Below are 122154 nucleotides of genomic sequence, written 5' to 3' on the forward strand. Positions count from 1 at the left end.
GAGAGAAAGAATATGTGAAATCCTTTTGTTTGTAAATTCATTGTGTTTGGTGTGAGTGTCCGATCTCTCTATTCAGTTCCCACAATATGTTCATTTTAATGAGCACAAATCTGTACATCAAGCTATAATTGTCCAAGTGTATTTTGATTCAGCTGCAAATACTTTTCTTGCTTATAGATTTATGCAAAAAATTTAATCTGAATTCTTAAATTTTTAAAAAACTACTATATTGGAAGGCTTCGATTCCACTATAGGGAGAAAGAGATATTTCATTTGGGGTAAAATTGGGTTAAATAGATTTCCCTTGTCTTCGTCAGTTTATCATCTCAACCGATGTTGCAGCAATTGTTGTTGTTGCAGCTGAGACTTGAACGCGTCATCTTGCTCACAAGATCGTAGCTATGTAAGGAGATTTGTTTCCAAGGGTTCTTGGAAGTAAAGGGACGGGAAGAGAGTGGCAGTGGTAGCGGCTGGGGCGGACGGAATTTGATCGTCTGGTGAAGAGATTTAGAAAACCAACGACACTGGTAGTGGCTGGGGTAGACGGAATCGAAGAAAATGCATCATCCGGTGAAGAGATGTGGAAAAGCAGTGGCACTGGTAAAGGCTGGGGCAGATAGAATATGAAAGACATCACATTGTCCGGTGAAGAGAAGTGGAAGAGTAACAACACTGGTAGCGGTTAGGAAGAGCAACTACATTGGTAGCGATTGGGAAGAATAGCGACACTAGTAGCAGCTGGGGTGGACGGAATCAGAGAGACATCACATCGTCCGGTGAATAGAAGTGGAAGAGCAGCGGCACTGGTAGCGGATGGGAAGAGTAGTGGCATTGGTAGCGGCTGGGAAGAGTAGTGGCATTGTATGCTTCTTTACGTTTGTGATGCTTTCGTGGATTATCTTTACTCCTGTTGAGATGCTTCTTGCCCAGGAAATTCTGCGTTTCCATAGGTGTATGACTTTGTACTCTATTGAAGTACGACAGTCACGCATTCTTGCATCTCTTTAGAACTCATGTTTGAGTTTGTTGCGATTTTATTTGTTTTTGCAGTCCCTCAAACTCTTTCTATTCATGTTTTCTGTTCATACATGCTTAATAAAAATATCAAGTCCACCAAGTTTTCTAAACGTGCTGCTATTTTAAGCAGCGTTGTATAGTTTGTTGTCCTTTAATAACTGGTTAGAAGGAAGAAAATCTCTTTTTCTCTCTCTTCTGATGAGTAGAAAACCTTGTCTAGACAAAAGACGGAAATCTTGAAGGCCAGTTTTCTAAGGTGCTTTAGAACTCAATTGGTTTATAGGAGTAACCTTGAAGAAGGTGATGGATGGTTGTCAAACTGCTAAATTGAACTGTAATGAAAAGATGAAAGCTTCCCAATGGCGTTTTCAGAATTTTGTTTGATCATGTTTGCTTCATCAGTGGATAATAGAGGCATCTGAATTGTTAAGTTGTTGTTCTCACTTATCATTTTACCTCCATCTCAATGTAATTTATGATGAACGGATTTTGTTCATAAATGTTATTGTAGAGCTTTTGAAGCATCGTCACTCCTATACTCTTGCTGGATATCATGACCATGGATCAGAATCTTGAATATTCATTGTGAATATGGTTATTAACACATTGGAAAATTAATATGGACAAAACAATTTGACCTTTTTTCATTTGAGTATAGCCATGATAGATTTTTAGTTGATGTCTTCTTTATTTGTAGCAAAAGTATTGATTCAAAATAATTACTAACTTTATTATATTGTCGACTTGAAAACAATTGTCTCTATCTGCTCTCATCGTTGATCATAATTATTTACATTCCTTTGATTGACTACGAGTTTCGTACATGCGAATTTTTTTATCGTAAATACTATCATAACATACTCAGAAGAAAAAATGAAAATGGGCATGCGATTAAGTCTTCCTAAACCAATTTTTAAAAACTTTTTCTTTGTCTCGATGATCTGGTTTTCCAGTCCTTGAATCAGAACGATCTGATAGAGTATAAATGGACAAAACTAGCGTTATTTTTTCAAAGGAATGTTTTTATGCAATGTTAATATACAGAGGTTATGCCCAATTTTATATACAATTTATTTGACATGTATTTTATGTAAAGTTTTAAATATTGGTTAGAGCTCAAACTCAGTTAACATTATTGGCTTCGAACTCAATTACAATTTTAGGCTCGAGGCTAAGTTGGTTCGGCTCGATTCGATGCCACCTCTAGATATAGTGAAACAAAATGAACATGAATAAAAGAGCAAGGAATTAAAAAGTACAATCGATTGAAAAACAGACCTAGAAACGTAGAGAGCGAGTGAAATCAGCCTCGACATGAGGAGAGGTAGACGTGTGGTGGTGATTTCCAAGGTTGTCAATTGGGTGAAGGAAGAGGGAGGGGACAATTCAGGTGAGAAAAAAAATCAATAACAAAGAGGAGAAGGGGAAGGATGTCAGAATAAAAAGCAGTAAACAGGTCAGTGGCAACGAAGAGGGCGACAAACAATACGGGCTCTAATATTTTGGATCAAATTTATTATAGTCTAGGTTTCTAGAGTCATTGACAGTGAGACTTTCCTCATCAATCTATTTGATCGACAATAGACTTTTAATAGGAATTTTAACATCGATAACGTAGGGTTAGTTTCATCAGTCCGCACACGTTACTGTGAGAGCTTCAGAAAATTCGGCAAAAACTTCGCCTAAAAAACAGTAAAATCGGAGAAGCTGCAAAACCAGCAAAATGGTGTTTCCTGAAGATCTGCCTCTAGTTGATGAAGCTATTGAGAAGTCTTTCAGATGAGAACTTCTTACGGAGAGTGAACCGTCAGCATTGATCCCTAGCCCATTAACAAACCTATAAATAGCTTCTCTTTTTAGTTTATAATCCTCTTCTCTGGGTTTTTAGTCTTGAGATTTTATGTATTAAAATTACTGTACTCTTATCAGGTTGAAAAGGCGAGCTCTGCCATCTGCAAGTTCAACCACATCGACTCTTCGTCTGCTGCTGCTGCTGCTGCCGTCTGCAAGTTCGACTTCTGGCATAGGATTTCAACATGATAGCAGTCGATATTGCCTTATTGTTTTTAGTTGGTTTTTTTATTGATTTCTTATTCATAGTGATATTACTATTATCATGATTTACAGAAATTTTTGAAATTGAATAATAAAATCTTTTTGTTAGTAAATTCGTGGAGTCTTGGTCTCAGAACTTTACATTGAATGATAGAGCGAAGATGAGCAGTTCATTTGAATCGTTTTCATGAGCACGAACCCTTCGTCAAAGGTTAAACAGAGCATTCTTACCTCGCATGGTTAAAATTTGGCAGAGACTTCTTGAGTCGTAGATAGAGAGTCTCTTCATCAATCAATTTGATTGACATTAGACTTCTCATAGGAGTCCACACACGTTACCGTGAGAAGTGAGAACTCGAAGAACGCAAAACAGGAGAAGCCAGTAAAACAGTGTTTCCGGAACACAACCTCTAGTTCAAGAAGCTATTAAGAATTCTATCTGCTCAAAACTTACAAAGAATAAATCGTTAGCTATGCTAATCTCGTTTTTCCCATCCTCTGATCTTCTTCAACTCTAAACCTTAGTCACAACTCGAAATTCTGTTCAGTTTTTATCAGTTAGAAAGATCATGAAGGTGGGTCTCGCTTTTTTTGTGCTGGCTATACTCATTGCGGGAGCAACTGCACAAACGCCTCTAGTTTCTTGTACTGGTCCATTTTTGAGCCTCATACCATGCACGGATTACCTTTTCGGATCTTCTTCATCGCCTTTACCTGCCTGTTGCATTGATTTAACTATTGTTGCTCAGTTAAACCTTGTTTGTATTTGCTTTCTCAATAACGGTAACCTTTCCGCTTGGGGAATGAGCCTGCCTCATGCCAAGGATCTTCCTAATGCCTGCAATGTTCAGGTCCCTTCATTCAACCGTAAGTTCCTGCTTATTTTTTCTCTTTTTAGCTTGATCTCTTGTTCTTTTGGATTTTTACGTTACAGTACTCTTTTCAGATTGAGAAGGCCATCCATCTGCAAGTCCAACCTTAGAGACACTTAGTCTGCCGCTGTTCCTTCATGTCTCTTCAGCTTCTACTATGGAATTTCTACAGGATAGAAAGTCATACAAGTTATTGTCTTTAGTTTGTTTGTCATATATTTCTTCTTCATAGTTGTATACTATTATCATCGTTTATAAAGAATTGAGAGAAAGAATATGTGAAATCCTTTTGTTTGTAAATTCATTGTGTTTGGTGTGAGTGTCCGATCTCTCTATTCAGTTTCCACAATAAGTTGATTTTAATGAGCACGAATCTGTACATCAAGCTATAATTGTCAAAGTGTATTGTGATTCAGCTGCAAATACTTTTCTTGGTTATAGATTTATGCAAAAAATTTAATCTGAATTCTTAAATGTTCAAAAAACTACTATATTGGAAGGCTTCGTTTCCACTATAGGGAGAAAGAGATTTCATTTGGGGTGAAATTGGGTTAAATAGACTTCCCTTTGTCTTCATCTCAACCGATGCTGCAGCATCTGCTGTTGTTGCAGCTGAGGCTTGACCATGGCTGAGTGCTGTAGATCGTAACAGCAATTCGTTATCTTGCTCGCTATTGTTGCACTTTGTCATCGTGCTCGGGAGATCATAGCTGTAGAAATCAAAGCCCATGTCAGCCTCCTCCCCAGCTTCCTCGACGCCGAGAAGTTTAGATTGGGAGCTGCTGCTCATTGTTCAAGGTTTGTGACCAGAGAAGTTGAATTTGATAGGTTCATGAAAATCTACAGCCTGCAAAAGTGCATCCCGAATCTGTCACCGAATAATTGCCAAAGATGCGTGCGACTCTTCATTGAATATCCAAAGCAGAGTAAGGGTGGTATTTATACATTTTAGAATAGAAAAGATAAGTTTTACATAATAAGATAAATACAATATAAGTTAAATCTAATGGGATCTTATCTGACAACTGAAGGGATTATGCTTATCCCTTATCATGCCCCCTCAAGATAGGTCACTTGTTAGAAAGGCCAAAGTAAAATCAGATGGAGGATGTATGAAAAAAAATGAAAACATCCGTAAAACTTGTTTCAAGTTACACTGGTATCTAGAATGGTGGAATATGTAACATGTGACTAATGCGAAGGAGAGAAAGATTTGGCTATGGCACCACCTATTGGGGCATCCCTCTTTTGGGTACATAAAATACTTGTTTTTATATTTTTTCTCATAGTTACAAGATTTAGATTTTAAATGTCATACCTATATTTTGGTCAAAAGTCATTGTCTACCTTATCCGGTAAGTTTGAATAAAAGTGACATTCATTTTACACTAATTCATTCTAATGTTGGGGTACCTTCTCTTATTACCACTCTTTCTGGCATCTGATGGTTCGTTACATTTTTAGATGATTTCACTTGAATGACATGGCTATATTTGTTGTAACATGTGTTTGGTGTTTCAATCCTTTCATGCGATGGTTTAGACACAATTTTCATCTAAAATTAAGAGTGATGGTTTAGACATAATTTTCATCTAAAATTCAGAGTTTCCATTCTAACAATGGTGGAGAATATATATCAATCAAGAAGTCCAAGCATACTGGAATAGTTGAATGAAAGAACATGCATATCTTAGAAACAACTCATGCTCTCTTAATTGGAGCTCATATGCTGAGTAGGTACTAGGATGATGTTGTCACTACAATAGTACACTTGTTAAATCAGATGCCTTCGAAAGCATTGATTTTTATGACCCCATTACAAGTCCTCTCCAACCATGTTTCCTTGCCTACTATTTTGGTGATTCCTTCACCAATCTTTGGATGTGTAATCTTCATTCACCTTTATAAAAATCAGCACACAAAGCTTTACCCATGCCCGGTGCTTTGTATTTTCTTGGGCACGATTAACACAAAAAAGGATATTGATGTTACGATCCTACCACTAAACATTCCTATATCACTATGGATGTTACCTTCTTGGAATCCAAGACATTTTTTCTGTCATTGTTATCTATTTCTTCTCTTCTGGGGGAGATACAAGGTGAAGAGCAAATTTAGTAAAAGTGGCCAGGTTTTGAAGATAATCTAATGAATGAAGAAATATTGGTGGTGATTAATGAGGAAGAGAGAACTAATGTTGAACAAAGGGGAAGATATTAGTATTGTTCAGGAATCTGAAACAAAGAATGGTCCCATCATTCAGTACTCGAATACTCAGATCCATCTCTTGAGAATATTCATGAGGTTAGCTCTCCTACTACACCTTCCTGTTAATAACTCAAATACTTTTGCCCGTTATAACTTTCCTTTATACATAATCATGGCAAACCACCAAAACGATACTTCCCAAATCTTAAAGAGAGAAGTTCACGATACTTGATCATGAATTATGTGCCAACTAAGATATTGTTAGAATCTCTTAATATGTTTGTGCATACATTATCCACATGCCATGTTCCCAATGAAATACAAGAAGCCTTAATAGATCCAAAGTGGGCTCAAGCTATAAAACAAGAGATGGAAGCTCTCTAGAAGAACTAAAGATGGACTCTTGTTTCATTACCAAAAGGAAAGAAAATAGTCGGGTCATAATGAATTTTCACTATTAAGCACAAGGAAGACGGATCCATCGAAAGATATAAGGCAAAACTTGATACAAAAGGATATATAGAGACATATGACATAGATTATCAAGAGATTTTCTCACCAATGGCAAAACTTAATACCATCTAAATTTTGTTATCTCTTGTAGCAAACCTAGAGTAGCCATCAGTTTAATGTGGATAATGCATTTCTTCGGGGTGGTTTGTCCACAATGAAAAGGAATGAATTCCCCCCGCATTACCTAGTTCATTATATAAATGGGTTAGTGTAGAATGAATTACTCTTCAAGTGAATTATGTCACTTCATTCTCTCAGGCAAAAATCGGGGAATTTGGATTCACACCAATTTTTCAAATCAACCAATTGAAGTGCACGTTGTTCCTCCTCCCCCCCGCCCTCCCCCGGTTGATCCTTCGTCTCTCTTTCTCCCTCCCTCTCTTCCTCAGTCGCAGAGTACGGGAGGCCGAGCCTCTCGGCCTCCCTTTTCCCTCCCCCCCCTCCCCCTGTCGGCCTTCCTCCCTCTCCTCTCCCTCTCGGCCTCCCTTTTCCCTCCCCCCCCTCCCCCTGTCGGCCTTCCTCCCTCTCCTCTCCTCTCCCTCTCGACCTCCGTGGCTCAACCTCCCTCTCTTCTCACTCTCGGCGTACCGTCGGAGCGTCGTTGCCTGCTGGCCTGCTGTGGAGGAAGACGACACGTGCTGTGAGGAAGACGAAGATTTAATTTATTTATTTAATATATTTATTTTATAATTATTATATTAAATTAGTGATTTAATAGTCATAATTAAAAATTTTAAAATAAATATTTGATAAATTATTTTAGTTTAATTATCCCATTGGTATAATTAATTAAAACAATGGTTTTAAATTTTTTGATTATATATTATTAAGTAATAATACATAAAAATATATATTATGTTATTGATAAGTATATATATATATATATATTAATTTTTTATTATTGTATTAAATTAGTGGTTTTTAATGTTAAACACATATCTTATGTTATTAAAAAATAATTTATGTATTTATTATATTCACTTATGTTTTTTTAATTATTTACTCTAGTCAAACGTAATTATTGTATTAATTTATAATAAAATATAATCATTAAGTAATATAATATAGTTTTTCATTAATTAGGATATTAATATATTCTAATACTACACATTAAATCACTTATAAGTGTAGTAACCATGTTTATTTTGGTTAATTTTCTGTTTAGATATATATTTTATTTAAGTATATTATAAAATGTTACTCATTCTCTTATTTATATCTTACTTTTCATTTGGGGGCACTAACACTAGAATCTGTTTTCCAGTGCACTTGAACTCGTTTACACTAACACCCAGGGATGAGTTGAAGTTGAATCAATTCATTTAAGTTCAATTTAATTCTTCACTTCAATTCAAGTTCATTGTGGACTAACCCCCCTTCATGGCAATCTCGAGAATGAGGTCTACATGAATATTCCACAGGAGTGCACTACATCCTCAAAAACTGAGGTTGTATGTAAGCTACAACTTGTAATATATTGGCTAAAACAATCTGTCCATGTGTGGTTTGATCAATTTAGCTTGGCTATGAGAAAATATGTATTCCAACAAAGCAAGTCAAATTATACTCTATTCCTAAAACATTGATTGGGAAAAGTAACAACTCTAATAATCTATGTAGATGACATGATTATTACAAGGGATGACATGGAAGACTCAAATATTTTTTGGGAATCAAAGTAGCTAGATTAAGACAAGGCATATTTTTTTCTCAGAGGAGATATTTGGTAGATTTGTTGTCAGAAGCAAGATTACTAGATTGGAAGCTAATTAAAACTCCAATTGTCCATAACCAAAAACTTGGAGAACAGATCAAGTGCCAACTAATAAATAAATGTATTAAAAATTGGTTGGTAAGCTAATCTTTTTATCCCCATGCTCATCCGGATATTGCTTATACCTAAGCATAGTGAGTCAATTTATACACAGTCCCAGTAAAGATTATATGAGAGGAGTAATGCAGATTCTTTGATATTTAAAGTCTTTTCTTGGGGAAGGGCTTATGTTCTCCAAAAATTAAGCTTTGGGCAAGGAATGCTTTTGACAAGAAGTCCATCTTTGGTTATTTTACCTTCATGAGAGCAATCTGGTCACATGGATAAGCCAGAAGTAAAAGGCAGTATCATTGTCCAATACGGAAACTGAGTTTAGAGGAATGGACAAAGGTATGTGCGAAATTCTTTGGCATAAATATTATTGATTGAGATTGGATTTGCTCCTAATGTCAAAATAAACTAATAAGGGGCCCATTGATATTTCTCATAATCTAGTCTATATGATCGAACAAAGCATGTTGAGGTGGATTGACATTTCATCAGACAGAATCTTGAACCCAAAATAATTCAGTTTCCATTTGTTCAGTCAGAAACCCTAAACCCTAGACCCAAGTTTTGCATGCTTAGCCTACTTTAGCCGCTTCTATGTTGCATCTTTGTTGGACGAAGATCCTTTGCTTCCTATCATGTAGAGGCATCGTTTATCATATAGCTTAATGAGGCTTCGACATACAATGTATTATTGGACATAGAGACAAGCAAGAATTTGTAACAAAATTTGGTACTTTATCCCCAATGGTACTCGCCTTTACTAGACCTTCAGGTGGTGGAATTCTTTACTGGAGCAGCAAATATTTTGTTCTCATTCGGAACCATGCACTTTGCATATGAGTAACCCCCCTTCTTCTTTCTGCCTTGCTACTTATTCTGAGGCTGATTAGTTATTCATAAGTAATTCCTTTTATGTAATTACAGAGAAACTATGTGGTATATAATATAGAAATGAAGAATAATATTATCATGATTATGATCGGGTATACACTATTTATAGAATTATAACAGAGATAATAAATAATTACAACTCTACAATTTGAGGTTGTCTCTATTTCAATTACCTTTTATTTTTTATCTCGATCATGTGGTTACGTATTAACTATACTAGATTCAGTCGGTTTATTGGACTTACGGGACATCCTCTTGCATTGGGAGAAACACGTGGAAGTTCTTGGGAGTGAAAGATTTTTGCTCAAAGCCGTGACGATGTTCCGGTGGTGATGGTTATCTGGTTTTTTTACTCTGGCTATTCCTTTCTTTGGCCCCATTAAAATGCAAGAGACTACTACGTAATTGAACTGCAATGTGATATGGAAACAGCCGTAGATGGGAATGCTTTCATTTGTCGTACTCTCTCCCAGGTTTGGTCTTGTCCAGAGATGTCTTCTGTTCGGTAAGTCAAAACAGAGTCGCCGCCGCGGCTTTCAATCAGGAAAACACAGCTTTTGGTTCTCAGAGCTCAGAATCTGAGCTTCTCCTGACAGAACCTATCAAATTTTAGCATCTCAGAAACTGCTTTTTCCTTTTTTTATTGGGTACAAACATGAATCGTTTCTTGAACCACGAGCCCGGGTCTCGGTTAGTCAGGGTTCCCGAGTACTTCCAGTTCTGGATTCTCGAAGCTGTATTTTCTACTAAGGTTTCTTCTATTACAAAAGCAGCCGAAGCATGGCGGAAGAGCAATGGAGGAGGGCCCGCCCGCTGGAACCTTTTCTCTCTGCCGGGCCACTGGCCTCTTTCTTACACATGATTAGATGAACCGAGGAAAAAGAAAAAAACAAGTTAAAAAGCACAGACACAACATAAAGGGACCAACTAAGGCAAAGCAAGAGACAACCGGAAAAAGAGTTTAGAGCTGGCCGAAGGAATGGGCTAGATAAGCCAGTGTCCCCACGAGTGGAGCATTCATGTAAGTGGACGGTTCAGATTGCTCGTAGTCGGACCTCTGGTCAGGGAACTGGTCGTGTAAATCGGGTCCACCCACTACAGCCCCAACGTGGACGTTCGAATCGGGCGCTTCCGATTTCATCATGCCGAACCCGTCTGAGCATTGGATCTTGGCCGGGTGCACCACCTTGGACGGCAGTGATGCTCCCCTGTGATGAATCCTCTGCGGAAATCTCGCGCCATACCCCACCATGTAGGACATCTTCAAAGGGTTCTCCCCCAGGAGGTAATCCACCTGGTGTGCACCGATTCAGAGTTTCAGATTTGTAAAAACTGTTAAGAGAGGTATCGGTCACAAGTGCAAGTACCTGTCTCTTCGCAATGGCCCGAAGTCTCTTAGGGGTGATGATCGTCCCGCTGCAAGAGACGACCTTGCCGGCAGAGGTCAAGTACTTGGCGTAGGTGACGAGAAGGAAGGAAGTGGATGTCACATATTGCATGTTGCTGTCACTCATCTTGTAAAGGAGCCCTCCTGTTCCCAACAATCAGATCAGAGAGACTTGTTTCGAATTCGACGGAAGGATTCCGAGAACTCGTAAAGTTACCTGGGGTGTACTGGGACTGGGAGAACGAAGCACCAGGAATCAGAGAACAGATGTAGTTATCAGCGTGTCCTTTGTAGTCACGAAGGGACTTCATGTTTTGCACTAAAAAGGCCTGAGCAGAAGAAGACGGAGAGTTTCACGGTTCTTGTTTCCATCGAAGAGATAGGAGTTTGTATTTTCTTCTATTTGCTTACCTTGGAGAGGAGGATTCTTGCCCCTACGTGCTTGTTATCCCACCCGAATGTGTTGTCAGTCTCATCAGCTCCAAGGGTCTGACCGTTCGCCTGAATGTAGTTCAGGTAGGTGGGATTTCTGGTGGCTTTTAGCAGCCATGCAGCTCCCCATAACAGTTCATCCTTCAATAAAGAAAACAGGGAGATTAACGCGAGAAATAAAGGATCCAAGATTAGGTAGAACAAACGATTCTTAAGAAGATGAATGAGACCTGATAGCCCGAGTAGGAGCAGTAGAAGGGGCAGACATAAGCCTTCAGGCCGTTGCTGTAGGCTCCCCTGTACTTGTCTGCAAAGGCAAAAACCTGCAAATCATGTGAATGACAGAATTTAAACGAGCAGTGATGAGGATTCCAATTGAATAATGTTGCGCCAATGCTTTGGTCTATACCTTGATTGCTCTGTTCCGGAGCAGGTTAGAGTAAGATGGGTCAGATTTTCTGAAGACTAGTGATGCAGCTGCCAGAGCTGCAGCTGTTTCTGCGGCAACATCAGACCCGGGGTTGTTGGCGTCAATCTTGTAAACGCTTCTCGGAGTGTCCATATCTTCCGGTCTCTCCCAACATGAGTGATCCTTGTTCGCGTCCCCTACCTGCGGACAAAAAGAGCTCAGCTGTAAAAATAGAATACCAAGAAAAAAGAAAAAAAACACCTAATAACCTCCATGAATGGGTGGCCAAACAAAAAAAAAAAAAAAAAAACTCCATGAAAGCAGCCGAGGCAAATGTCAGAAAACAGTAAAAGAAGGCAACCTGCACGTATATGGTGTTAGAATGAGCAGTGGCCTTGAGGAGGTAATCGGTAGCCCAACGAATAGCCTCCCTAGCATTCGCCAGCTCCCCTTTCATCAATCCACCAAAATCTATCACACTCCATGAAAGCATAGTCGCCGTGAAAGCCATGGGAAATCCAAACTTCACATTGTCTCCGGCGTCATAGTATCCTCCTACCAGATCTACCTACATTGCACACAAATATAACATAGACTGCTTAAGCATAGATAAAAAAAACAGCCAAGGCCGTCATTCTTCATAAAGATGCAAAAGAACACAGAAAAGCAGATAGAAAAGAGGATTTCTCACATGCATGTCAGACCCGTCGGAGAGACCCGAATCTCCTCTCCATTTGACCCTTTGGGTAGGAGGGAGTTTGCCAGATCGCTGCCCTTCGAAGAACAAGATTGATTTCGCAAGGGCGTCTCTGTAATTTTGGTAGGCAACGTGACGGTGATGAGACTTATGGAAGGATGGAGAGGCGCTCGAGAGGAAAAAGAGACTGGCGAAGAAGACGAAGACGAATCGGAGGAAGGAAAGTGGAGCCATGGGCAGGTTACTTGAGACCAACCAACCCAACTAACCTGAACCAACTGCCCTCCTCTGAAAAGAAGGAAAGAGTCTTCACCATTTATAACCTCAAGCTGCCTCTGCAAATCCGCTTCTGTGATTATTAGCGCCTCTTTCTATGGCACATTAGAGAAGGGAAAAGGACAAACGGCGAACGTCCACCCCTAGTATTGTCTTCCTCGCCATTGTTAAACATGTAATGTAGCCTTGAGAGTAATTTTCCAAAACTGTTCCAGCGAAGTTTAGGACTGCCTCTGCTTCCTCGAATTTCCACTACGCCGAAAGATACCACTTTTAGTCTACTAATTGCTCTCTCAGAAAGTCAGAAGTCGCTATTCACTATTCAGTATTCACTGCAGATGTTAAAAAGGTTGGACCGCGTGTCAGTGCAGCAGTAACTTGTTTCGCGTTACAGCCCGGGCCGAGAGGAACTCGGCCATTGATTAAGCTCCTGTAACCTTCCAGCAACATGGTTTTATGTAGTTATAAATCTACCCTTTTCTCCGTCAAATCGTCAAAAAAGGTCGCAGTCTAAAGTTCGTCTCGGGGAAGACGACTAACTTGGGCATTTGCATTGACGGGAATTGAGAAGGGAAAAATTCTTGAGCTCCCAATCCCGCTTCGATAATAAGGTTAAAAATCAAAATTTAAGAGAGACACAGGGGCGCATGTCTATTGTCTGCGGAGCGACTACCTCCGTATCAACGACAATCCGGGCATTGTTCTGCACGATGTGTTCCTCCGTGATTATCCGAAAGGCAGAAGCACCAATCTCCCCCCATTCTTTCCCCACCACCGGTGAATTTCATGGAGCAATGCCTTTTGTCTCTTTCCTCAACTGCGTACCTATACATCCTCGCGGGAATGGAGAATGGGATCTTAATACTGAAGCTCATTTTTCATCTACTATTCAGAAAAAGTCATAACGCTCTTAACCTATTCAGATAAGATTTCACATGCCAAGTTAGATTTCAACGATGATCATGATAGTGTATTTCGTTAATTTTCAATGAAGACGAGGCAATCATTTCTCATCTACGAATCGCTTGCTTCGCTTCTTATCTCTCATACTCTAGTGTCTGCAAATTAATAACAAACGAAAAAGTGTTGCAGAGTGTAAACTTTATACGACAAGGAGGAAAGGGACCAGAGCTGTTGCAGGCACTCATAGTCGGACGTATATGAAGGTCCATGTGTGGATGAGGAAGCCCTCAACGGGGGTAGCTCGGTGTTCAATAATGAAGGGCAGATTCCTGTAACTGAACATGGGCCAAGTAGAAGCTCGCTGGAACTCATATGCCCCAGTCCCAACATCGAGGACGGAGCTAAAAGTCGGGTTCGTACTTGCACACATGTTGCTTGTCTCAAGTTCTGAACTACATACATCAGATAAGGCACCCATTTACCTCACTGCGGATCGTCTTCTACCAGTGTCCAATTCACTCAAAATGGGATTTATGGAAACCGTAAGCACCAGGTCACACAGCCTAATAGGATTAAGCTTAGGGAATTTTACCAAAATACCGGTTTTAAACAATTTATTTATGAAAATAACGAAGACCACAAATTATTTACAAAACTACCGAACTTTGACCGGTCCACTGTATATGTGGACAGTCAAAGGTGACACGTAAGCTTTGACTGCTTACGTGTCGCTCCATCATCAGAGCGATGCTGTAGATGAACACATAGACTGCCACGTCATTATTATTGACACGTCATTTGCCACGTCATTACATGATAAAATTTTGAATAAATTTAAAAAAATTAAAAAATCACATACACTTTTTATTACCTTATATCTAAAATAAAAAATTATTTAAAAAATTAATAAACAATTAAAAAATTAACTCTTACTTATTTAACACCATTTAATATCAATTAAAATATTTATTAATTAAAAAAATTATCGTTATACTTTTTATTTCTTCATATTTTACAAAATAAAATAAAATAAGTAAATTAATTAGATTTAAAATATTTATAAATTAAAAAATACAAAAAAAATATTTTAGAGTTAAAAATACAATTTATTTGTATATTTTTATCACCTTATTTACAAAATAATAATATTTACAAATTTTAAATATTTATAAATTTAAAAAATCTTACTCTTAAGTCTTACCCATATATTATCGATTTAAAATATTTAAAATTTTTAAAAAAATACAAAAAAACTATTTTAGAGTTTAAAAATATAATTTATTTGTATATTTTTATCACCTTATTTATAAAATAATATTTAGAAATTTTAAATATTTATAAATAAAAATAATCTAACTCTTACCCATTTACTATGGATTTAAAATATTTATAAATATTTTTTTTTATTTTTAAGTCTTACCCGTATATTATCTATTTAAAATATTTATAAATAGAAAAAAATTTACTCTTAAATCTTACCCATATATTATCCATTTAAAATATTTATAAATTAAAAAAAATATACAAAAAAATTGTTTTAGATTTTAAAAATATAATTTATTTGTATACTTTTTATCACCTTATTTACAAAATAATAAATTATTAAAAAATATATTATTTAATTAAAAATCTTACAAAACTTTACAATAATTTTAATTTGGCAAAAATTTTATTAACATAAAATCAGAAATTAAACAGTAAATCACATAAAAATCAATACAGTAATTAAACACCTAAATTCAAATTAATATTATAATTAAATACAATAATTCTATCCAATTAACAAAAACCCTAAAAAATCACCCCAAGGTTTTGAGAGAATGGCCGGGACGAACAAAGGGGAAGGGAAAGAGCGTCGGCGGCGAGAGGAAAGGGGAAGGGAAAGAACGTCGGCGGCGAGAGGATGAACAGAGGGGAACGGAGAAAAAGAACGAATGATAAGGCTGAGACGAAGAGAGAGTGGTTGAGCGGAGGGCGTCGAGGGCGAGGCCGAGCGGCGGCAATAGGGGCGAGGTCGAGGCCGAGGCAGAGCAGAGGCCGCAGGCGAGTGGCCGAGGCCGAGCGGCGGCAACAGGGGAGGCGAGCGGCAACAGGGGAGGTGAGCGGCAGCAGGGGAGGTGGCAGAAGGCGAGCGACGAGAGGAGAGCAGCCGAGACGAGAGGCGAGGAGAAAATCGTGGAGGAGAAAATCGCTTGCGGCCGCTGCTCTGCCTCGGCCTCGTCCCCGCTGCCGCCGCTCGCCTGCGACTGCTGCTCTGCCTCGGCCTCGACCTCGCCCCTGTTGCCGCCGCTCGGCCTCGCCCTCGACGCCCTCCGCTCAACCCTCTGTTCATCCTCTCGCCGCCGATGTTCTTTCCCTTCCCCTTTTTGTTAATTGAATAGAATTATTTTATTTAATTATAATATTAATTTGAATTTAGGTGTTTAATTACTGTATTGATTTTTATGGATTTACTGTTTAATTTCTGATTTTATGTTAATAAAATTTTTGCCAAATTAAAATTATTGTAAAGTTTTGTAAGATTTTTAATTAAATAATATATTTTTTAATAATTTATTATTTTGTAAATAAGGTGATAAAAAGTATACAAATAAATTATATTTTTAAAATCTAAAACAATTTTTTTTGTATATTTTTTTTAATTTATAAATATTTTAAATGGATAATATATGGGTAAGATTTAAGAGTAAATTTTTTTCTATTTATAAATATTTTAAATAGATAATATATGGGTAAGACTTAAAAATAAAAAAAATATTTATAAATATTTTAAATCCATAGTAAATGGGTAAGAGTTAGATTATTTTTATTTATAAATATTTAAAATTTCTAAATATTATTTTATAAATAAGGTGATAAAAATATACAAATAAATTATATTTTTAAACTCTAAAATAGTTTTTTTTTTATTTTTTTAAAAATTTTAAATATTTTAAATCGATAATATATGGGTAAGACTTAAGAGTAAGATTTTTTAAATTTATAAATATTTAAAATTTGTAAATATTATTATTTCGTAAATAAGGTGATAAAATATACAAATAAAGTATTTTTAAACTCTAAAATATTTTTTTTGTATTTTTTTAATTTATAAATATTTTAAATCTAATTAATTTACTTATTTTATTTTATTTTGTAAAATATGAAGAAATAAAAAGTATAACGATAATTTTTTTAATTAATAAATATTTTAATTGATATTAAATGGTGTTAAGTAAGTAAGAGTTAATTTTTTAATTGTTTATTAATTTTTTAAATAATTTTTTATTTTAGATATAAGGTAATAAAAAGTGTATGTGATTTTTTAATTTTTTTTAAATTTATTCAAAATTTTATCATGACGTGGCGAATGATGTGTCAATAATAATGACGTGGCAGTCTATGTGTTCATCTACTGATGATGGAGCGACACGTAAACAGTCAAAGCTTACGTGTCACCTTTGACTGTCCACATATACGGTGGACCGGTCAAAGTTCGGTAGTTTTGTAAATAATTTGTGGTCTTCGTTATTTTCATAAATAAGTTGTTTAAAACCGGTATTTTGGTAAAATTCCCTTAAGCTTATTCCATTTCTTAACTATAGCCCGAGCCCAAATCGAGACTTTATCAGGCGCTTGGTGTAATAACAACGAAAAAGATTCGAGACTGGTGTCATCTAAAAGGAAGAAACAACCTCTCCTTTTTCAAGAAGAAGCACGAGCGTCCGTCTGAGACAGATGAGAAAAAGATCATGATCACTTTAACGATGAAAAAGAAAACAGAGAGCGCCGGAGAAGGGCAAGATTTAACGGCATAGTCATGGCGGGAAAGAATCTGAGGGCGTGCTCTCTCTCCATGAAGATTGGACATTATAATATAGAAGCGACGAGGAGGATTAAAGAAGTGGAAAGCGATACAGATTTGACCGGGGGTGCGGAAGGTTGATGTAGGGATGGCAGACATGTGCCCGCCTGAAATCGCTCACATGCAATAGCCACGCGGCGCAGCAGAGGCTAACCCCCCGCCATGCTTTCCCTGTAAATTTCCATACGGCCACTGCCATGCCTGCGCTTCGCCTGCGAAGGAGGACGTCGACCAACGGGTAAGGAGTCGGAGGTGTTGATTCGTCATCAAGCGTTCAGACATGAGAGTTTTAGGAATAATGGAAACAATACTCATAACGAGAGAGAGAGAGAGACAACAATTCCTTGGTTGAACAGTGAGAAGAAATTGATCCAGTAGGGACAAGATCTGGAGAAACTTCTGGGTTGAACAGTAGATTGATTTTGGTTGAGTGTCCTAGAGGACAGAATTACCTTGGCGTAAGACTAGGAATAAGTTGGTTTAGTGGAGATGAACAAGTGAATTATGTTATATTTTTCTTAATTTTCAGGATATGGCAATGATTGATAATGCTCTTGAGTACTTGAAGATTATTACATAAAGGTGGGGAAATAAAGAGACACAACAAGGTTATGGTCCCCAATATATTAAATCACACACAGTTTCCTTTCTCCCCATCCGGAAGAGAGACGAAGGTCCCATTGAGGAATAAGGCGATTTAGTTGAGGAAGACCATATCCGTTCTTATCGTTCGTCATAGTGATTTCGCATCAAAAAGCGAAATTCACGGAATGGATCCAAGTATGTTTTTAATCCTAATATTCTAGCATGTTGTAAATTCTGGATTAGAATTTACTATTACGGATTTAACATTTCATGCTTAACCTGTGTTCAAGTGTATATTTTTTCGCTTGTGTTCAACGACTACATATTACGAATTTAGAGGTCCAACAACAGGCTTAAATAAATAAATAATAGAATCCGTGGTGCAAGATTTATCCTCTATGAGCACCAAAAGGTTAAAACAAAAAAGAAAGAAAAACTCACTCAATTCATATAAATCTAACCTTTCTTTCTCGTAATATGAATGAGCATTCACGTATAAATCTCCTCACATAATACATCCCATTTTATGATACTATTCATTCATTTACATAAGATATCTCATTTATCAATTACACAACTTCCAACATGATCTTTGCTAGAATTACTAAATTGCTTGGAACCACAGGATGCTGAAAGAACTGTAAACCTGCAAAAACCAAACCATAGCCGCCCTAAAGTCTATTACAATTTACACTCTAGATGTTTACACCTTACATACCCCCAATCTGACTTGCCATCACCATTCAATTCAGTTATTGCGGTTCCAAGGTGATCTCTGAAGAACCTAGTACAACAACCCCTTACAGTTTACTCATTCATAAGACCTAGAAATCGTTCACCATCGACCTCCTCCCATCTCCTTGTCATGATATCTTTATGCCCAGAAACAACCAACCAAAATTAGCCGGGAACTCGTGAAACTGAGAAAAAAATGAAAAGATATTTCTAAGCAAAACATCTCCAAGAGAAATTAACAGATAGATACAAACAAGGGAAAGAAAAAAGAATTTTTTAATTTTTATAAAGAGTTAAAAGCAGAAGTAGGAATTCAATTTTCAAATAGTTTACAGCTAGTGGGTACTCAAGATTATTACCTGACACGGAACGACCACAACCAGAGCGATAAAAGAACTGAACAGGAATGGCCATTGAACGTCGGAATCCTTGCCTTACGATCATTGCAGTAGTGAGAATGGCCACTTCCAGAATTACCTTTCCTGTTTTGCAAAACATTCAACAGAAGAAGACCAGTTAATGTCATGGCAGAGAGCAGAAACTGCATAGTAGGGGAGTGCAATATAATTCAGACTATGAACCACAGCGAGGGAAGGCCCCTTTCAAAATCAAAGAAGCCGAAGAAGGCAAACAGAGAAACAAGGTTAAGATTAGAGGGAAAGAACTAACATATTGTTGTTTCAATCCGCCGACCACCGTCGTTGCTAATGACGACGAGCTCCGACAAAGAAAGCCCATTGAGACTCTATTCGTCTCCACTGTTGGAATATGTTGGCGCGCTTGAAGATCTGGAAATTCAAACCACCCCTGGCGTTTCTTCTTCTTCGTCCTTCCGCGTGCCTTGGCGCCAGTAGACACCGCCGGACCGCCAATGGCTGATGAGGACACGACTTCAACAAGGACAGAAACAGAGGCGAGAAAGGCGATTTTGAGGGAAGATGTATTCATGACAGATTTACTAGGATTTAATGACGGTGGATTATATATGGGCACTTGGATTCGATTTGTAGGACGTATTCATCACTCTCTAATCAGGCAAACAGAGAGAATATGGTTATTAGGATCCAATGCCGGTGCAGTAGTGAATAGTTGAGGCTCGTCTTCATTTCTCTCGTTTAGTCATCTGTCCTTAAGCCTTAATTCTTAATCTTTTATTTCTTTATTTCCCCTCGTCAATTGATTCTGTTCTGTGAACACGGGAAATAAAAATCCAAATAGTAATTTCAATTTTCTCAAAGCAAAAAGGATTTTCAAAACCAATTTCTTAGAGTTAGTAATTTAAAGCGAAAATCTAAAAATGGTTCAACAAGAAAACGGTTGAATCGATCTCTGGACTCTCTCCTCCTCGTTTGGCCACAAACTATATCCTGGCATCCTCCAAATCCAATGGTTTTCCTACCTTCTCGCATTCAGGTCTCTTCTGGTTTTGCCTATTCTGAACTAGTTTATATACAGGATCTATTGAATCCCCCCTTCAAACAGACAAAAAAGAGCTCTTGCTCTTTTCATCTATTTCTTCTACTGCTCTCTTGCCTTTTATAAACTTTTCAGAAGGACGAGAGAGGTTTAGAAGATATAAGTATCTGTTCTTCCAAAAAACGGAATTGTCTTTCTTTGAAAAAAATAAAATAGAAAATGACAGTTGGGTATTATGAAAAAAATGAAGGAGGGAAGAAGAAAATAGCCATTGCTGGTGTCGCCTCGCTTGTGCTCGTGGCCATGGTGGTCGCCGTCGCACTCGGACACAACAATATCCAGAGTTACCAAAGCTCCGAGGCCAGCAATGGAGGTAGTGACGAGATCCACGCCTCGGTAAAGGCCGTTAAGGCCTTTTGCCAACCGACCGACTTCAAGGAAGCCTGCGAGAGTAGCCTCAGAAAGGCCGCCGGTAATACTACCGATCCCAAGGAGCTTGTGAAATTGGCATTCCAAGTGACCCTTACCAAGGTTAAGCAGGTTCTCAAGAACTCCTCCCTCCTCAAAGAGGCGCAAAAGGATCCTATGACCAAGAAGGCTCTCGCTAACTGCGAGGACCTCATGGGCTACGCCATTGATGACCTCAAGACCTCCCTCGGCCAGATTGGCAGCTTCAACCTATCCACGCTAGAAGCAGTAGTGGAAGACGTGAAGATGTGGCTCAGCGCTAGTGTCACGTACCAAGAGACGTGCGTGGATGGCTTTGAGGGTGTGAACAGCGATGTGGGTATGAAGATGAAGAAGCTCATGAAAGGTGCTTCCGAGCTGACTAGCAACATCCTCGCCATTGTCGCCGAGATCTCGTCGCTCATCTCAGACTTGGACCTCCAATCGCTCCTGCACCGCCGCCTCCTCGAGGCGGACACGCCTGACTGGGTTTCCGACACTGGACGTAGACTCCTCAGCAGCTCCTCCTTCACTCCTGACGTTGTGGTCGCAAAGGATGGATCAGGAAATTTCAAAACCATCAACAGCGCCGTTGCTACCGTTCCTCTCAAAAGCAAAAAGCCATTCGTGATCTACGTCAAGCAAGGAGTGTACAAGGAACAAGTCGTCATTGACAAGACAATGTGGAATGTTGTGATGATTGGAGATGGACCGGAGAAGACCAAGATCACTGGTCACCTCAACTTCGTCGATGGAACTCCCACTTTCAAGACTGCCACATTCGGTACGTATCCTCCGTTATTGCACATGCAGCCTTATGCGTGCTTCGATGGAATTCTTTATTTCTAGAGTTAAAATTTGAAATTGAATCACCCCTGCAGCCGCAATCGGGGATGCTTTCATGGCCAAGAACATTGGATTTGAGAACAGCGCCGGACCAGAGAAGCACCAAGCCGTGGCTCTTCGAGTGCAATCAGAAAAGGCCATCTTCTACAACTGTCGAATGGATGCTTACCAAGACACTCTCTACTTCCACACCAAACGCCAATTCTATCGTGACTGTACCATCTCCGGCACGGTGGACTTCATGTTTGGAAATGCTGCAGTGGTCTTCCAGAACTGCATTCTCATGGCGAGAAAGCCGATGGACAACCAGCAAAACATCATCACGGCCCAAGGAAGGAAGGACAGGAGGGAGCCCACAGCTCTCATCATCCACAACTGCACCATCGTGGCCGAGCCTGAGTACCTTCCTTTCACTAAAAAGCTTCCCACCTACCTTGGTCGCCCATGGAAAGAATACTCCCGAACTTTCTTCATCCAATCGGATTTGGGCGACTTCGTGCACTCTGACGGGTGGTTGCCCTGGGAAGGCGACTTTGCTCTCAAAACTTGCTTCTATGCTGAGTACGACAACAGAGGGCCTGCTGCTGCTAAAACACAGAGAGTCAAGTGGCGGGGAATTAAGACCCTTACCCCAGAACGGGCCAAGCTCTTCACGGTGGAGAAATTCCTCGGAGGTCACCACTGGATCCCCATGTCTGAGGTGCCCTACACTGCAAGCCTGTATACAGATCTGTAAAACAAATCTCTGTCACTGTCTAAGTATAATTTTGTTCATCTTTAACTATTTTTTTCTACTTTTCTCCCTCATGCCTGTGTATGAGTCGGAAAGAAAAGTAGAATGTGAAGACTATCATGCTTCCGGAGGCCATTTTTACGAATGTCAGTTTCTCGTCTCTGTACATGCGTCCTCCGAGATTTGTAAGACTTCACCTTCATCATTGTATATTGAATGCATAGATCGAAATTTTGGTTTATTTTTTACAACAGGATTGAATTATGAAGTTAGTTTCTCTCCAATCATCCTATTTGCATAATGTTAGGATTGAATTACTAGGGTTATATTACGATTCCATTTTTCATGATTATGTAATGTATATGTTAAAAATTCATTTCATCTTAGTTTTTACCCTAGACATGAAGGCCAAATACTTATGATCAACCCTAGGGCCTTTATTCTTATGGAAAAAATGGACTAATACCGACACAACCTAAGTGTCATTCCATACTACCTTTGCATAAAAATTAAGAAAATATAATTGTATCAAAATGAGGAAAATATTATTTTTAATACAAAAAGATAACTATAGGAAACCACAATATTCTAGTACTAAGTGCTCATATCTCTCATATGAACTATTTGAACTAGTCATTGGATTAATGACACATTCACCTTCAACCTATCTTGACATGCAATTAAGTACAATAATAACAACATTACTCAAACTAAACTCACATGCAATGCTTATGCCATACCATCATAACATTCCATGCATTAGACATAGGGAAATTTAAAGTAATACAAATTCTACCCACATGCAAATTTCATATGTAAGGGAGTCTTCTTTCATTCAAAAAACTAATATCATGAGTCCTATGGCTCTACAACTCATTCAAAAAGACCAGAAACCTTCAACGAATTCAATCAGTCTTTTGATAAAATGCCTTCTAACTCCAAAGAAGCATATCAAAATCTTCAAGTATGCATAAACCGACAACAACAACAACAATAACAACAAAAAGCATTGGTAATTATACTCTTCTAGCAATAACTCTGCTAAATCAAGTACACTTCTGAGTTTCTCTCCATAGAAACTCACCCATAGTCGACGTTGTGGAGCCACTAATCTTAGAGCTCCATGCTTGAATCAAGTCAAAAACCCTACGCAGATTTAAACCTTGAAGAACTACTACAATAAAATATCCTCTTACTAGAGTTCTCCTCCTTCGAGTATTTCTTCTTCCCGATTATTTTTTTGAGTTAGCTTAAGCTTGAATTTTGATCTATAAATGTCCCTTAGTCAGCCTACCCTAATACCTTGAACTTTAGACTGCGATTAACTAGATTAAATGAGAGTTAAGTATGTGTTAGACCCTTTAAAAACAAAGGGTAGAAGCACTAACAAGAAGAAGAGAAGAAAGAGGAAGAATAAAGGAGTTCATCAAAGAGCATGCCCAAAGAAATTTGGGTATTGTGTCTCATTAGGCCTCCTCATTATTATTTATATGTAACTACATAAAGACTAAAATACCCTTAAGGCTACATAAGGGAGCTATGCTAAAAAAGAAAGAGAAAAATTAGAGTCACTTTCACCATTATTCATGAGCTTGAGTTTATATAGTTTTTAATTACATTTAAAATTTTACTAATGATGTACATTAAGTATGTCTTGCATATCAAAAAGGAAATTTGTAGTAGCATAACAATTCGACCAACCAAGGTCCATCCAAATAGCCCATGTAAAAATGAAAATAATCAACTCATGCTAGAAAGCACACAGGTTGAACAGCCTATCAGCACTGTCCCGCTGCACAAGAGAGTCCAGTATAGTAAGTAAGGCAAGACCATCTAACAGCACGGAGTAAAGCCATCTATCCAACTGGCCAAGACAATAAAGGTTAGAAAGTCTTCTAACCAAACTAGAGAGAGAAGAACCACTATTATAGTCTATTTGCTCGAATGTCCCAAGGGCTAGCCCAATAAAGGAAGAAAGAGAAAAGAAGATGACAAGGTCATAAGAAGAAGGTTATCCAACTAGACAACCCCCTATTTGATCGGGCAAGAGATAGAAAAGGTACTATAATACCCATCCAACCAACTAACTAAACTCCCTACCAGGTAAGCGAGAAAAGAAAAAAATAGATAGTTGTGATTAGATCTAGTACAAAGGCTGAATATCGAGTAATTGCTCACACAGTTAGTGAGTTTATGTGGATTAAATATGTTCTTCTTAAATTTGGTTTCTAATTACCAAGTCCTATGGTCATGAAGTGCTATAATCAAACAACCATATTTATTGCAAGCAACCCTGTAGTCCACGAGAGAACTAAATATATAGAGATTGCTTGTCATTTTATTAGAGATGTGATTATGCAAGAAAAGGTGGTAACTCCATATGTAAAATCTTCAGACCAGTTGGGGGATATGTTTACCAAACCATTGGGAAGACGTGAACATGTATCCTTCCGTGACAAGCAAGGGTTATTAGATATTATGTTTTTATCTTATATGATGTATGTTAGGTAGGCAATGTCTTCATATGCCTATAGTTAATTTTTCATTCATTTTAGGGGTATATTTTAGTAGATATGTAAGTTTATGTTATGAGGGGTATTTTTTTTATGTAAAAATCAAACCCCTAATTAAAAGAAAAAGGGGCATCCTTTTTAGGCATGTACTCCAAGGCAACAACAGTTGCTCCTCTCCAAGCTCTTCTTCTCTTATTTCTCTTATTTTTCACCCAAATATCAGATTTTTCAAACCTATTATCAAATTCAACTATGATAGTGGATGATTCATGCTACTTATGTTTTGAAGCATACCTGGACACTTTTTCATTAAGAATTATTTTGAGAAAGATGTTGAATAACTAGTACTCGTGATGTCATAAGTGAGCAAGCTACAGTGAGCATGCCCAAAGAACTCTATGAAGGTAGATTGAAAACCAATCTTTTGTTCTTATTTATTTATTTATTTGTGTATCTCTAAGTGAGAGTTGTAATCTTCAAAATCTTTGATACTTCCAACTTGAGGCAACCACAAAATATTCAACTATTGGTAAACTTAAGCAGCAGTTTAAGTTGGTCCCAGGGAAACATAAGGTTGTTTTCCTTCCATTGTACTCTAAGAAAGTTTTCCCTCATTAGTTGCCACTGTAGTATTTATGTACTCTTCTGAATCTGCATACTCAGGATTGTTATCTTCTATGTATTCTTAGTGAGATGTTTAGAACTACAACGATGGTCTTCACCATACATGTGAAGCAACAAAGTTGTTGTCACTAATACTACGACAACTTGGATTGAATGCCATTCCGATAAGTGGTCAAATGACTCAGGTATTGGCTGCTTAGTACTCTGTAAGTATTAAAGTGGACTCTACTTTGCTATTTGTAGTTTCTTCATTTAGAGGGGGCGAGAAATTCTGGCTACAGTGGATATTAATCAAATTCCAATTTTTGTGCTTTGATTTGAACATTAAGATAACCATCAGTGGATGAAGAACTGTAATATTCTTCAGATAGAACTCTTAACATTATAATCCAACTTTGAACCAAAATTAAACAACTTTTATTGTAAGTAAATTTAATATATTATTAATTTATATTGATAATTTATTAAATGACTTCTATTTTTAATGTATAAGAAAAAGGAGAACTAATGTGAATTTAGGCCTCATCAGGGGAATTTGGTTCAATCCATCTTCTATTTGAATCCTAGATCAGGAACCAAGATAAAGCCTTTGGGATCATTGGGCAACCAGATCTGGTTTTGACGAGTTTGACCCACCAGATCCCGGCCAAATCCGCACCAATCGGCCTTAGCTTCATCTGAAAGGTATGGCTCTGAAATTAGAAATGGATATTGAAACCTTGTCTTCTAACTTAAGCAAAGAAAACTTGGTTTTTTTGGAAAAGTTGGCACATAAATTTGTCGCAGCCATTTGGTGCTAAGCTAGTGCTTATAACATCTGATTTGAGATGGTATGCCCATATCATAAAAAATGTAGACTTCACTTGAGTCAACAACTAAGTGATTTTGCATAACAATATTGGGAATTTAAAGTTCAACCTACTCTGATGATAATAACCCATTTGCGTAAGGTCCTTATATTTTCTTAAAAGTTCAAGGAAGAGTTGAAAGAGAGGTTACAAGGATTGGAATAAGAGAGAAGGGAAGAAGAGAGAAGTAAAATAGAGGAAGAGAGGTAGAGTGAGAGCTAGAAGGAAAGAGAGAAGAAAAGAGGAGAAAAGAGATGAGAGGTAGTAGAGAATGAAGTGGAGAGAGGAAAGAGAGACAATAAATTTTTAGAAAATGTTTGACTAATTTTTCATTTAGCTAACACCCCTATATATACTTTTCTCATTGCAATATTTTGGAAATTTCCCAATCAATTAGAATTCCCTAATTACATAAATCAAGGAAAAATGCATAATTTAAGGAAAAATTTTAAATCTAATAAAATTGTATATCTAGAGATCTTTCAAAAAGAGGGAAGTAAAGCTTATAGAGATCTTTTAAGAAAAGTAAAGTGAGACTTCTTTGACCAGCCTCTTGAGATTCCACATTTTCCTTTGAACTGTCTTCTCAAGCAAAACACCCCCTCCCCCTTTACCCTACAAGCTCCAAGTCTCTCATGCATGTGCTAATTTCAGTGCCGCCCTACCTTCTTCTCTTGTAAGAGACATCTTTCCTTTTTGTTTCTTGTCTTGCGTTTTTTGCAAGAACTTGAATATTCTATCATTCCAACCCCCTTGGAGACCAACCTAGTTCTCAAGGTTGAAGAATGAGGAACTATTGGAAGAAGATATCTTTAAGTTCCCATCAATTTTGGCTTGGTCCTTTGTACCAAGCGTTATGTGTAATCTAGTAGCATATCAAACTCAATGCTTTTGAAAATGACTAAAGGGTTGGCAATCTCTTCTATCATAACAACACGGAGTGTGATGGAGAGTGCATTTTTCCTTTTTAAAATGGTCCCCAAATTACAAGAATACCACAAAGTGGTGTCCGTAGATTTTCTAAAAATATAAAATTGAATTACCACTTTACCCTTAAGGTGGTATCTCTTAGACTTTTTAAAAATATATACATCCCCAAATTAAAATTTTGTACCACTCTCCTAGCTTGGTATATGTGTGCTTTTACATAAATTTAGATTTTATCATTCTACCTCTCTCGGAAGATTAACCTTGACCTCAAGGTTGAAGTATTGAGAAACGATTGTAAGAATTTGTCTTCAATCTCCCAAGTTGTGTATTTATTGTGTTCGTTTTGCTTTTGTTGTTGTGTTATGTTAAGCTTGTGCTTGTTGAGATTAGGAGCCAAATCTCGGTGCAACCAAACTTCTCTTAGAGTGACAACATTTTAGTCTTGGTTGTGTCAAATGGGAGGGTCTGTGATACAGAACTGGTGCATGAGAGTGAGTATTCGGTTGTTGGTATGAGTGAGAACATTCTTGTTGGGACTGGTTAAAGTTTGGTTTTGGAAAGTGACTTGATTTGGGGTTGAGTTGAGAAATAGGGACGTAATATGTGAAAGGAATAGGTGAGTTATAGGGGGAGGATAACTAGATGAGTAGCTTGGTGGAGAGGATTTGTTTGGGGAGGAGAGGCAATGGCTGATATAGATGGAGAATATGAGGGAGTTGGGTGGGTTGTATGCGGATAAGGTATTGGTGATCCGTATAAGTTGGGGCGAAGATGAAAATAGCGATGGTTGTTTTCTTGAGATGTAGTGTGAATATTGGTTTCGTGAGTTGGTTTAGCGGAGGTCTAAATTGAGAGTGGAAGTATTAATAAGTGTTTTGGATCGTGGGGTAGGTTTTGGTGAGTGTGGCATTGAGGTGGGTAGTGTGGCATATGGGTAGTGTATGGAATTGATTAAGTTGGTATGGTAAAATTTTAGAAGGATAGGATGGGATTTCATGGTTGGGTGTAAAAGTATGGATGTGGTGGATAAGTGGTGTGGTGGCTGGAACAGAGGAATAGAAATAAGATTGGGTTGTTGGGTGGTAATTTTGGCTTGGTGGAGAGGTGGCTTGAGGAAGTTGAGTGGGGTAACATTTTGAAGAAAACTTTTGGTGGGGAAAAAATATGATGGAAGTTGGTTTGGAAAAATTTTGTGGTGGTGAACAAGAAAGCTTACCAAAAATAAATTTTGTTGAGGTTTCATGGTTCTTTTTTTGTTGAGCAGGGGGAGGAGGCCTTGCATTCCTTGCTTCCATGAAAGATTGAAACATGTTTGTTAGGTGTTGAATTTTTTCTTCCAAACGAATGATCTTTTTGCCCAAACAATGGACTAAACTTGTGGCAACAACCTCATGTTGTTGTTGTTGTCATTTTATGCATCTTAAGATCACTATGTTTTTTTTTTTTGGTTATTTTAGAGAAGGGAGAGAGTGTTTAGGGGGTGGGATGCCATTTAGTAAGGTCTAGGGTCGTGGATTCGGTTGAAAAAAAATTGGGAGATAAGTTGAAGAGGTTGAGAGAGAAAATAAGAGGGAGGAGTTTGTTTCTTTTAAACGGAAGAGCTATGGTTTTCTTCTCTTCTTTTTTTTTGTAGATGGGTGTTGCCCTAATGGGACTCAAGAATGGGGTGAAACATGTGGAGTATGAGGAAATGGGGGGAAGCAAAAAGGAGAGCTAGATCGAATGAACTTAAGGAAGCAAGAAGAAAGTTTGGGTAGGACTAATTTTTATGTCTTTTGATGGTGATATCTCACACAACATAGTTCAGAATACCAAACGACTAGTTGCTCCAGAAAAGTAGACTCGAAGATCTTTAATTTGGTATATAATTTGACATGTAAAGTTCTCACCTTGAATTTTTCTAGTTGTTAGATTTGCTTTATTTAGCAGCAAGATCCTAGTTGACTCTAAAAGAGATCTTTTTACAGAGAGATCAAATTGACTTGAACTTGTTTCCTCTGAAACTATACCTGAATATCTTTTATCCAAGTGCAATAATGTCACATAAAAATATGTTTCTTATGAAGGAGATAATTTGATAAATCGTCATATATATAGTCTAACCAAACTGATCTTGTATTCGATTAACGGTAGAAATGGCAAAAGTCCTAGAAAAGGACTACTCTAATACCAATTGACAAAACCCTCTTGTAAAAGGCCTTTATCTTTCCTTAATAGTTTAAGGTAAAATTAAAAGAGAGAGGTTAAGAGGAATAAGAGAGAAAGGAAGAAGAAATAAGTAAGGTAGAGGAAGAGAGGGGGATAGAGTGAGAGATAGAAGGAGTAGAGAGAAGAAGAGAGGAGAAAAGAGATGAGAAGTGTTAGTAGGGGTGGCATCGAACCAAGCTGGTTCGTTAATAGCTCGAGCTTGGCTTGGTTCAATTCAAAAAACCCGATCTCGAATTCTCATTTAAGTAAACAATTTGAACCTGAACGAGGGTTGGTTCGATTCACGAGCTCACGAACAGACTCATTTACTTAAACGAGAGTCGGGACCAGGGACCGAAAATGCCAAAAGCCCGAAACCTTTCCTCTCCACTCCAGATAGCAGTGGGGAACAAGGCTTTCGATGGCCACATCGACAACCTCCCAATCTCCTCTTAAGTAGACACTTCATCATCAGGATCGGGGACCGAAGGCCTAAAACCTTTCCTCTCCACTCTAAACAGCAGTCAGGAACAGGGTTTTCGGCAGCCACGACAACATCCTCCCAAGTAGACACTCTATCCTCCCTTACAACAAGGTTTATGCTTCTAGTAGAGGAGAGGAGGTGAAATCAGCCATGGAGATTCCTGCACGTTGGAAAGGAAATGATCGTCTAAAGATTTTTGGGGCTTTTCATGCTTCAAAGACTTACTGTTTTTTTTTTTTTGCTCAGGTTTCTCTGTGCAATCTCGTCATTATGCATTCTTTTTGCTTTAATTTTGTCAAAGGTGTTTTTTTTTTTTTTTTTTTAGTGAGATTCTTTGCTCCTACTAAAGGTGTGATGGTTTAATACCTTTTGATATGTAGTTTCATTTTCATCTCTTTTGTTTCTTAGTTTAATCTGAATCTTGTAGCTTTCTGATATGCAATGTCGTTTCTATCTCTTCCTTTTCTATCTTTGCAATGGAGGAGATGATAGATGGCACCATGGCTGGATATGGAGAAGAAGATGGTCACAAAAAGAGGTTATTTGGGAAGGGCGATGGAGAGTCATGGGGCTCGATCGGGAAACCGAGAATCAACGACGGAAAAAAAAAGAACAAAGGGGTATTGTTGTCTTCCACGTAGGTCGTTGGGTGTCACGTTGAAGTGCACATTGTTTTTTTTTTTTTGTCACATGCTTTGCGAGCTGGTTAGTATAATCGTTGTGAATCAACAAATTCGGGTGATAGCCAAAGGCGTTTGTCCATCAGTGTCTTAGGGGCAATCAGATGCACCAGTGTATAAAAAGAAATTCAGAATGATGACAGTCGTGCGGAGAGCTTATGGACAAGAAATTAAGATGGAGGCGGCTTTTGCCACTTATGATTAGTGTTCACAAGAAAGAGACAGTTCCATTTCTCATCAGCCTATAAGAAGTCGGCTAGCAAGAGGAGGGTCTGGTCTAGTAAGGTCGGATGTATAACTAACTTGTCTGGCGAGAGGAAGAACAACTAACCAGAGTGGTATGAGAATTGGCAAGGATTTAGAAGGGTGGTTGCTTTAATAAGGTTGATTTTTCATCTTTTTTCTCATCTTGGTAATTTAATATTTTTTAGTATTTTAAGTAATTAGTAGTGGAAGAATAATTTTTTTTCTGACAATAATAAGTTTTATTCTTTTGTTTTTTTCATAGGTGGAGATTTTCCTCATGCGAACGGGGACTTCTTATATTGTTTTTTAGCACGAAGAGAAAGAGTTAGAGTTTATAAATTTATACTAGATGTATAGTTTTTATTTAGGTGATTGTAAATTGATATTGATATTTCAATGATGTTTTTGTGTTTGATTATTGAATAAGGTTTATGTATAATTTTATGCAGTGTTTATGAATAATTTGATGTAGAGTGCGTAGACAACTTTATGCAGGGTTTTTGTATAGAGGTCATGCCCCATTTTATTTAAAGGTCATGTCCAATTTTATGTAAATTTTATGTATAATTTTATATATAGTTTATTCAACATGTATTTTATGTAAAGTTTTAAATGTAGGTTGGAGCTCGAACTCGAGCTCGAGTTTGAAATATTTAAATCAAGCCCAACTCGAACATAGGTAGGTTCGGGTTCTGTTCGACTCAATGCCACCCTAGGTGTTAGGATACAAATTGGAAAGGGGAAAGATAGATAAGACAGATTTTGGAAAAAAAACCTAATTGATTTATCAATCAGTCAACACCCCTATTTATACTTTTCCCATTACATTATTTGGAAAACTCCTCCATCAATTAGGATTTTCTAATTAAATAAATCAAGGAAAGATTACATAATTTAAGGAGAGATCCTAAGAAACTAATAAATCAAATAAAATCTTATATCTAGAGATCTTTCAAAAAGTGGAAAGTAAAACTTTAGAAACCTTTTAAAAAAAGGAAAGTAATACTTCTTTGACCAGCCTCTTAAGATTCCACATTTACCCTTGAGTTGTCTCCTCATGCAAAACCCCCTTTTTACCCTTCAATCTATTTATCTCTCATGCATATGCATCACTTGCTAATTTCCTAGGTGTTGCCCTTCATTCTTCTCTTGTAAGTGGTGTCCTTCATTGTTGCTTCTTCCTTACTTTTTGTCTTAGGTTCCTTGAGGGAAATTGAGTATTTGATCATGTGACTAGTAGGAAATTGACTTGATTGTGCTCATGTGGATATTGTGGGTTCTTTCTTCACTCGTAAGTGACGTCCTTCGTCGTTGCTTCTTCTTTGCTTCTTGTCATAAGTTCTTTGGGGTAAATTGAGTATTCTATCATTAGACTAGTAGGGAACTTTTGATTTGATTGTATTCCTATGGATATTGTTCGTTCCTTCTTCTCTTGTAAATGACGTCCTTCATTGTTGCTTCTTTATTGCTTCTTGTCTTATGTTCATTGGGGGAAAATTAAGTATTTTATCATCTAGATCGTAGGAAACTTTTGACTTGATTGTGCTCGTGTGGATATTGTCTATTATATCAAGGAAGAGACCTCGTTACAATCATCTATGACTTGAGGGTTTTCTTTTTGCATCCTTGATCATCTCCTAGAAAACATGAACATAGAGATTTTCTTGAGGTTGGCAATTATGTGCATGATTTTATTGAGTGAGAAAAAAATAATAACAAATACTATCTAGCCAACCTTTTTCAGAAGGGTGTATCCCACAACTATGGGATGGCTGTAGGTTATCATTCCACTCGAAACTAACATTGACAAGAAAAAAAACCTTCTAACTGGAGCGCTATTAGCTCTATGTTATACATTGCTCAATCATATTGGAGTCTTTTCTCTTTTTTTAGTGTTACACCCAATTGTTCATTGATGCTTCAACTCATAAATACAATTTTTATGTTCTATTTACATCATTTGGTTCCTGAAACAAGCAAAGAGATAGTAGAGAGCATGATATTGCTTTTATGGATACGGTCATCAACTTTGGCATACCTAGTAATTCTAAGGTTAATTTGGTAGTTGCAATTTTATACCTTCTTGTTGTGAAAATGTAGGCATTGCTTTGTTGTAGTCTTTAGGCATTGTTTTGTTGTAGTCTTACGTTGCATTCAGGATACCTTGGAATATTTCCATGGTTCCTCTAGAAATATTCAAATTGAGTTGTGACTCAAAAAAATAACAAAATTTGAAGCATGAATTCTTATACTCAATATTCCTATATGTTTTACTGTATTTTTATAAACTTTGATGCAAGATTATATTCATCGAGTAGGTAGGACTGCACATGTTGGACATTCTGGGGTGGTCATTTAATTAGTGAACCAATATGGGGTAAAGTAGTTCTTACTAATAGAGAAGTCGATTGGTATAGAACTCTCATCAGTTGTTGAACGTGCATATGTACTATAATGTAAATGCGAAAGATCTAATTCATCTATTTTTTTCTTTATTTTCTTCTTTTAATGTATGTGGTTGCAGATAAGAAACTTCCCCAATTTCTATGATAAGAAGAAGTTCTTATTATAGAATATATGAACAATAAATAATATTATTATGATTATTATTGATCAGGTATAAATTATTTATAGAATTACACAGAGAGATAATAAGTGATTAGGACTCTACAATATGAGTCCTATCTCTAATTCAAATATTAATTATTTTTATCTCTATCATTATTTTTATATATGGATAATAAATAAAACGAAGGGAGAACAAAGAGGACAAATTCTATTCGATGCAAAATCCACGGTTGTCGCAAGCCGTATAAAGAGTAAAGGACACAGGTTTTACATTTTTACCCGTCGGTGAAGCCCAAAGCCGATGATGTTCCATATTAATACATCCCTGGCCATATGAAAGCTTTAGGTCTTTGGGGTTGGACGCGCAGGAGGATCGTATCGAGGGTTAATTCTATCGTCTCTTGTTTTACGGAAGCTGAACGAAACCAGGAGCAGCTGAAATCTGCCATGGCGGCTTCATCTTCTTCCTCCTCTGGGAACTCTTCGTCTGAATCTTCTCCGTCTACATCTTCTCATCGTGATCGCCGCCGTCGACGCAAGGAGAAAGACCCCCTAAGGATCCGAAAAAATCACCGGAAAACATCGAAGCGGAAGCGAAGACACCATGCTTCCGATGTTTCATCTTCCTCATCTAGTGTCTATTACAGGTTTTATGCCTAGATATATGGAGTCCTTTTCTTCTACTTGTTGCCGTTTCTCTGTAATGTCGTTGAAATTGTATTATGAATTCTTTTACTGTAGTTTGTTTTAGGGTTACTAATTGGCAATTGAATGGACGTCCTACTGCGTAGTTTCAATTTCCTCACAATTTCTCTAATGACCTTTTATTGTGTGGTTATTGTATATGACATGGAACTCGATTAGGCCCGGGAAGTATTTGGCCATTCTTTAATAGACAATTGGTTCGCGTTCCTATTTTTCCTACGCTGATGCATTTGACCAAGGCATCAAACCCGGTGTCTTTTAGAAACCGCTTTATGGATTTATGGATTTGTTTCTTCCCCATCATTTACTTACAGGCTTCTAATATCTCCTGCTCTCCTTTAATTTTTCTGTAGTGAGAGCCCTTCTGATAGTGAACATGAGCGATCTAATCATCCGAGAAAACATAAGAAAAATGCCAAGTCAAAGAAGGTACACCCATTTCAGTTTCTTTTGGTTGTTTTGTTTGCTTTTTTCTTCCTTCAAATCCTGCACCCGTTTTGGCCTTCTTTATTTGGTCTCTATGTCGACCCAGGATAAGAATCAACGCAAGAGCCATTGGAGCAAACAACACAAGCACAAGCTCAAAGAGGTAGGCTACTATTTTTTTGCTGATTCTAAATTTTAGTTCCTTATCTTGATTGTACCGTTTTTATTTCTTGTCTAATGATGCTAGAAGTACCATAATAGACCTTTTTGTTCGATATTTGCCCACTTACGAGGTGCTCATATAATTTGCTGCTTGTTTGTGGATTGGCTCTTTCACATTGGAGCTGATGCCTGCAACCTGGAAATGTCGCTTGATTGACTTTCTGGCTCTTTTTTCTCTGCTGGGGGTTTCTCTTGGCTATGGGAGCTGATATATAGAAGGAGCAAAGAGAAAGTAGCAGCAATCCTGTGCCGCTGTCCAAGGTTCTTAAACACAAAATAGTTAGTAAGTCGCTTCTTTAACTCCTAGTTCTACAGCTAACTGTTTCGTTAACTTGTCAGTTTCTAGGTCGACAAAAAGAAGACGGAGTGCGCCGAAGTGCTGTTTCTGGAAAAAAGGTATTAGCTCAAAACTAGTTTTTATTGTAAGCCAATGAGGTCAAATGGGTCAACATTTGTATTGTGACCTCGTATTTCTTGCTTAGATACTCTTGAAGCTTGAGAAGTCAAAGGAGGACAAGCTGGCGGAAAATAATCGGAATGAGTTGCTGAAGTTCTTGAATGCCAGTTATGATTAAAATGCTCAGATGCTTGGTTTTGGCACTGGAAGTGAAATGGGTCTTGGAACACATGACATTGAAGTTGGTGTTCTGCCATCGAAGTTGTACATTTTCCTTGTTTTTCTTCTAATTTTTCTCTGGACATACCAGCTTTATCATTATGTATTTCATCCATAAAAAAAACTTTTGTGTAGAACATTCCCAACGTTAATGTATTTATCTCTTATTGTAGTTTGAATAGGTGTATCTTAGATTGCTGTCTTCAATTGTTTGTGGGGAAATATATGAGCTGCTCTGTAAATGTACTGGAGTGAGACTTGCATGCTGTTTTAAGATTTGTGTAGAATGTTCAAACTTGTCTTGTCAGGAAATATACGAGTTGTTCTGTAAATATACTGGAGTGAGACTTGCCATGCTGTTTTGAGATTGCTTTTATGCGGTTCTTCTGCTTTTGTTGAATGTCAGATCCCTAAGATGTAGCCTTTATGTGTTTTATGCTTTAACATCTTACAGAAGATGGATGAAATTACATATTTTTTTGGTTCCATCCTGCAGCTGCATCTATCATTCATATATGTTTGATTACACTGGATGGTGAATTATATTTTTTTTTTGAAGTACCAAGTTGAAAAATTGATTGTTTTAAGCTCTCTGACTTACCTGTCTGACTTCTCTTACCAATGTAGTGTCCTCTTTGCTAACTTTGCTATAGCAAGACTATCTACATCATGCAAGTATTTATGTGGGTCTCAAATATTTATTTTATGTATTCATTTATTCTGAAATATATCTTAATATTCAATATTTCATTGCTGGGAAGGCTGCATTTTATCCCCACTCCCAATATTTGTGTCCATTGCTGTTGGATATAAGATTTAATAATATATGCTTGAAATTCAATGACAAAAATGCTATTCATTGCATATGTTTTGAAATCGATGTTATATTTTAGTCCTGTCTAGCTGTATTTATGAGGAGATATAAAAAGTTCAACCCTTGATTGACAAGTTAAGCAAAACTATCTGCCCATAAAGATTTTACTCCTGTTTCTGTTCCTTTGAGTGCAACACACATAAACTTCTACTGGAATTTGTATTTCAATGCATAAAGGTGTTCTGTAGTTTTCTAACTTTCAGTTGAAATTTACATTTTAGGGCTGAAAGTTTTCTGCTAATTTTTAGTCAATAGCAACGTTTCTTGTTGCATGGGAAATTGTTTGTACTAAAGCAGGTAACTATTTGTTTTCTTTTGGATAGCAATAAATAAACTTCAGTTGCACATTGAAACTCTTGATTTTCACTGTGTACATCCCTAAGTTCATGAGTCTGACTCGATTACTCCTGAGTTTGACACAACATGTCCTCGAGATGCATGTGAGAAGAGGATGGTCAAGCATCTTGGGTACATGTGGCTGAGCTAAACCCATCCCCTTATACACTCGTCAATTGGCACCTTGTTTTGCCTTTTGCATTACACGTCAAATTTATACTTAATCAAAAGAGTAACACCCAACAAATTTTATCAACATATGTACGTGAAAAAAAAATCTAATTGAGTAATCTATAATATTTACCTTGATATACAAGTGCCAAATGATAACTGATCATCAATGTAAGCCTTGAACTTCTCTACCCTAGCATCCATGTGGTTGTGATAGATAAAGGCCTACTTAATGAGTGAAGAGGGACAATAAATCCTCGATGTCATCCTTTGTAAATCCCTAAACTCCTTAGGGATCTTCCTTCCTACCTTTCTCATGATGTCATCCACTCTGGAGCCCTTTGACGAGCCACATCCTCGCATAACAAGGATGTGGATGGAGAAGATGTCAATGCATCTATATAAGCTCGAAAGCTATATGCGAATTAAACAAATAAACAAAAAACATATAATAATTTATGATAAATAAAAAATACATTTTGATTAGTCTTTAATACCCTGGGTCTTTGGGACTCGATAATCCTCCCCAAGTGGCTCATCATCATGCACCTCTGAATCTGTCGGACTGTCCTTGGATGGTGCAAGATAGGGGAGTAGTAGCCTATCTGGATGAGGAGGCATGATGTAAGATGATCTGTATTATTTTTTACAATGTCAATAATGTTACTAATAAAGGACACGAAAGACTTCAAAATAAATGCATTCATATATAAAAAAGTTGTTGACTATTGAAAGTTATTTGGATTCATTGTCATCTAATTGCATTTATTTTTCATTTTTTTCCATAGGTTTATTTTCTCCTTCTTCTTCTTCCTCGTACTCGACTTCATCCTCCAACTCATCTTCGTTGTCTTTATTATCTACCATGTGAATTGGCACACTTAGTATGTTGATGAGGAAGTAGATACAAATTCACTTTTATACAATTGAAATACAAAATGTTAAAAGAGACCTACATGTGTAGGGGAGATATGGCTAGTAAATAAGAAGAAGTTTCATTGAGATAACATATAATTGTAATTATGCAAGCTGGTGTATATCCTCTTATGTCTTTTTCCTTTTCAAACATGTAACCTTCAAAGCATTGTAGTCATTATAATAACCTTCACACAACTATAATTATAGCCTTAAGGCATGGGGTAGAACATTCAAACTTCTTCTATCTCTCCCTTGGTTTATTCACCCTTCTCTCCCAAGAGCTAAAGTTCTTCTCTTCTTTTCTTCCTTTGAGATCTCTTGGGTTTATGTGTTGACTGTAGAAATCAACAGGGTATCAAATCAGGTAAAGATCTGAGATGGAAAAAGGGGAATATGGAGAAAAAAGGGAGGAAGAAGAAGAAAAAGGAAAAAAAGAGTTTCTCGTTTTTCTTTTAGTCTTCTTTCCCAATCCATATATTTTCATTAGATATTTAACTCTCTTACCGTATGTTTCATATAGCAAATTATATACTATTGGAAATTTTTTTAAGTCTAGTTTCCAAATGAAATAGAATCATTTAAATCAGATTTTTCTAGAAAGAAAAATTGATATTTGAAACAGTAAAGGTCTAGCAGCAGAAAAGTTTAATGTAGCAGTAGAAAACCTCAACTTTTTGAATGGTTTGTACCAACATTACTAAGAATTTATATTGAAAACTATATTTCAAAAGAAGGTTATGTGAGTCTACTATCTATCCCAAAAATCTTTCTTAATCTGATATTTCTAGAGAGATATCCACATTGAAAAAATCAAAGGTCATGCAGGTATCTTGTTGGATGCCAAAAATCTGAATTTAAGCCGAATTTTTTGCTTCTCTTTTTGAGTTGCTAAGTTTCCTATTTGTTTTCAAATTTTAGTTAAGATTTTACCAACTGAGCATCTTTCCTTCATTAAAACTTTTTTTTTTTTATCTTTCTTCACAATAATTTTCTTAAGAGAAGTTCTTCCCCATATGAGTTTAGTATTCTTTTTTGACAAAGTCTGAAATTTTTGAATTAGAAAGTCTTGTTTCCTCATTCTAAAGTCCAAATATTAGAGTTCTTAGTCTCTCATATTCAAGAATTATCTCTTGAATATTTTCTTTGTAAATTGGCTAAGGTGTGTTAAAAGGTACTTGGCATATATGAGAAGTCTCTTTTTTAGAAAAATTTCATCTTTATGTTCCATTTCAAAACTTACTTATTGAAGACTTGTTTTGTTAACTTTCTTCTCTGAGTTTCTCCTTCGATTTCTAGTGATCATTCCCATGGGAATTCCTTCTAAAAATGAAATTTTGAGTAAAACTCGGTTATTGGGTAGAACTGACCATTGAACCACAATACTGTCTTCTAGAGCTCTTTTTATTACTTCCTTGGGTTGTCGCTCTGATACCAGTGTAATAGACCCGTCTGGTGTTGGTTTGTAATGTTGAGTTCAAGTGGCGAACGTGAGAGAGTTGATAAGAAATTTTGGAATTCAAATACATGTTGGGAAAGAGAGGTATGCGAGGGAAACGTGTTTTCTAATGTGGATTTGGAATGGCTAATCCTCCACTTCTCTCGTTTTTATTAAGGTTAACTAACATTTTTATATAGTAGCAAAAATATCCCTTAACTCTCTTACAACCTATTAAATTAGGAAATAATTACGAATATGAAATTTATAAATTAATAAGGGAACTAGTCAACATAAATAACAAAGTAGCTACTAAGGAAAAGGTTTGTAACTATTCCCTTTTGACAAGATGTGAATATTTCTTGAATAGGAAACCCTCCCATTTTTAGTATGAGAGTTGCTATTAGGGGTGGCGTCGAACTGAGCCGGCTCGGTTCGATTCGATTGATATACTTGGATCTCGAACTCGGTTCGAGATCCAACTATGGCTCGAGTTCGAGATCCAACTATGGCTCGTTTGAGTTAACGAGCCGAGCTCAACCGAATCAAGGTTCGGCTCGAAAGCTCACGAGCCAAATCGTGAGTTGCGAGATCGAGAGCGAGAGTGGGAGGGGGGGGGGGGGGGTGGGGGGGAGGACGCTCAGCCCCTCCCTTCCGCCTCTGTCCCCGTCAATAGCTCCTCGCCGGCCGCTTCATCCCCTTCCCTCTGATTTATTCCTCTTCATTCGATTACTTCTCCTCTATTTTCGTCGCCGCTGCCCGATGACAGGTCCTCGCTAGCGCCGCTCCCTTGCTCCATGTCATCTCGGCGGAAAACCAGAGAGAGTTGAGACCTAAGTTGTGAGAAATATAGGGATTATTAGTGCCTCATGTTTTTGGGAAATATTTTTCTAATTAGATATTCTTATTAAAAAATTATATTATTTTATAAGTAAGGTTTTCTTGCCAAGATAGGCTAGAAAATCTTATAGAAAATTTTTGAATAAGTATTTGATAGTTGATGCTATAATACTTTTAGCATGAGGCAATTTTCATAAAAAAATTGTGTTTGACATTTTATTTGATTAAAAATTTATCTATAAGTATAGTAATATATTAGATTGAATATTAATTTTTTTTATTTCCCTAGAAGAGGTAATAAAAGGTCCATTTAACTTTCCTATGAAAATTTTAAAATATTTCTTGTAATTTTCTTACAAGTCTCTAATAGTAATATGAATTTATTTAAAGGTTTTTTTAAAAAATATGTATTCTAGGAAAAATATTTCTAGTTTTTCCTAAAATATAAATTTTCAATCAGGGGCACTAAGGATGCCATAGTAAATTTATGGCTAGATTCAAAAATTACAAAATAAGTTAGACAACATTTGGGGGTAAAAAAGATTAATATTGGTGGGTTCTAATCCATTATCGAGATTCAATCCCGAACCTCCCTTATCATTCTTTTTTTTTTAAAATGTATGCATAATTTTGTAGATAATTTATTTGACATATATTTGATGTAGAATATTAAATATAGGTTAACCTCGAACTCGGTTAAAATTATTAGGCTCAAGCTCAAGTTCGAGTTTGAAATTTTACTCTCGAGGCTAGGTCGGCTCAAGTTCGAGTTTGAAATCTTTAAATTAAGCTCGGCTCGAACATAGGAAGGTTCAGACTTAGCTAGATTTGATGTCACCCGTATGCCTAATTTTAAGTAGAGGTCATGCTCAATTTTATGTTGAGGTCATACCCAAATTAATGTAAAATGTATGTATAATTTTATATACAATTTGTTTGACATGTATTTTTTGAAAAATTTTAAATGTATGATGGAGCTTGCATAGTTTTCCTAGTTTCCTATCGAAGTAACATGAAACTTATTTTTCTATCATCTTTAGAATCATGCGAAAAAAAACTTTCATCTAAAAATTGGTACAAATCCAAAATATTTTAGTCAATCCATTTTTTTATGTGCTTTTTTTTTTTTCCAATACTTTCTACTATAACAAACACAAACTTGAAGCTAGATTGTTAGCCAACAAATTAGATACAAATTAGATACAAATAGATAACAAAAGTACATTCCGTAGTGAAAGAAAACGACCGCAAGCCCACAAATCAGATACCAATCAGGCCCACAAAATGCCCACAAATGCCATCGCAACAGAGCCGCATAGTTAACGTTCGAGCGGGAAAACGGCGACTGCGAAATTTGAAACGCGGTGCCTCTCTGACAACTCTCTCTCAGTGTTCCTAGCCTCCCACCCCTGATCGAAGCAGAAAATTAGCATTACCGTCTACGAAGTTCGATCCGGCGAGAGTCCAGAACTCCTCTTCAAGTTTCATTGTTACCATTTTCTGATTTTTGATCTTCTGTCTCTAAAAAGGCTCGAGCCTTCCTTAACCTCCGAAATCTAGGGTTTTGGCGCTTAGCGTATAGAAGTGTATGGGTGGTCCACTTTCGCCGCAATAATATGAACGATAAAGGAGAAGGAGCCGAAAGCGGCTGCAAATTTCAGTTTCTGCAGCCGAATCGCGATCTTGAGTCGAACTGGGAAGTTAACCTTGCCAAGAAGCTCGAAGATTACCTCTTAAAGATTTGTTCTGGAGAAATCTCCAATGACGAAGATGGGAATTTATCCATTAATTTCGCTGAAGGTTCTTTTGATTTTATGCTTTGCCCTCCTTCCCTGCATATAGTCTCTATTTCCTTAAGGAGTGTTTCTGTAGTCTAACTTTCCGTGTATGCAGCTGCCCTGGTTATCCAAGGATCCATTCAAGTGTACAGTAGAAAAGTTGAATATTTGTATTCGTTGGTTCTGCACGCCCTGGAGTTCATATCACAGAAGAGGTAGTATTGTGACTCTTTTGTGCTGCATTCCCTTATCCTCTTTACTATGCTCATACTGGTGCAGAGTGCAAAACTTTTGATACTTCCTTCTTTCTGTCGTGAAATAGATTCGCTCTTATATAATTATGCACATTTCGTATCTGTGTGTTTTGTGAAATTTTAATCGATCTTTAGTTTGTGTATGTGGTTGTAGTCCACAAAAAATTATCTGGGGTTCTTTTTGTGTCTAGTTTTCTTTCATTTCTAAAATCTTTCTGATGCACCACCTAGCCATTCTGATGCACCAGGGAAATCCATTGAGATTTCATCCCGATAGTTTTTACTTAAGTTGATCGAAAAGTCTTAAATCCTGACCTCCTCTAGTATGCTGCAATCGGGATGTCCGGTAGTGAATAGTGATGGAACTTTAGGGTGTCTGTTTAGTATCAAAAGCCCCAGGAACATCCTCTACATGTACAGGGCTGAAGAAATCAAGGGACGGAGTTACTAAAAATTTCTGGGTGGTCTAGTGTATTTAGTTTACTTTCCACTTACTTCTTCCATCTATGAGCTATCTGTACTACATGTAACCACTTTAATCTCCATTTGCAACATATATTTTTTGGTGGCTTCAAACAAATCAAATTTAAAGGCCATGTGTGTACTGTAATAGAATGTATGTATATTAGATTAACTTAATTGTAGGAAACTAATTGTTTTCATCAATCCGTGATTGATTCTGTACCTTGATTTTAGGATCTAAGTTGGACTAAAATCAGCATGTAATATCTTATAAATAGCCTCCTAAACAAAGAAGAATACATCGGAAAATTCTTTGAAATCCTTTGTTTTCTTACATGGTATTAGAGCGGGAATCCTTCTCCTTCTCGTTGCCAAAGAACAGAGCAGAAACTCTGTTCCGTAGCTTTCCGTTGTTTGAAGAACAGAGCAGAAGCTCTGTCTCGTAGCTTCCCGTCGTCGCTGATTATCTCCGTCGTCATCCCATTTTGGCGCAACCGTCGACGACTGCACCACCAGTCCGGTTGTCGCTGTTGACCACCACGCCGAAGGAAGCCGACGCTGTCGTTGTCGAAGAAGAGTTTTTTTTTTTTTTTTTTGCGATTCAGTGGACTGACGGTTTCCTTAGCCAAAAAACGTCACTGTTTAAGCTGCCGACCACCGCCGCTGAAGTACGCCGACGCACCGTCACTGTCGCCGAAGACGCTTTGTCGTCACCGAAGAAGTTTTTTTGTGTTCGTCGCCGTAAGACCGAGCCACCGCCCCCCGAAATCAGGCGGGACTCCCGAAAGCAGACGAACTGCCGCCGAACCACCAACGTCGATGGAGAAGACGAAGGTGCTCCTTTAATTTTTTGTTAACTTAGGAACATTGTTCCTTTATTTATCTGTGGGTCAACCTAGCGAATCCGAATCGGACCGGACCAGAATCGAACCGGACCAGCACCGAACGAAAGCAACACCGAATCGGACCAAAACCGAACCGAATTGGTCTGAACTTGACTGCCGAACCGAACCGAAAATCCGAATCAACTCAGAGACAGACAATGGGGAGCTATCGTCCAATCTTTGCAAAAGCTAACAACCAGGTATATACTCACTGCCGAGAAAAAGGCCATTCACAAGATTATTGGTTATCTAGAGTGGTGGGATTTCTCAAAAAGACCTCGGAAAAAGATTGTTGCGGAAAAGCTACTGCCTACGGCGAATGTTGCCCATCCAGGTATTATTGGTAAAGCTTCAATATTCTCTTCATATTCTAAGAATAGAACTTGGATTATTGATACAGGTGCATCCGATCACATGATGAGGGATTCCAGTCAGTTAAAATTTGTCTTACCTTCTCCTCAATCCGTTATTTCCACTGCCAATGGTAGTACTTCTCCTATTATTGGGGAAGGATCAGTTATCTTGTCGAATAATCTTATATTAGATACTGTCCTTGTTGTTCCATCTCTTGAATACAATTTGTTGTCTGTTAGCCAAATTACTTCAACTTTTGCTTGTATTGTAACTTTTTTGCCCTCCTATTGTGTATTGTAGGACATTCTAACTCGGAAGATTCTTGGTTATGGTGTTAGATGGGGCAAACTTTATTATTAGGAGTTAACAGAGAATGAGGGATCGAAAATCAGTCAGGTAAATCAAGCTAGTAGTGAGGATAGTGCTCAAGCAACTATATGGTTATGGCATCGAAGACTTAGTCATCTTTCCTTTGGTTACCTTAAGAAATTGCGACCACAACTCTTTTCAGGTTTGAATAATTTGGATTTTCATTGTGACACTTGCAAACTAGCTAAGAGCCACCGTATCTCTTATTTACCGAGTTTGAATAAGAGTTTCGAACCTTTTGAGGTTATTCATTCTGATGTTTGGGGTCCTGCAAAGGTTCCCTCTATTTCTCGAGCTTGGTGTTTTGTGACCTTTATTGATGAATGCACTAGAATGACTTGGGTATCCTTGCTTATAAAAAAGAGTGATGTGTGTCTAGTTTTTCAGAAATTTCACCAAATGGTACACACTCAATACCAGAAGCAGATTCGTGTTTTGTAATCTAACAATGGTACCGAGTTTGTTGATGCTTCTCTTAGTAATTTTCTGAACAATCATGGAATTTGTCATCATACCTAATGCACTTATACTCCCCAACAAAATGGATTGGCAGAGAGGAAGAATAGGCAACTTTTGGAAGTAGTGCGTGTTTCTCTTTGGTATAAACATGCCTCAGTTTTATTGGGGCGAACTGTCAAATTTGTCTTCTACCTTATCAATCAAACACCTTCTCGAGTTATAGACTTTCAAACTCCTCAACAAAAATTGCACTCCCTAATTTTCATTCCCCATCTTCCGAATCTTGAACCCCGGGTTTTTGGGTGTACTGTATATGTTCATATCCCCAAAGTCTTGCGAAATAAACTTGATCCATGTGCCCAACGATGTGTTTTTGTTGGCTATTCTGATTTTCAAAAATGATATCGATGCTATGATCCACACACCCGAAAGCTCCATGTAACTCTAGATGCCTCTTTCCATGAATTAAAACCTTATTACTCAGGGAGAGTCTCTCAAAATTCTTTTCAGGAGGAGAGCTCAAGTGAAGAAAATAGTGGATGGGCTGAGTTTATTGAGTTAGAAGCGGTGAATGATTTCTTTAATCAATAAGAGAATAATGGAGGTGCTGAGTTAGAAGCAGTAAATGAATTTTTTAACCAACCAGGTTGTCGTGATGTGCAACAAGACTATGCTCCCAACCATGAAGCCGAGAGTGAATCATTAATTGCTCCTAAAGAATCCTCAGAGTTGCCTCTGTCTGCACCTTCAAGTGAAGAATCAACCAAAAATGTTCCTCCTCAGGTAAATACGAATCCTGTGTTTGATGAATCTATTGAAACATGTGTTCCTACAGAAAATATGACTCCTAGATATCCACAAAGATTGAATAGGGGAGTACCAAAGAAACAGTATGAACCTGATCTTGAAGCTAAGACCAAATATTCAATTAACAACTATGTGTCCTCCAATTGGTTGACTAAATCGTATGCATTTACTGTTGATCAATTATCCAGGGTTTCTATTCTTAGTAATGTGCAAGATGCATTAACTGATCCAAAATGGAAAAAGGTGATGAACGAAGAGGTGGAAGCTCTACAAAAGAATGCCACGTGGGAACTTGTTTCATAACCTAAAGGAGTGAAAACAATTGGATGTCGATGGGTGTTCAATGTGAAACTCAACTCGGATGGAAGTATTGACATATATAAAGCTAAGCTAGAGGCAAAGGGATATCCACAAATGTATGAGATAGACTATCAGGATACTTTTGCACCAGTAACTAAGATCAATATAATTCGCATTCTTATATTTATAGCAGCAAATCGAGAATGGCCTCTGCAACAATTTGATGTTAAAAATACCTTCCTCAATGACGACTTAGAAGAAGAAGTCTATATGAAACTACCACCCGGAGTTAAAAGTGGTTCTTTGTGTCAAGGTGAAGTCTGTAAATTGAAGAAGTCATTGTACGGGCTGAAACAGTCACCTAGAGCATGGTTTGGGAGATTCTCGGCTACAATGAAGGAGTTTGGCTATAAGCAAAGTAACTTAGATCATACTTTGTTTATAAAACACAAAGAAGGAAAAGTAACAATTTTAATTGTATATGTTGATGATATGATCATGACAGGAGATGACCCATGTAAAATACAAGCTTTATACGAGTATTTAGCCACTAAATTCGAAATGAAGGATCTCGGACAACTTAAATATTTTTTGGGAATTGAGGTTGCAAGATCGAAACATGGAGTCTTCTTTTCACAGCACAAATATATGTTGGACCTTCTAGCCGAAACCGGAATGCTTGACTGTAAACCAATAGAGACGCCCATGGAAATGAATAATAAGCTCATAATTCTTCTAGATCAAATCCCTGCAGACAATGGGCGTTATCAGCGATTAGTTGGAAGATTAATCTACCTATCACACACAAGGCCTGATGTAGCATATGCAGTGAGCGTTGTGAGTTAGTTCATGCATGCACCAAGTGAAGAACATATGAAAGCAGTCTATCGGATCTTGAGATACTTAAAGAGTACTCTAGGAAAAGGTTTGTTATTCTCAAAAAATGGTATCTCTAATATTGATGGATATACAGATTCTGATTGGGCAGGTGATCAGACAACCAAAAGATCCACGTCGGGTTACTTTACTTTTGTGGAAGGGAATCTTGTTACTTGGAAAAACAAAAAACAGAAGGTAGTATCAAGATCAAGTGCTGAAGCTGAATTCCGAGTATGACTTATGGTGTATGCGAATTGTTATGGATAAGGAATGTACCGAGGGACGTAGGGATTAAATACGCCAAACCTATGAACCTCCATTGTGATAACAAGGCAACCATCGCAATTGCACAAAATCCGGTTCAACATGATTGGATTAAACATGTTGAAGTTGATTGTCATTTCATCAAGGCGAACCTCGATGCAAAAATCATACAATTCCCTTTTATTCAATCTGAGAGTCAGTTGGTTGATATGCTCATGAAGGCCATATCAGGGAAGACATTTCATGGTATAATTGACAAGTTGGGCATGACCGATATCTATACACCAACTTGAGGGGGAGTGTGTGCACTGTAATAGAATGTATGTAAATTAGATTAGCTTAATTGTAGGAAACTAATTGTTTCCATCAATCCGTGATTGATTCTGTACCTTGATTTTAGGATCTAAGTTGGACCTAAAATCAGCATGTAATATCTTATAAATAGCCTCCTAAACGGAGAAGAATACATTGGAAAATTCTTTGAAATCTTCCACTTTCTTACAGGCCACATTGCTCAGTCGCATTTAATTTATTAACAAAAAACTTGTTTGCTGAAAAGGATGTTGTAGGTGAGCAGCTCTAAACACTTTTCCTAGCTTTAAGATTTTTGAAATTTTCAGTAGGGGGTTCACCTTTTTTTTATTTTTTTAAGATTTAAATTTTATGGTTGAACCGGTTGACTCGGACACTTTACTGGGTTGTTGTGCGCCAAAGTTTTTTGCTCCACAGTTTTGCTGAATGGTTTTATTTGTAAGTAAATCACTGTCTTCCGTAGGCTCTCTACCTTAGCTCTTTCATAAATTTAAGGTTTGTTGCCCCCCAAAGTCTTTTGCTCCACAGTTTTGCTGAATAGTTTTATTTGTAAGTAAACCAATGTCTTCTGTAGAGAATGTTTTATTTCACTATGTGACAATTTGTCCTCCATCATGCTTGAGACCATAAAAAAACGAAGTTCGAGTGCGGTCCACCAGGACCAGTGGTGTATCAGTTGGTTTTGAGTTTGGGTTTTCAATTTCAGTATGATTATGGTTATTCTCGTTTGCATGGAGATAGAGATTTAAGTTTCATGACTTGGAATTTGTAAGTGTTTCTTATTGGTTGAGCCTGAGTTGTGTCCCTTGGTGATGTGAAAGCAGTCTTTTGCATATCAAGTTGTTTGGTTAAAAAGCAATCTTCTACTGGCAAATTGACTGATTTGATTTGTTTGATATTCAATGTGGTTGCGAGTCTCCTGATAGTTAAGTATTCAGCTGATGGATCTGGTTGATTCCAGAAGGATAAGTTTGTAAATATGATGGTGCATTTTGCTACAACGTGTCACTAAAAAGTTCCTTGCAGCACTGTCTCTTGATGTTTCTCTGTTTCCAATCTGAGCAGCATTTAGAATCTCATGTGACTCTGTATCAGAATCTCATGTGGGGCTTCGTTTATAAGACAGGCAGCAACATTTTCAGAAATGTTTTTGTTTTTTCTTTGTACTCTAGTTTGTTCACATGATATTTTTTCATAGAGTTATTAACCTTTGTTGCAGCATATCTTTTTTCATTCTGTTTTCTTTACTGATGAAGTTTTTGATCTCTTTTTGTTTTTTTATCTGCATGAGCAGACAGGATCAGCAGGAGAACAACCCAAATGAGCATAATGAAAGAGAGTCCTTTGCATTTGGTGAGGAAAATGAAGAATTCTTGGGTTTAGATGAAGTGCCGGTGGAGGCTAAAAATTGCTTGGATGATGAATCTGATGAGGAAGATACGGCAAATCATTTCATAAAAGCTGCTGCCAACATGCTTGTGCTGGAAGGAGATTGTTTGGATTCTGTTGGTGATGCTGGAGAATTAGATTCGTATCTGGTACTATAGGTTTCAGTCATTTTATGGAAACACTATTCCTTTTATGTAAATATTTATAGATCGGATGGAGCCAAGGAGATTTTGAATTTCCAGTGTTTGATTGCAGCTAGCCACCAATGACCTATATGAAGATTTCCTCTTGCTGGATCCTTCTGATGCAGGAGCTGTTTATGACTTTGTACATGGGAGTAGTACTGTTGGGCGAAACGCCGGTGTGGTGGGTAGTTCAATGAGGTCAAAAACTCACAGAAGTTCCATGCAGTCTCCTGCTAGACAATCTGGGGGATCAGCGCATAAATCAGGCACTGGGAAGAGATCTGAGGATAACTTAAAACAAACTCCAGGGATTAATATAGGCTTTGAAACTGCCTACAACAATATATGGTCTGAACCTCATAGAGATGACGTTTCAGAGGGCAATGTGCTTTATGGAAGGGACTTTGATAATGAATATTCAGAAACAAGGGATGATTCAGATGATGATGAAGATGATCCATGGAAGCCTTTAAATCCTCATGAATGTGGAGATTTAAAAGTTAAACCATTTAAGAAAGGTTTAATACTTTTCTATGGTTCTATTTGTTACTATTATCTTTGTTGTTTGCTTCATCCTCTGAATAGATGCTGATTGTCTAGTTTTTTTCAAGCAGGGAAGATCCATAAGCACAGGATAAGTTCTATCAGGCAGAGTGATATAACTTTGCAGTTTCCTCTTGCAAAATTGAATGGTTCTATATGCCCTGAATTTGCTGAGATGCTGAAATTTCGACACCGTGATCTTGAAAAGCCATTAAATTCTCGATCTCCTCCACTCTATGAAAAAGTTGGTGTTTCAATTTTTTATTTTTCCCTTCAATATGTAATTGATGAAATATATAATTAGTGATTTCATTTAATCATTGGAATTTCTTGTTGCAGTTAAGAAGCTCTCTTGTTTTGGGGGAAACTAGAACTGGTGCTAATTTTAATGGCTCTGAGGTCAGCAATGAGGACATGTATGAAAATGATCTCCCTGATTTTGAGCAAGATGATGTTGGCTTTCAGGATCATATGCGCATGGATGAAGACTTACCTCTACCCTGTGAAAAGGTTTTCATATTCTAGGTTTTGCTTTCAATGCTACATTTTGTATGTACTGCCATACCTGTTGCCCTTTAGATTCTCTAAAATTCTTATGTGGTGACTAATGTAGCAAAATGAAGATAATTTTGATAGCAATGAAGCTTATGAGCCAGAAGAGCCATGTTCTCAAGTAAGGCTTGAAGATCTTTGCCGTTCACATTTGGTAAGATGAGTATTCAGTATTTCTTTGGAAGCTCATAATCATTTTTTAAGTTGTTTTATGAATTCTTGAACTCCTTGAAGGTATTCCATGTTTTTAAGTTCAGTACCAAGTTACAATTAAATTCACTTATTTTTTTTAAAAAAATGCATGTATTATTGGTTGAATTAAAGTGAGGGTTTATAGGGGACAGCACCGTGGACATTATGTTTCTTTGGTTTTTTCTCTAGGGTTGTCAATGGGTTACATTAGCATGTGCCTGTCATGATCTGGTTGTGGTACCATCCTTTTTTCCCAATTACTAGATGTTTGTAGTTGTGGGGTTGTATTAAAGTTGGGTTCAAGGTCATACCAAAATATGTAGCTGAAGTTAAAGAGCCTTTTTCCAATTAATAATCACAAGATTTTTTTGATATTGACAAATGTGAGATTATTTCCACTAACATTCTCTCGCATCTGGACGTAAACTACTAGACATCAGGCTGGAAACATAGATAACAAAAAGGTCAGAACTAGGCCTAGCATAATCGATCTCTTGTTCTAACACAATGCTTAAGTTGGGTTGAGGCCCATCACAAAATGACTTGCTGAAGTTGGGAGACCTTTTTTATGCTAATAACAATAGGATTTTTCTTTACATTAACATATGTAGGATTATACATTCTAACAGTTTGCTTTTGCTAGCATAAACTTTTGCCAATTTTGGAATTCATGGGATTTACCTCCATTAGAAATTTTGTTGAATTTATCATGGCTTGGTCAGGTTGGGCTTTTATCTTTTATTGCTTTGAGGTTTAATTAGTGATAATATTATGATTTTAATACAGATTAGGCACATTACTTACAACCCTAATCCTCCTTCCCTCTTTTTCAAGCCTTTTAAATAGCTGCCCACTTTCTCTCCATCTTCTCTCTTCTCTATTCTTCTTCCTCTTCGGTTTATTCCTTACCTAGCCTGGTTATTTCATGTTAATCATCATGGGATCCTAAATCCAACATGGTACAGAGCTATGGGTTTAGGATCCCGAGGTTAAGTTGTTGATGAATTAAGTTTTTCATCAACCTCCTCAGTGGAACTTTGTTGTTGAACAAGGATCAAAATTGAGTATCACGTGCTCATGTAAAACATAAGTTTCTTATTTATTTTTTCCCTTTGAGATAATTACTGATCTTTGTCTTGGAAAGAAGGATTGTGACTGAGAGTGATTCGTTCTAGATTGAATGAGAATTAAGTGCTATTCTATCTTATATATTAGCCTAAGACTGTTAGTCTTGGTTTTTTCAAATCCATGCAAGCTTCGATAAAGGAGCATATTTATGTTTGATGCTGTTGTGAAGCCTTGGAAAATCGTTTTTCTGGATCAAGCCTTGTTATCTTCTTCCTGTAATTGTGGTGTTTTATGATCAAAGCCATGCCTACATACGTTGAACTTCCTAGAAGATTGTTGTTCATTGTTGGTTCTTTTCTTTCTTCATTGAACTCGTTGATGGATTCTTGAATTGCCACAAGGAATTTTTTTTTTTGGAAAGGAAGTTTTAGTGTTTTGTCACATTGAAAGCTTTCTATATTGGATTATACTCTGGGGTTTCTTACCTAAATTATTCAAGAGAAAAAAAAGGAAGTCAAAGGTTGTGATCTTTAATACAAGTGGGCGTATATGATCTAGAAGGAAAGTTTCCTTCTTTAAAAAATATTTTGATTTTGTCCAAGATCTCTTGAAATTTGATTTGATTTTAAGATTCTTTCTTGATTAAGGAAGATATGAAATCTATTTTAGATGATTTAGGCTAACACGTGGAGTAATTAGCCTCTTGGTTCAGTGTATGATTGATGTTCTTTACTGGTTAAGCTCGATTTGATTTATTATGCCTCAATTTGACTTCTTTCTCACCCCCTTGGTTGATTGTGTATATAAGTGTTGGTTATTTATTAGTTGATGGTTGAGGATTATATGGTGGCTAAAAATGACTTGTTTAAGATCACTAATATACCTTTAAGAGGGTTGTCAAACTATTTGAGTTGGTTTCAATCGATTAAGAGGTTCCTTATCACTCAAGGCCTCGTATGACACTTAACCAAACCAGCTCCACCTGTCGATGAGGAAGACAACTCTTACACTAAATGGCTCAAGGATGACACTTTTGTTATTAGTTGGTTAATAAATAGTATGGAAGAACATGTGGCAAATAATATTGTCCACCTTGAAATGTCGAAGCAAATATAGGACACTTGTGTTAAATTATACACTAGTACTGAGAACTTGCAAAAGTTATATGATGTCTTTTAGACTATGTTCAATACGAAACAGGGGGAGAATTTGCATGAGTATATGGCCCGATTTAGAGGACTTATTCAGGATCAGAAAATTGCTAAGCCTTATTCGATTGATATCTCAGTGCAGGAAAAACAACGAGAAGATTTAACAGTTACTACATGTTTGGCTAATATTAAGCCATACCTATTGGTGGCTAAATCGTAGCTCCTTAGTTATATTGCATTTCCATCTTTGATGATATACGTGCCACATTACTTTGGATTCCAGACCCCTCTTCCACTCTTTAGTTTGATATATCTTCAGTTATGTACTCTGGTAACAGGGGTGCAAATTCAACCAACAGAAAGCGCCATAGAAATTCTAGGGCTGGTAGAGCTGGTTCAAGCTCTACATGGACTGATATTGAGTATGCACTTATTGTGGAAGATTAAATCATTTGGTTGATTCTTATTATAAACTTCATGGCAAATCGATTTGGGCTATTTACCAATCAGGCCTCAGTTAATAATACTGAAAAAAATAAAGAGAAAACCGAGTCATAGAAAGGAATGAAAATAGTCTCATCATTACTTTGAACTATTGCAGGGGTTAAAAACTTTGATGGTATCCATATTCACATCTTCCTCTTATTGCGGCTACTACTCTCTCAAGTATGATTTCTGCCACTCCTCTTCCATCGCCACCTTCCCTCTCAGATGTCCCAGGGCCTCCTGATTTGACTATGGGGCAGATACATAAAAAATAGACGCAGGGAAATAAAAACAAGAAGGAAACAATCGATGGTGAAAAACAAAATTAGATATAGGATGAGAGGTAGAGGGCGTAGTACAAGTTTTAGGTTCCTTACAAAGAGCAATGGACCTAGTATCAAAAGGTGGACCAAATATAGGAGGAGAAGATGAAGGACTTACCTCGGAAGGATCTGTAGACTTCACGGGTGTGGTATTGGTTGATGCTTCGGGTTGAAGAGAGATGTCTGCATCAATTGACACAATAGGTTTAGGGGTTGTAGGTATCAAAGAAAGACTCAAAGAAGCATCTTTGGAGGAGTAAAATGGTTTCTTTAAAGAAGTTCACATCCTTGAATATAAACAATTTATAAAGAGTGGGATTATAACAAACACATCTTTTTTGGGTAGAATAACCCAAAAAGATACACTTCATAGCCTTCATATTTAACTTACTTTTTTTGTGGGGATGTGATATGACAAAACTAGTACAACCAAATACCTTCAAGTGAAGAGAAAACATATCCTCACCTGAAAATATTAAGGAATATGGAGACTTAGTTTCCACTCCTGAATAATATACGATTTTCCACTCCTGAATAAGTCCTCTAAACTGAGCCAAGGATTCATGCAAATTCTCCTCTTGTTTTGTATTAAACATAGTTAGAAAGACAACATATAATTTTTGTAAGTTCTCAGTATTAGAGTATAATTTGGCACAAGTGTCCCATATTTGCTTTATTTTTTCAAGGTGGACAATATTATTTGCCACATGCTCTTCTATATTGTTTATTAACCAATTGATAACAAATGTGTCATCTTTGAGCCATTTAGTATAGGAGTTATCTTCTTTATCTACGGGTGGAGATGGTTTAGTCAAGTGTCTAAGATATCTTTAGTGATTAGGAATCTCTTAACCGATTGGGATTAACTCAAATAGTTTGATAACCTTCTTATGCGTATAGTACTGATCTTAAGCAACTCACTTTTACTAGCTATATTCACATATCTTCAGCCATAAAACTTATCAACTAGTCACTAACCAACGTGTGACAAAGTATCTTTGCATGCAAAGTATCAAACAAGAGAGAGAAGGGAAGTTAATCCAAAACTCAACCAATAATGTAGCTTAATCATGCACTTAAACAAAGAGTAAATTACTCCATGTGCTGGTCATACCATCTAGAATAGATTCCATCTCTAAAGAAGTAAACTTTCATTCTAGATTATATGCGTCAACTTGTATAAAAAATCACAACCTTTGACTTCCCTTTTTTCCTTGAATATTTTAGGTAAGAAATTCTAGAGAATAACTCAACATAGAAGGCTTAATTGTTGCTAAATCCAACAACTTCTTTCCTAAGAAAAAAAATAATCTTTCCTCTTGGCAATTTATTGGCAGCCATCAATGAGCTCTATAGAAAGCCAGCAACATGCAGCAGTTTTCTAGGAAAACCAACGATCTCAACATGCTTTTGACCATGATAATCCATAGTTACCGCAAAAAGCTGATATAGCTTGATCCAAAATATAATTTTCCAAGGATTCAATCCAATAACAGTGCATAAACTGCTCCTTTACCGACCTTGCATGAGTTTGAGCAAACAGAGTACAAAAATCTTATGCTAAAACATAAGACATAGAAACACTTAATCTTCTATCCAAATAGGACGAGAAAACTTATTCATGAACGTTCTTGTCGAGATCAAAGATTAGTAAACATCTCAACAAAGGGGGGAGAAAAAAAAACACTTATCTTTGAATAAGCCAAGTGCTTCAACTTGCTCCTTGCTTCACCAACAAAAATCCCACATGAAGCTTGATGAAAAATCAATTGAACATCACCTTAACTTCGGGATCCTAAACCGATAGCTCAAATATCATGTTGGATTTAGGATCCCATGATAATTAATGTAATCCCATCAAATAAAGTAAAGAAAAAATAGAAGAGAAAGAAGAAGAGAGAAGGAAGAGTGAAAGAGAAGGAGAGAAGGACGAAAGTCTTGGAGAGAGTTTCCAAAGGAGGAAAAAAGATTAGGGTTTACTGACATGCCTAATCCTCCCCCTTAACATCTATTTATAATAGTAAAAATGTCAAAATTACAATAATATCCTTTACCCTAAGAAGGGAGGAAATGGACAAGAAAGGAAGACATTTTACATCATTGTCACTATACTCAAATTATATCTTTCAACAATTGTTATTTCGTTCCCTTGTTATTTTGGAATGAGTTGATCCCGAACAATAACTTTAAAATTTCATGAAATGCTGTTGTTTTTGTGAATTTGATATTTGCCATTTAAATTGTTTTAAAAGTTCTGCTTGCAATTTTTAATTTATTTATTATGGGAACTTATCTGGTGATTAATTTGTTTAGTTATCCTTCTATATGTGTGCTGCATGCTTCAGAATCTTGTGTTGAAATGTTGGACTAAATTCCCTCTTGTATTTACTCAATGCATTTTTTTTGCCCAGGATTAAGTCATTAAATTTTTAGCTTTGGAATTGTAGTTTTTCCTTTAGCTATGCATGATGTGGGATTTTGTCATGACATGAAAACTTCTCCTTCAATATTTGCATGATGTTACTATAAACCTTTATTGGCTAGCAGGATGCCCTGCTTGCAAGCATAGCTGAAACTGAGAAACAAACAGAATTGGCTGCTCGAGTTTTGACGTGGAAGCAAGGAATTGAGCATGCAATGGAAGAACAAGTATGTTTGATCAGTAATTTTTTAAAAATAATGATATTTTTTTTTCCTTAGTGTGTTTTATGTTTCATGTTTTTTTCTTCCAACAGGATTCACATCCTCCTTTTGACATCCATGAATACGGTGAGCAAGTCTTGGAGAAACTATCTTTAGGCAGTGATAATTCTGGCATTATGTCTTTTGTGGATGTTGTTTGTGGTCAAGCAGATTATGATGTTGCAAGGACTTTCAGTGCCCTTCTGCAGCTGGTAAGTCCTTTGAACTAGTATTTGAACAAATCCTGTTGCATCTTCTTTTAGATGTTTTGCAAATTGTTGTTGTTGTGGCCCTATAGATTTAGAGCTTATGCTGTCAATCTCTGATAGTGGCTTCGTAAATTTCAGCTGTTGAGCTAAAAAACAAAATCAATTCAACTTTAGGTTCTATAACATGTTGATATCTTTTGGGGTTTCCAGGTGAACAACAGAACAGTAGACATCCGGAAAGGGGAGTCTGATGGAGCATGTGTTTGTTATACAGCTGAACATCCTTTCTCACTGCAACTTCTTAGTCCTGGTAGACGGCAGGGGGAAGTGCAGATGTTTTCTGCCAAAAGGCGATTAAAATCTCCATTGAAAAGAAGTACCTTAAACAAGAATGCAGGGGAAAAGGTTCCTACTGTCAGTTTGTTATTATCTACTTCACCAGGAAAATCTTCAAAACAACCCAATGGGAAACTATCTGTGAAGCTAGCAAAAGGCAATTCAATCAGGTGTACACCAGAAGCCAAAAGGAGGCGAAGATCTCGAGTGGTTCAACCCGGTTGATTGCGATCTCAACCGATCTTGTTGTAAATGTATTTTGGCAGGTTGAGCGGCATTGCTGACTGTAACATACCACTTTCCTCACCAGTAAATTTAATGCTCGTGTAAGTTAACTAAGCCTAGTTTTTAACTGTATTTAGTTATCTGTAAGTCTGTAATGGCCCAGTGTTTAGTTATTACTGAATATGAATTTTTATATCATGTATAAATAGAAAAGTTCTTTATCCCCATCTTGCTGTCAAAGATAATCCTTTCTTGCTTTTAAATTTGAAAATGTGGACAAGTAATTCAGTAGGTTTGAAAGCAGATATCATGTTTGTATCATAATAAGGGCCTTGACCATATTTTTGTAAAAACCGAGTCGAACCAGGTTAGGTTCCCCATTTAACCCAACCCGTGCTCACTCCTACCCCTCCTATTCTTTCGTCTTTGAGAGGATACATTAAAATAGTTACTTTTAAGTTATAAAACAAACATAATGTGCAACTGAAATCCACATAACAACAGTCTTTTGAAATATTCAAATAATAATTACTCTAATTACTCTAAACCCTAAAATCCCTATTCAATTGTCTTTAGTATATGAAAGGTTCCTCCTCTCTCCTCCCCATGTCACCCACCAAAAAAAGTGGGGCTGCCCCTCTTTTTCTTTAATTTGTATAAGTACATAACTCAGGCCATTTTCATTACTACAATTTTAAAACACTAGATATCTTCCTTTATATGTTCCTTGAAATGAGAGCCACTCTTTCCTAGGGAGGGTCAAATGTGTTAGTAAATATGTATTATCTTTGTATGTTCATTTAAATTAGTCATTCACCTTTTTCGTATTTACATAGAAGATATATTATCAAAAACCTAGTTAATATTATCCAAAAGACTAGTATATTAAGTGCGGAAAGCCAAGTACCTAACCTAGGTGGATTACACGTAACTTTCACACCGACTATTTCCGTTCCTACCGCTTCCGCCAGGATTCAAACGCGGAACGTAGTATCCAACTCTAATACCATATCAAACGCCTAACTAATATAACTCAAAAGCCACTAATAACCAATAAAATTGGGAGTTTTAAAATATTTAATTCTTTTATATCCTAGGTACTAAGAGTTTTCCATATAATTTCTTAAAAAGACACTAATAAAATTTTATCCTAAAATTTTTAAAAAATATGTAGCACATGGCATTAATGTTGATTACCATAAATCCCAACTACAGTTTTCACCCTCCAGACCATCCTCCCGGCTTCCAAAAGCTTCCATATCGTTCTAGCCTGTGACACGTCGAAAAATATTCCAGAATGCAGGCACACACGTCACATAAAGTTGAAGCCACTTCACCCTTTATAACACGTATTAGAAACCAAGTCGATAATATTGGAGGACGCTGTCGTGCAACCGGAACCCAACTGATCGGCGCCGGATAGCTTCAAATGCAGTCCAGATTAGTATCAGTCGGGTCATCCTCGTCTCTCTCTGTAATCCGCAAGCAATTCTTGCCATGGATGCGTGCGGCAAGCACCGGTACCAGAATAGGAACTGCCGATCCGGCGATCCATTCTCATGACCCCACCGTAATCTCCCCCACTCCATTTTTCTCTTTCTTCTTTCTTCTGCTACTTTTGATTTTAGTGAGATGATTTCATTCTCGTAAACAGGACGAAGAGTTGGAACAGGCGGAGAGAGCGGCTACCGCTGAGAAAGAGCCACTCAAAACGAGAACAATTGAAGATAACCAGCCCACCGCGCCCCATCCAACTACTCCTTATGCGTCTTCACCCAAACTCGAGAGCACCGTCGTGGGCTCCAAGGTGGACCCGTCGTTTCAACAGAAACGCCCCTGCCACCGAAGCGCGGAACCGATCGAAGACGCGATTTGTGTGGGAGTGGATGGAACGCCTTTCTCTGGTCCAGAAAAGCTGCCGGAAGATGACTACCGCGAGTATTTCAAAGACCACGGGCCATCCCCTATTTCGGAGATCGAGGTGGCGGACACGAGAAAGCCGATTAATCAAGCGACGGATGGTAGCGTTTATGAGGATGAAATTAATTACGATGTGGTCGGGTGGAAGGAAGAGCAGATTGATTCAGCTGAAGAGGCGCTTAGGAGAGCAGAGAAGATTTTCAGACAGAGAGCGGAGGAGGGTGTTCCGGATTGGCCCCAATCCAGGGTTCTACGCGTGTTGAGGAGGGAATGCTTTGAAGAAGAACAGTAGTAATGTCAAAGTTGGGTGTTGTTTTGTATATAATAATAATGCCGAAATTCACTTGCTAATTAGGATTTAATGAATATTAGAGATAAATATTAAAGGTTATTATTATTCATAACTCATGTAATATATATTCAAGTAAATAACAATACAACAGGACACTAACAACTATATATTAATGCATAATATACACTATCTGCAACTACTAAGGAGAGTCGTGTTAATATATAGTCTAAAATTAGGTTTTATCATGCCCCCCCAAACGCAAAGATATTTTGAAGAATGGCACGATATTTTGCTTTTGTAGTTGACCTGGCAATTGTTGATTGTTTCTTGGAATTCCAATTGACAAGATTAGGACCAAGAAAGATAACATAGGCGGAAGTGGAGGAATACTTATCCTTATTGCCAGTATAATCAACATCAGCGAAGGTATGTAGTGCTAGGGAAGAGTGAGAGCAGAGAAATAGGCCATAGTCCACAATACCTTTGAGATAACGAAGAACACGTTTCACATCAGCCCAATGAGCAGTAGATGGTTGATGCATGTATTGTGAGGGCCTGCTAACAACAAATAAAACATCCCGTCGGGTAAGAGACAAGTATTGAAGTGAGCTGAGCACCTGCCTATATTCAGTAGCATCACAAGCAGGAGAACCATCATGAAGGAGAAGAGTCTCAGTAGACGACATTGAAGTGCTAATAGGTTTTGCCTCATCCATTTTAGTTTTGACAAGCAAATCCCAAGTATATTTTTGTTGAGAGAGATGAAGGCCAAAGGATTTGCGAGAGGCTTCAACACCGAGGAAGAAGTGCAGAGGACCCAAATATTTCAAGGAGAACCGATGAGAGAGATTGGCAATAAACTGCTGGATAAGTGCATTACTGGAACTAGTGATTATGATATTGTTGACATAGACAAGAAGATACAGAGTGCTGAAAGAAGATGTGCGAATGAACAAGGAAGTGTTACAACGGGAAGCAGAGAATCATGTAGCAAGAAGGAATGTGCACAACTCATTGTACCAGGCACGAGGAGCTTGGTGAAGACCATAGATAGCTTTTTGCAATTTACACACATGATTTGGAAACTAAGGATGCACAAAGCCTTGCGATTGCTGCATAAAAAAATTGTCAGACAAGGTGCCTTGTAAAAAGGCGTTGTTAACATCCAATTGGCGCCAGTACCAGCCCCGAGATATTGCAATACCAAGAATTAGACGAATAGTTGCAGGTTTTACAACAGGGCTGAATGTTTGAGTGAAATCAACACCATGATGATGGTGAAATCCTTTTGCAACAAGGGGAGCCTTGTAACAAGCAACGGTTCCATCAGGATTGGTTTTGATTCAAAAAACCCATTTACAACCGACAACATTTTGGGTGGGAAAAGAAGGGACTAAGTACCATGTGGGATTGTTAATGAGGGCAGTGTATTCATCACTCATGACCCAACGCCAATGAGAAGATTTTTGAGTATGAGTGTAAGTAGTGGGTTCGATGGGGGAAGAGTCGGAGAAGGTAGTATGGAGATCAAGAATTTTCTTAGGTTTGTGAATGTTATTTTGAGAGAGGGTTGTTGGACGAGAGGGGTGAGCAGAAACAGGGGTGGTGGAGGGGAAATCAAAATGTTGGTTAGGTGAGGGAGAAGAGGAAGGAAAACATACCTGAGGAAGGAGAGTAGCGTGGGCATCTGGAGGTGGTGACGGTGTGGAGATAGGAACAACCAACAGGGCCGAGAGACTAGGTGAGTTGGGCACAACAGGATCAGAGGAGGTGGAATCGGCCAGAACAGGGGAGGGTGAGAGTGATGCCGAATTATCTGGGGAGGTGGAAGAATAGGAGTGGAACGGAGTGGAAGTTGGTAAAGAATGGGAAAGATGACTAGGGAACAGGGTGGCATTCGGTGAAGTGGTTGCAGAAGGGGAAGTATGGCTGGGTGGATTGGGCTTGGAGACTGTGGGCTGGGGTTGAAGTGGGCCAGCAATGAAGTGGTAAAATTATGTAGGAGTGGTGGAAATCACACGAGAAGCTGAAGAATCAAGATTGTGATAAGGGAAAGCATGTTCTACAAAATTAACATGACGAGAGACAAAAACTCTGCTAGTTTGTGGGTCAAAATAGTAAAAGGAGTGATGAGCAATGGAGTAGCCAAGAAAGACACACGGGTGAGAGCGAGGTTCCAATTTATGGTTAGTATAGGGACGAAGCCAGGGATAACAGAGACAACCAAAAACATGAAGAGAAGTGTAATGAGGATGGTGATGAAATAATTTGTGAAAGGGAGTGTCAAAAGCAATAGTGGAGGAGGGCATGCGATTGATGAGATATGTATCTGTTTTAAAGGCAAAGGACAAAAAACGAAGAGGTAATGAAGCTTGGTGAAGAAGAGTAAGACCGGTTTCAATGATATGACAATGTTTCTGTTCGGCGGAGCCGACATGTTCGGGTGTATAGGGAGGGGATGTGAGATGTTGCCAAATTTAGAAAGTGTATGGGCTAAGGCTTGATATTCACCACCGCCATCAGTGTAAACTGTTTTAATATTTGTATGGAAGAAATTTTTTATTAAAGTTTTGAATTTCTCAAAAATAGCAAGAACATCAGATTTGACTTTAGGAGGATAGAAAAAAGTATATTTTGTAAAATAATCAACAAATATGACATAATAGCGACACTTGTCAATGGAAAGAATTGGGGATGGACCCCAAACATCTGAATAAATAACATGAAACGGTTCATGACAATTTAGTGAAGAAACTTGAAAAGGTAATTTATGACTTTTATTACAAGCACAAGAATCACAGTGAGACCAAAATTTGGGAGACTCAGAACAAGTAATGTGCTTGTTGGCAAAGAGCTTTTGTTGGATGGAGTGAGAAAGATGGTTGAGACGTTGATGCCATAAGACAGATGTTGTGGTGAAGGAGGTGAGGGTGAGACGTTGGGAGGTGGAGAGTAGGATGGCCATTCATATAAGTTGTTCTTATTCCGTCCTCGTGCCAAGGATGCCCCCGTACTCAAATCCTTCACAAGAAAATGGTTAGCAAAAAATTCAACAAAGGTGTTATTTTGTTTAGAAAACTGAGAAACAAATATGAGATTTTGTTTAATAGATGGAGCACACAAAATATTATTCAAAGTGAAGGTGGTATTAGGTGCAGTAAGTGTAGAGGAGCCAGTATGAGAGATAGAAATACCAGTGCCATCACCAACAATGACATCTTCATTCCCGTCATAGTTGGAGTGCATAGAAAGGTTTTGCAAGTCAGAGGCAATGTGATGAGTCGCACCCAAGTCGAGCACCCAATTACCATTGGAAGCACTAGGGGCACCGGTGGTCAAATGAGCTTGTGGCCAGAATTGTGGATGGTTTGGTTTGGGGCGGGAGCGATACACCTTTGCTGTGTGACCAACCTTGTCACATAGTTGACAGATTACATGAGGGGAGCCCTGCTGAGTAGTAGGCCGCCAAGAGTTAGTGGATGGAGAGAATGATCCAGAGGGATAGTTGTTACCGGGAGGAAGAAAGCTATAGGACTGGCTTTGGTTGGAGGAGAAAGGATGAGAACTTTTGTTGGTTGGTGTGAAGTTTCTGTTGTGTCCACCTTTGGGCTTGTGCCCACTGCCTTTGTGAGTAAATTGAGCAGTGATGGACTCCTCTGGCTTCTTGGTTTCACTTTGTTGCTGGATCATCTCTTCGTCTAGTCACTGGTCATAGAGGTCTTCGAAAGAGAAGGTAGAGTCACGAACCCGAACAACAGCAGTGAGTTCTTTGAACTCATCTTGAAGGCCATTGAGGGTATGGCTTATGATTTCTTCATCGCTCATGGGATGACCAATTACGGCTAAGTCATCAATCACACCTTTAATCTTAGTCATATAGTCTGATACAGTGAGACCCGCTTTCATAGCTCGCATCAAAGAGGTGAGTAACGTTAGGTGTGTCAGATTTGTTGGCATAACTTGTTTGAAGCTTGTCCCAGGTAGCTGCTGAAGTTTGACAATTATTGATTGTGGGACCAATGGCGATGTGGACTGTGGCTTGTATACCAAGGAGGACAAGCTGATCTTGCCAGATCCATAGATGGTACGCATAATCGACTGGTGGTGGACAAGGATGTGAGCCATCAACAAAACCAAGGAGATCGTAGCCAAACAACAGGTTAGTCATCTCAGATTTCCATGAGGCATAGTTGGCTCCATTTTTCGCTAATTTGAAGGGGATCTGAGAGGATGCATTGAAGGATTTCATATTAGTACCAACAATAGTAGTGTTACCTGACATGGTGGTGTGCCCAACGGTTGGTGTGGTAGCTGGGTTCTGAGGAGCTAGTTGACTTTCCTATGAGGAGGCTGAGCGTGGAGAAGAAGGATTGGACATGGAAAATAACAAGGAGTCAAGGCAGATCTGGGTGAAGAAAGAAAAATAAGTTAGAGTGATTGGAATTTTGAAGAATGAGATAGGAATTGAACGAGTAGAAGAAAAGGAAGGGTTGTTCTTGTGACAGCTAATGCTCTGATACCATAATGAATATTAGAGATAAATATTAAAGGCTCTTATTATTCATAACAAACTCAAGTAATATATATACAAAGAGATAGCAATAGTGGCCTACAAATACGAAGATAAAACAGGACACTAACAGCCACATAATAATGTACAATATACACGATCTGCAATTGACTAAGTAAAGGAGAGTGGTGCTAATTTATAGCTAAAATTACGTTCTATTAGGACTCAAACCAGTTTCTTGTTTTTGGACCTGGAACAAGGAAGTTCTTAAGTTTATTTTATGCCTTGATGGTCTTGTTAGTTTTTGTTGGCTTTCTTGTTGTGAGATCAAACCAATTCGACGGATTACTAATTCTTCATCGAAGTCGAGTGACACAGAGTGACGATGATCTAAAATAGTGATTAATAATGATTTAGCAGCAAGAGTTAGGACACCATTTTTAAGCTTCCGCCTGAAATCCCTAAGTTATTTATCATAAGCTTAAAAACAAGTTACCAGTAAGAGACATACTTTACGAGAGTTTCGTTGCTTGAAATTTGGTGCAGATTTTAGAGAAGATGAAACGATTTCGAGTAAGTTGCTCATGTTCATACTGTGCATAAAGAAAGGGGAATCAATAGCTGATTTATGTGTACTAAAGTCAACATTAACAAGACGAGATAAACTCTGGGTATTTGAAGGTAAATGATTTTTTTCAGATTTTTTTATCTATTATTATTTTTATTTAATTTATATCAAAGTTATATTTTATCGTAGGTAAATATTATTTAGTAGATGATAGATATGCAAATCTTTCAAGATTTTTGGCTCTCTATCTGAGGGCTCTAATTATTTGCAAGAATTTGGAGATAATAAATATATTAATGTTGATAGTAAACAAATTTTGATCAAATTTGATATGAATTGTGCTCTTTTACTAATAAGTGGTTTCTTATTTTATATATAAAACTTTAGAATATAAAATATAAGTGTCACATGAGAATTAAATTGGAATTCCAACATAGTGTTATTCTTACTAAGTATATATAATAAAATATTCTCTTTTTTGTATAAATTCATGGTTTTTAATATTATATTAATTACTAATTTAAGAATGATTTTTTAGATATTTTAAAAGTAAAAATTTAATTAAGTTTTTAGATATTATAAAAGTAATAATTTTTTATTAAATTAAATAAATAATTTTATTTTTTTATTTAAATTTTTTATTAATTTAATCAAGTTTAAATGTATCTTTGTTCATTAATAAAAAATTAAATAAAAATATCTTATAAAATTTAAATCTATCAGAGTATTTTATAAATAAATTCCTTATGCACTTTCTATTATGCACACTAACACAAAAAAAATATTTTTGCTAAGTAAAGTAAATTACAATGTAATTCTCTTGCACTTTTACTAGATAATATACTTTGAAAGTGTACTATCCCGCTAGAGACTAAAGAAGAATTGGGAGTAAACGAGAGAGAGAAAGAGTGGGAAAATAGAGAGTGTGCCAACCCATCCTCTACCCTTAGACTCTCTTCTGGCTTTGTATCCATCTGGTCGGCTCTCGAAATATGAAATCTTGTTTTTTTCCTTAGATTAAATGGCATTTATTTTGTTAAAATTAGAACTTTTCTTTCACCATTGTGGGAAAATAGAAGCATGCAATACCATTTTGAGAATAGAAAGTAATTCATTTCCTCGAAGTAGAAATTTCTATCGGATAAGACCTCATCATGGGGAATCTTTCGATTTCTAGGTTAAGTAGGGTTTTGGAAGGCAAAAAATTATATTTCTATATTTTACTCATACACTATGTGCATGATGTTTTAGTAGTTGATAGAGATAGAAATAAAGATAGTGATAGAGATAAAGACAATTGTTGATTGAATTTGAGTCAGGGGAGGGATTAGGTGCAACGACGGTGATGGCACAAAACAGGTGTGTGGTGTCAAGCGACGAGACTCTACTGTGAAAGCTCAGAGATTTTTTTTTTATTGACATCGGTGAGATGGGACGGCAGGGACGAGGGTGATCGTCAACAGGGATGTTTTTTTTTTTAAAAAAGAATACTCCGAAAAACTTGTATCGAGAAGGGGGAAGAGAAAAGCACCAGGTATGGGCGGCGGTAGTGGGCTGCGGCGACAGAGGCTGCTTCCGATAAGTATTTTCAGCGACAACAGGCTGGTTCTGATTAATCGATCGGGAGCTCTGATACCATGTATTTATAAGTTACAAAGAGATAAGGTTTTACATGATAAACATTATCACTAAGAGAGTTTACATGGGTTTAGGATTACAAGTTGAAACAATCTCAACTTCTCTCATCCTTATTTTTATCTCTATCATTCCCTGCAAGATGAGGCTCCCAATCGATTAGTCTTCAACAAGAGGAAGCATGTTAGGGGAAGCGGTTTGGTGGTGAAGGTGGCTATTCCAGCGACAGGAGGAACGGCTAGCAACGGCGAGCATGCAGGCCACGGGCAAAGAATCAACCTAGGGTTCTATGGATGTGGGGTCCGGGGTTCGGATTTGGTGGGAGAGGTAGCGGTAGCGGCGACGGTGGTCATCGGTGACGACGAGGGGAAGTTTAAAAAGAGAGGAGGGAGGTTGCCAGGGATTTATTTTTTTCAAAAATATCTCCAACAAGATTGCACGTAGAAGGGGAAGAGAAAAGTACCAGGTATGAGCGGCGGCAATGGAGGCTGCTTCCAATAAGTATTTCCAGCGACGATAAACTGGTTCTGATTAATCGATCGGGAGCTTTGATACCATGTATTTATAAGTTAAAAAGAGATAATGTTTTACACGATAAATATTATCACTAAGAGAGTTTACATGGGTTTAGAATTAGAATTTGAGACAATCTCAACTTCTCTCATCCTTATCTTTATCTCTACCAGTAGTTTGTTTTGTAATATTTGACCTTTAATTACCTGCCAAGTGATGAGTGGATGTTGTGTACAATGGGTTTAGTTTTTATGCCATTCAAAGAATGAGTTTCGTCCTCGCTTGAACATTACAGGAAACAGTTTAGATGAATTAGGAACTTTAAGGGCTTGTTTGGAACCAACAGAAAAAAAAAAAAAAAAAAGGGGGAGAAAGTTGTTTTCTATTGTTTAACAGCAGAGAATCATTGAAGAAAAGAAAAAGAAGGATTTTGGAAAGAAAATTTTAATCATCAAAATTTTAAAATATTACTAATTATATTTTCTTTTCTTCATTTTACTCATGTATCCAAACAAAAGAAACTATATATCTCTTCCATTTTCTCTCTCATTTTTCTTGGGCATCTAAACGAGAGAAAGTAAATCTCTTTTCTTCTCTTTCTTTTCTATTCTCTCTACTTTATGTGTTCCAAACACATCCTAAGGGTTGTGAGGTGGATTTTACAGTCTGTGCTACCTACTTCAAAGAATGAATTTATATTCGAGAAGTTGTATGTCCCTCATATATTATAACTCAAATACATTTATTTGAATAATTATAGTCAATTTCTAAAATTCTCTACTTGCCACATATTTACATTTTGCCATATGAGGGCAGACCTTTTATGATAAGATGATATGGATTTCTCTTGGGACCCAAGTAGAGACTCATGACCTCTTTCAGGCCAATTGAGTGATAAGGAAGATGACGTGAGACTTCCCTTGGAACCCCAAGTGGGGAATCAAGACCACTTTCAAGCCATTAAGGGTTAAGGACATGGACATTCACATTCATACCAAAATAGTCCAGGTGTTAAAGTTAGACAAGGGAATTTAATAAAAAAAAGTATGGTAACTTTAATGACATTGGAGGAGTATGTAGCAAAAAGCCTGAAACAACCGAAAGGGGTCCTCACGTGTGACAGAGGAGTCCAAATTAAAGCCTAGTTATTTCTGAAATAAATAACGCCTCTCAACGTTTAATAGAGTCCATCCGTCAGAACTTTTCAGAGTTCGAAACGAGGTAATTTGATAAAAATTTGCCAGGCAAAGAAGAAATGTAACCCTGTTAGATCTTAAGAACCGAAGGTTTTACAAAACGATCCTGTTTATTGTCCTTGGCCGCTGGCTTCTTCTAAATAAGCAAGAACAAGACGAGACGCCAGATCCAGAAATGGATTACAAAATGGGCACTGAAAAAAATAAAACCAACAAACAGAGATTACTGGTGCTGGCTTAGGTAACCAAGTAAATAGGCATGGAGGGGGTGGAAATCCTCTGACTGTCCAGATTGAGCTCTCTGAGGTTGAGATAAGGAATCTCAAAATCCCCTTTTCGCATGGGATTAAGCGTGCCAGCCAGAGGGCCGGAGCTAGGCCTGCTGGTTCGATACGGCGTGCTCAGGCCACACTCGAGCGCGTAAATGGGTCCAGATACAGCTCGGTATCTCCTCGCAAGAGTGGGCGCTTCCTTGTTTCTCTTCCATTTCCAGAAGAGAAGAGCATCTCTCCACCATTTCCGCTTCTTGTTCTTCTTGGAATCCTCCTTCGAAATGGGCTTTTGAAGCTTGAAATGGAGAGCGTTGACAGATCTATTCTCTCTCTTGTGCTTCCTCGCTTCTTCCAGCACCTGCAAACAAGTGACATGAGGGTAAACGACTGAAGTTAAAAGAGAAATGCAGCCGCAAGATGGGCGAAAAGAATACCTGAAAGTAGTCCATTCGCGGGTCGAAACCATAGTCGCTGAAATGCTGCGGCTCTGGCATCGGAAAGATCGGAGATTTGATCGACATTGTCGCTACCTCTTTCCCTCTCGCCTTTCTCCCTCTCGTTTCCTTCACCCCTGCTTTCAGCATCCAGGGCCGAGCGCGGCGCGGGAGAAAACAGCAAGTAAAACAAAATAAACACAAAAAGAAGCTCCACTGGCCTTTGCATTGACGGATTCTACGTAGGAGTTATGAGCCTCTGCTTCTCTGATTGAGATTACGAAATCACCCTCATCAGAGCTCTTTGTCGCATCTGTTCCCAACGAAGCCAACGGTTACTTCACAATCTGAAAATTTTTGGCTTTTCTTCAAACTTTTTCTGGAGCGTACACAACGGCACTGTCGAGGGTAATGGGCTGGCGGCGCTTGGTTTCATTCTGGTTCCGTTGTCCAACACGGCCATGAGATTGCAGCTCAAATAAATCCCAAAATGGTTTCCGTTCCACGAAAAGGATCATGGCGCGTCCCCTGGAATTGAGACCCAATGGGTTCCGAGACAGAGACTGAGGAGGAGAGGTGAGAGAGAGTTGCACATGCAGTGTCCATCGGTGGGGTAAACAGACGCGGCCACGCTCCATAACGAGACAACGTGATGTGTCTACTCATATTTACGAGAATCGGTGGGGGAGAGCGAACGTTAAAGAAGACGCAGGCCAAAAAATGTCGTTACTTTTTCTAATATATTTAAATAATCATAAATAATTTAATATAATATTAAAATATATTAAGATAATAAATAATTAAATAGATTTTTATTAATAAATTAAGATAGATTATAGTTTAATCTAAATTAATATAAGAGGTAAAATTAAATTATTAATTATTAAAAATAAATTACATAAACAAAAATATATACTTTTATAATATCTTAATTGTCTTTCTTAAATCACTAATAGAATATAGTATTAATAATAATAAATATAATATATAAATAAATATAGAATTTTATTAATAACATATGATAGATTTTAGTGTAGTATAAGTTAATATAATTAAGAAAAAATAAAAAAATATTAGTTTAATTAATATAATTTAAAAAAATAAAATCAAAGAAAGAGAGGGAAATAGAAGGAACAGAGTTGTTGCGAGAGGGAAATCGAAGCTGAATGGGGAGAAATTTTTCAAGGAAATCGAGGCTGAGTGAGGGAAATCAAAGAGGGTTAGTCGTTGTGAGAAAGAAATCGAAGCCAAAAGAGGGAAGAACGAGAGGCACAACAATTACAACGAGAAGACAAAGAGCGAGAGACGAGGGAGATGAGAGTTGGGAAGTAGAGAGGGTTGAAAGAGCGAGACAACGAGCAAGCAAAGAACAAGAGATGAGTGTTGAGAAGCAAAAAGTGTCCAAAGAGAAGAGGATGCAGAGAGTGTCGAGTGAAAAAGTGAAAGTAAATGAACTGGGTTTAGGGTCGAAAATCACTTTTACTTTCCATCATGTGTCGGCTTAATTGTTTCTGTTTTTCTTTAGAGTTGGGGCGGAGGGAGCGGAAGAGATGGAAAAGGCGAGGTGATTAGGAGATTAATTATTCAATAATTTAGGGGAACTAGTATTGGGTCGCCGGAGCATCATCACTGAGCTGTCTTTCCGCATAGAAAAACACTCCAAAATACAGAAGAAAGAAAAGAAATTATTTATTGAGCAAAGAGCAAACTCATCACTTTTTTCCCCTCTGAACAGAAGAAGGAAACACAGAAGCAAACACTTAATTAACCGAAAGAGATGATTCAACAGTGCCATAAAAAGACACTCAAGAGGTCAAACTCGGTGTGTGTTGCTTTGCTATATTATCAAGGCTTCCGTTGTCTATTTCACTGTGGCATTTGATCAAAATATATGAGAAACGGAAAGCAGTGAGTCAAATACGAATTTGCTGGATCACGGCCGTCCGACATTGCCGGTGGAAAGAAGAGAGTAATCTACCTTATATGGACATTGCCGATATTTAATATCGGCCTCCTCTTCTCTCCTCTCCCCTCTCGCGGTGCCTGCTGCCGCCGCACCCCACCGCTCGCCCTCTCCCTGGCCCTCACACCCCCCTCTCAATTAAAAAATTAAAATATATTTTAAATCGATAATAAAATATATTAAATTAGTAAGAGTAAGATTTTTTAATTAATTAGTATATTTATTTTGTTTTTAATTATTTTAAATATAAGGTAACAAAAATTCTATCAATAAATTTGAAAAAATTATATTGATAAATTTGATTTTTTAAACTTAAAACTAAAGTTTTCAAAAATTTTAATTAAAATATTTTTTAAATCGATAATAAAAAAAATGTTAAATAGATAAGAGTAAGATTTTTTATAACTTATTATTTTAAATATAAGGTAATAAAAAGTGTACTGATACATTTATTTTTTAAACTCAAGTAAAATTTTCATATTTTTTCAGTTAATAAATATTTTTAATTGATAATAAAAGGTGTTGTAAGATTTTTAATTAACTAATATATATTTTTAATAATTTATTATTTTATAAATAATGTGATAAAAATTATACAAATAAATTTTATTTTTTCTAAAATAATTTTTTTGTATATTTTTTCTATTTATAAATATTTTAAATTTCTAAATATTTTATTTTTCTAATTAGTATACTTTTTTTATTTTTTAAAATATAAAGTAATAAAAAGTGTAACGATAAATATTTTTAATTAATAAATATTTTTATTGATATTAAATGGTATTAAATAAGTAAGAATTAACTTTTTAATTGTTTATTAGATTTTGTTAATAATTTATTATTTTATATATAAGGTAATAAAAAGTGTATTTTTTAAAAATATTTATTTTTTTATTTAATGACATGGCAAATGACGTGGTGAAATAATAACATGACAAACTACATGTTCATCTAACTTTACTGCATTGATGATATGGTAACATGTAAGCAATCAAAGTTTATGTGTCGCCTTTGAGACTGTACACATGCACTGAACCGGTCAAAGTTGTTTTTCAAAATAAATTATTTTAAATGGTTATTTTAGTAAAATTTCCTTGTTTGTTTAGAATGAGATTATGGGTTTAGAATAAACAATTTCTCCCAAATAATCAATAATCAATCTTGGAACGAAGCTATCTACCGACTCTTTAACTCTTTCTCTCTCTCTCAGGAATGAATCACGCATTTGCGAGTCCTATGCTCAAGCTGCAATTATTTAATTCAAAGCTGAAACCTCGATCAGTTGGGAGTAATATGGGGATGGAGTAGAAATGGACGAAGATTGTTTAGATTTTATTAAGGAATCAGATTCGGATAAATTGAACTGTAACTCCGTTCTGATTCCTTATCCACTAGAAAACTCGTCTTCTCTCTCACGTCACCTCTCCGGATAAACTCAGGTAAACACAGATAGACGGCGAAGGTCATCTTCTCATTACATGTCTGTTTTCCAGCGAGACAGGGAAAAACAAAAGGATACCGGGAACGTTCCTCTGCGCTGCTTTTGTTGCGTAGCCGCCCAAACTTCCCACCAAACAAGTCAAAGATTGAGCATGGGGCATGGCACGGGCATTTCCTCACGGGAAGTCAGCAACGGCGTCCTGTCCAATCAACGACCTCACCGGCGTGAACTCGGTGTACGATACTGCCGACTACACGCAGTCGCAGTGGCAAATTTGCAGTAGTTGTGGCGCACTGGCTCCATTAGGAAACGTCATGGGTGGGTCTAATTGACTTGACGACGAGGGGGACATCTGCGTGGTCGAGTCAGTAAGAGCCAACAGAACCAACAACTCAGTAGCTTCCCTTGTCCTACTTTTCTTCCTACAATAAAAGCCTTCAAGTTGCAGTGCGAGCTTGCCACCTCAATTTCCCTCCTGTCCGAGTGTAAGCTGCGGGGATGGACGACCCTGGCAACGATGCCCACGGCCGGAGCTACACACACGACACTTCTATCTATGCACTCGGTGGGAAGATTATGGTAAGTGCTGTCATCGTCCTCTTCAGCGTCCTCCTCTTCATTCTCTGTTTACACGTTTATGCGCGCTGCTTTCTCCTCCGCCGCCGGCGGGATGATGTGCTTCGCCGCCGTCGAATGGCTCACTTTGTGTTCGTAAGTGAGGGTACCGTTATGGGTCCCGTCCCCTCTCGTGGCCTTGATGCCACTGTCCTGCGCTCCCTCCCCGTCTTCGTCTACTCTTCCAACTCCAACGAGGAGCCGCTGGAGTGTGCAGTCTGTCTGAGCCAGTTCCAAGAGAACGAGAAGGGAAGGAACCTGCCAAAATGCAACCACAGTTTCCACATCGAGTGCATAGATATGTGGTTTCATTCCCACTCTACTTGCCCAATATGCAGAGCCGCCATTAGCTTGGAAGCCCCCGAAGAAATTGTAATTACCGTTGAGAGTGTTTCCGATTCAGAGACGGCCCCGAGTTCCAACCTCTGCGAGTCGTGCCGCCATCCGGAGGGAACGGCTCCTTCGTCCTCTTCCTCGAATTCGAATTATCCCTCTCTGGATTCGTCTTCGTCTAAGACGAAGGCTCAGGGGTTTAGTGGCCTAAGATTAGAGGTGCCGATGAGGAACGGAAGCTTCACAAATTTGGGTGTGGAGCTAAGTTTGGTTTCCCCCGGCGGGCCGGGGCTGAAATCACCAGGAAGTCGGATTCTTTCGCTAAAGAGGATTCTGAACAGAGAGATGAGATTTTCACCGACTGCGTTGTCTTGCAATTCCGGGCCCGGAATCGATATCGAACAAGGAGAAGAAGAGCACGGGGCTCAGTTGCAGAGGTAAAGCACGAAGCCGCACGGAATAGTCCTACCAGACTCGATTAACGGTAGCCCTATTCGGAGCGCAAGTAGGCAACGACTGGATTCCGGCGGCTAGCCGCCTTAAGAGACCAAGAAGCTGAATCGCCGTGGAATGAAGTTGATGTAAACGAGTAAAGATGGAAGAAACTTGTAAAAAATGAATTCAAATAATGAAATTGAAACGTGAAAAGCCAATAGATTGTCTTTTAATCTTCTATGATGTCACTGACGAATAAGTATTACTGTGATCCGGTCTTGACTCCTGAAATCTGCCCGTTCGGGACATGAATAACTCCTGGCGCCCCCCCCCCCCCCCGGATGAACAGAGTTCCCGCTGTTGTAGGAACTGAGAAGGATTCGGTTGCAAGTTTCTAATCCTTATCACTGTCATGTTAGGGTTTTCTTTGCCCCTTCTGGTTTTGCTTCACTTGCCCTACTAGTACTGATAAAATAGAACAACAAGAAAGAAATGACTGAATAATAGAAAATGACCAAACAGAAAAAAAAAAACCTGGTTTTAAAGGAAAAACACCAGTATTACCTCGTATGGCGGAAAGGTTTGATGCTTGTACTTTACGAATGAATTTTACTTCAAAAATTTTCAACATTGACAGCATCATACTACTTATTAATAAAAGAAAGACAAAACAATCAACTCTAAGATGAAAAATTAGCATCATCAATACTTAATCCCATGAAATCATGCACTATTCGGTTGGTAATGAAAGTAGTCTTACATTAGTGGATTGAGGTGAGATGGAAGCAATATTGATAGAGACCCAAAATTAAACTGCGTGCAGTGGCTTGCGGCGACGGCGACGGCGACACGGGCGTAGGATCGTCAATGAACGAACGATCAAAACAAAGTGTTGGAACTCTGGCTCGCCGCGGCGGTGGCTTGGCGACAGTGAGCGGCGACGAGTGGTAACGGCGGCGGTAGCCGGACCAGAGGGGCTCACGGGAATGTCTACGGCAACGAGACCAGAGGGGCTGCAGAGATAGACATAGAGGGACCAAAGGTCGCTAGAGGCTGAGCTCGGTGTCGAGAAGTTGAGGCTCAGGTGCCAGTCGTCGGCGATGGGGCAGAGAGAAGAAATTAGATCTTTAGCTCTGATACCATATAGAAAAAGATAAAAAAATATTTCCCGATTGTATTATTTTTATTGATACATCTATTTATAGTTACAAAATGATAAAAAGATTTACATGAATGTAGAGTTAGAAGTTGAGACTCTTATCCTGATCATTTTGATCTCTATGAAGAAGAGAAGAAGAGGAAAAAAGATAGAAAATGGTGCCATATCCTAGAAAATAGGAACTCAATGGTAAAAAGGTAAAATTACCCCTAAAGGAGCTGATCAAATTTGGAGTCAAACTTGTCTCTTAAATTAAAATTTTCAAAATTTGATTGATGTAATCTTTTAAATTTCTAGAAGCCCTTTTAGATTGATGTAATATTTCATTCTTGTAGGATCTCTCATTAAATTATGTAATTAGGGAACTCTAATTTATTGAGGAGTTTCCCAATAATGCATAAAAAAAAGTATCAATAGGGTTGTTGGTTGTAGGAAGAATCAATCAAGCCTTCTCCAAATCTCTCTTTCCCCTCTAAAATTCGTGCCTAGTACCTCTCCCCTCTTTCTCCTCTCTTCTTCTCTCTTGTTCTTCAAGATCTCTCTCTATCTCCCTATACTTCTTTCTTTCTTTCCTTCTCTCTTATTCCAACCCTCTTAACCTCTCATTTTTAATTATTCTTTTTCACTTTTAGAAAAAAATAAAGACCTCTCACATATAGGGTTTTTAACAAGTGGTATTAGAGCACTCATTTGGGAGCTACTCCGTCTTAACCGTTAACCTAATAGAAACTTAATTTGACCAATCTATAGATTTGGTGTTTAAGCAGAACATCAACTTCACAAGAAGCACAATCGGATCTTTGTAAAAAGAGATATCTCTATCGAAGTCCACTAGGGTCCTACTATTGAATAAATCAATTCAAACAACTATAAATGATTCAAGGTAAGCGCTTTATGTATCAAATTATATGCTCACGGTGGTGGACAAATCTACTACTACCTCATGGGATTGACGGAATAGACCAAAACACCAACGAGAGAGAACGTTGAACTCTTTGGTTTCACGGCAAACACAAAGAACACGAGCGTCGAAGAAAAAATGTTTCCGTCCACTCTTGTAGGCGGTAGCTTTCCGCACCTAATAGATCGGTCTGTTGGGTGTATTGGTTAGCCGTTGTCATGGTATCCGAGCTGGGCATGCCACGTCCGACGTTCGAATCCCGTGAATGGCGGTAAAAAATGGGCAGGGTGGGTGTCAGAGTGGTTCCGTCCACTCTTGTAAGCGGTAGCTTTCCGTACCTAACAGATCGGTCTGTTGGGTGTATTGGCTAGCCGTTGTCAACATAAACTTTCTTCCTTATTCCTTGAGCCTAATTAACCTAGCTCTCCCTTTCCTTTCCCTTATTACCTAAAATCCTAAAATTACTTATTCATCATACTCCATATGACACACCTTATCCTAGAGTGTGATTAGGTCTACACCCAACCACAAAAAAAAAAAAAAAAAAAAAAAAAAAAAAAAACTATATCTCCACTTCTTAGGAGAAATAAACCCCCTTATTTTCTCTCCCAAATTTTCAATCAAATCCACACTCTAGAACTTACTACATCACATACAACCTCCCTAAACACTCTCCCTCTTCTCCACAATCACTTGTACCCAAAAAAAAAAAAGAGCATAGTGAGCAAAGGATGCATGGAATAACATAAAAAATATGAGGTTGTTGCTAGTTACAAGTTTGAGCCCATAGATTACTAATTTGGGAGGGCAAATGCAACACATGACAAGTATATTTCAATCCTACATGGAAGCAAGGGTGGTAAAACCTTCTTCCCCTCCTCAACAAGCAATAGATCATTGAACCTCAACAAAATCTGTTATTGGTAAGTTTTTCTTGTTCACCACTTATAGATGTTTCCAAACCAACCACCCCATCTGTTTTCCCCACCAGAATTTTTCTTTCACATATTATCCTACTAATCATCCTCAAACCAACACTCTACTAAACCAAAATTACTACCCAACACTCCAACCTTCTTTCTATTCTTCCACTCCATCCATCACACCCCTTACGACATCCTTTTACACTCAACTATGAAATCTCACCTTATCCATCTACAATTTCACAACACCAATTCCAAACACCACCCACATACTCCACCACTGTCCACCTTGATACCTCAATATCTCAAACCTATCCCCAACATCACTCTCAATTCAACCTACATTTAAACCAACTCACAAATCCAATCATCTCCACTACATCTAAAAAAAATAACCTTCACTTTTTACCTCCTCACCCCAACTCATACAGATCACCAATGTTCTATCCACATACAACTCACCCAACTCTCGCATATTCTCGATTCATCTCGATTGCTCCATATCTTCCCCAAACAAATCCTCTACACCTCCACCATTGCAACCATGAAACAAACTACCAAACTATGCACCAAAAGATTTGAATGGCTTTTGATTCTGGGATTCATGTTTCCTCCGATGGCACACGATCCCCACCCTTGGTAGAAATTGCTCACAACATGAGTGTACCCATGTCGAACCCTGCAAGTTATGGCGACAGAAAAGACCTCGGGGAGTGAAAATCATTATCTATTGATTGCTTTTAGTCTATCGATTGCAATGGAAGGTGAGAGAAAAAGGAGAGAGCTAACATCAAAGCTGCAGCAGCGGAAGGAGCCATGCTTACCATGAAAGAAAGCGATGGAAGTGACGAATGAATTTACGGCTGAGTCGGGTCGGCAACAGTTACAATGGTTTCGAGGGAGTATTTGGAGAGGGTTTTTGGAGAGTTTCAGTCAGGTTGAGCTTGAAATAGACGAGGCGGATCGGAACTTTTTTATTTATCTTTCTCGTTGTGCCCTTTGTTTGTTATCGTAAAGATGCAGCAGAACGGAGACAAAGACTGAAGTTTCTGCAAATGTGTGAGGGTAAAATTGGCATTTTATTAGCTGCTCTTTTCTTTTTTAAATCGGTAAAGCGAGATGGCGCTTTCATTCATTTCAAAACCTTTTTGTGAGCGCCAAATTTCTGAATCTGAAAGCAGATCAGGTGAAAGGATGAGGTCAGCTACTACAGCCGTTAAGCTCTCGCTAGAGAACTACGACGATTTTACTCAAATTCCGGGACGGCGCCCTGAATTCTCACTCAGTAAGCTGCAGGAGGTAAGTCTCCGTGACTAAGTTGACAGCATAATTTAGATCCGGTTCTTTTCTATATTCCTATAAAGTTTTTGTTGATCTAGCATAGTAACTCGAAGATTCTCTCTGTTATTCTGTTTTGATTAGATCTACTTCATTCTGCCTCTATCTGAAGTCCTTAATGTGAAGTTCATTTTTCTAAAATCAAGAGTTTGGCCTTTGCCAGATAATCACGATGCACGGATTCATCAAATTACACGGGCATAAGAAGGTGAAACTGAAGACCATTTATCGGCCACCATCTTGATGCTTTATGCTTTTGTTTTCTTAATTGATTTTAGACAGTGTGTTCCTATCTCAGTTGGAAATACTAGAGGCATGCTGCTCGATTGATCTGATGCATTCGCGGCGATCTACGCTGAAAGACGATGTCTCGTCTGACGCTTTCCTGTCAATTGAGGAGGTGAAACAAGATCTTGCAAATCTAGGTTGGCAAAAATGCGAAGTTCAGACTCTCCAGATCGTAAGGTTGGCAGCGGAGAAGAATGTAAAAGCTGGTCCTGACTTACAGACTATCTGCGCGTCCTCCCGTTCCGATCAATGCAGCGTGCAATCGGAGCATAAGAAGAGGAGAATGTCGAAAGATGAGGAAATTGCGTCCGATGATGCAAGCGGCTTCTAACTCCAGAAATTCGCTGTTGATGAAAGGAGTCCGTAGTTCTGACTCTGTTCTTGCTGTAGTTCCGATTTCTTACGAAGATAGCCGGTTACTGACTACTGAATCGTGCTGCTCTCCCTTCTGATCTACTACCTCGAAATGTACGAAATTGGAGTCGAGGGAGGATGTAAGCAGAGATGATTCCAAGTAGTTTCTCTCTTCCATTCTTTCCTCGTTTGATTTTGTTCATCAATTGTTTCCCATCCAACGCTTTTGGGGTTGTGAGATAGGGATAACATTCTTTCTTGGCGCAATCATTTAGATTTCAATTATTGACTTATCCATCACAATTTGTTTCCTCCTGTGCCGATGACAGATAATTTAGGACTTTTTATAATCGAACGGAGGTTACGTACCCGCCGTCGCTGACAAACTCGTACGAAAATGATGGATGAACAAGAGATATTGAGTATTTTCTATTGTGTTCTCTAATCTATGCAGGATATGCGGATCCCACCATTCAGAAATCATCTTTGGAAGGGCTCCCCCGTCAATTTAAAACGTCCTCAATTTATTCTTTCTGTCGAGAGTATATGGCCCTATTCCTCTTACGTTTTCTCCTTCTTCGTCCTTGAAAATGGCGATCGTCTCCCGTTACGCACTCTTCGCAGCCTTCGCTGTCGCCGTCCTGTCTCATCCATCCTCCTCTCACGACTCAGCGGGATCAAACTCTTCGGCAGACCTCAGTGGATTCGCCAGGCGAGTCATAGAGCTAGCCGCATCCATCGGCTCGGACACATTCCGTGCAATCGACGAACTTGTCAGTGAAACCAAGGATGAAGAACTGAAGGCGGATTTGAACTCTTGCCAGACGGTTTATGGGATTGCTAGTTATACTCTCAACAAGGCGCTTCTGGGCCTGAAAAACAAGTCGTACGTTCAAGTGAAGAACTTGATTGGCAGCGCTGATGCTGGCGTCAAGTGCGAGGATTTCTTCAAGAAATCCAAACCAGTGAAGCAATCGCCATTAACCAAAAGGAATGCGATTTTTGAGCAACTGCGGAGCGCCGCCTTATCTGTTGTTGATCTGATTATGTGACGGTTTCTCTGTGCAACGACTGGTAATTTTTTTTTATTTCGATCACAAATAAGAAACTAATTTGATTAGTATTTTCTTCCATGGAGGATTAATGTTCCTAAACCAATAGATTTGGATCCGGTAAATATCTAAAGAGGAGGGGCAGAAGGGGAGAAGGGTGGTAAATAGATTTATTAGCAATTTGAGTGTGTGTGCTTATTTAGACATGAAAAAACTTTTGCTTCAAGAAAACGATGAGATTATTCTGAAAGACTCAAAAAAAGATCATCTCTTCATGCGGCATGGCCAAGTAGATCCAAATGTGCTGGTGACGAAAGACCTTCCAACTGCCTCGGAGAAGAGCTGTTTAATACTATCATATCTGGGCTAAACAATTTTAGTTTTTGGAGCAGAAAAGATCGGCAAACGAAAGTAATCATCATCGGCAAATGCCTTCAAAATCGCTTCAGTCCAACGCTTACAATAAGTCACAGATGAAATAAGCTGAACATAGAAAAACTGGTCCAAAAATCTTTTAGGCTGCTAGGTAAAGAAAAGCTACAATGATAGAAATCACTCAAAACTGCCATTTCAGCCAATTTTTGGTACACTGACCTCATTTCTTGGATTTTTTAGCTCCCCTGCCCATCAGAAAAACACTCTTAGCCACACCAATGCGAGAAACACCAGAAACTTAAACACACAAAGTTATAGTTCTTACTCTGTTTTTTGAGGCTGAGCCACGGCTGGCACGGAAGCAGCATGCTCTACTGGTCCCTGCAATATCCATGTCAAATTTATTAAACAGGCAAGGATGGACGTGTGAACAAATAGAACAGCAAAAAAAAAAAAAAAAAAAGATAAGGTGGATAAGCTTTAAGATACATTGCTCTTGTGCAAGTATAAAGCTTTTGAGAATTTTCGTTTTTTTGGTGACTAAAGTAGCATTTGAGCAAGACATGGAAGAAGCCACGTTTTTTAACTAAAAAAGGCACAAACAAAGATGGATTAGGTTGGGGTGGACTTTTTAACATTTTGATGACACTTTTGCTAGGCAAGGGTAGCCCTCCAATCCCTCATTGTTTCAAGGCCCTGTTTGCCTAGGTTGTAATTTGTTTTTCTGGCTTTCACCTTAATAAATCTCATCCATCTCAAAAAAAAAAAAAAAAAAAACTTTATAAATTGTTTATGCTTTTAGAAAAGGATAACAGTACTATGATAGTTAATGATCAAAATTTTCACAGATTTTCGGAATTTATCACTCCCTTAGTTACTAGCCACTCCAAGCTCGTCCAATCTTCTATTCGATCAAGTATGATCACAGTCATTTTTGTGGATTCAAATGAAGAATACATAATGGAACAAGCTAACAACTAAAATGCATCAGAGAGGCAGATGATTCTTCAAATTCACGTGAACTCACAAGTACTTAACCACAGGAATTGAATTAGAATAAGTGAGAAACAAAATGTAGTAGTTTTACTTCTCCAAGAAAAGAAAGCCTGCCCATAATCAACTAAATGAATAAAACCAGAGACAAAATGCTAGAGAAAAACAATATAGTGGATCCCACTTTCTTTATTGACATTATTACATTATGTCAGTTTAGCAACTTTTGCAGTATGTCCAAATTATAGTGTGACTGTCCTGTTTTAAAAAAATTCAAAATTGTAATGCTTTTTGTTTTTAGGAATCCTAAAAGTAAAATCAAGGGTACTCTTGACAATCATACAATTGAGCTAACGATTAAAGTTATTGAAGCAATATAATCTTGACATAAAAGCTTCCCTCAGACATGATCAACACAACATTTCGTCAAGATAAAATACGAGTCAGAAATACAACAGATCATGCTTTCAAAACACAAGAGTGGTATCTCTTGAACTACCAACATGAACCAGAAAACTCACCTGGGCCAAACGTTCCTCCCTCCTAGCAATCTTCCTCTCTCTGCTTGCTTTGCTCTTAGCTCTCCTTGCTTCAAACTGATCAGACAGTGTCTTTTCTCTTGCCTTCTCTGCCTTTGACTTGTGAATGCTCTCCATCAACACCCTTTTGTTCTTAAAAACATTACCCTTCACTTTCATGTACATATCATGGTACATATGCTTATCAATCTTCTTGGACTCCCTGTATTTGCGAAGCAACCTCCTCAAAACTCGCATTCTCCTCATCCAGAGGATCTTAGTAGGCAGCCTAGCCTCTCTGGTACCCTTACGTTTACCTGCAACATTTCAAAAACCATTTAGATTGCTATGTTATCACTATGCAACTTTTTTTAGCTTTCACAGTTAGCAGGTGCAAGAATACCGTAGCCAGAGTGCCGCCCCTTCCTCTTTGCCTCTGCAGCTCGTCGAGCCCGTGACCTTGAGTGGATCTTTGTTGGCTTCTTGATAACGAAACCATCCTTGACAAGCTTCCTAATATTTTGCCCTGCATTTCAGATTTAAACAGTTGTTGGAACCAAACTAAGACGCTAATAAATACTCAAATTGGGGGACAAGTTGAAGGTATCCAAAATATACCAAAACGTACTGTCCCGTGGGAGAAACACTTGCAGGAAAAAAAATGACAGAAATTCAAACCAGTGCAAGATAAGCAAAAAAATAATCACTAATAAAGTTAAGGATTTGCTAGCAAACAATCGCGTTCTTGTATAGAACAGGCTAACCCCAATAAAACAAAGCGCCAGTAAAAGCTCATTCTCCATTTTCGCGATATCCTCAAAGTTTCAGCTCCTTTCTAATTCCTTTTGTTACAGCAGCAATGCTACCTATAGATTGATTTGATACTGACGAATCGATCTCTGGGACTAGAAAAACAGCGAGTGGCCTCGGTTCCTCAATTCCAATGCGGCTAAATTTTTAGGCCACAGCTTATAACAGTTACCAAAGGCCGGTGAGAAAAAAAACAACTAATGATAATTCGAGTACAAATTGAAAAAAAAATGATTTTCGTTAGATGAAAAATCAACAAGGAAACAAAAAGTATTCAACTATCAGCAAAAGAAAAAACAAGAAACTTCTGACACCTTGAATCAAACACTATTTCAGTAGAAACAGTCCGGGAAAAAGGAGATAAATTAGAGGTAAAATGTTACTTGAGTTGGCCATGGAGATCTCGCTGGCCTCATTGGGGTCAAGCCAAACTTTCCCCTTCCCACACTTGAGAACGCTTGCAGCAAGCCGCTTCTGCAGTTTCAGCGACACCATCTCCGCTCTCGGCCTCCTCGGGGAAACCGGAAGAGTTAGAACAAAGACGACTTTATTTCCAAAAACTAGTGGAGACCTGGAGACGTCGCATCGCTAGGGTTTCGGATCTATTTTGATTTAAAAAAAAAAAACATAATTGAAGAGGGTAATGTCGTAAAAGAACTTCATCCGGTTCGAAGAATTGGGTCTGCGGTAGTTCATCCAACCCACACGTTTCATGGGCCCTGGCCCATGTCATTGGTGGCCCAGGCTCGTGGAAATCCAAGTGCTTTGCTTCACTGATTGACATCGAAGGCGGAGACGCGAGTACGGTTCTATTCGGCTTTTACGTCTTCCTCGTTCTTTCCTTTCATTCGGACTCCGACGTCGACCTTGATTGCCTCTGGCTTTCTCACATTCGTTAAATTTGTGAATAGTTCTTCATTTCTGCAATTTCTGAAACATGGAGGTTTCTTTGATCGCTGATGCGGTCGCAGTTGCTGAAGCCACGACGCGAGGTCTAGGGTTTGCAAGATTTATTCTCTGTCGCCATTCTTCCGCTGCTAGTAATTGCCTATCTCTATCTTATCAAATCTCTTCCGTTCCGGAGGCCTTTTCGCCCTCTGGGATTTTTGCTATTTACGCTGGATTTTTGCCCGTCGACGCAGTTTCTCCTCCAAACGTCAAATTCAATTCTTTCCGAGCACCGCCTCGCGTGCTCGCCCGAAGAGCCCGGCGTACGAGGCGTAAGCCTCTGGCCGGAGAGTCTGAGGACGGTGAAGAATTTGGAGGGTTTTTGGGGGATGGGGACGATGGTCCCTTTGGGGGTGGGGGCAGCGGTAGGGGATGGAATAATGATCGCGACGAAGGAGCCGATGAGTCCTCTTGGCGTGATCCGGCTTTTGATTTCGTCTACGAGGTGCTCTGTTGGATTGTTCTATCGAATTGTTTGCATTTTGCTTTTAAAAAATTGGTTAGAAATTTTACAGATGGCATTGGTGATCCCTCGAGGGAGAAGGTTCCTGTGCCATTGGTATACTGACTTGGCAATAATGTGCCTTGATTATTACTACTTGTGCAGATTAGGTGCTAGAGAATTTCTAATTTCTGGTTAATTTCATGTCAGTGGATATGGATATGTATATAAAGGTTATCATCCCTTGGCTGTGACTATGCATTTGTATATAAATGTTATCATCATCAATGAAGTCCCAAATTCTGTCAATCATCCCTTGAAATTCATAGGCCTTATTGGTTAAGACAACTCGTTCCGATCTTTCTGGTTTAAGCAAGCAGTTGTATTTGTTGCAGTCCTTTTCTTTGCCTTTTAATAATTACTTGAGCATATCTGCTTCCACCAAGTCATGGTAAACATGTTAAGAGGAGACCATTTTGATGTATATTTGGAACTAGTACATGTTTTCACAATTTGTTTTCTGTGTTAGTTTCATAGTAGTGGGTTATGCAGTTGATATGAATATGCAAAATTAATTTTCCAATCGCAAAGGTGGGTTTTTCTTTGTCAATATGTTAAACTTCTCTATTATACAAAATTTCAGCTTAGCTCTTATGGAATTGAGTGGTAGCTCTTGAATTCTCCTAAAAGATTTCGACTGAGCCATTGTGAGTTTGAAGGCTTGGTCCAGAGAGGAGAGATCAAACATGAAAATATTGAGCTTGCATTAGGAGAACTAAAGGATGAGAAGCAGATCAACGGAAATACAAGGAGGGAGACTGTCATCGGAGCTGGGAGTTTGTGATTAAGTTTGTATGGCTAATGAAAGTTGGACTTGTGTGATCAGCTGTAAGAAACTCTGAAGTCAAGAACTCAAGAAAATTGGCTCAGTCCTAGCCTTTCCCTTATATGCAGTCACGATGAAGTTGTCATTTGTTCTTGATAGTGCAGAGGTTTGTGGAGAGACTTGGTAGCCCTAGTGTCAATGTGTACAGGTTAAGCAACAGGTTCTGCTTTTGTTTGCACGACTTACAGTACAGAGATTTTTTTATTTCTGAATGCAGTTCTATCCAGATAGTTTGAGGAGGAAAAAGAGGGAGCCTCTTTCCTTTCCAAGCTGCTTCACAACAAAAAGGGTAGAGCAGGAGCCTCCCCACTTCCCTTCTACTCTTCCCTCTGCCGGTGGATCTCTTAATCTGTCAAAGGGGAGGGATCCCTGCCTTTTCTGTCAATATGGGAGCTCTAGTCAAAGAAAACATGAGGGAGGGCCTCATCTCAAGCTGCAAGTAACATGAGAAGGGGGAACTCTGTTTGTTGACACTGGAAGGGAGAAAGAGGGGAAGGCAATCAGTGACCTCTCTCCGTTTAATTCAGGCCAGCACCCCAAGAACTTTGAAGATGTATCTTTCATGGAGATTGAAGTAATTCTTTCGTGAAAGCTAATTGGCTATTAAACTAGAAAGTAGATCATTTAGGGAGCGTTTGTGTCCTTATGGAAATACTGTATTAATACAAGATTTTGTTGTTGTTTTTGTAGGCATAGGAAACAACAACAAAATTAATTGTAGAAACCGGATCTTATTCTGATGACGAATTCGTCCTTGTCTTCCTCGAAGACGGCGAATGGTTACACCGCTTGTCGTTATTGTTTAGGTTCAAACCATCAAATCACTGATAATATCAAAGGCAATATCAGCGAGCTGAATCACGTTACGATTCCTGCGTGTTAATGGCGAGACGACGACGCCCTTTTTGAACCCATTCTCGCACTCCGTAGCATTACTTTTAGCTTGCGACAACCTGTTCAAAACGGATACAAACTGATCGTAATCCTTCGACTCCTTCACGGCCGTTCTCAGATCTCTCACTGCGAGATTGTAGTTTTGGTAACATGTGGTCAGGCAGGCTTTTGCGGCAGGATTGGTCGCCTGGTGAAGCAGGAGGTAGACATAGTTGCGCGTATCAGTCGCGTTGTTTCGGACTATACTCACGACCGCCGGACCCATCCTATTGAAGCACACTTGAGAGGCTCGAGGGTCGGCCTTAAGTGACGAAACGCAGAGGTCGTAGTGTTGGGAATCCTCACAGACTTCGCGGATCAGTGGCTCACCTGGTGGAGGGTGACATTCGACCGCCTGCGATTTTTCGATGCAAAGGAGCAGGAAGAATTGAAGAAGAAAGTACACAAGGGAACGGGGAAACGCCATTCTGTTTATTGTCTCTGGTGACGGGTGATGCTTCTGGGATAATGGAGTGTGTGTATATATATATATATAACAGGGTTTGTCTGAGACACGGTTCCTGTGTTTTGAAGGATTAATTTCCAGTTCCCAGTTGTTGATTCTCGTTACGGTTTGAATTAGGTGGAATTTTTTGCTTTGTCTTGAATTTAGGTTAGCGTTAGAGTGCATTTAGAGACTGTTTGGGCTGTAAGAAAGAGGCGCAGGCTTGACAGGAAGAATTGCGGCAGGATACAGAGATAATGGATGGAGATTTTGACTTCCAAACAAGAGTTGTTCTGTATTTTTCAATTTCTTGCCACAGAAACTTCGAACCTGAGTTCCTGCGTTCCTTAATCGACTTTTTTTGTATCATTTAATTGAGCTTCCCCGGTAATTTCGACATAAATCGCGGCAGTTTTTATCTAGAAATCTGCCCGCTGAGTTTTGTCATGTCCGGGGATCATATTTTCATAAATATAGAAAATTCGAAAACTTGAATCAGTTTTATCTAGAAAACCGCCTGGTTGTAATCAATCAAAATCACGACCAGATCCATCTGGAAAAATATCACGTCACGAGATGTCAAAATCTGGAGAAAAGAAGAAAACACAATCAAGTTTCAAGGATTAATTTCAGACAGTTTCCGGACCTGTTTGTGCAAGGGAAAGTTGGTGTACAGCGTCAAGGCGACAATAGAAGAAGAAGAAGAAGAAGGGAGACATGAACAGTGGGACTACCCATGTTTTTCCTTCCTCCAATTGCTGCTGGAGTTGAACGGATTCATCTCTTCTTCGGTAAGTAATCAGGAAGCTAGCTGCTATTGTCATGTTATTATCAGACCATCCTCAAAATTGGGAATGGAGACAAAAATTAAAAACACTTTGGTAGAATCAATCTATACCGTCTTTAATTACGGAATTGTTTCCACTGTTTGTGTTTGCTTACCTTGTCATTCCAGATACCAGAAACACCAGCTTTGAAGCGAAGTTAAAATGAATTCTGTCTAAATGATTATGAGTTCGTCCTCAATAAATTTAAGGACAAATGTAAGAACAAAAGAGAAGCAGGGTAAAGGAGATTTGGATTAGATATATCCGATTCGGAGTAAAGTAGTTTTGCAGTGGATCGTTTGGTGTCTTACTGACCTGCTCCAACAAATCGTTCCGTCGCGTCTGACCATCTATATTTCATGACGGTGAAGTCCCGGTTCCATTTCTCTCCGATGACCAACGTAGAGATCACCCTAGGCAAGATCTTCTGAAAGATGGAAGCAGAGACTTCAGCGTTATCATCCCTCAAGCTTTTCTTCCAAAAGGAATGGGATTTATGGCCGAACCCCCTAGTCTCTACTATCTCACAGTGCTGGAAGGAAATCTTGCATTGCAGACTGTGCGCGTCTTTGCTGGTCCAAACATCAAGTAGAAAAGGTTGAAGACGAAGTATAACCTGTCTGTTTAGTGCTTCACTGCACCTTGATGTAAGCCTACACATGAATTTCTAACCGACAAGAAATTCATCATATAAATTTAAACAGAAACAAAGATCATACAACCCTCCATATGATCAGATTCCGTAAGAAAAAGGTTATTGTTCTCTGATTTGGCGTTTCCAATCTTTGAACACTCTCGGCAATGGTTAAACTGAAAAAAAAAAAAAGATTGGGGACCAAAAACAACAATCTGAAGTCAACCACCCATCAAGGTTCTTCATGGCTTCGTGTTACCGAGGGAGTTGCAACTGCAACTACCAAAAGTTGAGACCACGATTATGAGAAACCGTTTCTCATGATAAAATGGTTAACACTTGATAGATAGTTTTATGAAGATTTTAAGCTTCCACTGATACCCTACTTTTTAAATAAATGACAACATTGTAATAAGGCACCTTAAAACAATTTTGGCTGCCTCCTTGCCAATAGGAAATTATAGAAAAAATTACAAAAATTATTTGATTACAATTTTTCCATGTTTAAGCCACTTTTTTTTTTGAAATTTTTTCCACTTTCTTTTTATTGTTCTTGATCACTCATCTTTTACTTCAATTTTATATTTTATTTTAATATAAATATAAATATACCAAAAAAATATTATAATTATTTTTTATTACTTTCTTTGATAACATATCATAAAATTGATCATTTTTTTTACAAATTGTTCAAAGAAATTAATTTTTTATCTTTTTGTTTAGTTAAAGTAGAATTTTTTTATTATGAGCTAATATGCTCTGGATCTATTAGTTATAAGTGAAGGTCTATAAATAGTCCATGTAAACAATTGATTCAGTTGTGGAATATGAATTACATCGAAGAGCATATAGAAACACATATAAACATCAAATCCTTTGAAGGTTGATTTTGGACTCTTTCTTCTGTTCTTCCCACTTTATCTTCTTCGACGAACATTGCTTCAACAAAGTTTGCATGCAGGAAATTAAACTACACTTGGGAACTCAAGGTGCAACAAATAAAAGACTTTGATTGTCTTGAAATTCCACTATGTGCAACATAACCAAGAAACTTTGTTCTTATTAAAGTGTTGCTTTCTAAGAGGTTTTGTGAATATATCACCGATTTGCTCAACAATCCTGACATACAAGGCAAATACCTTATTAGTTATCACTGATCAATGCATCCCTCACAAAAGTGAAGATCAACTTCTATATATTTTGTTCTCTCATGGAAGAAAGAATTACATGCAATACATATGACTAATTGTCACACTTAAACACCTTAGGGTCTTCAAAAGCAATTTTTAACTCTTTTAATATTGATTGTATCCAAGTGAGTTGACATACATAATGGGCCATTATTCGATACTCCACCTCTATACTAGAACATGCCGCAATGTTTTGCTTTTTACTTTTCTAACTAAGATTTCCTCCAACAAATACACAGAAACTTACGATGGATTTCTTGTCAAGTTGAGAACCAATATAATCCATGTTTGAGTATATAGTAGCCTTTTGCTTGGAATTTCCTTCAAATTTCACAAGACTCTTTGTGCTACTTTAAGATGAACTTTCCAGGTCTAATAATAGTTGCATCTGTCAATTGTCCAACTAATCTTCTATACATAGTCTTGTCCTTCAATAAATGACTACTCTCATCCCACAAATTTTGACTAACGAGTATACACTGGTTTAATTCCTAATAACTCATATCACATAACATGTCAATAATATACTTCCTCTATGAAAGTACTACTCCTTACTTTTAGCAACTTCAATCCCCAAAAAATACGTCAGAGATCTAAGATCATTTGTTTGGAAGTGTCTACTCAAAAAAACTTTCACTTCCTCAATTTACTTGGTATCATTTCTATATAGTACAATGGCATCTAAATACACCATAAGGGCTACACAATGCTCGATGTAAAACAAATAAAAATCGATCACAATGACTCAACACAAAGCCACAAACTCGGATATTATGATAATATCACTAAATGTATCAACTAGACACTTAGACTTTGCTTCAAAACAAAAATAGATTTATATAGTTTATAAACCTTTTTTTTCTCCCTCTGAGCAACATAACCAAGAGATTGCTCCATATAAAACCTCATCTTGTCGATCACCATAGAAGAAAATATTTTTAATATCAAGTTGAAATAAAAACTATCACTTAGTAGTAGCAACAAAAATTAAAGTTCTAACAATATTGATGTGAGTCATTGAGGAAAAAACATTAAATACATACACACCATTTGTTCGTGGATGACCTTTGGCCACCAAAGGTCTCTTATATCTTTCATCTGCCCCATTAGCATTATATTTTATTATTTACACCCAACAACAACCAACAATAGTAGCATCAGTAAGAGAATCAACCACGGCCCAAGTCTTCTTAGTCTTTAAGATTCATTTAATCATCCATAATTTTCTTCCACTAAGGTAAACACAAGACATTTTATACTTTTGTTGGAATAGAAATATTGGACAATGAAGTAGCAAATGATCGGAACGAAGGAGTAAACTACAAAACAAAACATACTTGGAAATGAAAAACATGTATCTTTTCTTATGACAACAAGAATATGTAAATCATCAAAGATAGGATCCACAAGCATAGGGGAAGATGAGCCAACGATGTCAGAAAGGGCCATATCAAAAGCTTGTATGTTGTATTCCGCCCTTGGTTTGTTGGTTGTGTACCTTTGCTTGTTGATAAACGTGCAAAAATTTTTGTTGAATAGAAGTAGAAAGTATAGTGAGGCTATTAATACGAGGAAGATGGATAGGAGACTTAGCAGCCACTACACTCAGATGTGGCACTAAAAAATGTAATTTTTAAAAATGTTAATACACTGAAATATATGTTCTTTTCTTATAGAATCATAACACTTCTCACTCTGAAGATTAGGAGGATAACCCAAAAAAATGCATTATACCACCCGAGGAGAGAACTTGTTATTTTGAACACCAACAGAATGAACAAAACCTAGTTACCCGAATACCCTAGGTGTGACATCAAATAAAGAACATTTTGGCTTAAACACTTGCAAAAGAATTTTTCCTTTCAAAACTAAAGATAATATCCCTATCAATCAAGTAACATGAAGTCAAATTGGCATCTCCTAATACAATTTTGGGACATTCATTTAAAATAAAAAGGGTACGTACTACTTCCAACAAATGATGATTCTTTCATTTTGCAACCCTATTTTGTTGTGGAGTTTATATGTATGAGGACTAATGAATAATCCCATACGAAGCACAAAATGAAGCAAAATGATCCATAAACTCAAGACTATCAGGATGGAATGTATGAATTGAAACACCAAAATTGAGTTTTTTATTTATTAAAAATAAAAAAATACATAAAAAACTTTTTTCTTGTCCTGAAGGAGACACACCTCAAGCAACTTTGCTATAACTACTATAATCATCTATAAATGTCAAAAAGTATTGACAACTAAACAAGTTGGAAGTCCTACAATGACCCTAGACATAAGAATGCACTAATTCAAAAGGAATTTTACTATGGTTACCACTCAAAAGAAATGAACTCCTATGGTTTTGACCCGATCAATACTGAAAAGATAAATTGAAAGGCAGAGAGAAAAAATGACGAAACTTTAATGGAGATGGATGTCCCTACCACAAGTGCTACAAATAAGTTGTCATAGTAGAAGCTCCAAATGCGATTTGTGGACTAGTTCAAGCATCGTTCCAAATTGTAGAGGCCTCCTCTTTAATGTTTGGAACCAATCATCATCCTCGTATGCAAATCTTCAAACACATAATAAGATAAAAAAAATTAACAAAACAATTTAAGGAATTGATTCATGAAAGCACCAAAGATAATAATAAGTTGTGTGGTGAACCACCCCTTCACTTGTGATAGATGAAGAAGACTTATTTGATAATTGCACAAACTTACACGAGGAAGAAGGAGATAAATTTTTGAATAAAGATAACATACCTGAAATATGAGTCAATGCCCCAGAATAATGCCCAAGGTGGACTAAAAAGACACATGTAATACTGATGTATCTGATGTATCTGATGTGGCTAGAGTAGCATTAGTCGAGGATGATGTGTTGGATATTGTTGGAGTAGACATAAGAGTAGTTGTGAGTTGTCTCAATGTTGATTTCTAGGGCCAACATATAAACACAAAATATCTCAAGGGAAAGAGATGAGAGTGAAACTCTGGCTCTTGGGAGAGAGTGGAGCAGAAACCAAGGGGGAGAAAAAAGAGAAAAAGAGAGAGTTGTAAGGACAAATTTAAGCCAAGAATAAGAGGCTGGAATGCTCTACCCCATGCCTTGAGGTTGTATTTATAGTTATGTGAAAGTGCTTAAAATAACTACAATACCCTTAGGGTTACATGGTTGAAAAGTTGAAAAACATAAGAGGACATACACCTGCTTGCATAATTATAATTCTATACCATCGCTATAGAAGTTCTCCTTATTTACTAGTCATGCCATCCTTACACACGTGGGCGTATTTTAACACTCCCCCTCAAGTTGGTGTTTGTAACTCCGCTTTGTAAATAATCTTGGTCAAGAAACATGTGTGCTTGAAAAGAAATTCTAATCTTGTATGGCTTGAAAAGGAAATTTTGATTTGTCTTAATTTGATTCATCTTGTTCTTGTTTACATCTTTCTTGCAATCTTTATCTTGTTTTCAATTTGTCTCCCCCTTACTTGGATATTCTAGTCACATAAAATTTGATTACCACCACGTGAAATTCTTCATTTGTCGATTGTCTCTTTCTTGTACTTTTCTTATACTTCTCCTTCTCAAACTGAGGATCTCTTTATTCTTTATCAAGAGACTTCTTGCTCAACATAATGGTGAGAGAAGAAAAATCACTCCTAGCCATATGACAAAGTTCCATACACCAGTCAAAACGGTCATACTCTAAAACACACTCCGCTTAATTTTAAAAGCAGAAAAATAACCCAACTTTAGGACACAACAAAGAGACTACTCACTTTTTAAAGGTAGATCAAACACAAATCACCTCTAGGGTGAGAATACAAGACTTGACTCAAATTGGATGTTGGACACACTCCTACACTTTTAAGGTAGTGGATCCATGTATTGCTCTGAAGTGATGAAAAACACAAGATGGTAAACTGAAAAAATACTAGAGGCAAACAACTTTAAATGGAAAAAAAGCAATTGTGCAACACTCATACTTCCTAATGAATCTAGAATGTGACCTTTTTTAAAAAAAAATATTTAGGGGATACTATAATGGTAGAACTAAATTAACTTAACAAATTTGACCAAGTATGACCCTTGGGGGGTGACCAAGTTTGACTCAAGAGAGAGATAAAAGTAATTCCTCTATGAACATGATGATTGAGAAGTTTTAAAAAAAATCTCTAATAAAATTTTTTGACATGGAATATGATAATATAAACTTTCTAAAATAACTTCTCATATAAAGCAATTATTTTTTAACACGACTTGACTAATTTAAAAATAAATTATTCAAGAGCTAATTTATGGAATAAGGGAGGTTTAGGACATTAAAATTTGAAATTTAGAATGAGGAAACAAGACTTTCCAAATAAAAAATTTTAAAGTTTGTCAAAAAGGGAACTAAACTCATATAGGGAAAAACTTCTCTTAAGGAAACTAGTGTAACGTGAGATCAAAGACAATAGACTTTTAAGCAAGAAAAGATACTCACGGTGGTAAAATATTGACTAGAATTTTAATACAAATAGGAAACTTAATCCACATTATCAACTCAAAAGTGAAGCACAAAAATCAGCTTAGATTCAAATTTTCACACGCAACAGGTTACCAACATGACCTTTGATTCTTCCAAAATTGATATCTCTCTCTAGAGAGATCAGATTGAGAAACAGTTTATTGAGATTGAAAGTAGACTTGTATAGATTTATTTTTTTATATAATTATCTATATAAATTCTCAGTCATGTTGGTACAAGCCACTCAAAAAGTTGAAGCTTTCTACTACTATTAAAAACTTTTCTGCTACTTGACCTTTGGCACTTCAGATGTCGACATCTCTTTGAACAAAATTATGATTGAAAAAATTCTTTTTGATATAGAAAATAGACTCAAATATTTTTCCAAAAGTATATAATTTTCTATGTAAAATATATTTTAAGAGAGTAAAAATTCAACGAAATACAAGAATTATAAAATAAGACAAAAAGGAAAAATGAGAAACTCCATTTTTTTCTTTTTTCTTTTTCTTATTCTTCCTCTCTTTCTTCTCCTTTTCCATGTAAATCTTTGTCCGCTCTGACACCAAGTTGATTTCTAGGACCAACACATAAACACAAAAGATCTCAAGGGAATGAGATAAGAGTAAAACTCTAGGTGTTGGGAGAGAGTAGACCAAGGGAGAGAAATAAGAGGAAAGAGAGAGTTGTAAGGATGAATTTAAGCCAAGAATAAGAGGTTTGAATCCTCTACCCCATGTCTTGAGGTTGTCTTTACAGTTGTGGGAAGGTGCTTATAATGATTACAATGCCCTTAAGGGCTGCATGACTGAAAAGGAAAAAGTTATAAGAGGACAGACACTAACTTGCATAATTATAATTATATGTCATCTCTATAGAAATTCTCCTTACACACTTGGGTGTCTTTAAACACTCAATTGATGTCAAATTGTTGGACTGGTAAATTCTTGTATATTGCCAGTGCCTTTAGATACACAGGAATTAGCCGACATTGGTTTTCCACATATCCTCCGTAGTACCATATTTAACATCCATGTATGGATTTAGTGAGCCCAATCTTCAATTATGTGATAAGGTGGATCATATCTTATATATTTAGGTTTCTTTTTCTAATAAAAATTTATTGACTACTCAAGACTGGTTTAGGTAATTTGCCCCATTAAGTTTAATAGAAGTCATTTGAACATAATCCTTATGTTCTATAAGTTAAGTGTTTTTAGTAGGAGTAATAACCTTTCCAGAATCTACCATAGTAATTCTTATTTATAGCCACAAAATAGCAATAATACTAAACCAAAATACTTCACAATACCTTGTGACAAACTCTTTTCAGATTAAAAAATTCATTTAGGGGTTACAAAAAACCAATTTTGATACTCAATAATTCTCTTGTAGTAACAATTGAGGAGATTATCCAAGTAATAACATCAAACAAGAAGTCCATTGAAGTTTGCTCTCTCCTTTCTCTTCAATTTCCCTTTTGTCTTCTTTCTTTACATTGTAGTAGAGCAATTCGATCCATAAAATTCAATCTTAAAGTCGAATCTCTCCTTTTCCATAGGGTTTATCGGTTGCCTTCAATTGATTGAATTCAAAGATTAATTTTTTTTTCTACTTTGTCACTTCACCCTGCAATTGAGATAATGGGGAGTGCGGCCACCAGTGACCGCATATTGTACCAACCAGCGAAACCAAAGCCAGAGAGGGAGTAGGGTTATCAGCTGTATGCCTTTAGGGAACCGGGTTTGATTGGATTTGATTTCTCAAATATTCCCTCTGAGCTTCTCAGAACAACAATAACAGTTGTAAATCCAATTGAATTATGAATCTGACTTTAGGTAAATTAGCATTTTAGCCAAGAAGAGGGCGGTCAGAGGGGGAGCAAGCAAAGGGCAAAGCGTGGTCAGAGATGGGACCTGATGGGAGATCCGTAAATTGCATTGAAATCTCAGATGCTTATTCATGTTTCTGAAGGAGCACCCGAGTCTGCTAACGTCAATATTAATGCTGAAGTTTAAAAGGTCTTTGAATATATACCCTGATTTGTGAGGCCGTCTTAGAAGTTTGAAAGAGGACAAATCAACGTTCCGGTCGGTTGAGGCCGGTGAACCACGAACGCCTGCGCTCGGGGAAATCAGAGGAGAGGACTCTCGTCTCGATTGAAAATTCGAATATTCTTGCGTTTCGTTTGATCCGTCCGACACAGGTAAGGAAAAGGAAAGGACATGCCAAGCCGCGCTGCCAGTTACTCGCCCCGGATCTCGTCCGTCAATTCCGGATCCGAAAGGCAGGCGTTCTGCCGGTTTAAGGGCAAGCATAATAATGTCACTCGAGGCTTCGGAGCAATTCTTCCCGGGGCAATTACCTCGCTACGTCCAGATGCAGTCGGAGCAGACTTTGTCGTCTTCTCAGTCCTTCCGTCAAGGTCCGGAACATACTTGGATTTTTGAAGAATTGCCCAAAGCTACAATTGTATCTGTGTCTCGCCCTGATGCAAGCGATATCACCCCTGTGCTCCTCACTTATACTATCGAAATTCGATATAAACAAGTACGTAGACTTTCTGGACATCCTGTTTGTTACCTTTCATGCATGACTTGATTTGGAATTCGATATGATCCTTGGTATTCGTAATCGGGACTGATGATACAATCTGATTAGCCTCCTTTGCACAGTTGGAAAACTATTCGATACTGCTGGTGACAAGACTGATTCATTATCACTAATTATTTTTTCCCATATCCAGTTTCTAACCTTAAATATGTTCAATTGAAGTGTTGAGGCTCTTATCAGCCTAAACCTCCGCAGTTAGCAATTTGGTCTTTTAAGGAGACTTAATTGATCTGTTGAACTTTGGTCCTCTTGCAGCGGATTCTAACTACTTGGTTCCTCCTGCTAACTGAATTCAAACTTATTAGTTACCCGCAGATTAACTTGAGTGGCTTGTAGGTTTTATGAGTTGGAATCTGGCAGGCTAGCATATGTTAATTTAACAGCCGTAGTGGTAGTCAAGCACAAATTTAGGACTCCATACTAGTTTTTTCCATTATCGGTTCGTATGGAATAGCATCCTAAACGGGTTTTCTAAAAGTTTTATTTGCTGTTAACGTGGCTATTAATTGCAGATAACAAATCCTGCAATGTGTGGGGAAGGACATTTTGGAGTTTGTCATTTTCTGTTCATTGATAGACAGTATCAACTTTATAGAAATACTTGATTACAGTTTCACCAATTTCTCAAATTAATCAGAATAGGTAGTTCTTAAGTCATAGAGTTGGCTATACGGTCTACGTTTCCCGCCAGTTTTCCGTTTGTCATACATGAGTCTGACATCATCTCAAGCATTGGATGAGTCCAAAGCTATTATAAGTTATGAAGGACCTAATCTCCATGCAATATCTTGTGTGCTATTTTCCTGCAGGGTTTACTGAGATTCATTTGGAGAAGGCAATTGGGTAGAGAAGGGGCTACCGGTTCATTTACGATTAAATAGACTAATTTGTCATGTTACTGTTAACCCTTGAACGAAATATGAACCTTTTGATATCCAATGGTCACTTTACTTGCTGATCATTAGGTGACTTTTTGAGTAGATTAAAACACAACTTGTTAGCAAGAGGAAACTTTTACAGATACTGGGAATACAAACCTTCGAGATTTTTGGTTATTTCCTAAGTGAAGGGTCTGTACTTAGACTGGTAACTGATATTCTTATTTATTTATTTTTAAATAGTAATAGATGTCTTTAGAAATGTCTGGCTGCATCGACCATTCACTGGTAAAACCTCAGAAAAATCGTGTATCTGCACGAACTTTTGATCCTCTTTTACTTGATTTGTGAAGCTTGAATATACAAGCTACTCGTCAATTTCGCTGCATGAATAGTACAACAAGTTTTAAATTATGATATTTTGTTTGTAATAGATCCTTTTAAATTGCTTTGAGTTGATTGATTTTTACCAGTGAGTAACTGAATTTCATAATGCATTGAATTTCATTTGATCCTTCAGTTCAAATGGAGACTAATCAAGAATGCTGCTAAAGTGTTTTATCTTCATTTTCAATTAAAGAAACGGTTGATTATTGAGGAATTCCATGAGAAACAGGAGCAGGTACTCTGTTTATTACATCAATTTATTCCCCCTGTTTCTATTTAGATATTGGTTTAATGCATTCTTACTCTTTGCAATCAATGTTAAAGGTTAAAGAATGGCTCCAAAACATTGGAATTGGGGAGCATACAACTGTTGTGCATGATGATGATGAACCTGATGATGATGCTGTACCTATACATCATGATGACAGTTATGCAGCTAAAAACAGGTGATATCATCTGTCATTTGTTCTCTTTGTCATTCTCTCCTCCGGTCATTTCTCTTTGTATAATCTTTTACTCCTCTTTCCTTAAAAACTAGAAAAAATAATAAGATTCTGTGTGTTCTTTCATGCTGGTACACTAATTTTGTTATTCCTCAGTTGCACGAGTAGCTGTGATACTGCAGTCAGCATTTGTCTTGAAAATAAAAAGGATAAGAAGTGTCTAAATCATTGTGATTTGTATATTCTGTGTAGAGATGTTCCTTCAAGTGCTGCTTTGCCTATTATTCGGCCACAGCTTGGAAGACAACATTCAATTTCAGACAGAGCCAAAGTAGCAATGCAAGGATACTTAAATCACTTCCTTGGCAACATGGACATTGCAAACTCTCGTGAGGTACTCCTGTCCATTTTTGGTGTACTGTTATACTTTGTAGAAACTAATAGGACTCTCTGAACATTTGACAAATCTCTCATTTTGGCATTCTGGACTTAAGAATTCATCTCCCTTTTGTGAGTTTTTTGTTACTATCATTATTATTATTGTCATGCACTTCTATTTTCTTCTAAATTTGTCAACAAAAAAAATCTTTTTCTTTTGTTAAAGTTTTAAAATTTTAAACTATTATTATTGATTATTTTTCTTGCACTAGGATTATAGTTGTAAGAAATAATTCAAATGTGTTGCAAAAAGAATATATTTTTGCATATAGTTTCCTTAGTTTTACTCTTGTAAGTTACTTGCTCTAAGTCACACTCTCCTTGTGTCTTCCGGATACTTTGTCCTCCATGAAAGGAGAGGGGCATTAAGATATCTTCTGAAAAAAAAATGTTGGAGGAAATGCCAAATCTTAATGTCCAACATTTAGATGGTTTTTCCATCTAAATGGTGTTTTAATTGGAGAAGTGGTGACTGCATGATGATATGATTGGTCAGGGTTGTGTGTGGTGAAAAGGAAGGACTTTTTACACTAAGTTGCTCTGGTTGTTTATCCTCTTTTCTCTGCCAACATGGATGTTGATTGGGGAATGCAGCAATTGGAATTAATGTTCTGAGTTGGTGCACAGAGATTTGAAGACAGAAGTAGCTGGTAATTCTGCATCATGATGGTAGCAATTGACAAAAGTGGTTTTTTTATGATCAACTAGTCTTTGTTATCAGGCTTGCTAGGTGTTCAGATCTGGAATGAGAATTTTGTATTCTTTATTTTCATCATGGTATCAGAGCCTAAGCTCTAAATGCTTCCTTTTCACTTGCCTTCACTGTCACCAGTCACCATTCTTTCTAATCCTCATTACCCTTTTTTTTTTCTTCCCTTTACCGGCCTCTATTTGCCAAAATCCATTCACTGGCCTTCATCGCCTGTCTTGTCTGTGTGGAAAGCAATGATGGGTTTCTCTTTCCTGTCAAGCTTCTCTACCACTGTCACCTTGGAACTTATCCAGCCATGTTGAAAGTTTCAGACATGTTGGAGATGAGAGAGTGTTTCTGTTGGGACTCAATCCTGAATTCGACCAGAGGGAGGAGCACCCAAATTGCAATTTCTGATGGAGCAGCTTCAGCATTTACATCTTCAACTTTGAAGCAAATTCAGGTCCCTAAGGTTTTCTATTATGCTCAAAAGGCAATACTTCATCCCACAACTCTAGTATGTTATGTTATTATTAATAAAATTATATTTTTGGTTCAAGGGGAGATTGCATTAGGTAATTTGGCTCAGGGTCTCCTCTCTAGTGTTGACATGCTTGTTTGCATCAGTTGCATATCTTCCGCATAATTAACTCTGAAAAATTTGGTCACCCCCCAAAAATTCCCTTAAGGTCATACTTGGTCCAACTGGCCAGTTAAGTTATTTCAATTCTACTGTTACAGTATCATTTTTATTACCGTGGTGATTATTTTCTCTTCCTTTCACTCTCCATAACCCTTTACTCGGTTAGCTTTCTCCTACCATCCATATTTTTGCCTTTGTTTATCCTTTTAGGCCAACCTCTTGTTTCGTTGCTTCGGTTGGTTCTTTTTTTATATATAGGTGTTTTTAAGTCCATTGAAACTTTTTTATTAGTAATTTTAAATGGGTTTTTTATCACCATCCTTAGAGAGAGAGGCATGACCTATTTTAGTGATTATTATCACTATTTTGTTCGAAATCTTATAAAGTTGGTTTCGACTCTTTTTTTGTCACACATATTTTTTATTTTTTGATAACCGTTTCTAATTTAGTACTTATCCTTGGGACACCTTGATGAAACCTTTTGGAATTGAAGTATGGGTGTTACTATCATTTGAGAAGAATAAGTACAATCTACCATGAAGAATTCTACGTGTTGTGGTAATCAAATTTTATGCGACCAGAATATCAAAGTCGGGGAGAAAACTATATGAAGAATTTTTTCTTGAAGACATTTTTTTCATTGCAAGCTGAAGTTATAAACTCCAACTTGAGAGGGGAGTCTTGAGTGGAAAAAAGTCTCACATTGAAGAAGAAAATTTAATAGGTTATAAGGTTGAGCAATAGGCCACTTAAGTGGTTAGTCATATTGGCATGGAACCAAGCTCAACCCAAAAATCCCACACTGGGTCTGTCCTTTATTTTTTGAATATGATGTCAGGTCTATCTACTAAAATAATTTGTAAGATCTCAGTGCAAAATGACTGAATAGATGGATGACGTGATTCACTCTTGAGTGCATTTAATTATAGTACAGAAGAGACCATATTGATAGGCAAAAGGTGGCCCACCATGATTTTTTATTCAATTTAGTGAACAAGCAACTTATTCTATTTATCCATGAAGTGAAGCCATGCTTTTTGGTTCATATAGGGATGGATTATCTTGAAATGAAAGCATGCTTACTTTTTATCCTTGGTAATCAATTTGGGATTTGGAGTAAGGCTGTTTAGGCAAATTTCTATTAGTTTTTGTCTATATAACTATATGTCCACAATCCTGAACTTTCTGAATCTAGTCCTGCAGTTGAATCTCTTGGTTCAACTTCCTCAGAGATTATGTGGAATCAATTTTAGGATGCAGTTCAAATTAGCTTAAGTTGTTTATTTTCTAGCAATTAGCATTGGAATGAAGAGCAAAATCATTTTTTGTTGATTTGAAGCTTAAAATCATGTTATGCAGATCACTTTTACCGAATTGAACTATTGGCTTCTTTTCATGACAACAAATTTTTTTTTTTATCCCCTAAAACTTGGCTTAGATGTTCAAGAAGATATTAAATTGCAGTCTGACCTATCCCAAAGTTAAGAAGCCTTTTCTATGAGCCCACCATCATACATGCCCATAGCAGATGTAGGACTACTCTTCTACTAACTATCCTCTCAGTCTCAGACTACCAGTTTCAGATGTTGAGCTTATACAAGGCATAGAATTGTGTGGTATTAAGACAACCTGAATAGACATCAGTTACCCCTTTCGCCTACACTTACTCCAGGAAAAAGAGGAAAAGTTACCTTCCCCCAGAAAATCAGTACCCCCCCCCCCCAATCGAATAACAGATTTTATGCCTGCTTCTTACCCAATTCACCAGCCCTAGCCTCAGGATGCTCTCCTCCAATTCCTGGAAGAACAAGACCTAGATCTTCTGCTGGAAGAATACAATGAATAACCCAACTTGCGTGGATTTTCAGCTCTTACTATCACGAGGCTTCTCGCCGACAGGAGAAGGATCTCAACCTACCTGTTTCTAAATGATTATCATGTCCTGGAATGTCAGAGGAATCGGCTCACAGTCTAAGCGAGTCATCATCAAAGCAGCCCTTTTGGATTGTAAGCCAAAAATTGTAATTCTTGTAAACGAAGCAGCAAAATTTTGATTATTCTATTGCTCGTGATTTATGGTATGGGTTGGACCCTCCCGCACCCAGAACTACTTCATCAATGAGAGCTTTCTCTGATCTCATTGGTAGTCTCGATCTCCCCGAAATTTTCCTCCTTGGAAAAAAATATACTTGGTCAAATGGCCAATCCTCTACAATCCAAGTTGGATCATTTTTTAGCTAACAATAAATGGCTCCATCTTTTCCCAAACCCATCTGGCCAAGTCCTTAACCCTTCCCCCCCTCCGCTTGGGGGCGCTCTCTTTTTCGGTTCGAAAATTCTTGGACCTTTATGGAGGTTTTCAACTCTTCCCTTCTGGTCTGGTGGCAAGAACTGGAGCATCACCCCAACCTGGGCTGGGAGCTTCCCCTCAAATTAAAAGTTCTGAAGGTGAAGATTCACTCATGGTCCATTAATCATTGTGTTGCTATTGCTTCTCAGAAAGACTCGGTTCGTCGTCGCATCTCGGAGCTCGACCTACTCGAAGAGCAAAAAGTCTCTCTCCCTCTGATTTACTTCTTAGAGGTCAATTAAATTCAGAACTTTCAAATCTACTTCGCTGTGAAACTGTCCGCTAGAAACAGCGGGCTAGATTTCACTGGATGGCTGAGGGGGATGAAAATACGAAGTTTTTCCATGCTATTGCCTCGGCTTGAAGGAGGGTTAACCGTATCACTTCTCTTTGTCACGGAGACCAAGTGATCACGAATAGCCCCTCCATCTCTAATATTCTTGTGAAGTTTTTCTCAGAGATGTATTCCGAAGAACTCTTTATTCGGCCAAAGCTACCTCAGCTCGACTATCTGCGAGTCTCTTCCTTAAAGGTGTCTGATCTGGAAAAGCCTTTCAGCACAAAAGAAATCAATTTGGCAGCCTGTGGACTTCCAAAGGATAAAGCTCCTCGGCTGGATGGTTTTAATGGTGAGTTTTCCCGCAAATTTTGGGATACCATCAAATCAGATGTATATGCATTTGTCCAAAATTTTCACCTAGTCGGTATCACCCATAAAGTTGTAGGGGCTTCCTTTCATTGCTTTAATCCCAAAAACTTCCTCCTCTTCCCTTCCCCAAGACTTTATACCAATCAGTCTCACCACGAGTTACTATAAAATCATCGCCCGTCTGCTAGCAAACCGTCTTAGGATCCACGTCTCCAAAATCATAAGTCCTTGCCAAAGTGCTTTTATCCGTGATAGGAATATTTTGGACTCCTCCATGGCTGCTCATGAACTCCTCGACTCCTTCAAAAAATAAAATCGGCCCAGATTCGTCCTTAAAATTGACTTTGAAAAGGCTTTTGATAGAGCAAACTAGAAATTAATTGATTACCTTTTATATTGAATGGGTTTTGGGACTCTGTGAAAATTTTGGATAAGAAGTTGTATCTCTGCTACATCATATTCTGTCCTAGTAAATGCGGTTACTTCAAAGCTACGAGAGTTATCAAACAAGGTGACCCTCTGTCCCCTTTCCTCTTCACTCTCATCGGGGAACATCTTGCCTCTATGGTCTGGTTTGGTAAAAGCACGGGTTGGCTTAATCCTGTCTCTGACGACCCAAACCAAGATATTCCTCTTTTGCAATATGCTGATGATACTATTATCTTCGGAGAAGGTACTTTGAGTCAGATCTCCCACATGAAAGCTCTGCTCAACCTTTTTGAGTTGTCTTCCGGACAAAAGGTAAGTTGGGCTAAATCATTTATTTTTGGCTTCAATATTGATCTTTCGGTTTTAAATTCCATGGCTAATTACTTGGGTTGTAAATTTGCCTCCCCTTTGGACACATATTTGGGCCTTCCTTTATCCCCTGTTTTACCTTCAAAATCTACTTGGCACCTAGTCATTGAACATCTTGAAGGCAAACTTGCTTCCTGGAGAGGAAATTTTTTGTCTGAAGCTTGTAAGCTTATTCTTAAAAAGTCTTGTCTCCATGGTATCCCGTCTTATTTTCTGTCTTTATACCCATGCCTTGCTTCTGTCAGAAATAGAATTGAGTTCCTAAAAAGAAGATTTTTATGGGGTGGGCAAAATGGGGAAAGAAAGTACTGCCTAGTGAAATGGGTTGATGTTTGTAAACCTCTTGTTGTGGGTGGTCTTGGGATTCGGGACACTGCAAAAACAAATTCTGCTTTGCATATGAAGTGGATCTGGAAATTTAATATGCACCCTCTTGGATTTGGCGAGACATTGTGGCGGCCAAAGCAGAAAAAATTTCTGGATGATGGACAGAAGGTGGAAGGTACAATAAATTATCTCCTGTGTGGAAAAAGATAGCACATTTGTTGCCTGTTTTCAAAAACGCCGTCAAGTGTTACAATGGTTCCGACAGTCAAACAAAATTTTGGACAGACTGGTGGGTGGGCCCAAATAGTTTCAATACCAGCCCTCTCTTGCTAGAAATAAAGAGGCGACTATATCTATGGTCGGGCTGAATTCTAGTGAGTGGAATTTAAACCTCCGTAGAGTGTTGACGGATGAAGAAGCCCTTGAAGCTACCAATCTCGTCACGAGTTTATTGACGGTACGTGTCAGAAATGCTCCAAACACACTAATATGGACTCTATGTCCCCAAGGTGTGTTTTCTACTTCAACTGCCTATAACTCCCTACTCTCTCCCCCCTCTTCTCAATCCAGTCATCCATCTGCCATTGTGTGGTCTTTACTCGTGCCTCTGAGAGCAAAGTTCGTCATCTGGACAACATGTCAAAACAAAATCCTGACATCTGATTTGTTAATTCGTCAGGGAACGCATGTTCTAGGCCCCTTGTGCCCGTTTTGTCGGACCACCCCTGAAACTGCGGACCATATTTTGTTGCATTGTGATTATGCTCATTCTGTTTGGACCGGACTCATCAGCAAAATTGGTCTGCAATATTATCCCTCTCAAAATCTCACATCTACTATACACACGGTCACAAATGCCCACCTCCCAAAGCTCGAAAAACTATTAATCTCATGTCGCATTGGTCACATCATTTGGGCTCTATGGAAATAAAGAAATAATAGGAATTTCAATAGAAAATCTCTTCCAAATAATATTCTAAGCAACAGAATTGTTGGGCAAGTTATCTCTTGGATTCTCATGCGGAAAGAATTTAAAAATTTCAAAGGAGTAAACTTACGTGGAAATTGGCAACTGGTAGCAGAAATGTCTCACCTACCTCGCCTTCTGGCCATGAAAACTTGGTCTCCTCCTCCGTTTGGCCATTTCAAATTAAATTTCGATGGAAGCGCTTTGGGTTATCTTGGGCCTACTGGATATGGCGGGGTCATCCATGACGATAAAGGAAACTTTCTCCTTTCTTTTTCCGGGCCAATTGGTGAATCAGACTCAACAACTGCCAAGTTATCTGGTTTATATAATGGATTAAATCTTTTTCATCACTGGATGGTGGGTCCTCTTTGCGTCGAAGGTGATTCAAAAGTTGTCAACAATTGTTGCAAGAAGTCTTCTAAACCTCCTTGGCGGCACTGGGATGTTTTTGAGGATATGTGTAATTTAATTTCTGAATTGCAATGTAGTTGGAATAATATTCCTAGATCTGCTAATCACTTAGTGGATAATCGGGTTAAATTAGGTGTTTTCCTTCAACATCTTGTTGTAGAGGAAGACTTTGTACAGTAAGGTATGTGTTTTTATTTTTTTAGTAATACATTCACACCATTCTCTCAAAAAAAAAAGAGACAACCTGAACAGACATGTGCTAAATACCCAAACGACCCAAGACACTAGAAAGAGACATACATGGTGTTGAATTTCTTGAAAAGAGAAAAAACTTTATTAGCTTCTTGTAATTTGAGTACATGAGCCTCTATTTACAATAGTGGAAACAAGTAGAATTCAGTTACAATTAAACTACCCTTATCCCAGTTACATTGAAAGTTAAACATTAGAAGATAAGTTCTAGAATAATTGAACAACTAAATATAAATAGAAGACTATCATAACTAAAACACCTTTAAATTGAGACTCTTTTATGAGACCTTTTTTCATAATAATTCTGGCTTTGTAAGACTTCTTGTTGCGAGAGTCATGTGAGATTCTTGCATACTTGCTCTTCAACACATGGGTCCAGAAGAACACACAGAATATATATTGACGGGTGTTTGGGATCACTCTAATGCCATGTTAAAGTTGACCAGGGTCTATTTCAAAGTAACAGGTCAAAGTTAGAAGCCTTTTCCCAACTTATGACCTAAGGATCATCCAAGCACATAACAGATGTTGGAGTTTTCCCACAAACAACAATCTCATTTTCATACAATCAGCTTGATATGCTGTGCACAAATATAGGCCACCAGCTGGTTTGGACATATACTCACCATCATAAGATATAGTTAGAAAACATGTTTAGTTAGATATCGCATGCTTGGTCTTTTCATTTTAAAACTTAACTAAACCATTTGCAATTCCATGGGCCTTCTGAGCAACTCTATGGTTTGGAGAATCATACTTGTCTTACGGTTTTGGTGTTCTGGTGTACTTCCTCATTCTGCTTCTGTCAAAGGCTATTTTCACACTTGCAGTATGTTAGAGAAAATAACTGGAACTCCAAGTGCAACAAGCTGTAGGTTTGGTAGATTGGTCAACTGTTATAATGTTTCTCTGAAAGATATATATTTATCAGGATAAAAAACCGAAATCAGAGGAGCGATAGAAAAGTGATCATTTGTTTTGAAGTTTGAATGTCAAGGAACTTATGGTCTGTATATTGGATGTGTTGTTATAAGATGCATTTATTATGGATAGATCCTTTGTCTTGTGGAATATAAGATGTGAAGAACATCATTGAGAGGACACTGATGATTATTGCAGCTCTTTATTCTAGTCCTTTTTGTAACTATATTTTATAGGGTGGAAGTGAATTATTGTAATTTATGTTACTAAAACTGCAATTATCAATGCATCCACTAGTTTCCACTTGTTTGATTTTGTTCATTTAGCTTCATTTTCTGTTGTCAATTTGTGCATTAACTGCTTACATGATAATGGTCACCTTGGTGTCCATTTTTTTTATTTGATGGTACTTATGTTTTTCATGTCTGTCTTACAGTTAGTGGGGTTGCATTTTATTACCACTACTTTGTGCATATGTCCAGGTTTGCAAGTTTTTGGAAGTTTCCAAGTTATCTTTCTCTCCTGAGTATGGACCGAAGTTGAAGGAGGACTATGTTATGGTGAGGCATCTTCCAAAAATTCTAATAAATGAAGATCAGAAATGTTGCTCATGCTCATGGTTCAGTTGCTGCAATAACAATTGGCAAAAGGTAATGTTTTATCACAGTTTAAAACGTCCTGTAGAAGAGAGCTTTTGGAACTTTTTAAATGTTTGTCAAATAGTTGAGAAACTGCATATTTTTTTTTTCTTCAACAGTAAATGGCTTCTACTCTCGTGGCATGTAATTGACCTCCATGCTACAGCTGGGATTTCTGAATTTGGGGGCTTGCTTATTGTGTCCTAATGAAGGCCGTTAATACCACCCTTCTTCCTGTCTGAACTAAAAAATGACTGAGTTGGGTGGCAGAACTGTTGATTTTTATCTAATGGATCTCAAGGAGGGAAATTTTGATATGCTTTTTTTTTTTCTTAGATTAATTCCTCTTGTTAGTCAAACAACTTCATTCTCAATGCCAGTATCTGTTATGCACTCTTATCATAAAATGTGATATACTTTGTCAAAAATAAAGAGAAGGAAAAACAGTAATCTGGTTTAACCTTGATTCTAGGAATACGAAATGCCTCATTGTGACCTGAGTTTGTTTTTGCTACCTAATTATTCAAATAGAATATTGTAGCATATTCTTTCAAAAATAAAAAGAAAATAGTAGGCACATTGAATGAACTATGCACAATCCATAGTATCCGTACATGGTTCCTTCACATTTTGTTTCTTGGTTGGCTTCAACCAAGGCAATGAGGCAGCGATCACTTGGTGTTACTTTCCAGGTTGAGATCCTCAAGGATGAGAGATCCTCTAGTGCATGTGAATGGGAAAAAGGGGGTCTTTTATGTGGAACTTCAAATGGCAAGTTGAAGAACTAGGGTTTTGGGTTCTAGCGCAGGTTGGCGGGAGAAGAGAGACTTGAAAAAGCTCGGTGGTGAAAAGATAGGGATGTGTGAGGATGAGAGGGGAGTTCCTTGGATGTGTGGGGTAATAGAGCTAAGGAGGCAAGGTTATAGGAGTGTAAGAAGTGTGTATGGGAGGGGATTTAGGAGGTTGAGTGGAAGTGGGACTATTGGACCTTAGGGAGGAGATTCTAGTGGAACTGGGGGACAAACAGTAAGGGGGGCCTAATGGTCCTAATGGTTATAGAACTTTAGGGGGGCCATAGGCCAAGTGAGATAGAGAAGGAGGACTCACGAAGTTGGCTTGGCTGAGGAGTTCTAGAGAGATTGGGATGACCCTCGCATTGGTGTCTTTGGGCATGTGAATGGTAAGACAAGTAGATGGAAGTGGCAGTGGTTGAACTAGTCAGGTTGGGACTAGTAAGCGAAGTGATGAGGATGGTCGAGTAGTGATAGAACTCGTGGATGATGGAAGTGATGTAAGAGCTTGTGTAGGGTGAGCTGAAGATGGTGGTAGAAGCTCATGGATATATGTTGCGAGTGTGGAGGTGAGAGTCTGCTAGAGAGAAGAACTAGTGAATGGCTGTGAGGGAGCTGGGTGGTGGTGGCTGGCTGAGTGGGGTGAGTGTGAGCTGGATGTTGGGAGTTGTTGGTGTAAGAGGAAGGAAATCTTGCAGAGGATGGTGGTGAATAGAGAACTCATGGGGAGCTTGAAAGATATGGGTGTTCAGAGCGTGGTCGACAGTAGATGACTGTGGAGCTCGAAGCTATGGGGTGATAGTAATCCTCAATTTTTGGGTTAGCCACCCAGTGATCCATTATTGATGGTCAGTTGACTTCGCATAAGCGTAAGATTGTACTTTATTGAAGTTGGAGGCAAATAACTTCAAGACCCTAAAATTTATAGAACTAGCTAGTAGACTCATGGTAGGGCTCCTTTGGGTATGTCGTCCTTTAGACTCCTAACATCAATAAACTTCTTTCTCTAGACTCCTACTTAGACTTCTTAACATAGACTCCTACTTAAACTCTTAGCTTAGTCTTCAACTGCAACTCTTGGCCCATGTAGGGCAGACTCTTCCTATCTAACTGGCCCCATGCAGGGGTAAATCTCCAAGTCAACTACCATCCCATGTGGCCAACATGACCCAGCTCTTGACACAACCTGGGCCCGTAACACTTGGAGTATTCCAATGTCCCCAAGCTTAATTACTTCATCTAGTGTGTGGTAAAAGAAAGAATAGTTCACTGTTGATCAGCTGAACCAAGAGGGAAAAAATTTTAAATCGTAATTGCAATTTTTTGTAATTTTTTTCTCCCTCTTTTCCTGATCTCTTTAAGAACTCTGCCTTAATCTCTTTGAGCAAGCTCGGTGGGATTTTTTGTTTTTGTCTTTGGCTGCTGTCTATTGGTGCTCAGGGATAGAAAGAAATTGTTTGAACTTTAGGAGGGAAGAATCTCATTATAAATGGGGTAACTGAAAATTGGATCCGTCATGTTCTATTTTGGAGCTGTATAGTTTAGTTATCTGCTTAGTTCTGTTATCAGAAGAAACTGAAGATCTATCACTTCATTCTCTTACTCCAATTTGAACAGCTACTTAAGTGGATGGCATAAGCTTGAATGTGATGGCTGATCAATGAGGATAATCCTTGACCTGCGGGTGGAGATGGTGCTATCTGCGACATTGAGGAGAATATCTGTCCAGTGCACTTTGCCTTCTTTGGTCTCTGCACTCCACTGAGTTGGAGTAATTTTTCCTCCTTATGGAGCTTCAGAGTGTATGAAGATTACCCAATCCTTCTTGTGGATGGCAACTGAATGGCTGCATTAGCCGAGTCAAGAAGTTTCCTTCTTGGTGCTTCCTGTGGAATCATGATGAGATTGAGGATTTATGCTGGCTTTTAGTTATTTCTTGAGGGTCTCACCCACAGTAGTGTTTAAATACCTTGCTGACTCCTTGGCTGCAGTGGAGTTTTCTGTCAATATCTTGTTGTGGCCAGTCTACCGCAAATATGATCTAGCCATTTTCTTTTCATCCTTTTAGTACACACCTCAAGGCTTCGTGTAACAATGACGTTAATCATCCAGAATTTATGCTTCTCAACTCATTGTGAAATCGCTTCCAGGATGTTTGTTGATGTTGTAGAACCACTTGCAAAGAGTCACGGTAGTGATGGCCAGTCTTGCATTCGTTACCAGCATCTCCTTGTGCCCTTCTTAACGACATTGACATACTGTTTTCAAACGTCTTAGAGAATTAAAAAGTCATTATTTCATGCCTGGTGTTGACAGCAAGAGATTCTATTATGGAGAAGAAGGAAAAATCATGGTCAAAGTTTTTTTTCATTTTTAGTTCCTGGCATTCGATGAAGACTTTCAGAGAAATTGCAATAAGAATTTTTTTTTTGAATTTTCATCTTTTAGGTTGAAATATCCGTTATGAGTATACGATTTGAAGTTTACTTTTTACTTCCAGCTTCTGCCTCCATGCACACACTCCCCTTACCCTGGTGAGACTTGAACCCGAGACGTCACACTAGAAACCTCCCATGTGACCATTGAGCCAAAGGCCCAAGTCTTTGATGCCCCTTACTGCCTCTGTTTTTACTTTACTAATTTGTGTCACATGGCTAAATGCATACTATTTTACAGGTCTGGGCTGTACTAAAACCTGGATTCTTGGCCTTGCTTGAAGATCCCTTTGATACCAAGCTTTTAGACATAATTGTCTTTGATGTATTGCCAGCTTCAGATGGAAATGGAGATGGCCGCGTATCTCTAGCAAAAGAGATAAAGGAGCGAAATCCTTTACGTTATGGATTTGCAGTGAGACATTATGACACTTTTTATTCACTCTTTTCAATTGGTTTAGTAATCAGTTGTCTTGAATTAATTATTCTATGCAACATTTAATTTGTGAAGGTTTCTTGTGGAAGCCGCACTGTGAAGATTAGAGCAAAAAGTAATTCCAAAGTCAGGGATTGGGTCGCATCAATTAATGACGCGGGCTTAAGGCCACCTGAGGGTTGGTGCCATCCCCATAGATATGGTTCATTTGCTCCTCCGAGGGGTTTAACTGATGATGGTAGTCAGGCTCAGTGGTTTGTGGATGGGCAGGCAGCTTTTGATGCAATTGCTTCATCCATTGAAGAAGCAAAATCAGAGGTGTTAAATGCTTGCTCTTTATACAGATTTTTATTTTATGATCATTTGCCAATACAATAACATGCTGAGATGGTTGAAGCTCCTTGCAGATATTCATAACCGATTGGTGGTTGTGCCCAGAACTCTATCTTCGGCGACCATTTCTTGTCAATGGGTCCTCTCGACTTGATGCGCTGCTGGAAGCAAAAGCTAAACAAGGAGTTCAGGTGCATTCTACACAGGCCATTGTTATTGAACTTTACGTTAAATCTTCATTTTGGTTGTCATTGATTCATACTTGCAGCCTTAGGTTCTAAGGTGCTATAGGCACTTTGTGAATCTGTTTGGTGCCACCGAGGTGCTAGAAGAGTCCCTCCCTGTTGATGACAATCTCTAACCTTTTACTTAACATCCAAGATTCATGCAAACTTGGAACAATTTGGGACGTAATAGATACCAGTTGGTGATAGGATTGGGCCATATTTTAGTACAACTAACAGAATGATTGATTGGTTTTACTTATTCCTTCAATCTACTGCATAGCAAATGCTTATTATCTTTTGCATTCCAAAAATTTTGTTGGTAATTGATAACTTGTTGAAGCAATAAAGATAATGTCTGAAAATGATGGAATGCGGTTTGTTCAGTTAACCCTGGGTCTATTAGAGAGAGTGAGAACAAGAGGGAGAGAGTTTACAGTATGTCTTTATTATGCTTGGTATGTTGTTGTCCAGAATAATATGTTTCTGAAGCATGTAATAAGATTCAGAAAATTATAATTTTATCTTACATTTCTTTTTGACATCAACTAATGAATGACTGTTTACAGATATACATCCTCATTTACAAAGAAGTTGCTCTTGCTTTGAAAATCAATAGCATGTATAGTAAGCGCAAACTTCTTAGCATTCATGAGAATGTTAGAGTCCTACGGTATCCAGATCATTTCTCAACTGGTGTTTATCTATGGTAAGCCATGCAACTTTTCAAGCTTTTGTGTTGGATAAAAAGCCATTGGGTCTCTAGTTAATCTGCACTCCATAACTTTCATCTGCTGCTGATCCGATGAATATTTTTGCTTCAATGTAGGTCCCACCATGAAAAAATTGTGATTGTTGATTATCGTGTTTGTTATATTGGAGGACTGGATTTATGTTTTGGACGCTATGACACCCCTGAACACAAAGTTGGTGATTACCCACCACTAATATGGCCTGGAAAGGACTATTATAATCCTAGGTAAGCTCAAATTTTCTTCTTAGATGTTTTCTTTACAAAAATTGATAGTTTCTTCTATAATATTTCTGATGGCTTTTTAATTTTACTAAATTAGAGAATCGGAACCTAACTCCTGGGAAGATACAATGAAAGATGAATTAGATCGTGGAAAATATCCTCGTATGCCATGGCATGATGTTCATTGTGCTCTGTATGGACCACCTTGCCGTGATGTTGCAAGACACTTTGTTCAACGGTGGAACTTTGCCAAGGTTTTGATTTTGAACTTTCACTTATGAGTTAATGAGAAAATCAGTTTTAACTCTTCAGTAGACTGACAAGGGTGTGATTCTTCCAGAGAAACAAGGCCCCAAATGAACAAGCAATTCCTCTACTTATGCCTCAACAGCACATGGTTATCCCACATTATAGGGGTAAAAGCAGAGATATGGACATTGGGAAAAAAGCAGAAGAAAAATGTCAAAGGGACATCAAAAGGCAGGACTCCCATTCCTCCCGATCATCTTTTCAGGACATCCCATTACTTTTACCTCAGGAGACAGATAGGCTTGACCTCACAGGTGCGTCCCAAAAGCCAAATGGTATAGAGACAAGCCGCAATCTCATGGATCATCCAAACAAAATCTCCTTCCCTTTCCGGAAATCCAGAGTTCCTGATATGCAGTTGAAGGGATTTGTTGATGATCTCGATTCCTCACAACTGAAGAAGAAAAAAGACTTCGATATGTTGGCAACTACGGTCCCAGAACAACTGGACAAGGAGTGGTGGGAAAACCAAGAACGAGGGAGTCAAGTTGTTTCTGCAGATGAAGTGGGGCAAGTTGGTCCTTGCACTCCTTGCCGTTGCCAGGTCAGAAAATAGTTTTTTTAAGGAAGGGTTTGTCATTATTAGTTTGCCCTCTTCTTTTTTGTTTTGTTGGGTTTCATTTGAATCTGTCTATTTTCTTCTTTTATCTTTCCCTTCTATTACTCTTCTACAGGTTATTAGGAGTGTGGGCCAATGGTCTGCTGGAACAGGTCTAACAGAAGATAGCATCCACAGTGCGTATTGTTCACTCATTGAAAAAGCTGAGCACTTCGTTTACATTGAGGTAACAAATATTAATTTCTTTCATGTTCATAATGTGTTTGGCCTGTTTCCTTGTCTCTTTTTGTTTGTAGATATTGCTTCCGCTTCTGCTCTTTTATCTCCATAAAGAAATAATAATATAAGAAAAATAGAGGTGATAAATTAAGAAGGGAAGGGAAGATTGGAGCTGTTGATTTGATGGTTCAGCAACCAGTCCACCTCCTTAGAGTTCTCTGCAGACCACTTCCTAAGTTAAAACATGGACTAATTAAAACAAGCACTTTTGACTAACTGTTACCGTTGTTGTCCTTCTGTATCTCCAACACTCCCTCTGCTGAGCTCATGTCATGGTGTTTCACTTGGAACAATTAGAAATAAGTGAAGCATGTCCTAGAACTTTTGTCATGATGTCTAAAAGATGGCACAGAAGATGCATTTTATGGAGAGGTCTCTTTATACATAATCTTCTTTTGAATGAAGAGACGACTGATGTAAAATGTTGCTGTTATTATTTAACACCTCTTTCTGCCCCTTTTGAATATCAAAAGTAATTTATAAGAAGAAATATTTGAATGGCTCATGCCCATAGCAGGTTAAAAGGTTCAAGAAGTGAAGGAATTAAGATAAAGCAGTAGCTAGTAAAACCCAAGACTGATAGTGATAAAATCAGGGGTGGATGTCTCGGTACCAGGTACAATATTGGGCCCTTTAAATGTTGACACATATTGGCTGATACGTTCCGGTATTGGACCTTAACATCTGCTCTCTGGCTAGAACAATTATTAAAAAATTATTAACACCTCTTTCTGCCCTTTTGAATAAGAAGTAATTTATAAGAAGAAATATTTGAATGGCTCAAGCCCATAGCAGGTTAACAGGTTCAAGAAGTGAAGGAATTAAGATAAAGCAGTAGCTAGTGTAAAACCCAAGACTGATAGTGATAAAATCAGGGGTGGATGTCTCGGTACCAGGTACAATATTGGGCCCTTTAAAAGTTGACACATATTGGCTGATACGTTCCGGTATTGGACCTTAACATCTGCTCTCTGGCTAAAACAATTATTAAAAAATAAGAAAGTGTGACATTACATATTATGCATTGTTTGGGCGCCTCTAGAATCTGGGACATACCAGGTGTCACATGTGACGTGTTACTGAAACACCTGCTTGTGGACACAATTCATTAAATTGAGAACATGACAGTATTTTCTTCTGAGTGAAACTTTACAGTAATTGTCTCACCAATAACTCATTGAAGTTGTAAAAGAACCTCCTCTGAACCCAATGAGATCAAACCTAGGAAATCAAGGCAAAGGATTTAAGCAAGTAAAAGGAAGCAGTGAATTTATTTCCCCAGATAATACGAAGTTTCAGATAAAAAGAGTAGCGTTAGGTGAATAAATAGACTCATTGCTTTAGATTTAGAAACAAGATAATGGAGTTCCTGCAGTGTATAAATTTTCTATAAGTTGAAGACTTAAATCAAATAGAGAGACAATATGCAGATAGTGGACTAACTTGTAATAACTGAAGAAAATGTGGACTAAAGTTAAATATCATATAGCATTACAAAAATATGGATGAACGTATGAGCACTCTAATACCTAAAATTACAATATAACACTCTCAGAAAGGGCTGATTACTTTTAACAGCCTTTTGAAATTACTCCGCCACACCCCCCGCCCACACACACACATTCGTCTTCCACAATGTCTCTTCGTCTCCTGTGCTGGACTGCAGGACCTTGCTGGGCCCTTGTGGTGTGCCGGGGCTGGCGGGTGCTAGACTCCCATGCGGAACGCATGGGCATGCAGGTGCCCCACAGTGCACTAGCGTGCGGGCGTAGGTAGCCCCAAGCATCCAGTGGGTCTGTAGTTTTGAGTAAAACCCTTCATCTTCAAGCTAGAGTTGTCAGAACAATAGGGCGGTTTAGCTGTGGAAATAGAAAAGGTCACTTCTGTGCAAAAAGGACAAAAAGGCCTTAAATATGTTAAATTTTTGCTAACCTGTAATTAGTTGCTCAATCTGCCACCCATGGACAATGAGGGGCAGGGGGGCATGCTCACCTCCCCCTTAATTTTTTTTCAGTTTCTTTATCTATATTGACCACACTTATCTAACCTATGTACTTGTAGCTTCAATGAAAAATCCAAACAATTCCAAGTTATCGTCTTTTATTTTCTTTTATTTGTATACCCAACTCATCTCCACTTAGGCTATCCAACATTTTATGTGCTACATCTTCCTCAATCTCCCTATGAGTCAAACACTAGGACATTCAATGATGAAACCATAATTATCATTCTTTCTGAGAATTACCATTAGTAATATCGACAGATAAGTGAATGGTAAACTAAGTCGATAGCAGCTACAATTATAACTTTCTTATATTAACTCCTTGAACAGCCTTAGTAGTTGTATGATGTTGTAAACATTAAGAGAAAGGTATGAAATACTACCTTCTTTTTTTAAATGATGCTGACAGATGAAATACTACCTTGATAGTTGTAGAGGGTGAATGGAATACAAAAGTTGCTAGTGTCACTTGTTGAATGGTATTCCAAGGTATTTTTTACGTGTGATTGCCTTTCATATTCTGTCTTGCCCTGAGAGAGTGCACAGAAATGCTTTTTAGACTTTTATTTAAAACATGGTTTTCTGACTCACACTCGGGACCCAACACTCGCCGGTTCGATATCCGGACTTAGGGCAAGTCAAAGGGACTTGTCCAAAACAGAAGGATCGAGTCCCAGACTTTGACTCTGCTTGCCTAGTCCTAAATCTGATCTGACTTGGTCGAGCCGCAAGTTGACTTGACAATGGGAAACCATGATTTAAACTGGACATCAACCATTTGTTGCAAAATGAGATATGGAAATGTTCACCTCTTTCTTATCATGCATGTGTTAACTTTTTCTCTATGTTTTGTTTTTTGTGTCAAAGCTATAAGTAACATTAAGAGCACGTGCTAAGTAATTTTGTCACTTGATTTCCAGAATCAATTCTTTATATCAGGCCTTTCTGGAGATGAGATTGTGCGTAACCGTGTTTTAGAAGCATTATATAGACGGATTAATCGAGCTGAAAGAGAAAAAAGATGTTTCAGAGTTATTATTGTCATACCACTTTTACCCGGGTTCCAGGTACTGTTATTACTATTTTCTTCATGTTCTTTCGCATGGGACATTGTTCGTAACTTTGGAATTTACAGGGTGGTTTAGATGATGGTGGGGCTGCATCTGTGAGAGCAATCATGCATTGGCAGTATCGAACTATTTGTAGAGGACAACACTCTATATTGCAGAACCTCTACGATCTGATTGGTCCCAAAGCACATGAATATATCTCATTTTATGGTCTCAGAACATATGGTTGTCTTCGTGATGGTGGTCCTGTGGCTACTAGTCAGGTTGGGAAATTTACCCCTTCTTTATAATTTTTTTTTCCAATTAAGATCTGTAATTTGCACTAAATTTTTAACTTTTTTTATTTGTCAGGTGTATGTGCATAGCAAATTGATGATTGTTGATGACCGTATGGCCTTAATTGGATCAGCTAACATAAATGATAGAAGTCTTTTGGGGTCGAGAGATTCTGAGGTAAGCTTAACTTTTCTTGACTAGGAAATTGATGCTAATTTTTTTTCTGAATCTTGCTCTCTCAAAGATAAAGTTATCAAAAATTTCCTTCTCGTTTGCTTCTGATCATCAACTGACATCAACATATTACTGCTCAAATTTATTCTGAATTTTTTACTTCATGAATAATGAAATTGAAGCAGCTTATGTTTGGATTTTATTTTATAATTGTGAAATATTTGAATGCCCAGAGCAAATGGTTAGAAAGGTGTTTAAAGAGTTTGAAGGGTAGTACCTTTTTTTTTTCCCCCTTAGTGGTGGATCAGCTTTTTCTATGTCACAGAGATAAGAGGACAAGGCAATACATAATATACACAAAAAGATGGAAAGTGACATTCTAAAGCAGAGAAGAGGTGCTCACAACAAGGCATTGACAGGCTGTACCTTCCTGGGCTAGTGAATCCAAATGAAGTTTGTAAATCTTGGGAGTATGTTACTAAGAATATGGAGAGTGTGCTGGAAATGTCCTGGGTTTCTAAGTGCAAGTGGTCAAATCTCATAATCAGTTACTCCATGAAATTACTGTCTTGGAGTCTTCTTCAATAGATAGAGCACTGGAGAATTTTTTGTAAAAGCATAATCCCCTGAAGGTGGTATCGAGATCTCAGTCTCAGAAGAGTCAACTTTCACAACAGGTCCCAAACATACAAGCAAGTTGTGGCCCTCATCATTGTAACATTCCCCACTCAGATTACCTTCTACCTGTTGAGCTACCATGAATAAGTGGATGAGGCCAAGGTGTGATTAGTGCAATGGAGTGCAGGCAGCATGTTGCATTGTTGTCCAACAAAGTTAGCTAAGATTGAGGAAATTGGCGGATGATTCATAAAGCTGAACTCACAAAATTAAGATCTAAAAATGTGCAACAAATTGGAACCACACATGAGTTGGTAGCTACTAGAAAAATCAAGTTCATTTGCAGGCAGTTTTCTAGTGACTTGTTAACATTAATGTCAAGTTATGAGTCCCCTGTTTTAAGGTTTTCCAATATCAATTTTCTAGCGATTATTTGGGTGTATAATTCCTTGAGAAGCCAGTAACAGTGAACCAGTATTACTCTTTTTTCATGATATGATGTTTGTCATCTTATGTACTTGGCTTACTTTTTTCCCATTTCTTTTTTTCGTTTTCGTTTTTTTTGCTCAGATTGGAGTATTGATTGAAGACAAAGACTTTTTGGATTCATTCATGGGTGGAAAGTCATGGAAGGCAGGAAAGTTTGCTTTTAGTCTTCGTATCTCCCTATGGTTAGAACACCTTGGCCTTCATCCTGGAGAGGTTAGTGTGCATTTTTTCCCCCTCTATTTAGCCTCTCTACTCCTCAAAAGACATATTTTTAGCTTTGCTGAGATTGTAACTTTACAGGGATAATCACTTTCTGTATAGTCCTTGCTTAGTTATCTTTGTTATATCTTTAGGCATATGTCTAGCTTCGAACTCTCACTCAAAAAAACAATCTAGTTTTGAATTAGTATTTTTCTTCATATTTGTGGAACTGAAACCATCTCATCTTTTAATTCCTTTGTAGGTTGGTCGAATAAGTGATCCTATTGATGATGCAACATACAAAAACATTTGGATGGCAACTGCAAAGGTAAGAGAAACTCTGAAAGGCTCATGTAGTTGTTGGATGAGTTTGGTCTAATATGTCTTCTGTTTAGGAATTAAATCCAATTGAGCTCATTTGAAGTTTTTCTGACCTGGTTGCCCTTCTGAATTTCATTGACAGACTAACACAATGATCTACCAGGATGTCTTTGCTTGCATTCCAAATGATCTTACTCACACAAGGTAATAATTTCTCCTTTTATTTCTGGACTAGTCATTTCGAAAATCACCTCAAGGAGTCTTAGCTATTTATATTTTCTTTTCAGAACGGCAATCAGACAAAACATGTCCTACTGGAAAGAGAAGATAGGTCACACGACGATTGATTTGGGCATAGCTCCTGATAGGTTGGAGTCCTATCAGAATGGGGAGATCAAAGTGACAGATCCATTGGAGAGATTAGAGTCGATTCGAGGTCATCTTGTATCTTTTCCCTTGGATTTCATGTGTCATGAAGATCTGAGACCGGTATTCAATGAAAGTGAGTATTATGCATCACCCCAGGTCTTCCATTAGCTGACTGCTCACCGGTTTCTCTATCATATATTGTCAAATTCGTTTTGTTCGTTGCCACGGATACAACTTGTATTTGAGAGGATTGAATAGAGAAGTCCAGTTGGTTGTGCCCAATTGCTTCTTACTTGTACCATAACTCAATAATTAGCTCCTTTCAATAAGCTCAACCTGTCTAGTTTAGATTTGATTATATATTATTTATGTTAAAGAATAGTCCAACATAGATTAGATTGTACAAATATCTTGAGTTTATTAGTTGCGAAAGAGGTTTTTTAAGTAAGCTAGTCACTTTGGGTTGGGTTTTAGACCCAACTTCACATGGTATCAGAGTAGGTATTCGTTTTTACCCAAATTATCCACACAAAAAAGGGTATACACGTGAAGGGGAGTGTTAATGAATAGTCCTATATGGATGATTGTTTGGAGTTTATTAGAAAAAAATATTTCTAAGTGGGCTAATCATTTTGGGACGGAGTTTGGATCCAATTTCACAATTTAGATAATCAAAATTTGCCCAATCAAGTGTAAAAACAAAATATCGAGCTATGGCTTATATAATCAGTGAAATGATTTGGCTAAAATTCTAATTATTGGAACTAGGTTTTCCCATAAACCAATTCAATTCTATTGTGATAATCAATCAACGATTCAAATACCAACAAATTTAGTATTTCATGAAAGGATCAAATATATTGAAGTCGATTGTCACTACCTGTGAGAAAAGTTACAAGCTCGAGACATCATGATGCATTCTATCAAAGAACCAACTTGCAGATATCTTTAGGTTGGCAATAACAACGATTCTCTATGGAACCCTAATCCAATTCTCCTTTCGATGGGGCGACATGAAGATATATTGAACCCAGCGGGTGCAAAAGTAAATTTCACTTTGAAGCTAGGGTTCTTCCGTAACTGCATACAGCAGCCACGGAACCCTAATTCCCTTCTATAAATATTAGTTCTGTAAAACACCCTAGCGCATTGCTGAGGGAGGCCCTCGGAGAGTCGCCGGAGCCACTTCGTATGTTGAAAGCTCCGTTAAGTAATAGGTCTGTTTTCTCGCACCTCTTTTCTTCTGAAAATATTTTCCTCTTGTAAGGATTTCTCGGTGATGTCAATATTGATGACGAGTCTGATCGAAAATCCATTCTATAAACCTTGATGTCAAATGAGGCATTTGTCTGAGAGAAATCCTTCGTCGTTGTCCCGTCGTTTTTTTGCGGTTTCAGTCGTCACAAGGATCTTTGGTTTCTTTTTCTTTTCTTTTTTTCTCTTTTTGCTCTTCCTATAGGATCGATGATGGGAATTGAGGATTATGTCTTAAATTTGCTCTAAAAGGGCTTGAAATCGTATAAACATAAAATCTCAAGGTTCATTGATCTTAAACATCAAATTTTATTTCCCTAATTCTCATCCGACGATTATATTCTGTCCCATTTTGAGCCCTTGCACTGATTTAAACCTTACGCTTAACCGTTGTTTTGTTTTTCAATCGAGTTTTCGTGTGTGAAGAGCTAGCTGCTGCGTTGAGGTTGCAAATCTTGTTGCAATTTTATCGCTCGAGTATATTTTCCAAGTATTGCTTTGCCTTCAGGCTGTTTATTCTCTTCTTTACTGGACTCTCCGTGTCAGTGAGGAAAAAACGGGTTTGTTGCTCAAACTTGTATCGCTGCCAAAACAGGTAACCTAAGGTTAAGATGCACGAATAAAGCATAGGATTAAAACGTTATAGCAAGTTTCTAATTCAGATACAACGTCGATTTGGGTAGGGGTGGCATTGAGCCGAGCCCGAACCTGGTAGACTCGACCTTGATTTAAATATTTCGCCCCGAGTTTCGACTTGAATTCAAGTCCTAAGATATATTTAAAATTTTTAAAAAAAGTATATATATATATATTATGTGTATAAGATTGGGTATAATTTTTACTTAAAATTAAGTATAATCTATATATATAATATTTGTATAAAATTTGGTATGACCTTTATTTAAAATTGGATATAATCAATATATATAATCTGTATAAATATTTTATAAATATTTTATAAAATTATCTGTACATTCCATAAATATTTCATGAAATTGTTTATACATTCCATAAAATAATCTAACCTGCATAATATTATAAATAAACTCCATACAATAATCAAACACAACAAAATTAAATAAAATATCACTATCAATTTACAATCACCTAAATAAAAACTATAAATTCTTTAAATAAAATCTTATTACTATTAGAAACTTACTAGAAAGTTATAAGAAATATTTTAAATTTTTCTTAGGAAAGTTAAATGGACCTCTTATTGTCTTTTCTAAGGAAATAAATAAAAATTAATAATTAATTTAATATATTATTATACTTATCGATAAATTTTTAAACACTTAAAATGTTAAACACAAAATTGTTATTAAAATTGTCTCATGCTCAAAGTATTATATCATCAACTGTCAAATACTTATTTAAAATTTTTCTATATGGTTTTCTAACTCATCTTGGCAAGAAAATCTTACTTGGAAAATTATATGATTTTTTAAAAAGAATTTATAATTAGAAAAATATTTTGAAAAAATAGGTACTAATGGTCCTTATATTTCTATTAAAAATATCTTTTCAACATTTATTGAAAAAACCACTAATAGTCTCTAGAAACGTATTTGTACTAAAATATCTTTTCAATTTATTTAAGAGCCATGAGGAAGGGACAAAGTTTTTTTTTCCTTGTTTATTATCTCGCACGTAGGGGTGGTTTTGAATAAATTATATATAAAATTATGCATACATTTTTAAAAAATATAATGATAGGAGAGGTTTAGGATTGAATTTCAATAATGGATTAAAATACACCAATATTAATATTTTTTACTCCAATTGTTGTCTAGCTTGTTTTGTAATTTTTGAATCTGGACATAATTTATTATGGCCTCCTTAGTGCCGTTAGATAAAAATTTATATTCTAGGAAAAACTAAAAATATTTTTCCTATGATACATATTCCCAAAAAAACCTTTAAATAAAATCTTATTACTATTAGTGACTTATTAGAAAATTACAGGAAATATTTTAAAATTTTCTTAGGAAAGTTAAATGGATCTTTTATTGTCTCTTCTAGGGAAATAAATAAAAATTAATAATCAATCTAATATATTATTATATTTATCGATAAATTTTTAATTAAATAAAATATCAAACACAAAATTGCAATGAAAATTGCTTCATGCTAAAAGTATTACAACATCAACTATTAAATACTTATTCAAAAAATTTATATACAGTTTTTTACCCCATCTTGGTACGAAAAATCTCACTTAGAAAATTATATGATTTTTAATAAAAAATTTCAATTAGAAAAACGTTTAAAAAAACATGAGACACTAATAGTTTATAGAAAATTATTTCTATAAAATTTATTTTTAATTTTTTCCAGAGGAAAAAGTTTTTTTTATTTTTTTATTTTATGATATCGCACGTGCGAGATCATCTTCTTGCGAAGAAGGGGGAGATTATTTCTCCCCTGTTCTGGTTTCCGCCTAGACAACACGAAGGGAAAGGGGTTACACTGCCGGAGAGGACCTATCATCAGGGATGACGGCCGCGGCGGAGTCGGCGACGACGGAAACAGAGGCGACGGCGAGGAGAGGAAGAAATCGAACAGACAGCCACAGAGGCGGCCGGCGAGCAGCTGCGACGGCGGTATAGACGCCGGTGAACAGCTACGACGACGGTAGAGGTGGCGACAACAACCGATGGGAGGGGTCGGCGGTGAGCTCTTGCTCCCGCTCCCCCACTTGCTCGCGATCCCGTTATCGATTCATACCGATCTGACTCATTTCGAGCCAGCTCGCGAGCCGACGAACCGAACCTAGCTTCGGTCGAGCTCGGCTCGTTAAGGTAAATGAGCCGATTTCGGTACTCGAATTCGGCTCGAGCTCGATAAATGACAAATCGAACCGAACTGAACCGAGTCGGCTCGAGAACCGGCTCGGTTCGAAGCCACCCCTAGTCGAATAATCTGGAACACAACAATGCAGATGGTAGTTACAATGGGCAGAAACATGGAAATGAGCAAATCTTGAAAAAAAATTGATTTATTTGCGCATCAAAAGTGATAATTGCAACCACCATCAAATTCAAAACCGATGTTTCATTTGAGAAGATTCCTCAGGCAAGAATTTGAGTTGCAGCAGATTCCCCGACAAGAATCTAAATGAAGAGCTTATTCAAGCTAGTGGTATGGCTGAATCGACGAGCTTCGTTTAATACTCACACTATCTTCTTCCACTCCCTACTGGGAAATATCAAACTACAACAGCATAACCATCGGTGTGGGAACTCCAGCGATCCATTGGACTGAAAGAAGGAAAATTTCGGAATTGGTGCTTTGGATGCAACCGTCTCCTTTGGCAAGTCTTCGACCAACTGGTTCGGTCATAGGCGGAAGTTTCGATAAAGCAGAAATTTGCTCCCAAACTCAGATACAGCAGTTCTCAATATGTCGTATTTGTCGAGAGAGCTGTAAAGCCCACAGCTTTCTGGGCGCGTTAACGGCTTAACACCTGATCGACCTCCAAGCTCTTCTGATCAAGGTCCGTACATGGATTCTTAATTGTTCTAATTCTGGAGTGAGCCGGAAAAGCATCAAGACTGGCGGATAGCACACAGGTAGAAGATAGTTTTACGTGAGCCAAAACTACTGCAACAGTTTCGAAATGGGTGTGCACATCCCCAAGCTCGCAAGCTCTGTAATTCGGCTAGTAACTGTAAATAGCCCCAAGATCATCAAGACTGATTCGTGTGGATTAAGTGGGAATTTCCTGATCAACTAAGTCATGGTCAGAGAAATAAAGAAGACTGCGCAATAATGAAATCCACTAG

At 37.7% G+C, this 122154-nt stretch overlaps 13 protein-coding genes and 1 non-coding gene across 15 annotated transcripts; 10 read left to right on the top strand and 4 right to left on the bottom strand.

Annotated features, from left to right (window-relative positions):
* Positions 1-10120: 10120 nt before the first annotated feature.
* On the bottom strand, positions 10121-19597 carry LOC137958827 (endoglucanase 17-like). Its single transcript, XM_068805988.1, has 9 exons — positions 19516-19597; positions 12301-12416; positions 11971-12177; positions 11610-11810; positions 11431-11523; positions 11180-11341; positions 10986-11097; positions 10749-10912; positions 10121-10675 (listed from the first exon to the last, which is right to left on the bottom strand). The coding sequence occupies exons 1-9, from the start codon at positions 19595-19597 to the stop codon at positions 10343-10345; spliced, it is 1470 nt and encodes a 489-aa protein (XP_068662089.1). The 3' UTR covers positions 10121-10342.
* A 687-nt stretch (positions 19598-20284) lies between these two features.
* Positions 20285-22094, top strand: LOC137959605 (probable pectinesterase/pectinesterase inhibitor 21). The gene is made up of 2 exons (XM_068806962.1): positions 20285-21296; positions 21394-22094. Exons 1-2 carry the CDS (start codon positions 20285-20287, stop codon positions 22092-22094), a joined length of 1713 nt encoding a protein of 570 aa, XP_068663063.1.
* Positions 22095-33505: 11411 nt separating this feature from the next.
* Positions 33506-35312, top strand: LOC137959932 (uncharacterized). Of its 2 annotated transcripts, XM_068807357.1 has the most exons (6): positions 33508-33818; positions 34230-34305; positions 34409-34465; positions 34741-34785; positions 34864-34920; positions 35007-35312. In XM_068807357.1, the coding sequence occupies exons 1-6, from the start codon at positions 33619-33621 to the stop codon at positions 35097-35099; spliced, it is 528 nt and encodes a 175-aa protein (XP_068663458.1). In that variant the 5' UTR covers positions 33508-33618; the 3' UTR covers positions 35100-35312. The 2 variants fall into 2 exon arrangements, 1 of the variants encoding a protein (XP_068663458.1); XR_011114091.1 differs by lacking the exon at positions 35007-35312 and having other exon boundaries at positions 33506-33818; positions 34550-34785; positions 34864-34916.
* A 5741-nt stretch (positions 35313-41053) lies between these two features.
* On the top strand, positions 41054-56396 carry LOC137959755 (condensin-2 complex subunit H2). Its single transcript, XM_068807098.1, has 10 exons — positions 41054-41514; positions 41608-41707; positions 48131-48374; positions 48481-48928; positions 49025-49197; positions 49293-49463; positions 49567-49659; positions 55273-55374; positions 55461-55619; positions 55827-56396. Exons 1-10 carry the CDS (start codon positions 41331-41333, stop codon positions 56175-56177), a joined length of 2025 nt encoding a protein of 674 aa, XP_068663199.1. The 5' UTR covers positions 41054-41330; the 3' UTR covers positions 56178-56396.
* Positions 56397-57562: 1166 nt separating this feature from the next.
* On the top strand, positions 57563-58435 carry LOC137960511 (uncharacterized). The gene is made up of 2 exons (XM_068808154.1): positions 57563-57747; positions 57832-58435. The coding sequence occupies exons 1-2, from the start codon at positions 57607-57609 to the stop codon at positions 58387-58389; spliced, it is 699 nt and encodes a 232-aa protein (XP_068664255.1). The 5' UTR covers positions 57563-57606; the 3' UTR covers positions 58390-58435.
* Positions 58436-66865: 8430 nt separating this feature from the next.
* On the bottom strand, positions 66866-67854 carry LOC137960419 (uncharacterized). The gene is made up of 2 exons (XM_068808048.1): positions 67518-67854; positions 66866-67441 (listed from the first exon to the last, which is right to left on the bottom strand). The coding sequence occupies exons 1-2, from the start codon at positions 67665-67667 to the stop codon at positions 67049-67051; spliced, it is 543 nt and encodes a 180-aa protein (XP_068664149.1). The 5' UTR covers positions 67668-67854; the 3' UTR covers positions 66866-67048.
* Positions 67855-71334: 3480 nt separating this feature from the next.
* LOC137960265 (RING-H2 finger protein ATL64-like) lies at positions 71335-72514 on the top strand. Its single transcript, XM_068807828.1, has one exon. It carries the CDS (start codon positions 71420-71422, stop codon positions 72308-72310), a length of 891 nt encoding a protein of 296 aa, XP_068663929.1. The 5' UTR covers positions 71335-71419; the 3' UTR covers positions 72311-72514.
* A 3929-nt stretch (positions 72515-76443) lies between these two features.
* LOC137960438 (uncharacterized) lies at positions 76444-77841 on the top strand. Its single transcript, XM_068808068.1, has 3 exons — positions 76444-76586; positions 76789-76833; positions 76924-77841. The coding sequence occupies exons 1-3, from the start codon at positions 76482-76484 to the stop codon at positions 77242-77244; spliced, it is 471 nt and encodes a 156-aa protein (XP_068664169.1). The 5' UTR covers positions 76444-76481; the 3' UTR covers positions 77245-77841.
* Positions 77842-77857: 16 nt separating this feature from the next.
* On the top strand, positions 77858-78319 carry LOC137959606 (putative invertase inhibitor). The gene has a single exon (XM_068806963.1). The coding sequence runs from the start codon at positions 77858-77860 to the stop codon at positions 78317-78319; it is 462 nt and encodes a 153-aa protein (XP_068663064.1).
* A 398-nt stretch (positions 78320-78717) lies between these two features.
* Positions 78718-81595, bottom strand: LOC137958991 (large ribosomal subunit protein eL19y-like). Its single transcript, XM_068806235.1, has 5 exons — positions 81399-81595; positions 80609-80731; positions 80209-80522; positions 79020-79075; positions 78718-78939 (listed from the first exon to the last, which is right to left on the bottom strand). The coding sequence occupies exons 1-5, from the start codon at positions 81508-81510 to the stop codon at positions 78915-78917; spliced, it is 630 nt and encodes a 209-aa protein (XP_068662336.1). The 5' UTR covers positions 81511-81595; the 3' UTR covers positions 78718-78914.
* Positions 81596-81735: 140 nt separating this feature from the next.
* On the top strand, positions 81736-82696 carry LOC137960566 (uncharacterized). Its single transcript, XM_068808222.1, has one exon. It carries the CDS (start codon positions 81953-81955, stop codon positions 82529-82531), a length of 579 nt encoding a protein of 192 aa, XP_068664323.1. The 5' UTR covers positions 81736-81952; the 3' UTR covers positions 82532-82696.
* Positions 82697-83854: 1158 nt separating this feature from the next.
* On the bottom strand, positions 83855-84672 carry LOC137960401 (putative invertase inhibitor). Its single transcript, XM_068808025.1, has one exon. The coding sequence runs from the start codon at positions 84649-84651 to the stop codon at positions 84100-84102; it is 552 nt and encodes a 183-aa protein (XP_068664126.1). The 5' UTR covers positions 84652-84672; the 3' UTR covers positions 83855-84099.
* Positions 84673-93758: 9086 nt separating this feature from the next.
* LOC137958759 (phospholipase D zeta 1-like) lies at positions 93759-117483 on the top strand. The gene is made up of 20 exons (XM_068805880.1): positions 93759-94391; positions 95853-95954; positions 96044-96165; positions 96415-96556; positions 105095-105262; positions 108718-108891; positions 108988-109230; positions 109320-109436; positions 110039-110178; positions 110299-110448; positions 110543-110699; positions 110786-111298; positions 111429-111539; positions 114515-114661; positions 114730-114927; positions 115016-115117; positions 116303-116434; positions 116685-116750; positions 116886-116947; positions 117031-117483. Exons 1-20 carry the CDS (start codon positions 94164-94166, stop codon positions 117278-117280), a joined length of 3324 nt encoding a protein of 1107 aa, XP_068661981.1. The 5' UTR covers positions 93759-94163; the 3' UTR covers positions 117281-117483.
* Positions 117484-118383: 900 nt separating this feature from the next.
* Positions 118384-118470, top strand: LOC137960738 (small nucleolar RNA SNOR75). The gene has a single exon (XR_011114285.1). It is a non-coding gene; the product is annotated as a small nucleolar RNA SNOR75 (small nucleolar RNA).
* The last annotated feature ends 3684 nt before the right edge of the window (positions 118471-122154 follow it).

Source organism: Aristolochia californica, unplaced genomic scaffold (assembly GCF_029961685.1).
Source record: "Aristolochia californica isolate CCGP_79_NKW_82.1479 unplaced genomic scaffold, dmAriCali1.0.hap1 SCAF_3, whole genome shotgun sequence".
Taxonomy (NCBI): domain Eukaryota; kingdom Viridiplantae; phylum Streptophyta; class Magnoliopsida; order Piperales; family Aristolochiaceae; genus Aristolochia; species Aristolochia californica.

Coding starts and splice junctions, on each gene's coding strand:
- LOC137958827 (XM_068805988.1), bottom strand. CDS start 19,597: ATGAATACATCTTCCCTCAAAATCGCCTTTCTCGCCTCTGTTTCTGTC. Junction 12,417..19,515: donor GTCCTCATCAGCCATTGGCG/GTCCGGCGGTGT, acceptor AAAATTACAGAG/ACGCCCTTGCGAAATCAATC. Junction 10,913..10,985: donor CCAGTCCCAGTACACCCCAG/GTAACTTTACGA, acceptor TGTTGGGAACAG/GAGGGCTCCTTTACAAGATG.
- LOC137959605 (XM_068806962.1), top strand. CDS start 20,285: ATGACAGTTGGGTATTATGAAAAAAATGAAGGAGGGAAGAAGAAAATA. Junction 21,297..21,393: donor TTTCAAGACTGCCACATTCG/GTACGTATCCTC, acceptor TCACCCCTGCAG/CCGCAATCGGGGATGCTTTC.
- LOC137959932 (XM_068807357.1), top strand. CDS start 33,619: ATGGCGGCTTCATCTTCTTCCTCCTCTGGGAACTCTTCGTCTGAATCT. Junction 33,819..34,229: donor TCATCTAGTGTCTATTACAG/GTTTTATGCCTA, acceptor ATTTTTCTGTAG/TGAGAGCCCTTCTGATAGTG. Junction 34,921..35,006: donor GTGCTGTTTCTGGAAAAAAG/GTATTAGCTCAA, acceptor TTTCTTGCTTAG/ATACTCTTGAAGCTTGAGAA.
- LOC137959755 (XM_068807098.1), top strand. CDS start 41,331: ATGAACGATAAAGGAGAAGGAGCCGAAAGCGGCTGCAAATTTCAGTTT. Junction 41,515..41,607: donor ATCCATTAATTTCGCTGAAG/GTTCTTTTGATT, acceptor CCGTGTATGCAG/CTGCCCTGGTTATCCAAGGA. Junction 49,198..49,292: donor CTCCTCCACTCTATGAAAAA/GTTGGTGTTTCA, acceptor TTCTTGTTGCAG/TTAAGAAGCTCTCTTGTTTT.
- LOC137960511 (XM_068808154.1), top strand. CDS start 57,607: ATGCAGTCCAGATTAGTATCAGTCGGGTCATCCTCGTCTCTCTCTGTA. Junction 57,748..57,831: donor TCCATTCTCATGACCCCACC/GTAATCTCCCCC, acceptor TCTCGTAAACAG/GACGAAGAGTTGGAACAGGC.
- LOC137960419 (XM_068808048.1), bottom strand. CDS start 67,667: ATGCTGAAAGCAGGGGTGAAGGAAACGAGAGGGAGAAAGGCGAGAGGG. Junction 67,442..67,517: donor CGCGAATGGACTACTTTCAG/GTATTCTTTTCG, acceptor ACTTGTTTGCAG/GTGCTGGAAGAAGCGAGGAA.
- LOC137960265 (XM_068807828.1), top strand. CDS start 71,420: ATGGACGACCCTGGCAACGATGCCCACGGCCGGAGCTACACACACGAC.
- LOC137960438 (XM_068808068.1), top strand. CDS start 76,482: ATGAGGTCAGCTACTACAGCCGTTAAGCTCTCGCTAGAGAACTACGAC. Junction 76,587..76,788: donor CACTCAGTAAGCTGCAGGAG/GTAAGTCTCCGT, acceptor GGCCTTTGCCAG/ATAATCACGATGCACGGATT. Junction 76,834..76,923: donor AATTACACGGGCATAAGAAG/GTGAAACTGAAG, acceptor TTCCTATCTCAG/TTGGAAATACTAGAGGCATG.
- LOC137959606 (XM_068806963.1), top strand. CDS start 77,858: ATGGCGATCGTCTCCCGTTACGCACTCTTCGCAGCCTTCGCTGTCGCC.
- LOC137958991 (XM_068806235.1), bottom strand. CDS start 81,510: ATGGTGTCGCTGAAACTGCAGAAGCGGCTTGCTGCAAGCGTTCTCAAG. Junction 80,523..80,608: donor GGGGCGGCACTCTGGCTACG/GTATTCTTGCAC, acceptor GAAATGTTGCAG/GTAAACGTAAGGGTACCAGA. Junction 79,076..80,208: donor GGGAGGAACGTTTGGCCCAG/GTGAGTTTTCTG, acceptor TGGATATTGCAG/GGACCAGTAGAGCATGCTGC.
- LOC137960566 (XM_068808222.1), top strand. CDS start 81,953: ATGGAGGTTTCTTTGATCGCTGATGCGGTCGCAGTTGCTGAAGCCACG.
- LOC137960401 (XM_068808025.1), bottom strand. CDS start 84,651: ATGGCGTTTCCCCGTTCCCTTGTGTACTTTCTTCTTCAATTCTTCCTG.
- LOC137958759 (XM_068805880.1), top strand. CDS start 94,164: ATGTCACTCGAGGCTTCGGAGCAATTCTTCCCGGGGCAATTACCTCGC. Junction 114,662..114,729: donor CACTTTTACCCGGGTTCCAG/GTACTGTTATTA, acceptor TGGAATTTACAG/GGTGGTTTAGATGATGGTGG. Junction 115,118..116,302: donor TGGGGTCGAGAGATTCTGAG/GTAAGCTTAACT, acceptor TTTTTTGCTCAG/ATTGGAGTATTGATTGAAGA.